Source organism: Cannabis sativa, chromosome 1 (assembly GCF_029168945.1).
Source record: "Cannabis sativa cultivar Pink pepper isolate KNU-18-1 chromosome 1, ASM2916894v1, whole genome shotgun sequence".
Lineage (NCBI taxonomy): Eukaryota > Viridiplantae > Streptophyta > Magnoliopsida > Rosales > Cannabaceae > Cannabis > Cannabis sativa.
Genome location: NC_083601.1, coordinates 40,070,018 through 40,214,196, shown reverse-complemented (window position 1 = coordinate 40,214,196; position 144,179 = coordinate 40,070,018). Strand labels below are relative to the sequence as shown.

Below are 144,179 nucleotides of genomic sequence, written 5' to 3'. Positions count from 1 at the left end.
GGCTTAAAAAAATAAATAAAAAAAAAAAGATGAAATGGGCTGTAATTAGTATTTACCTTATATGTTTGTGCTTATTTTTAGTTTTATTTTTAATTTTACCACCAAAAGGAGAAGGTTGAAAAATATTAGAATATGAAAATATTATTGGTGCTTATTAGTAATTTGCAAAGAGTGTGAAAGTCTATAAATATATAGTTGTGTAGCTATTATTAGATGTGAAATGAGATAATAGAACTTTTTTCAATTAGAAGATTAATGTACATTATTAATAACATACATTATTATAACACAACTATGTTTTATTTACTAAATATACTGACACATATTTTATTTTTATAAAACAAATCGTTCAAATAATTATACTATTTTAATTATTAATTAAAATAAAAAACTAAAATATTAAATAAAACTAACACTACGTGGCTTGGCACGTAACAATCACCTAGTAAATTAAAATGTATCGATAATGATGAGTCGATGATCATAGTTGATATATATAAGCCTCTCTAATTTTTCTGTCGTTTAATTTTGCTCTTTTTCAATACATGAAAGACCAATAGCTTTTACTTGCTTCCAAAAACATTTCAAAGAAGAATATTTAGTATTTACCAAAGTGCCCTCGCCTATTCGATCGCTATCTTGATAATAGAACAAATTAGCTTAATCACAAATGTTTTTTAGATGAGAAATGTTAAAAGACCTTTATGGTGTCTACTTGTTACTAATACAATTTAATATTAGATACTATTTATTTTAATTTAATAAAAATTATAAAAAACTGCTTATAACTAATTATAAAATAACGTGTCATAAGGTGCTAGAGATATCACAATAACTCATAGCAGTACTCTTTAATTTCTATATTGCTTTCTCAAATAAATTTTAAATTATATATGTATGTCTTTTTTTTTTTTAAAAAAAATATTTCATGTATTTTTTTATAGAAACATGTCATGTATCTTTGATTTCTTTTCTTCTAATAATAATTTTTTGCTTTGTATATTTTCTAAAGATAAACATGCAAAGTTTGATAGTATCCAATTAAGTAAGGAGAACAAAAAGGATCTTCAGTACAATATTTTTTTTTTCTTTTTAATAAAAAAGTTAAGGTAAGCCAAAGTTAAAAAAATAAAATTAAACTAGTTTAGACTGAGGAATAATTTACAAACAATAACTACCCTATTAGTCTTGGTTATAAGATTCTTAATCCTGAAGGCGAGATGATGAAATGGTATGAACAAATATGGAGTAAATATAATTTCTAAACACAAAATTATTTTTTGGTTAGCAATACTTGATGGATTACAAACTAATAGACTCTAGAAATTTAACACTTGTCAAGATATTGTTAGCCTGATTTGTGATTTTAAGTAATGAAAATGTTAAATACTTATTTTTGATTGTCACTATATTTGTTTGTGTTTAGGGACTATATCATGAATTAACTTGATTGGTCAGCCCATAAAAGGAACATTGATAGATTATTGAGATAGATCTCTTGATTGCATATCATTTTTTTCTTAAGTCTATTCAATGGCTCTTACTACGATTGTTTACCATGTTTGAAAAAAAACGAAATTCAACTTTTTGAATACAATAAGTTTCTTTCAATTAGTTGGTTGAAAAGAAAATTAAAGAGATAGTGTTTTCGATTTTGTTTAAAAATTAAAGTATCATGATAGATAATGGTTTGATATTGATTGTGATCTTGTATAGATACTAATATATATAGGGGCGGATCCACATAGAGGCGAGGCGAGAAAGTCGCTCTTTTTTTAAAAAAAAAATCGAAAAAAAATATATATGCAATTTAGTTAATTACAATATATATTTACAATAAAAAAATAATATATATAAATATAATATTAGTTTTAGTGTAATGCTTAAGCTAAATTACATATAGGATAGATGTCAATATTTCAATTTCCATTAAGAGATTTTTTTTTTTTAAAAAAAATTATTTTTGTTTTTGCTTTATCAAATAAATTACCCCCTTCACTTTGAATTCTAAGTCCATATGAGAAATTTTTAGGACAGTATTACTTGTGTGATACTATTCAATTGTAAAGATATTTGATTTGAATTAAGACTATTGACTTGTTGATTTATATAAAAAAAAAGTACTTATGACTATTATATTCCAGTTTCAAATTTTCTTTCGCCTTTTATAATAATTTTTTACACATTTTATATATTTAGTAGGAAATTAAATCCTTCGAAATGGAAAATGTGGAGGATGCCTATGAATCTTTATATATTTTAGGACTCATCTGAAACGATGTATTAAATCGTATTGTATTATATTATATTGAATTAGATTATATATTATACTTTTATATAATACTATGTTAAATTTTAATTTATACTTAAATATTATATATTTTTAGATGTCCATAAAAGTTAATATCACATATAGTTTTACATAAAATACAATTCAATATAATACAATACAGTGTTCCAAACGAGCTCTTACTTATTTTGGGATTATTTTATAAATATATAAAAATGATAAAAAAATAATTACAAAAATATAGTTGTATAGGATTTTAAATAAATTTTTATAATTTTATTTACAAAAAATAGAGTCTTTTGATATATTTTTATGGTGTACTGTTGCTATTTTTTTATTATTTATATGTTATTTTTTGGTGTTATTTTGATATTATTTTTTATTATTTTTATTTAATTTTTTTTTATTATTTTGATATTATTTTTATTAAATACTGTATAAATATAAAAAAAGATTAAACCTAAAAATATAATTTTTTTTTAAGAAAATAGTGTATTATCTATTTTTTTTTTTTTTCATGTTTAACGAAAGGATGCGAATGTGGTGCCTGAATTAGAAGTTTGATGGGCCAGAAGGCTGAAACTCCAAGCCCAATAGAGTGGGTTTATTTGGGGAGAAGCGTAATGGAGATTTCTAATTTCTTTTGTTTCATTTAGTTTTATACCTACAGGATAATTTTCAGGTCTTCACAATAAGATGCTAGTGAAATAGTAGTTGCATTATCAAGGGATAATTACATAAGCACTATTTTTATGTTTAAATATTTTTTTATATATATTTTTAAGGTTTTTTATAAAAATAATACGAAAATAACAAAAAAAACTATATAAAAATAACATGAAAATAACATCTAAATAAATTCAAAACAACAACAAAAAATAACATACAAAAAATAAAAAATCAACAACAAATTAATATAAGTCAACATAAAAAAACCTTATTTTCTATAAATAAAATAAAAAAATCGTAAAAATATTTAAAATTTTGTGAAACCCCATTTTTGTAATTTTTTTTTTATTATTTTTGTGTATTTGTGAAGCATATCAATTTGTTTTTTTTTTTTTTTGTTTTTTGAATTTACACTTGTATAGTGTATATGGGAGGGATATATATTTATATACATAGATAGATAGAGAGGAATGTGATAATTAATTCCCTATCAATATATTATTTTTGTGTTTTAAAGGGTTACCTAATTAAATGATGAAAAATGCTGGCACTATAAGCTAACCCCAACTTCCATCCAATGAAGTTGTTTACTAGAAATTTTACTGTTGGGATCAATTTATAAAAATTAATAATGTTGATACTTATGAAAAAACACAAGTTGTTAATATCCCATATCTATACTTATCATAGTAGGAGAATTGACACTATAGTAGTTTGTGGATCTCGAAGAACCAATGCGAGTTTTATGAAGAATGTATCATTAAAAAAAGAATATTAGCTACTAATCCTAGTTGATTAGTTGGCGCTTTTTTTTATTCTAATTCTCATTATGTTTTCAAGATGTCCTAATTAAGTTGTAGATTTATTATTAAAATTGTATATATTTTTTAGAAAAAAGGGTATTTATACATTTGATACCCTTTGTTTTATCCACATATAGATTTTGTATAGTGTACTTTAATAATACTTAGTACTTTATATTTTAAAGTCATAAATATTTAGTTCCTTAAACTCGAATTTAATTGATAAAATTTTATCAATACGATCAAATTGTCTTCAATTTATGAATTTTGAATTCAAATCTAATATTTAATTACATATTATTAAAAATCGATTGGTCAAATTGATAAAACTATATTGATTAATTTATTTTTTTTTTTGATCAAGAAGAAGAAAACTTCATTAATCTACTCAACAAATACAAGCAAATTCACTTCTACAAGAGAAGCAACCACCTCCACTTCACCTAATTACAAATCAATCTATGAATCAAGTCTTTCTCCTTCCTAGAGCATTTTCTATCTTTAATCAATAAGAGTTTATACTTCACTTCACTTTTAATTTTATTTACAATGCAATTTACAGAATTAGAAAAAGAAGAGACTAAACAAGTGTTTCGATTCCACCACAGATGGTAGATCACAGCCGCAATCATGAGGACCAAAATTCTGTCCACCACAGTCGGCTTAGGGCAGCCCAACCAAACTCTCCAACTATCATAGTCCTCAGACCAACCAACCATGCCCAGCCATTGAAAAATCCTGTACAAAACCAGCAAAGAAAGTCTGCACTTGAAGAACAAGTGGTTATGACTCTCAAGATCAATATCACAAACCACACAATTCAGATTAGACATAGGAATGTTCAGCTTGCTAAGATGATCCCTTGTTAACAACTTGTCTTGGGTTGCTTGCCAAAGTTGGAAGGTGTGTTTAGGCATGCTCAAACCATGCCAAATAGCCCCCGCTGCAGGAAATAACGTCTGATTCAGCAAGCTGCAATAAAATCTGCTGGTTTTGAACTTTTCTCCACCCGCTGCCACAACCTCATCTTTGTTGAAGGTTGTTCGTAACCTGCAGAGTTTTCTCCAATACCAACTAGTATCCATGCTCATTCTATAGGACCAGAAATCACTCCCCTTAAGATAAATTGAGTTAATCCACTTTACCCACAATAAATCTTTTTTGCTCATCAAATCCCAAATGAATCTAGCTAAGGAAGCTTTATTCCATTTAGAACCATCCTTGAACCCAAGACCACCATAAGCTTTAGGAAGGCACACCTTTTCCCAACTTATCAAGTGAACTCTAGGGCGATTGTCTTTTAAACCCCAAAGGAAACCGCGGCAAAGTTTCTCAATCTCCTTAATCACACTTTGAGGTAACATGAACACTCTCATCAAATAGTTTCTTAATCCTATCAAAGTAGAATGGATTAATTGAACACGACCAGCATAGGAAAGATGTTTGTTGGCCCACGAATGAAGCTTATTTTTCATCTTTTTCAAGATCGGCCCACAATCCTCTAGTCTCCATTTAGTTGGTTTAAGGGGGATCCCGAGATACTTGAGAGGGAATTCTCCTATAGAAAGATTTATTTTTTGAGCAAGCGGAATCGGTTGTGCAACTCCACCGAAATAAACTTGAGATTCAGTAAAATTGATGGAAAGGCTCGATATCTTGCTAAACTCATCATGCAGAGATTTAATGGTATTGAGAGAACCCTCATTCCCTTTACAAAAGATCACTAAATCATATGCAAAACAAAGATTAGTAAGTTTCAGTTTTTTGCATAAGGGATGATACCTGAACTCCTTATCTCTGGCCGCTTTTTGGATGCTTCGAGACAGATATTCCATGACTAGGACAAAAAGGAGGGGGGAAATTGGGTCTCCTTGCCTTAGCCCTTGTTCGCCTTTGAAAGATCCCTGAATTCTTCCATTCAAGAGTAACGAATACGACGTATTTCTCACACAGTTCATTATCCACTTAACAAACTTTTCAGGAAAGCAATAGGCCACCAAAAGTTTCTCAAGAAAATCCCAATTGACCGTGTCATAAGCTTTATTTATGTCAATTTTTATAGTGCATCTTGGGGAGCAATTCTTCCTTCTATAATTCTTCAAGATGTCTTAGAGAATAAGGATATTGTACGCAATGGATCGACCTTTAACAAACGCTCCCTGATTCTGACTCACTAAAGTAGGCAGAACATTGGCAAGCCGAGTACAAATCAGTTTAGAAACACATTTGTACAATGTTGTGCAACAAGCTATAGGCCGATAGTCAATTGCTTTAGAAGGGCTCTCAGTCTTAGGAATAAGAGAGAGAGTTGTGCTATGAAGCTCAGCCGGGAACTGGTTGGTTTCAAAGAAATGAGCAATAGCAGCATGTATATCTTTCCCCATCTCAGGCCAAACCGACCGAAAAAACCCTGAACCATAACCATCAGGCCCAGGAGACTTAGTGATAGGAATGCTAAACATTGCAGCTCTGACTTCTTTGAGAGAAAAAGGCTTTAGAAGATGAACATGTTGGTCAAGGTTAAGTTTAGGCCCCATCGCAATGCAATCAGGTTGGATCTCCATACTAGTAGGCTTGGCTTTCCCTATAATGCTTTGGAAGTGACTAAGAAAGTGATGAACAACATCAGGGAAATGATCGTTTAATACCCCTTGCTCAGTCACAAACGAGACAATCCTGTTTTCTTCCTTCCTTTTTTTCAAGAAAGCATGAAAATAAGCAGTATTGCTATCCCCTTTCTGAACCCAATTGACTTTGCTTCTTTGGTACAAGAAGCTTTGATACATTTTTTCCTGTGTGTGAAACTGCTTAGCCGCCTCAATCTCCAAACTAAGAAGATTATTGTCATTAGGACTAGCTTGGCATTGATATTGAGCCTCAATGTAAGCATCTTTGGCCTTCTCATACGCCTCACCAATGTTCCCTATTGCATTCCTGTTGAAGGCCTTCAGTTTGTGCTTAAGACGCATCGTTCTGAGATAAATCCCCTTCAAACCACTACATCTCAAAGGCTTCCCCCAACTATCCATAACTGTCTTTTTATAATCTGGGTGATCGGTCCAGAAATTAAAAAACCGAAATGGCTTACTACCAATAAGCTCAGTGGCATTCGAATGAATCACACAAAGGCAATGATCTGAGCAAGTTTCCCAAGAGAAGTGAGCTGATGTGTTCGGGAAATCATCAACCCAATCCTCATTATGGAAAACATGATCTATTCGGGAGAAGATCTTACTATTCTGTTTATTAGTCCAAGTGAAATTCGATCCAGTCCGTTTCATCGGCCCTACAGAAGAGTTAACCACCCAATCATTAGAATCCTCAAGCTCTGAAGCACTGACCGCAATCCCCCCTTGTCTATCATCATGGTTGAACACCGCATTGAAATCTCCAAGAATAATCCAAGCTTTAGTTACATTGATCTTTGAAAGAGCAGACCAAAGATCTTTCCTTCCTTCTACAGTATTAGCTCCATATACAAAGGAAGCAAAAAAATCCTTTTTCTACCCTATCATTTTGATTAGACAATGAACATGTTGCTTAGAGTCTTCTATAACTTCTACATTCACAAACTTCTTTCTCCAAAGCAAAAGAATCCTTCCTTCCATTTTATTACTAGAATAAAAATCCCAATGAGAAAAGCAATTCACCATCATTGCTTTAAGCCTCTCCCCTTTAACCTTAGTTTCAACCAAAGCCCCAACTCCTATTTTATTTCTTCTCAACACTTCCGCAACTTTCTCTTGTTTCTCTTTTTTATTCATACCCCTAACATTCCAACTACTTATATTACAAAAATCCATCAAACACTAACTGTCAATACTCCCCCTATTTCTTCAATTTGTTCCCCCGTTAGGATCGCAAAAGAATTCCTAAGAACCTTCTCGTTAGAGTCCAAGACTTTTCTTGTTGAGCCCGAGCCCTTGGTATTTCTGCTTTTGGTAGCTTTCCAACCCCCAACAATTTCCTTCTCTGTACGGTCTGCCGCCCCTTTAAGATGTCCTTCAGATAAACCTTTGTTGCTTTGATCTTCATTACAGACTTCCTGAACAATGGCTGCTGCCAAATTTTCTTCAGCAGCAGGTTTAACTACTGTTAAAGCTTCAGTAGTCGCACCTTCTGCTTGTTGCTGAGAAACATTCTCTTTGAGAGCTTCTTTTGGCTTTTCTACCTTCTTACATTCAGCCATAATGTGCCCAAAACCACCACAATGTTTGCACTTCACCGGCAACCATTCATACTCTATTTCCTGCTCAACCAACTGCCCATATTCATTAACAAACCAAAAAGTTCGATCAGGATTATCAGTATTTTCCATTTCCACAAGGACTCGAGCGAATTGAACTCAGGTTCGATCCTTAGTGTGCTTATCAATCATTATCGGATTCCCCACAGTACTTACAAGAGCACTCAATGTTTTCTTTCCCCAATATTGGAGCCCAAGATTAGGCAGCCTAATCCAAAGTGGAACCGATTTCACCATCCTAACCATATTCAAATCCGCCGACCACGGTCGAACAATAACCGGTTTCCTATCAAATTGAATCATTCCATTCTCAAGAACCTCATCTCGTGTTGCTTCATCATTAAATTTCACCATTGTAAGCCCCTTTGTCATTCTAGCAACCTGGACTATGCCTAAATGCCCTCATATTCTTCGAATAAAACCCTCAAATACCATAGCTGGAACATTAGCACCTAGCACCATACATATAACAGAAGATTTCCAACTTTCCTCTTCCAATTTCACCTCCTCTAAGTCTATGTGAGCTATTTTTCTACCTTCCCTGATCACTGGTTCAGTATATGAGAGTTTAGCATCAGAGAACAAGGCCTTACCTCCGGTGAACTGCTGCCAGTGGTGTTGCGAGGCTGACTGCAAGTTTTCGACCTCCTCTGCCCAGCTTCTCCTTGCAGACTGAAGAGATTCAAGCTCTTCCCTACTGTTCAGATCTGGAACCGGTTGAACCCCACCCTGTTGCTTCTGCACTGCGAACGTACCAGCATCACTCCCCCTCTCCTGGTCGACACACTGTTCCGAACCTGCTGCTTCAGTCGGCGCCTTCAATCCCGGCCTTCGACCTAGTTTTTTCCGTTTCGCCATGGAACGAGAGAAAACCGTGGTCAGGATATTTCAATATGTATAATTTTAAAAACAAAAAAAGTATTATTGAAAATACGGAGTACCAAATATATTTTCCTAAAAATTAAAGGGTACTGAACGAGTATATTTCAATAAAATCATTATACATTTGTAATTGTTCCACATATGACGTAAATTAAAAAAAGTGATGGTAAAAATACTTTATCTTACGATTTTGTTGCATTCGTACATTTTTTTAGTTATTAAATATCAATTAAGCCCGTAAGTATCTTCTCAAAAATACATGACTACATATTTCTTTAACTTATTTAATACATAGTTCAATAATATGTCATCATGTATTTTTGAGTTAAAATTAAATGGCAAAAAAAAAGTACGACTGCAACAAAATCATAAAATAAAATATTTTTACCACTTGTTTTGATTAAGATTATATGTATAATAATTATAAATGTTAAGTGAATTTTGTCGCAAATATCAAAATAATATTAGCTACTAAACTTTATTTGGGGCACTTTAATAGTGCATTAAATAAAAATAAGTGTATTGATATTTTATTTATTTATTTATATAATCAAATAATTATTTTTTCTTTGAAATTATATATTCAAATAATTCTAAGGATATTATTTTTATATAATAGTATATAGTACAAAATAATTTGCAATACATACAAAATTCAAACAATTTATTTCCTATACATATAAAATATTTGACGATATTTTTTACATGATAAATTACTCTTAAATTTTAGTAAAATTTTGGAAAATGTGCACACCCATAATAATAAAAAAAAATAGAATTATTGACAAAGAAAAGGTGTATCCATATACAAATTGCCGAGTATGATGTTATTTCTATATTTTATTTTATTAGTTTCAGTGTGAGTGAAGCCCCTTGATTGGTTTCTTGAAGCAATACATAGATACAAAATGAGATCATAATAAGATAATAATAATAAAAATAAAAATAATAATAAAGAGTTGTTATTTAGGATTTTTTTTCCGAACTTTGACATGTACGAAATCAGGCCTTCGAACTTTTTTAGCCGTTAAAAATTATTCCTGAACTATTGAGATTGTTAGATTTAAAGACTTTTGTCTAATTTCATTCAATTTTATGTTTCAGTGATTGTTTATGTACTAAATGATACTCCCTAAATTTAGATATCTACTAAATTATGTCTTTCAAATTTTAATATGTACTAAATTATGCTTCTGAATTTTCATCTATGTTAGAATATTTTTACTAAAATTAGACAAAAGTCCTTAAATCTAACAATCTCAATAGTATAAGAGAATTTTTAACGGCAAAAAAGTTCAGGAAACATAACTTAGTACATGACAAAGTTAGGCGAAAAAATCCTAAGTAGGTTTTTTTTAAAGAAAAAGAACAATAAGGAGTTGTTATTCAAAATAACCAATTTGAAAGTGTGAAAATTGTCAATAAATTAACAATAATAAATAGGCAACTACTGCCATTACCACCACCATCACCACCGCTTTCCTTGTGCTCAGAGCCGCGGAGCTCAGAGCTCGGAGCGGGTCATACCCACCCATTCCCCTTCTCCCAAAACCAAAACCAAATCCATAAACCCTCCCTTTCTCATTCTCCACAGAAAACACTCGGAAACCTAACCAAACTCATCCACCACCACCGCCATCATCATCATCATCGGCCTCTGAACCAGGGTTTCAATGAGTGCCACAAGTCTCCTCCCACCACCTCAGGATGCTTGGCGTCATACTTACCACAAATTACTTCCCCACTGGCAATCCTATGCTCTTCCTCGCTCTCCCCAGGTAATCTAATTTCTCTTTTTTCTCTTTCCTTCATTTTTGGGTTTGGGAGTTGAAATTGAAACGTAATTCAGACTCTAAATTTATGAAATATGGAATTCGGTAATAAAGTATTGATTTTAAAGGCTCTGGTTGTTTCTATGTCCTTACTTTGCTATACTTAGTTCCAAAAAGCTTTACATGAATATGTTACGTTACCGTCTAATCCCTGATGTTTATATAAATATATGTATTTATGTTTATAAGTGAAATTCATGATATTTCATTTCTTTGTTTCAATGAATGAAAGTATATTTTAATTTTATGGAATTGCTGTTTGCACTTAATTACTCATATGATATAAAACTCAAATTCAGTTACGGGATTGTTCTTTGCAGTCAATTATACCCATTACAATATCAAGAGTAAATCAAGTTGATGCAGCAAGACTGGACATTGAAATGTCAGCTATGTTAAAAGAGCAACTGGTCAAGGTTTTCTCTTTAATGAAGGTGTTTCTCAAGACTTATAAAATAGTTTCATAAGAATTTTAGAACATAGAACCATTAGCTTCAATTTGTGTTCCTGACATTCGTCAAATTGTTTCTTCTTTTATTTTATTGGGATTAGCCAGGAATGCTATTTCAGTATGAAGCTGAGCTCGATGCTTTCCTTGAGTTTCTTATTTGGAGATTCTCAATTTGGGTTGATAAGCCTACTCCAGGGATTTCTCTCATGAATTTGAGGTATAGAGATGAACGTGCGATGGAGACAAGAGCAAAAGGTACGAAATCTATTGCATATTCCTTTGATGCTGCTTTCCAAACTTGGCTGCATAAAACATAGGAAGATAAGTTTTCCATGGTTTTTGTAACCATGTCATGTTATATACAGTCAGAACTGGCCTGGAAGGACCCGGTCTTACAGTTGCACAGAAGATTTGGTACTGTGCTGCGACTGTTGGTGGTCAATACATTTGGGCTCGTTTACAGTCTTTTTCTGCTTTTCGTCGATGGGGTGATTCTGAGCAGGTACTTCATTTTTTTTAGCTTATTGGTTGCCTCTCCATACACTGAGTATGATAATGGAAGGCAGATAGTTCTGGTCGTTTGAAGTTGATATAATTGGGTTTTTCTACTTTTTTTTCTACCCAGAGGACATTGGCAAGGCGAGCATGGATTTTGATACAGCGATTAGAAGGCTTTTATAAAGCTGCCTCATTTGGAAACCTGCTTGTATTTCTTTATACCGGAAAGTATGTAGTCATTTACTTCATTGCTTGGATCTTAAATTTACTCAGCTGGAATTCATTGGTGGGAATAATTTACATAAATTAAGTCAATTGTGATTAGATGAAAGGAAAATATTGATAATTCAGCAAGTGTATGGTGACTGTCCTACAAGATGGATTTTTCTTTCATTCTAATTCACAAAAGATCAATGTATAATTTTTCTTTTTGTCAAATGTAAAAATTATCTGGATTTGTTCTTAAAGTGGGTGTCAATTACATCTTTCCCTTGATGCAGGTATAGGAATCTCATTGAAAGAGCTTTAAGAGCCAGACTTGTCTATGGAAGTCCTAATATGAACCGAGCTGTTAGCTTTGAGTACATGAATCGCCAGTTAGTGTGGAATGAATTCTCGGTAGCTACTTGTTTTTAGCCTTTACTTTTATAACTCTGTGAATAGTAGATGATTTGAAGTAACCTTTTTTGATGAGGAATTTTGATTCTAAGACATCTTAACTGCATTTTTCTTCAATAGTGATTTTAATATTAAAGTTTATTCAGTGCTGTGCACATTTTGTAAGAATTTTTAAAATGCAAACTTCTATTTTGCCTTTACTTGGTGACTTTTGTGTGGTCTGAGTCTGATTGTGGTTTTCTTCTTTTTTGCTTTTGTCCTTAGTTTAGTCCTAATTGCGTATTTCTCTTTGATTGTTCTTTTTCCCTTTGGCATGGGACAGGGTATTCCTCTGTTGCTTCTATGAGTTCCCAATCTGGGCCTGATTGCAGTCTTGGATTTGTTAGGCCAGCTAGCTTGTTCGTAACTTGTATTTCTTTTTTTATTTTATTTGTCATTTCTTTCCACTTGTATAATGGCCGATTTATACATAGGGGTTTTCCAAAGAGAAAGAAAGAGGGATATAATCTCTTATTAACCAAGAGTGAGGGTAACACAAGTGCATTAATAGCTTGCAGTGGTATAGATAAAACTAGTCTCTTTCTTTTCTTTTCCAGCAGCCTAGCTTCTACTATTCGAAAACAAAACACTCATCTCATATAAGAATACTTCTATGAGAACTTACTAATAACGGTTTTCATTTCTTTTTTCAGGAAATGTTGTTGTTGCTTCTTCCTCTTCTCAACTCATCATCTGTGAAAAGTTTACTTCGCCCATTTTCAAAAGATAAATCTTCAAGCTCTGCTGAAGATGACTCAAATTGTCCTATATGCCAGGCTAATCCTACCACTCCGTTTCTGGCCCTTCCCTGTGAGCACAGGTAAATATAATGAAAGGCCTTTTTTTTTTTCGTAATCTAATAAGTTTTGCTAAATTTGACTAATGGCGACACTCCTGAGGTGATGATATGATCTTTAAACTTAACTATGAGATGAACTTTTCTGGCAAAATATTTTAATCTGTTGCTACAATATACCCTCACTATATCAACAACTTCTAGTACTTTGTACCAACAGTTCATTGTCTGACAATATACAATCTGTAGTATTTGGTTCTTCAATTATTTGTACTCAACTATAATTGCATCATCACTGACTTTTGCCATTAAGTCTCTTGAGTTTAGTTTTACAAAAATATAATCCAACTTTAGTTGAGAGAAGAAAGCCTAAAATTAATTTGGTTTCTGATGCTGGCAGATACTGTTACTACTGCCTTAGAACAAGGTGTGCTGCAGTTCCATCATTTCGATGCTTGAGATGCAATGAACCAGTTATTGCTATGCAGCGGCATGGTGGGGTCATCAATCCTGTCTCAAAGTAGTAAGTACAACCGTATGAAAAGGGAATTTCATTAAGAAGCTTTTACACAAAATAGCACAGTAATGTAGAATAATGCTTGAAAAGTAACGTTATTTTTGTTCCTTTTTTTGTTAAAAATTACAGTTCAACTAAAGATATAATATTTGAGTCAAGAATTCAGATACCCTGTAAAATCATTCATTCACGATCTATTAAGTGGAAAGATTCATTCTTTGCTAATTGTATACTTTCACATTTGTGACTTCTTATCAATGTCTTTTAGATGGGTTGCCTTTATAACATTAAGAATCGAATATTTCCATGTATAAAGAAGTGCCTTCTAAATGTAGTTACCAGCAGTGGTTTTTCCAATCCTGATGCCTTTATGGGATGAAACTTCAAAAATGATAGAATTAGAATTTCTTTGATTTCCTTTGATTCAGAAAAGATAGAAAATTTCAGGGTAACAAATATTTTCTAGAATTTGGCTTTGATTTGAGCTCATATAGTTGATAGTAGTAGAATAGATATTTGCCGTTTCCTTCCTAAACAGGTATTTCCTTGCTTTGCTATCAACCTCTAATCCTAACCTTTCCTACACTTCACTTTAAATGACCAGGTATTATGTATTTGCCAGCTTGTACTACTAAGGCAAAGAGATACGAATCTGATCATTATCTCGAAAATAGACTTGTGTGTTGTTAGCATTTACTATGTAGTAAACTTGGTAGAAATATAGATGGCTGGTGGTGTCTTTTTGGTTAAACTTAAAAATGGTTGGACTTAATACTAGTTTTAGTAAATAAAACAGTGCCTGCCATCTGTTGTTCATTTTCCTATTTTTTTCTTATCAAATTCTACGTTTCGTTCCCAATAATATACACCAAACTGCCTTTTATTTCATGAAAATGTGACAAAGGAACCGTATTCATTCAGTTGTCTCTTTCGAGCGACAGGAATATTTTTAAGCTGTAACTTATAACTAATGGTTTCAATTAATTAATTAGAATAATAACTATTTCATTTCTTTGGGTTACTTAATCATTATCAGATATCAAAATTGTAGAATACTACTTTGATATATTTTTTCTTAAAAACTTTCTTTTTTACACCGACATTAATTTTCAGGTCGAAGACACAAAAGTATCTGTACAGCTAAATAATATTTGGTGCATGGCCAGTTTAAATTAACAAAGTAATGAGTTGATACTAAATTGAAAAGAATTCTTATTAAATAATAAGAACTGCTAATAATCTAAAACGATTTAATACGCTAATGTATTTTTTTCTTTCTGTGAATATATTTTCTTGAGTTCAATGATTGAAAGGGTAGGAGTAGGACTAGGGTCGTGTGACATCAAAAAGGGACAGAACAACCCACAAAATTAGTTCTAGAAACGTAAGCAGAAACGAAATTTAACATTTTTGATAAACATTGCACATTATAATAAATACTTATTTCTTTTTTGAAAAAAAAAAAATTATAAATATTTATTTTTGAATTCTTAATGCAGGTTTTTCTTAATTAATAATATTAATAACACATCACATCTTATATTAGTATTGGTAAAATTTAATATTAATTTTTAATGCTAACAACTTGCTTGACCCAACTTTAAATTCAAGTAAAAAAAAATTATATATTAACCAATTGAAATTGAAAAGAAGAGAAAAAAAAAATTGGAACTGTGGTGCCCAACATAAGCCTTATGTTTGTAATTGAAAAGTAAATTCCCACAATAACAAGCATTGGAGGTTCTCTAATCTCTATAGTAATGCTATCAAGAGTCTTATTATTCAAATTACTGAGCAAAAAAACTGAAAAAACAGTCTTATTCGAGTATTGGAGCCCTACTCATAATACTCAAGTGATTATGCACGTGTAAGCCTAAGCTTTTGTCATTATACCGTTAATCATTTCTTGAAAGCCGCTTACATAATATCGATCAAAATGATACTATTATATCTATGGTATGGATAATGATTCCCTTACATACGTGTCACTTTTATATGCTACTATAAAGATATCTTATTTTCTAATAGAAATTTATATCAACCAATAATATCAACTTTTTTTTTTCTGAACAAAAAATGATATTTTCTTTTTCCATTTTGTTTTTTGAATATATCTTAAAAATATGGGTACACATTTATAACTTATAAGCACTAATTACCCATGCCTACAATTGATAAATTATCCGCAATCCTAACTTTATTAAATATAAGTATATATATATATATGGAACACTTCTAATGGTATTATTCATGAATGGTTACTAAACAAATTTAACTATAAATATTAATTTTAAAAATATTAAACCATCGAATTTTGATCTAATAGCGAATAATGAAATCACAAATTTGAATTTCTATGCTTAATTTAATTACTTATTACAAAAAAATATCAAAAAATATCTCTTTTTACACTATATCAAAAATATGTTCATACAAAAATATTTAACTCAAACTCAACTTTTTTCTTTTCTTATTTTTCTTGTTAAAAAACTTTTTTTTTTTAATTTTTTTTTTTTACCAATGGAACAATCTCAGCCCATATGATATAAAAATGAGAGATTTTTTTAATTAGATAGAAAAATTAAGCATAAAAATTCAAATTTGTCTAATTTTACCCATCTATGGGTAATACCTATTAAGAGTGCACCTATATATATATATTTATATATAACTTTCATCATATTGTACTCTCCATAAAGTAACTCTTCTTAAAATCTTAAAAGGTGCTGAATTAAAATCTCATTTTAACTAAAAATTCTTGTGATTTCGGAAGATCTAGCTACAAGATAATCAAGAACAGAGAGCTTTCCCCCTTTTTCACCTGACTCTTTAGTCTTAAAAATGTTGGTTTTAAGAATGAGTGATTGCTCTTCTCTGACCCTTACTGCCCAACCTAAAAGCGAACAGCTAATTTATTTTTGGTCTTAAAAATGCTGATTTTAAAACTAAGTCTTTTATACTGCTTTTAAAATTGCTCATTTATTTATGGTTTTAATTCTTTCTGCTCTCCCTTTTTATTATGTATAAAATTAAATAAAATGACTAATAGTTTATAGATTCTCACTAAATTAACGACTAGCAATTCATTCATGAAAATAATGTAATATTTTTTTTTTGGGATTTTTACAAAAATACTAAGAGCATGTTTGGTATTGTTTTCTGTTTTTCATTTTCAAAAAATTATTTTTAGAAATGAGAACAAAAAAATACTTTTTGAAGCTTTTAAAACACAAGTCACGTTTGGTTAGTGTTTTTAAAAACAATATTGACCAAAAGTGAATTGGTTTTTAAAACAGAAAACAACATTTTGTTGTTTTCAAAATTCTTGTTTTTTGTAACTTTGTTTTCTGAAAACTGTTTTCAAAAAACAAGGCCAAACACGCCAAATTGTTTTCAAAAAACTATTTTCTATTTTTAAAAATAAAAAACAGTTTTTTAGTTATGATGCCAAACATGCACTAAATTTTGAGCAAAAGTTTACAATTTTACTGTCACACGAAATTTTTTACAAAAATACTGTCTTTCTATAAAACAACCTAAAACAACTGTAAAAACAACAAAACAGAATAATTAAAAACAACGGTAAAACAACTAAAAAACAACCGTAAAATAACAGTGAAAACTTAACACAGTGCACAGTATGAAACTTACACAGTATTTCTGAAAAAAATTCCGCCCTACAGAGTTAAAAAGATTTTTTTTTAATATGTAGTGTAAAAACCCTTTTTTTTCCATTAAAATACTAATATACAGTAATTAATTTTTAAAAAAGACTGTTTGTTTTTTTTTTGTTTTTGTTTTTGTTTTTTTTCTATTTTCACTAATTATTTTATCATTTTTTATTAATATGTTTTTTAATTAGTAAGTGAAATTTAAAAAGTTAATATATATCAACACTAAAAATACTATATTTTTGGATTTGCGGGGTGTTCATCCAATTTAATATGTACTATTTTGCTTATCATAGTAATGTATTCGATCCGCACTAAGTACGGATTTTATATTTTAGATCCAATCCAATCCAATCTGCAAAAGTGTGGATTGGATCGATTATTTTGAATTGGTTACTTTTTTAATATTAAATTATTTAATATTTATGATTTTTTTTTTTTACATAACTAGCAATAAATAAAATAAATTATTATTATTTTATATCTCCAACAAACAAATTAAAATAAATAAAGTAACAAATTCAAAAGGAAGAAAAAAAATTGTATGCATACGTACAAAAATGTGTAATTTTGTTTTGAATATGTAGAAGAAAAAATTATATATGAGAATGAAATATACATTTAATCTATTAAATTTTGAAATATAGTTGTATTATATGTATTAGATTTTTAAATTACTATTTTTTTTTCATTCAAATATTAATTGTATGTATATATATTTTTTTTTTTTTTATAAATATGTGTGGATTGGATTAGATCGCTTATTTTTACATGTCAATCAACATTCAATTCACATAAGTGCAGATTTTAAATTTTCCAATCCAATCTAGTTAATCCCCACAAGTGTAAATATTTGCATTTTGCGGATTGAATTGGATCGGCTATTTTATGAACACCATTATTTTCTTTCATAAATTCTTTTATGTGTTGTTTAGGAGAATTACCTTTTATACTATTTTTTTTTAATTTTTTTTTAAAATTTGGGTTACTTCGGTGATTTCTATATATGTGGGTCGTTATGTGAATTTTGATTGCGATAATTTAAGTTGCTCCATTAATTACTATATATGTGTACTTAAAAAAAAATGAAAAAAATTGCTTTAAAATATAAAATTGAAAAATTCCCTATTATTTATTTTTCATAAATAAAATATTGCTTTGTTTTTTAAAAATAAAAAAGTACTAAGGGCCTGGTAATTTGATATATCGCCTTAGCTCCTATTATCTTCGTACAATCGTACTCATGATAATATGTTTTAGTCATCGGATCGAATAACCATTTTTCTTATAGAGAATCTAGAAAAATGTACTGTAGTGTTGGGTATAGTGTGGTGTGATTTATGTAGTATACTTAACCATTAAAAAAGAATTAGAAACATTTCATATCGTGACAATTAAAAAACATGAATAGTACTACTCCAATTAACATTTAAATAATATAGTTAATGTGTCAAATTTTGACAGTACAATCAAATTTTTAAAATCAAATCTCTCAAACTAAAATTTAGATATTACAAAGTTGAAAAAGGATACGGTGCAGTACTGTAATTGAAACCATATTAAAAAAATCTCAAACCTTATAAACAGGATCAGACTGTGAAGTTAATATATTTTTTTTATTTAAAAAAAAAAAAACCGCGTGACAAAATTGATATATTCTCTTTGTACTCTAATATATTAAGTACGGTGGTGTGCAAGGCCGGCCCTAGGCATAGGCGGGTTAGGCCCGTGCCTAGGGCCCACACTTTTCGGGGGCCCAAAATGAAAAAATAAAAAAATTTATTAAGTTTTTATTTAAGTAAAATTTAAGTGTATTACAAACAACAAATATTTATAGCTTAGTTGGTTGAGGTGGAAGTCATAATGTTCAAGGTCATGGGTTCAAATCCCACTATACTCTTTTTTTTGATATTTTTTTTTATGTATTTTTGAGAGTCCCAAAATTTAATTCGTCTTGGGCCCATATATTTTCAGGGCCGGCCCTGGTGGTGTGGGCAGTTTATGTGTGAGTTGAGGAACATTTTGAACAGCCCCTACTACTAAATGAATTAATTGATCACACACACTCGAGTACATGACTAAAATTGATATATTCTCTTTGACTCTTATATTTAGTATTTTAGTTAATTAGCTTAATTAACAATAAGGAATAAGTAGGGTTCAATTAATAATGAAACATTAGTTTGTGGCTAGCTGAAAATAACAGCGTACCAGCTTTCCCCTATGTCCCACTGTTATTTTAATTGTTTAAACTAAACATAAAAAAGGCAAAAGCAGAGGGCCCCGATCAATAATAAAATAAGGATGTATCGACCCTAATAATGTTATGTATATATTATATATATATGCAAAGTTTAGGAACCCCACTTCTAAAAAATTCTTTTCAGGATCACAGATCATAGATCACTTGAGAGTTTCCTGAACCTCATCTGGTGAAAGAGAATAGCGCTAAAGCTATAGTACACTACTCATGATAAAGCTTTTGCAAAAGCTGGTATTGGGTATGTACCACCATATATTATATCATAAACATATATGAAGAAATAATGTAACAAAAAGTGAGAGAGAGAGAGAGAGAGAGAGAGAGAGAGAGAGAGAGAGAGAGAGAGGACAAAAAAAACATTAAAATCCATTTTGAATTGGGTTTTCTTGAGATTACATTATATAGTAAGAGATAATCAATATAGAGGTTGTTTATGATGAGAGGAGGTATATATATATAGTGCAGTGAGTGTGGTAGTAAAATAGGTAGAAAATTAAAAAGAAGAGGTGAATTTAATCATATCAGATCAAAGACAAATGATGGCTGGAAACCCTAACTGGTGGAGCATTCAATATCCACCATCTCAATCTCAAACGACCACTCTCAGCTTTCCTCCTCCTCATCATCACCAGACTACTTATATGCTTGGATCTTCATCTTCTTCACTTCCTCCTTTCAATTATTCCAATAATTTCCCTCCTGATGAAGACCCTCCAATACCCTCCTCCTGGAGCCAATTTCTTTTGTAATTTTCTTCTCATCTTCTCTCTCTCTCTCTCTCTCTCTCTCTCTCTCTCTCTCTCTCTCTCTCTCTCTCTCTCTCTCTCTCTCTTCCAAACAGACACAACTCAGAGAGTCATAAGCTTTATTTCTTTACCTTTTATTGGGGGGTATTTTTAATATTATTATTATTAATTTTTATTAGTTTTGATCACATGGTAATTGTATGGGGGTTTTCGATTACTGAAATTAAATCTTTTTAAAAAATTAGAGAAAATTAACTAATGCTATACTTTATATATACAGTGCATGTGTGAAAAATTTCATTATGTTTGTCTCATCATAGCTAATAAATAAATGTATATATGTATATTTGGTGAATACTATTTTCAGGGGTACTAATGGTTCTTCGGGAAATAATGATGAAGATAAGTTCGGTAATAATACTATTAGTACTCTGAGTCATCATCATTTTCAACCTAGGAAGTTGGAAAATTGGGATGAAGACCAACGACCACTCTTACTTGGAAATAATAATAATAATGATTCACCAGCTCATGTAGTCAAGCTTCCGGCCGCCGCCGCTTCTGCCACAACCACCGTGGACGGCGTCGATCAGGATGAGGGTGTAAAGCAAGAGGGAAGTTCCATGAAAAGAGGGTTGGTGTATAGTCAATTAGGCAGAGAAGAAGAGTGCTTACAGGGAATGAATAGGTCCAATAATAATATTAGTTGGTCACCTCAAGCACTAGTTTCTTCACCTAAGTCTTGTGTCACTACTGCTACTACTAGTTTAGGTAGTAATAATATGTTGGATTTCTCGTATTATAATAACAGCCCAGATGAAAGTTCAAACCAAAATACAGACCATTTCTCTGAGGTAACATAAATATTTTTTTATATATATATGTGTGTGTGGTCATTTAAATCCGGTATTATTATTAATTAATTATTAAATTAATTTCTTATGAAATAGTTGAATTCATTGATAAAAGTTTAGCTATATATGTATGACACACATGTTTCGATTGGGTTAATTAATCTAAATTTGGATTTAGTATTATATTAATAATCTTTTTTTTTCGTAGTGTCATAGCACAGATTCCAGAGGACCGAGTAATAAGAAGGCTAGGGTTCAGGCATCCTCAAGCCAACCACCTTTAAAGGTATCACCTAATTAATTTAATATATACATATTTATGATAAACTTATTCCCTTTTTCTGATCCAAATTGAGATGTATATACATTAATATATAATTTTCCTGCATAGTAATTGTTTAATGATGTTTGCAAGTATAGGTGAGGAAGGAGAAGCTAGGTGATAGAATAACGGCACTTCACCAGCTAGTTTCCCCATTTGGGAAGGTAAACCAAAATTAATTATAAACCTTGTTAATTAATTAATATTAATTATTAATTCAGTCATCTCATATTTGTTTTACAAATAACACAAAATAATAACATCTCCTCACTTGTTACTTTAAAATGGTTACTTTTAGCTAGTCCTATACCATATTACTATAGCTAACTTTATAACTATAGGAATTCATATATATATATATTATATGGGATTGGTTTTTGATTTTGAAAAATAATGGGAGGGATATTCGATAAAAGAGAGATGGAGAAAGACGAATAGGGTAATGCATGTGTGTTCCTCTTTTGCAGACTGACACTGCTTCTGTGTTGTTAGAAGCCATTGGGTATATCAGATTCCTTCACACTCAAATTGAGGTGATGTTTCTACTTTCTTTCTTATTCCATATTTTCTATACTCTTTTTTCTCTGCAAACAAACAAACTATTTATTATCATGATACCCCAGTTCAGTACTACAATTTAAACTCAACAAATTATAGCATATGCATGCGCATATATATATATAAGCACTTAAAGTACTGACAATGATTTTTCTAAATATTCTTCAGGTATAACTATGGGGTCCTATAAATATATATAGTCATAAAATCTAGTAATTAATTATATTCCATTTTTTCGTTTCCTAGATTATGATAAAAAAAAAAACATGTAATGATTATTTCAGGCCCTGAGCTCTCCTTACTTGGGTAATGCATCGAAAAACATGAGGAATTTTAACCAACAATATGTAAGTACTCATGTCCCCTTTTCCAAATTTAAATTATCTTAATCTGCACATATATTTGAATAAAAATATTATTTTATTTATTATTTACCTTTATTCTCCACTATCACCACACACCACAAAAACACATGTTTAGTTTTTTTTCTTAAAATATTGGTGAAGCTAGCCTTGCACTGTACTATATGGATTTTGATTTTGATGAGTTTTCATATAAAGAATATATATTTTACATCTTTTAATAGATGTTTATTATTAGAGTAAAAAAATGTTAAATATAATGCTTAACAATGATATTCTTGCTATTTTCTCCTTTTTTTTTAAAAAAACTTTTCATTATCATTTTGTTATTAAGTAAAAAAATGTAATCATTTAATATATATTACATAATAATATAATATTATTTTAATAATCTAGATGTGCTTATTATTGGAACTTACTGAAACCTTTTAGAATAAATAAATGTTAAAAATAATGTAGAAGTGAAAAAATAAAAAAAAAGAAACTTTTTTTAAGTAATGTAAAAAATTTTCACTCTATTTATTAGAGATGTCTAATAAATAATAAATAATGCTCTAATAAATTTATGTATATGCATTTATAATTAATGAGCTATAAAGGTATATATTCATAGACGAATTATGTGCTCTATTTTAATTAGTGAAGATAGACCTACTACTTGTTCAGGCAGGACAGGCGTGCTTTATTGGATCCATCGCCCCAATAAAAGCAAGTAGGGAAACTTTGTATATCAAAAGCATCCCTAATATTGTTATTTTCTGTACTCAACAAAAATTTAAAACAGAAAAGCTATATAGCATCTTATTTTTTTATATATATATTTCTTAGGAAAAAAAAAATAGTAGTACTGAAATTCACCAAATTAAGTTTCGTCTTTGTTTCTTTTAAAAAACTTTATTAATAGTCTTTCACTTAATTAATTAATGATAATGGACCTAAAAAATGATAGTATTAGAACATGGATTTTTTTAAGTGTTCAACTACAACTGCTACCTGAAAAGAAAAGATGAGTCGTCTTAAAATATGATATTCTTTTCCTTTTTAGAACAAAGTTGTTGCACGATATTCATTAATGAATTAATTAATTAAGTCTTCATCATTTGACTAACAACTATAGATCTTATATTATCTTTTCTTATTAACCATATCATTATTATCATTTATCCCTTAATCATGACACAATTAATTATTGTTTTCCTTTTATCTCATATGTATGACAAAAAAAAACCTAGCAAATATAATATTAATATATATATAATATACACTACTAATTTATATTATTCATTATGTATATATATAATAAAATAAAGGTGAATAATGGAGAGGATGATGATGATGAGAAGGCAAAAGAGCTAAAGAGTAGAGGGCTGTGTCTGGTTCCAGTGTCTTTCACCGAACACGTTGGAAGTGATAATGGAGCTGATTATTGGGCTCCGGCGGCTTACGGAAGTGGGTTCTGATCACTGCATTATATGCCTAATTAATTAATAAACCTATCTATATATACCACTAATAATATTATTAATTATTAATTATTAATAGGGCATTATATTGCTTATTATTATTATTAATTAGTCATCTCATATTGTTATAACATCATGAGCGGTCACTCTGTTGTAATTTAAGGTTGAGTGCTCATGATGCTATATGCATGCATTTATATATATTTCTTGATCAAATATCATATATATAATTAATGTAAGATCTAATTAAGTGGTTATATAATATATATAGTATTAATTGATCGTATTTTTCTTATTAAGTCCAAGCAAGTCCCGCTTATTAATTAAATGATGAATCATGCCTGCCTTTATTTTGATTATTCGATTCTTCCATTTTTATTTTTATTTTGAATGGTGTATAGTAAACGCGAAGAAATAAAATATAATGGACTTATCTTTTAGAATATTGTGTTAGCATTCTTATTAGGTCCTATATGTAGAAATCTACTATTTTTATAGATGATGATATATATGGTAGCTAGGGTGAAATATTGTGTAATTAATTAACATTTTCAGCATAGTACTATAATATATAGCACATATTAAAATAAAAATAAAAAAAATCTCCGCACTCATCATCATAGTGATGCTGGCAGAGCTAAGTTCTATATAGCTTTCTCAGTATGACCCCATTCTTTGTTTCTTAACCGTGGTCCCCTACGCTCCCCATATAAATATTTGTACATAATATATTATACACACATTACACGAGCACAGGGATAATGCACACAAACGTTATCGTGACGTTTGTAATTGCGTCATAAATAATTTTCCATACATAAATAAAAAAGAGAATTATATAAATAAAACAAGGAAAATTTAATTAATATTTATGCATTTGGATAAAATTAGTATATTAAGTGTATCAATATTAAACCTAAGACCCTAGCAACCACTGTTATCAACTATCGCGCCTCCAATTGAGGATCACCAATCGACCAAAGACTACAAATCCAACACTTAGGATCTCCGAACCACAGTTTTCTATTTCATTTTATTATATTTTGTGTAATTTAAGGTTAAAATGTATAATTTTATTATAGAGTTATTGATTTAGGAATAAATTGTATAATTAATGCCTGTTAATATAGGGTAAAAAAAAAACAGATCTGAGCTTTGGGCAAAAAATTGATTTTTTTACCAGGCCCGATCGATGGTAGTCTGACGGTGGCTTGATGCCTTCTTGTTGTGAAAATGAGTAAAAGTTAAAGACGAAAGTCTGATGGTGGCCCGATGCCAGATATGGTCCGATGGTAGTCTGATGGTGGTCCGATGGTAGCCCAATGCCTTCTTGACGAGTTTAATGAATGAAGCTTAATATCTCACTACAAAAAATATTACTTTTAGTCACAACAAAATTCGTGACTAAAAGTAAAAAATTGTGACTAATTATAAATTACTATTTTTATGTTGTGACTAAAAGGTCTGTGACTAAATGTATTAATCACAAAAATACAATTTGTTGTGACTAAATGTAGTTTTAGTCACAGTACTCATTGTGACTAAAACTAAATTAGTGACAACTTGTAACTAAATATTATGTTTTTGTCACAAGTAACATTTTGTTCTCACTAAAAGTCATATTTAGTCACAAAAAAATTATGTTGTGATTAAAAATTTGTCACTAAAAGTAATAGTTTTTTGTAGTGTCTATAAATGTAGAATATAATCTGGTGATGGCTTGATGCTACCATTTTTTAATGTACAAAAATATAAAAAGAAAAAGTGTATTAGGCCACCATCGGACTTTATGGATATGTATCAATGGAAGATAAAGTTAGGAAAGAAGAGAAGAGAGAAAAATATAATATGCATATTAATATAAAATGTGCTTCTAATTTTTTAATTTTAATAAACTTGTATTTAAAAAATTTAATATACACCATAAAAATATATTTATGTATATAAATTCAAATTTCCTTAAAACAATCCATATAAATTAACATTTAATTATTCATAAATATTATAAACCATAATATGATTTGGATAATTATAATGAAAATTAATTAGCATCGATGTTCGAATAAAATTATTGTTGAGATGTCTATTCTATCTGGCTTATAACATGACACCATAGTTTAATTTGTGTATACTATACTACAAATTAATTAGATAATGATAATCCTTCTTTTCTTTTTTCAAAATACATTGATCACTAAATCTTATCTAGGTAGCCCTAATCCGTCAGCCTAATTTTATTTACTCACCAAATTCTTATATGTTAATTATGACTCTAAGATTATAACACGTCATCATTTTATAATATATTAATAATTATAATAAATAAATAAATTATTATAAATTTATAATAGATAGTAGATGGTACGTCAATAATTGACGTTATTTGAAGTTTGCTTATATATATAATGATAAACAATACATATACAAATTAACATATATATAACATCGATTAATTAACTTACAGTAAAAAATATAAGCAGTTTTTTTTTTCGTAAATAAAAAATATATAAGCAGTTAAATGGTTTAAATGCACCTTTCAGAAAAAAAATGGTTTAAATGCATTATATATGTAAAAATGGCACACTGATGTTTTATATAAAGTATATGATCATTAATCTGGTAATAACAATATTCTCTTTCTCTAAATGTATGTCCAAATTAAATCGTGTGAAATTAAAAATACACTATTAATTTTGTTTTTCTTTCTTTCTCAAATATATAAGAATTAATTATTGTTGATCCTAAAATTAACATTATGTTAGAATGGTGAGATAATTAATAAATTTAAATAAATAATTTAGAGAGACGCACAAAATTTAAATTTATAATAGTTTACTCCCATGTCGTGATAGTAATGAAGCTATATATATATCTACTTCGAGTTTTTTTTTTCACAAGAATTACAGAGAAAAGTACTAATAAGTGTTTAATTAAGCTCTAGTTTTCTAAATGTAAAAAATGAGCTAATGAAACTCTCTTTTTATAGATGAAGGAGGCCTACAAAAATAGGAAAAGATACAAATTAGAAAATTTTGACCGTAGATGATAATCTAACGGTGAAAATTAAATAACAATTTTTTGCTGCCCAAGGGTCCCGCTGCGAGTAACTTGGAGCTTATTTTCGTAACTCCCTTGGTGTGAAATTTGACGATGACAGCTTCAGAATTGCGATTGAAGTGTGGCACATGACTTGATAGAGCATTGAATTAGCTTCGAAATGCAAGTTGAATCGCATCAATCGAATCAATATTCACTGAGTTATGACTGTTTACTGAAGACAGTTCATGACCCAACGCTGAGGTTTACATCTTGTGCCCATGCATCCCATCGCCCAGATTGACATCTCACGTCAACTTGGATGTTGGGTAATTGTAAAAACGTCAAAGGAATGTACTTTAAGATGCTTAAGTGATATTTTCACATCACTTAGTCAGTTTCTGTGTTCTGGCGAAGCTGGTCACCAGTTCACGAAAATGTTGTTGTTCTGTAAAAATGAGAGACTTGAAACTCTTCATTTCTGAGTGAGTCGAAAATGAGAAATGTAAAGTTGTGAATTTGACTTCTTTGACTTTATGGATCTTTGTTATTGTGAAAAACTAGATAGCAGTCGAAACGACATCAAAATCGGATAAGCAGACAACACACGAGTCCATCTATCAACCTGAGTGCTGGGTACTTATTCTCGAGCTCTCGGGATCTCGTTTTTGATACTTTCAAGGCTTTTGAACTTGATGACGAGGTCATTCTATCCCATTTTTGACCATTCCGAATTCAGTGGTCGTATTAGTTTTAATCACAACAAGTATAGTGACTAAAAACACATTTAGTCATAACGAATTATGATTTTTGTGACCAATACCTTTAGCCATGACCGTCTTAAATATTGTGGAGACCTTGTTCTAATTTTCAAAATTAGGCTCCTTATAAAAAAAATGAATTTTTACAAAAATACTGGATTTTGGATAAAAGTTTACAATTTTATTGTCACTTGGAATTTTTTACATAAATACTGTATTTTTATAAAACAACCGTAAAATAACAAAACAGAACAATTAAAACAGTGAAACAACTAACAAACAACCGTGAAAACTTAACACGGTACACAGTATAAAACTTACACAATATTTTTGAAAAAAAAAATACAATACATGATATAAAACTACCAAGGTCGGCCCAAACAATTTGGGAGCCTTGGGCGAAGTAATAGTTTCTTTCTAAAAAAAATTGATCACATTCTCACCACTAACTACGTAATTTGACAATTAACGAATATTAGCTATAATTATTCTCCTTATGTTATATATATTTGTTTTTTTATTTATAATCAATTAGTTGTGAGATTAAATTAATTTATATTACTTAACCACATTTTTAATAGCTTTGTTCATTTTATATTCGGTGTTATTTAATTTAATATCTTAATGTAAGATGTACTAACCAAAATAACTATATCCCAAGTTAATGAATTTGATTCTTTTTAAAGAAAATTTGTGCCTTTTCTATGCTTGGGCCCTGTGTAGTGGAACTGCCTGCACACTATTAAGACCGGCTGTGCTTTTAGCCACAGACTTTTTAGTAAGAATGACTATTTATGATTAGTCACAATATTTTTTTTTAATTTTTATTCACAAGTTTTGTTATGATTAAAAGTAAGATTTTTTATAGTGTGGTTTTTTTTTTTTTTTAAAGAACCTCAGTTCAAATTATATTAAAGGCCAAAGGGAATTAGGATTCACATGGAGAAATCCCTCCCCTTTAGAGGTCCGCCTCTCAAAAACACACAAACGGGCAGCCTTGGCCTAACCATCCACAAAGGTAATACAGTCTCTTTTAGTGAAAACATGCAGCAAGTAAAAGAAAATAACAAGTGTAAAATAAAAGAAAATAAAGCAGTAAACTTCTAATGAGGCGCTTTTCTTAGAATCCGAGATGAGGGAGAAGTTATCATAGAGATTCGAAGACGCCCACTAAAGACCAAGAGCAACTGCCTGCATTTCAGCTTCCAGAGCCGACTCACACGCACCAGATGTATAACTAGTTGTACCATTTATTGTCTCTTAATCAATTTTCTTAAAGAAAAAAATGGAGAGAATTATATTGTATACCCACTTTACTTTATCTGTTTTAATTTTTACCTTCATTTACATATTCATTGAGATATACTCACTTTTATATGTGATGTCCCCATTATATCCTTTAAATTATTATAAATTATGTCCTACACTTAAGTGGAAAGATCAGGGTATATTAGGTAATCCACTCACAAAAGTGGGTAGATTTTAATGAAATATCATAAAGTTGAAGTGTTCAAAAGTTGAGCCATTTTTTTTTTTGGAATAATTACATAAAATACAATTTTTTTAAAAAAAAAAATTACATTTTTACGTTTAAAGATTTATTTTTTTATATTTTTACAGTTTTCTATAAAAACAACAAGAAAATTACATAAAAGTAACAGTAAAATAACATGAAAATAACATTAAAACAACAACAAAAAATAATATACAAATAATAAAAAAATCAACAACAAATTAATAAGAATATAACATAAAAAAAATCGTATTTTCTAAATAAAATCATTAAAATTGTAAAAATATTTAAAATTGTGTACAAACGTATTTTTATAATTTTTTTTTTATTATTTTAGTGTATTTGTGAAATAATTCCTTTCTTTTTCTCTTCTAAATTTTAATTAGACTCAAATAACTTTGTGTTGAGCCGAATATTATCCACATTTCATACGTGAAGTTCAAGAATTATGAATATTTATTTATTTAATATCTAAAAAAGATCAAATGATTAAATACTAATATATATATTTTTTCTCATTTGAATGATGGGAGGCGGAACTGTGAGCGTTGGATTGCACCTGTGTTAAACAAGATTAAAGTTAATGTTGATGGGGCTTTATTTGAGTTAGAGGGCCGGTTTGGAGTGGGATGTGTAGCTCGAGATCATCGTGAAACTATGATAGAAGCATTCAAGAAGGGAAAGCTTTGGTGTGCGTCCAAGCAGTCTAAAGTCTTCATGTCCTCACAGTTTGGTTTATTGTTAAAGATGTTGGAGGATTGTTGGAGTTCTATTATTTTGAATGAATTTTTTTAATAAAATTCAAAAAATATATATGCATATATATATACTAGGTAGATGTTACGTGCCAAGCCACGTAAATGTTAGTTTTATTTAAGATTTTTTTATTAAATTATGATAGCTAAAGTAGTATGATTATTTGAATGATTTATTTTACAATGCTTGTTGAGAAGAAATCGAACAGCTATTATTGCACCAGCCTGAAGACACATATGTGTACTTGAAAGGTTGGCACCGCGGAATCGTCCATCTTCGTTGTTGGTTATTGCAGTGCATCTACTCAATCTACAAAGAAAAGACAGTAATTCTTATACACACAAACAAACAAAAAGAAGATAAATTACATATAAAAAAGTTTGATGATTCTCCTAGTAAATTACATATGCACAGTAAACATGTGTCCACTAAATTATAGATGATAACCATTTTTCTATTTTGATAAGATATAATAGGGCCTTGATCCCTGTAACCTTGTAGCCCAAGTGGTCTTATAGAATTATGAAAAAAAAACACTACTGACAGTGTTTAGGTAAAAAATAAAAGATTTCTTTTTAATTGTTAAAACTTTTTATAAAAGATAGGATTCCTACCTTATAAAAAATAAAAATTATAAGATCTTATTAAAGAAGCTATAAGCAAAAGCTTTGCGAAGGTCTTATTTCACATTTAACAAATACCCAATTTTTAAGTATACTTTGCAACTACTGCTCCTACAGATGAAAAAGTTTCCTATAACCAATAGTAGTTCCAGCAATGTATTGTACATACAAGACTTATATCAACTCCCAAATGAAAATTACATATTAGTTTAACTCTAATTTTCCAACTTCCTAGCTATAACAATTCTCACTCACTCCACAGACTTTTTCCTCTATTACTGCTCCTACAAATGAAAAAGTTTTCTACAACCAATAGTAGTTCCAGCAATATATTGTACATACAAGACTTATATCAACTCCCAAATAAAAATTACATATTAGTTTAACTCTAATTTTCCAACTTCCTATAGCTATAGCAATTATCACACCCTCCACAGACTTTTTCCTCTTTTTTCGTATTGTTCTCTACTACAACAGAACAAACCGATGATCATTAACCAGGAACCTCTCATGAAATTAAAAGAATCAAATTCCTATGCCTGTTTTTCGCATTCAATGATTTGAAATCTATTATCATTTTGAAAATTCCATAAATTTACTTAACTCATAAGCAGCACTACACTGCCTGTTTTAATTAAAAAATAAAATAAAATAAAAAATCGAAATTCACATAATCTCTGCAACAACAGATAGTAGGAGACAAGAAAGTCCTCACCTTTTCCACCAGAAGAACCAATGACGATGCGTTCACCGGGCTTGAACAATTGATTCTCAACAATTACTTGATGAATCTCCTCCTCAAATGCCTTGTAGAAACACTCCCTGCAAATCTTTACAAAACACCAAAAATGAAAACTAAAACAATCCAAGCGATTCCAAATTCAATTATGCAAAGCTTGTTGCTTTAAAAATATAATAAGGTAATTTAAATATGTTTTTGCAAAGTTAACTACATAGTCTAAGGCCTTAAGACTTAGCATCGTCCAATAAACAAAAAAGAAAATCTAGAATTACAAAAAAAAACTCGTTTTAACTTTTCTTTCCAAGGAAACCATATAAGAAGTAGCAAAATTGAGAAGTCAAAATGGGTTTTTGTGTACCATATAATGATCGATGAGGAGCAGTAGAAGGTATCGATCATTATGATCGATGAACACTCGTCCAATCGACTACAAATCATGCTGACCTTGAACGAATCGGACCAATCGGAGCAATCATTCTCCATAGTATTGAAGAGCCTCGACTAATTGACTGTTCTGTTGAACACCACAACACGTGAAAAACGTAATTACTTTATTATTGAAAAAGCAATTACACCAAGACTTGAACACTTTAACTTGACCACAATATACACCAAGCACTCACTCTTTATTTTATCACTAGACACCTTTACTACACACTTGTGTATAACTCACACTTTTGAAAGATTTTAGGGACACTTTAGAACACACTCTCACTCTTTTGAACACACTTTGAACACTCTTGTTGGATGCACAACTTGAAGACCCATGACCCCTATTTATACTACTCAAAAGAAACCAACTATAATATTCTAGATAATTCTAACTAATTGTGTTACTAAAATATTCTTGAAACTTCTAATGACTACTACTCTCTATGATTCTAGAAAATTCTATAATATTACCAAAATGATAGAAAGTTCTAGATACTTGTAGAGTAGGTGTTGATCTTTAACACTCCCCCTCAACACCAACTCTTCATACTGAGTTGGTCTCTCAGCTTCTGAAATCGCGTTGTGCTAAGTCCTTTAGTGAATAAGTCTGCTACTTGATCTTCGCTCTTCACTTGGTGCATCTCTAATTCTTCTTGAAGTACTTTCTCCCTGAGAAAATGGTAATGCACCTCCACATGCTTTGTTCGAGCATGAAATACCGGATTCTCTGCTAGACGAATAGCAGACTGATTGTCACAATATAGTGGCACTGCAGAATCTGTAGATTGGTGTAGATCCTTCATTAGTTGCATCAACCACGTACTCTCTTGAGCTGCCATTGCTGCTGCTCTATACTCTGCTTCTGTGGTTGACAAAGACACTGTTGGTTGCCTTTTGCTACACCAAGACACTACTCCAGATCCAATCTTGAATACATACCCAGTAGTTGATCGTCGGGTATCATGATCTCCAGCATAATCAGCATCGCAGTAGCCAATGATCTTAACCTCATCCCCTTTCTTATAGAAGAGACCATAGTTAATGGTATCTTTGACATACCTCAGTATTCGTCGTACTACTTCCAAATGTGGCTTCTTTGGCTGCTGCATATATCGACTTACTACTCCAACTGCATAAGAAATATCTGGTCGAGTCAATGTAAGGTAGATTAGACTTCCCACCAGTTGTCGATACATTGCTCCATCTTGCAAGTCCTTCCCAGCATGAGCACATAGCTTAGCATTGGCTTCCATAGGTGTTGAGATGGGCTTGCACTCGAGCATTCCAAATCTTTGCAGCAAATCTTTAGCATACTTTTGTTGACAGAGAAATAAGCCTTCCTCAGTTCGATCAACTTCTAATCCAAGGAAGTGTTTCAATTCTCCAAGTTCCTTCATTTGAAAGCGTACTGAAAGGTTCTCTTTTGTTTGATAAATTTCTGCATCATCATCTCCAGTGATAATGAGATCATCGACATATACCAGAACAATTGCGATCTTTGCTTCCTTTACTTTGACGAATAAGCTTGAATCTGCATGTGCCATGGAATATCCGCTTTCTACTAAAAACTCAGCAATCTTTCCATACCATGCTCGTGGAGCTTGCTTTAATCCATAGAGCGCCTTTTTCAGTTTGCAAACATAGTCAGGATGTGCTTTATCCTCAAATCCTCTTGGTTGCACCATGTATATCTCTCGATCCAGTTCTCCATGTAGAAAGGCATTCTTCACATCCATCTGCCATAGCCTCCAGTCTTTACTAGCTGCAAGTGCTAACAGAACTCGCACTGTTGTAATTTTAGCGACTGGGCTAAATGTCTCGTCATAATCTAGCCCATATTGTTGAGAGAATCCTCGAGCAACTAACCGAGCCTTGTATCTCTCAATTGAACCATCAGGACGAGTTTTTACCTTGTAGACCCATTTGCACGAAATGGGTTTCACTTCCTTCGGCTTTGGTACCAACTCCCAAGTCTGATTCTTTGCTAGCGCACGTATTTCTTCTTTCATAGCTCCTAGCCACTTGGAGTTTTGGTATGCCTCTTCATATGACTCTGGTTCTTTGAACTTTTCTTCTTCAGCTACAGCAGCATTAGCATATTTTGGATTTGGCTTTCGCGCTCTTGTTGATCTCCGAAGTTCTGGTTGACTATCATCATCTCCTTCTCTTTGATGCACCCCTGTTTGCCAGGGATTCTGAGGTGCCTCATCCTCGCTGTTTTCTTCTTCATCTGTATCTTGTGTTATAGGTAACTCAACAATTTGCTCCCCCATTTTCTTCTGCAATTCATCTTCCATTTCTCTAGAATCTGGTAATGCTTCCTTTTGCGATGACCACCATGATGATGCCTCATCGAAGACCACATTCCTTGATGTATAACACTTTCCAGTTGTAGGGTCGCAACATCTCCACCCTTTTCGTTGGCTGTCGTATCCCACAAAGATACATCGTATCGCCTTCTTGTCAAATTTGCTACGTAGGTGGCTTGGCACGAATACGTAGCACACACAACCAAATACTCGAAAGTGACTTACTGCAGGTTTACAAGCCCACAGTTTTTCAAAGGGTGAAACGAACCCTAACTTAGCCTGGGGAAGCCTATTGATTACATGAGCGGCTGTCTTCATACCTTCAGCCCAAAATCTCCCTGGAACATTCTTTGCATGTAGCATGCTTCGACATGTTTCTGCAAGATGGCGATTCTTCCTCTCGGCTATTCCATTCTGTTGTGGCGTATTTGCACATGTGAATTGATGGCGTATGCGGCATTCTCGAAGATACTCAGAAAATTCATCTGAGGTATATTCGCCACCGTTGTCTGTTCGGAGACATTGGATCTTCTTGCCGACTTCTCCTTCTACTATTTCTTTAAACTCTTTAAATTTTAAAAAAGTTTCGGATTTTTCTTTCATAAAGAAAACCCATACGTACCTTGAGAAGTCGTCGATGAATGTAACCATGTACCGCATGCCGCTGATTGATGGTTGTTTGACTCGCCCAAACACGTCAGAATGGACCAGCTCCAATGGTGCTTTAGCTTTGAACTTTGAATCTTCATACGGTAATTGATGCGCCTTACCGTATTGGCAGCCAGCACATATAGTCTCTGTTCTGACCTCAAGTTGAGGAAGACCTTTCAGCATAGACTTCTTCATCATCACCTTGAGTTTATGATAACTGACATGTCCTAGCCTTGCATGCCACAAATCTGTTGTTTCATTCTTCCGAGTCTTGTCTACATAAGCGGACTCTGCTGACATTACATAGACAGACTCTAAGCGGCATCCTTTCATCATCGGTGTTCCAGAGATTTCAAGATCTTTGTAGATCTTGACATCTTGAGGACCGAATACGACATGGTGACCTGTCGCCGTAAGTTGCGCCACTGATAGTAAGTTTTTCTTCATCCCAGGTACATGGTAGACATCCTGGAGTGAAACTTCTTTTGGGCTAAATCTCGGCGTGATTGTTGTTTTACCGATGTGCGCGATCGGTAATCTTGAGTTGTTGGCTGTCACCACAACGCGACCACCTTTATATTCTGTCATATCTTGCAGCTTCTCTTCATCTCCTGTCATATGATTTGAGCAGCCAGAGTCGACTATCCAATCATTATTGTAGTCGATATTTCCTGGAACAAAAGCTGTCAAAGCTAATTCTTCTTCCTCCACTGCGAATGATGCTTCTGCGTCCCATTCTTCATCGCTTGTCCTTTCTGCATTTGATGTGGCTGCATTGCCTTCTGCAGTTTTCTTCTTGAACCAACAACTTTTAGCCATGTGGCCATACTTGCCACAGTTGTAGCATTTTCCATCAAATTTATTGTTATTCTTTGATTGACCACCCCGTTTGTCTTTATTCTGAGCTCCCCCTGTTTGGGAGCTCCCATGATGACTATCCTTGTCATCATGTTTTCTAGTATTTGGTCGGGGTCGTCCTTTCTTATCTCTACTAAAGAGTGCTTCTTCATCACTCTTTAATGAGACTCCAGACGTTTGCTTAGCTAACGCTTCTTGGTCAGCTAGCAAGTTTTCTAACTCAACAAGAGAAGGTTGGCTTGGCCAACCTTGTATTGCAGCAATAAAAGTTCTATATTCTGGCCTTAATCCATGAATAATAATTCTTCTAATTCTAGCATCTGACATGCCAGCACCAGAGTCTAATGCAGAGATTTCGCGACAAAGAGATTTTACCTTGGTAAAGTATTGGTTGATCGTCATGTCGCGCTGCCTGATTGAGAGAAGCTCATTCTCCAGAAGCTGTAATCTTGTATCATTCTTCTTGGTGAACAACGATGCAAAAGTATCCCATGCTTCCTTCGGTGTCTTCGCCGGCCTGATGTGCTCCAACATCTCATCTTCGACTGTGGTCCGAATCGCAAACATGGCTTTGCCCGCTTTAATCTTCCATTTCTTTAAAGCGGATGCATCCTCCGGTTGTGTGACTTCATTGCCACCAACGATCTCCCATAAGTCTTGGCCTTGGAGATATGCCTCCATGTGCATCGACCACGTGTTGTAATTTTGGTTGTTAAGTTTCTTAATTCCGCCGACCACTTGAAGGTCACCCATCGTGCAAACTCTGTAGTACTAAACCACACACGATCACTCTAAGAAACTCAACAAAGGACTCTTTCGGAACGAACTCGATCCGGCTCTGATACCACTTGTTGAACACCACAACACGTGAAAAACGTAATTACTTTATTATTGAAAAAGCAATTACACCAAGACTTGAACACTTTAACTTGACCACAATACACACCAAGCACTCACTCTTTATTTTATCACTAGACACCTTTACTACACACTTGTGTATAACTCATACTTTTGAAAGATTTTAGGGACACTTTAGAACACACTCTCACTCTTTTGAACACACTTTGAACACTCTTGTTGGATGCACAACTTGAAGACCCATGACCCCTATTTATACTACTCAAAAGAAACCAACTATAATATTCTAGATAATTCTAACTAATTGTGTTACTAAAATATTCTTGAAACTTCTAATGACTACTACTCTCTATGATTCTAGAAAATTCTATAATATTACCAAAATGATAGAAAGTTCTAGATACTTGTAGAGTAGGTGTTGATCTTTAACATGTTCATCGTGCTGGGCTTGAACGAATCGACCAGTGGGACCAATAAATCTTATCAAACGACTCTGTTGTAGTTTGACCCGCTCACCTTGTCCAATCGACTGCCCATCGTGATGGTCTTGAAACTCAATCGGACCAATATCTACAACCTAGTCATCAAGAACTCTCCATACACTATACGGTGAAGTTCAAATCGCATGCAAATGGACTGCTCATCATGTGTGGTCTTGAAGATTTGAAGGGAGTATTGAAGCTTGGGAATTATATTGTTAGTCTTGGAGATTTGAGCGACATATTAAATATTAGGTATTATATTAGTTCGATTGTTATTTTTCGCAATATTGGTTTGGATCGAAGAGAAAAAAGTCGCAATAACAATATGAATTTTGAAAAAAAAAAGAATCGAAGGATCAAGAATATCGCATAAAATGGTTTTGGTTTTGAGTTTGAGGGAGAAGAAAGAGGAATCTACTTTGTGTTTTGGATTGAACGGCACGAGTTAACAGAGGGGTTAGATTCTGTTAAAATTAACAGAATAAAAATAACAAAACGTTAAACCAAGAATTGCTGTTAGATAGACACTTTTAATATATAAAGATATTCTTCAACTATACATCTTAACATTACATCTTAATATGCTAGTAATGTTTATTGGGATGTTGCTAAAATAAAGATGCACTAAATCTCGTTCTTATTACTTATTCTTAAAAAAAAAAAAATTCCGAAAACTTAATTTTCATAGGAAAGAGTAAACTGTCCTATGATAATGTAACAGACATAATTAATAATTAAATAATTTTAAATAATAATAGTGAACACTTTCTTCCACATGATCAGTACTGATGTTAATTATAGACAAAATATTATAGATCGAATGTTAAAATATGCAAGATGATTTAACATTTACATATAACATATTATTGGAATCTCCATCAGTTTTAGGAACCAATATACGAACACCATATATCTATCATTATATATATATACATATAAAAATACTGATGATTGGGATATGGCAATGAAGGATTAATAGAGAATGAATGGGGGAAATTAAAGGGGGTAGAATCTAATATATGAATAATTAAAAATAAATAAAAATTAAAGGCAATTAATGCAGTAGGTATAGGGTAATTAAGAAGAAGAATTAATCAAGATCCTCCGGTAATGCTACCATTGAAAATGTCAATAGTATCACCATGGGAGACGTGGTGCCATCGAAAGGACTTATCTTCGTCCATGACAGTTTGCTTGTAAATGAAAAAGTAACCATCTGAGGGAAGAGGAAAATGAACCCCTCTCTGTCTAATCTTGTCCAACTCCTTCCTCAGTTCCACCACATCATCACTTGGGCTCATCTCCACGATAACCTTCCTACTCTCGCACTTGGATCTTACTGTCAGTTTCAACTTATTATTATTCTTTGAACCCGCCCCTAATACTGTCGACGTCCTCATCATCAAACTCACCTCGATCTCAGCGTTCTCACGAAGTTCACATTCACTTAAACAACGGTTCTCTTTCAACTCCACAAGCCCCGAAGAGGAATATGAGTAAAGAACCACACGTTTGGCCGAAACCACAGAGGGCTCTATCTCTTGAATCTTCTCTTTCAATGACGAAACGGTGTCGTTTAAGTCCATCTCCACAGGGACCACGTGGGGTTTCGGAGTAGGAATCTTTAAGTTGAGTCTAATAATTTTGTTGAAAAATAATGGAGGAGGGGAGTCTTGATCATCAACGTCGATCATGATGGTGTTGGCGTCAATGTCGGCATCGGCGTTAGTGGTGGTGGGCGTATCGGAATTATCGGAGGGGATAATGAGGCGGATGTGAGAGTTTTGGAAGATTTCGTAGTCGCCCACGTAGCGTTCATCTTGGAGAACTTGGCGATTATTATTCAAGACAAGGGTTTGGGTTGAAATGGGTATGGCGTGGTACTTCTCTATCTTTTGCTTGATTTCTAGGATTGTATCAAAGAAACCCACTTCAATCGAGAAGGATTTTCCATTTGATTGATCGAAGATCACATCCATTTGTACACAGAAGCCAGGGTGAGTTGTTACAGAGAGGTTACTTGTGGTCCAAGTCAAGATATGAACCCATTATTTATTTATTTATTTATTTCGTTTTATTTATATATATGATAGTTAAAACTGTATTCCGATATTCTCTATGGTGGGAGCGAGATGAGCGATATAATTTTTTTTAATTGTTACAATTTATTTTTTATGTGCTTTCTAATGTAACAATATTACATATATCATTCATTTTTTTTAATTCTTTTGAAAGAATAATCTCCTGTTATTAGTTTAGCTTTTTGTCATTGGGATGGCAAAAATTTCCGCTGAAAATCGTCTATATATATGATAATGGAAACTATTAAGTTAAGGTGCACGTGCATCGTTTATCTCACTTTAACTTGTTATGCTCCAGCAAGTGTGAAGAAAATCATCATGGTTTACTTTTGCGTATATTAACACATAGATAAAGATCAATTATTCTGAAATCACTAGTTTCCGAATTCAAATTACAAGAAGAAATAGAAATGTGAAATTTCACTAATCTTGATTAGAATGCAGCTGAATTGGCGGGGGCCAAACTTGACCATAGACATCCTTATAATATCGCAGAATAGGTAAAGTTAGAGATGTGTGATCTTTTGAAAGGAAAGAAAGAAATACTACACAAACCAAATAGTCCATCAGATGAGGAAACTGTATTTGAGCTCCTCTGCCTTTTGTGCTTTAGAATTCTCAGATGATTGGCAGTTATTCTGAAATATATGTGGTCAAATTACAAAAGTTCAAGACTCTGCCTGAGAGTATTTACTTACATATTTAATATAAAAGACTGTATGAAATAGAAGGTCGCAAAGGTAAGATACACCTCTACAATTTATCCAGTAGTAGTACAAGAAAATCCAGAACTGTGCCTTTTGAATGGTAAAATAAGCACCCAAAGCTGAAAACAAACCAAGTTGAATGAACAGGCAACTCCTACGTGCATATCAAGCCACACTTATCTTAACTCGAATCCAAAACGTAATATATTTACCATACAGCTTACCTCATAAGATCTGCAGAGGTCCCCAGGCAGCTTTACTGAGATTAGCGGAAGTTAACAGCAACCAACTGTTGGGGATTTGTAGTCAATCAACATAGTCAGCATGAGTTGGAAATCCTAATTAAAGATGGAACACTGAAACAAAAAAGAAACCGTGACCAAAGAAACAAAATACATGAGTTTAGAAAATACTCACGCAAGTTTCTGGTCATTACAAGGAGTGTATGTCTTTATATGTGGCATTTCACGACTGAAATGAAAAAGGGCATTAGTAGATATTAATTAAAGGTAGCGTTCCATTCTAATTCCATTCAACAAAGCCAAAACACTGGAAGTGACTAGTTATCCCATATGATCATTGAAAATGTCAGGAAGGAAGACATATCAAACATACAAAGGATAAGTCAAGTTTCACCGCCCAAATATCTGATAAAGAGAAGAGACATTTACCAGCAGCCGGTGTGGCTTGCGTTCTACTTGGCCCAATACTTTTTCAAGAATGCTTTCTCGACATTTTTCAGTGGACTTGGAATGTCATTTCCAGCTGCATCCGTATGGAAGAGTGGAAACAATAATATCAAAGGAACGATTTAGCAAGAATAGGAAGAAGACAACCGAGCAATTAGACAGGCACACTGCACATTACAAAGGAAATTTAATTTCAAGTTGCACTAACTAAATGAACTTGTCAAATGAAGTCAACTAGGAATTTTTTCCTAAACAGAGGGAAAAACACAGATTGCGCGCCCTTATGTTTGTCTTGACATTCCCCAACTTACTGACCCCAACACCTGATAAGTGAAACTATTTTATTTATTATTTTATTTTTATTTTTATTTTTTAATTAACCAAGCTGGAAGGTTGTTAAATGTCAGTGACCAACTCTTATAACATTCAATGGGTTAAAGTGACTTCAGAATCAGTTATCCACATAAAATTGGATTAGATAGAAAAGAACAATATACAAATGAAGGTATTGGAGAATATTGTCCTACATGGATTAAATGTAAAAGTATTGAGCCATATATAAGAAACATGGGCTACTCTACTCATTGCCAATTGGTTTTTGCCAATTGGTTTTGAGTTGGAACCCCATGATTCTCAACATGGTATCAGAGCCATATCCCTAGCGGGCTTTCGATCCACACCTATCAAAGAGTTAGCCAGCCGCAAGCGAGCAAAATGGTACTCCCAGCCGCGAACAAGAATAAGCGAGCAAATGGAACTCCCAGCCGCAAAATAAAAAAATAAGCGAGCAAATGACACTACTTATGATAAGGTGATTCAAGATTGGTGAGCAAAAATAGCCACCATCTTGAGAAGGGATATTGGAGAATATTGTCCTACATGGATTAAATGTGAAAGTATTGAGCCATATATAAGAAACATGGGCTACTCCACTCATTGCCAATTGGTTTTTGCCAATTAGTTTTGAGTTGGAATCCCGTAATTCTCAACAGGGGACAGCAACCATACGTGTGCATTGCTGTAATCAAACTTCTTAAAAAATGATGAGTTGATAGTAAAACTTCCGAGAGCTGGCAAATTAACAGAGTACTCACGCCACTGTAATCATCAGATAAGGAATAAAGATTTCATTCAATTGACGTGGACTGACTCAAAAGCAACATCACCACCAGTGTTGAGCTATTTCCTGATCTCATAGATGAGCCATAGTCTCAATTTACATTTGAGAATGAAGAAGCGGAGTTTCTATACAAGCAATAAATTCTTGAACCCTCTCCCGTAAAGTTCCTCACTGTGAATAAAATAATACCAAAATATGTCAAAGAAACGTATCAAAATAAGTTGCGTCTTCTCACATATAGATGAAATAATGATACAAAAGATTAAAATAGCTATACAACTCTCCAACACTCCATTTCCACACCAGTAAACATATACCTTCAATGCCCCAAGATAATCAATTAAATCATTCTCAAAGGCGCATCCTCTGCTTAGCTTGTTCTGTTTTTTCCAGGGGATATCTTGCATCCACAGACCTTGATATTTGTTATTTCAATCAATATGGATTAAGTTTGCTGTGTGCACAGTAATCCCACTCACTTTGTTGCTTCCTTCCACCTAGCTCTTCTTTTCCATCTTGGGAATCTTGGCAGTACAGAGTATGATGTGACACACGTTATTGTTTTCAATTGAAATTCAAAAATTTGATCAGGAAAGAGAATATAATACTTATTCTATTACTTCTCGAAATCATGTTAAAGTAAGAGAAACAACTAACTGGAGTTGAAAAAGAGAAGCTAGCTATAACTAGCAAAAACCGAAGATTAAAGTCATAAAAATCATAGGTGATACCTTTGAATTCCTTTCATAGACATTGTGTTCGGAAGTTTGTCTTAACCTTTTGCGACTCAATGCATCACTTTCCCCAGTCTCTCTCTACCATTATTTGGGCCACTCTTATGGTTATCACCATCGCTAACTAGCATATTTTTGTCACCACATAATGTCACAAACTTATTTAATGTTACTCTATTATATCTCCACTACTAATCGTCCCATTTTCTTGAGAATAAAGCTTTGTTCGGTCACTCCAAAAATTAACGACAACGGTTTGTAAGAAAAAGAAAGTGTTCCTAAAAATGTTAAAAAAAAAATAAAATTCCATAAAAATATATTTTTTTTTTGTTATTTTTAAGTATTTCTGAAATAATACCATTTTTTTTTTTGGATAAAGAATTAATTGCCTAACCAAACAGAAATGTAAGTATTGAAAAGAGAAAGGCAGACAACTTAATATGAGCATTATATAGCAACTTTTTTATTTTATTGTGTGTCCAACAACAAGGTAGACAAGAATAAACTAACAGAATAATGCATTGGTGTACTGGCCGAAAAGCATCTGCAAAATATCAGCAATAACTAATAAACAAAATTCTATCGTATTATATAAATCACAACAAAATTAACGAGAAAAAGATCCGAGTTATCAAACATCAGAAATAGCAGTTTCGTGCATAAATATAAGGAAATAGTTTTGGCTATAATATGTTTATGTCTAAGCTTGTTAACCGTCAAGTGTTAAGTGTTGAGCGTTACCAAGACAACAACAATCTTTATGAACAAAATTTCATAAAACTTCATTAGGCAACAAAATTTCCCACTCTTCATCGCATAAGCCCACACCAGAGCGATATAAACGGGTTATTACTTCTCTTCTCCACATGTATTCGTATTAATTTAGATCAATAATATTTATTTTTTTCAAGGCAACAAAAATTTGTTATCTTCTGCTCTTGGACTCTTTCCGCATCTCTGCAAAGTAGGCCTCTAAATTGGATTGTTCCCATAAACCCCTCTGAAGAAGATCTTCCTTTGTTGCGTCGTCTGCAAACACCACATACACAGCCTCATTTACTAAAGACTATACAAAGAATAATCTCAGAACAAATGACTATGATGTGTAATATTATATGCTGCATAAGAAAACAAGGTAGTGGTCTGGGACTCTGGATCCTTATTTAAGGAGTTGATAATAAGCATTGTAAAGCAAAAAATAGAAATAAAAGAAGTTGAACTTTACTCACCCATATTACCCATGAATGAAGATGCACTCTAAGGGCTCTCTGTGTAAGCTAAGAGGCGTCATCCCAAGTATATGGAGCTTTTAATACCTTGTATCTCCAGAACCAGTGACCACACCAAAGTAAAAGCTAGATTTATCAAAGAAATTGAAAATGTAAGTCTTCCCAATGATATGATTCTAAAATCATCAACTTGACAAAACAGGCTAACAACATTTAAAGGAAAGGCAAAGAATCTAACTTTGGAAACAGTGTAAGGTAGAAGTAGAAAGCGAACACAGAGAAGTTCCTAGAGAGAAGGTTTCCCGGCACCCGTTATCTGTAGGTCAAGTTCTTTGCTAAGATCTTCCTCTGTTTTCCTGTGGCTCACCTCAGTTTAATCATTATTCATCGAGGATAATGAACACAAAAGACAAATCATATGTATTTTATAAATAAGTGGAAAAAAGAGAAAATAAACACAGAAGTATTCGAAATGTAAGAAAGCCACGTTAGATGTCTTAAAGACATCAACTCAGTAAAATTGTGACTATAACAAAGATTTATGTGCTAAATAATCACATTAGTCGAAGCTAGCTATCATCAATAGCTTGTCCATTCAAAACATCACCCATGTTCTTATATATAGAATCATGGGTTCCATCTCAAAACTAATTGGCAATGAGTGGAGTAGCCCATTTATATATGGCTCAATACTTTTAAATTTAATCCATGTGTGACAATGTTCTCCAATAACACTCAATTTATAAGTTGAATAATTATTTTATATTCATACTTGTCCATCTGCTTGTTACTCTTCTTCTTATTTATAGCTCCTCCATTGCGCTCAAATTCTAAAGCCTTCAGTCTATTTTTGTACGCAGGTGTCTTCTTGACCATGTCTATAGCATAAAAAAAAAAACAAAAACAATAAAAATTAAAAGAATCTCGCCAAAAGAATCCAACTGCCTTTCCTAATCTTCTATGTCATAAAATAACAAATCTGCATATGAAGATTTCAAAAAGTATCAACTGAATTTTTCATTCCAAAGAGGTGTTATACCACAAAAAGAATTGCCATATAAATGGATAATATACATCAAACGGTGTAATATCAAAGTTCACTGCATGCCACTTGAACCCTAAATGTGCCTCTATCACACAATACCTGATTATACCTTGTCCACTGATTAAGGTATTGAAATCCTGAAAAAACCAGAAGAAGGCCAATAAGGACAGTGTTATAATTAAGACACATTATGGATTTTGGGACTGCCACATCACCAACTTCCCTAACTAACTTTGTTAGCTTCTTAACAACCTAAACCTACACCTATAAATAGCAAGACCTGCTCTGGTTTATGGTTGAGACTTTCAGATTGATTTTAGTGTAAGATCACCTAGAATTAAGCCTAGCTTTTGTGTGAATGGAGGGATGTAAAAGGGGATTGCCTATTCTTGAAATAGCTTCCCCCATGTGAGATCAATTTGTAATTACATTGTACTATTTGCAAGGCTTGATTGTAATCGATTCTGGTTGTGATCTTATCATTGGCCAATTATTCATCAATAAAGTTTGCCAATTATTCAGCTAAGTTCTTGTGTTGCTAATTTTCCCTTGCTTGGTTCAATTCTCCTTAACTTTCTTCCTGTCTTTCTTTAATGTCATGTTCATTAAGATTGCTCATTGAATTCTTGTCTCAGCGTTCTTTCTCTGGTTTTATTGCTGGTTTAATATTGGTTCTTGCACAACAGACAGCACGTGATCCTGTAAGGTAGAAAGCCAGACAGCGTTGGAAAAAAATATACATAATTAAATTGAGCTCAGTTATCTAAATGCTTAATTTAAGAAAAAAAAAAAGACAGCACAAAATAGCTTACCGTCTTGTAACCATAATACGCACGATGTTAGACTATATATATAGTGTATGTAATATAGCATATACAATGATATGAAATGCGGAAAATAAACTTTAATCATATCAATAATATATGCAATGAAAGGATCGATGTACCTCCAGCCATTGATCTTTGAGCTTCAATCCCTGCGATAGCTTCAGTATTGGAGTTCGGGCTTCCTCGCTCTCTCAACTCTCTTTAGATGGAATTTGCTGAATGGATTCAGAATGAGTGAGGAGCTCGGGGACCGAGACCCTATATTTATAGGTGAGATACTCCATCAGTATCTGTGCCACATTAATTGTCAGAATATTTTGACAATTAATTCAGGAAATCAAATCAGGTAATGAATATAGAAATCTGACCATATATAGAATATTACATAATTGATTTTGTCCAGATTTAATGAATATAAAATATTCATTTATCAGAAAATCAATTATTTATTTATTTCCTTAAATAGAAAATCATTTCCTTAATTAGAAAATAACTTCCATATATAAAATATTCTAATATTCTCCCACTTGGTCAGCATTTAAACTAAAATATTCAAACCCAACGTTCCTCATTATATAATAAACATACGAATCATAGCGACATGTCCTCATTATGAATCGAGTATTATCTTCCATGTATTACAATACATTTATTATATAACAATGTACTTTATGTGGCAATGTACTTAAGTGAATAAACCCTAAACCTTATGTTTATTCAGGTCCTCTGAAATTTTTCTCAAATGTAAAATTAAGATGCGCATAAATATGAGAAAAATCAAAATAAGAGTTTCATTAATAATAACTTTATTTGTACAAATTACATAAGGGAACCAAGTCCCATGTTCTCTACATGATCCTTGAATTTATGAGGTGGCAAGCCTTTTGTCATAGGATCGGCAATCATCAATTCAGTGCTAATGTGTTGAATGACCACTTTATTTTCCTTAACACGTTCTCTAATTGCTAAGTACTTAATGTCGATGTGCTTGCTTCGACTTCCACTTTTGTTGTTCTTAGCCATGAAAACAGCAGCTGAATTGTCACAGAACATCTTTAGCGGCCTTGCAATGGAATCAACCACTCTAAGGCCTGAAATGAAACTCTTTAGCCATACACCATGTGATGTAGCCTCAAAACAAGAAACGAACTCAGCCTCCATAGTAGAAGTAGCGATCAAGGTTTGTTTGTTACTCCTCCAGACACGGCTCCACCAAGAACATAAACACGTAACCGGATGTAGATTTACGTGAATCGGTGCAACCAAATAAATGCGAGTACGAGTAGCCAACTACTTCTAAATTGTCAGTTCGTTTGAACATCAGTTTGTAATCCTTAGTACCCTGAAGATACCTCATTACTTTCTTTGCAGCTTTCCAGTGGTCTATCCCCGGGTTACTCTGAAATCTTCCTAACATTCCGACAGAATAAGCAATGTCGGGTCTTGTGCACACCGGAGCATACATTAGGCTTCCGACAGCAGAAGCATAAGGAATGTTCTTCATTTGTTCTCTTTCAAAATCATTCTTTGGGCACTGGCTCAAATTTAATTTATCACCCTTCATAATTGGAGCAACGCTCAGTGAACAATCTTTCATATGAAATCTTTCTAAAACTCTGTTGATGTAGGCTTCTTGAGATAAACCTAAGATACCTCGGTATCTATCTCTATGAATCTTAATGCCTATGACATAAGATGCTTCACCCATGTCTTTCATCTCAAAGTTCTTTGAAAGAAATTGTTTCACTTCACGTAGCAACCCTTTATCATTGGATGCAAGAAGAATATCGTCCACATATAAAACAAGAAAACAAATTTTACTCCCACTTTCCTTCAGGTATATGCATTGATCCATGACATTCTCTTCAAATCCAAAGGAAGAAATGACATCATGAAATTTTAAATACCATTGGCGGGATGCTTGTTTTAATCCATAGATGGACTTCTTGAGCTTGCATACCAAATCCTGACCTTCACTAGAGGAGAATCCTTCTGGTTGTTTCATGTATACCTCCTCCTCTAGATCACCGTTCAAAAAAGCAGTTTTTACATCCATCTGCTCCAGCTCTAAATCAAAATGAGCAACTAATGCCAAGATGACTCTCAGGGAATCTTTCTTTGATACAGGAGAAAAAGTCTCTGTATAGTCAATTCCTTCCTCTTGAGTGAATCCTTTAGCAACAAGTCTCGCTTTGTACCTCTCAGTGTTGCCTAATGAGTCTTTCTTAGTTTTATAGACCCATTTACACCCAATGGCTCTCGCCCCATTAGGCAACTTTACAAGTTCCCAGACTCTGTTGCATCTCATAGAATTCATTTCATCATCCATAGCATTGTACCACAATTTTGATTCTCTACTGTTCATAGCTTGTGATAACTCTATGGTATAGAGTTAATTTTTATGCTTTTAAACTAAAGTATTGTGAGGAGAGTAATGAAAATGTGTTTATTTTGCTTATTTTTAATTAGTTTTAGTGTTATTTTCTATTTAGTAATCTAACCTTTAAGTTTTGTAAATATTGATATTGTTGGGTGTGTTTTTCCAATTAACTGTGCTTATTTTGTTGAAAAAGGAGGAATTAAATTGATAGGTAAAAGAGAAAGAAGCAAGGAAGAAAAGGAGTACAAGCTGGAACTGGGTTGGTTGCTGAAGCAATGCTAAAGCAATGCTGAAGTGAATTCAGCATCCTGGCAGTGACGTGGAAACACGAATTTCACTTATCCACCTCAGCAACTTCGGTCCAATCACTCAAATTGCATCAGCTAGCTGACATGGAAGAAAGGGGTCTCACCCTAGTGGGCCAAAGTGGAAAAGTTTGGGCTTCTATTTTGGGTGAGGAGGTTGGTACCCTAAAAACCCAACATCAAAAAGAAAAGAAAAGAGGAAGTACACAATAGTCATCTTCATCATCTTGTATGTACAGTACGGGGCAGCTGCCATTTTTTTCTATGGAGGAGTTTTAATTGCAGCAGGAAGTACAACAAAGAAGGAAGAAGAGGGGACCAAGCCTAGTGTTTGAATTTTCTTTTACCCTTTCTTGATAGTCTTCTTTATTTTTCTCTTGTTATTGTTGTTTGTACTTAGTATTCAAAACTTCTGGAGATTGTAAATTTGGGCAGCAGCCATGGATGAAGTATTTTTAGCTTGGATTTTATCTTTTTATTTGAATATGAGCTAAGCTTTTGAGGCTTGAATGACTATGAACTTCTAAGTTGGGTATGATTAAATTTTAAGCTTACTTTAGTATTTGTTTGCCTTTGTTCATTCAAGTGAGTTTCATTTTAATTGATTGTTGTTTTTTGGCCATGAATAACAATTTGCTAAGCTAGATCTTGTACTGGAAGGGCTAGATCTAGTAGTTCAACTTGAATGAAGCAAGTGAAAACCTAGATTTAGGCTTTTCTTTGTAAGTGGATAGGAATATTTCATTTACCTTGCATAACTTGCCAAATGAATGCTTGAATGGTGTCCTGCTTGCTGGTTTGATATAGGAATATATTAAGCTAAATGGTAGAATTAAAGTTGTGAGTGTTGGAAAATTCTCACAAGCCTAGAGGAATTTGTTGTTATCTCTGTGCAGAATGCTAAAGTAATGCTGAACCAATGCTGTACTGACTGTAAAAAAACCTGACTAGAAGGAATTAGTTATTCAAGCCATTTTTGCCATATTATACTTTTTATCTTGCAAACAATTTTTCTAGCAGCAGTATTTTTAATTTTTAGCAAGTTTAATTCTTGTCATTTTTAATTTTGAATCATTACTCAACCATTTGCATATTATTTCTTTTTATTTTAAGTTGTAATTAGTTGATTTTATATCAAACTTTGTTTGCAATCCCTGTGGAGACGATCTTACTTATCACTTTATTACTTGTTTGACTACGTATACTTGCGTATATAATTTTCACAACAAGTTTTTGGCGCCGTTGCCGGGGATTGAAACTAAAAATTGTGTATTATCAACTATTTTGCAATTTATTTTCTGGTTTAAAGTTTTAATCCTATTTTGGTGCGCTGAATTTCTCTTTTTCAGGTGTAATCTAGTGTATGAACGAGCAAGAAGAAGACCTTGAACTTGCTCCTATTGACCCTGAAATTGAACGCACTTTTAGACAAAAGAGGAAGTACACAATAGTCATCTTCATCATCTTGTATGTACAGTACGGGGCAGCTGCCATTTTTTTCTATGGAGGAGCTTTAATTGCAGCAGGAAGTACAACAAAGAAGAAAGAGAGGGGACCAAGCCTAGTGTTTGAATTTTCTTTACCCTTTCTTGATAGTCTTCTTTATTTTTCTCTTTGTTATTGTTGTTTGTACTTAGTCTTCAAAACTTCTTGAGACTGTAAATTTGGGCAGCAGCCATGGATGAAGTATTTTTAGCTTGGATTTTATCTTCTTATTTGAATATGAGCTAAGCTTTTGAGGCTTGAATGACTATGAACTTCTAAGTTGGGTATGATTAAATTTTAAGCTTACTTTAGTATTTGTTTGCCTTTGTTCATTCAAGTGAGTTTCATTTTAATTGATTGTTGTTTCTTGGCCATGAATAACAATTTGCTAAGCTAGATCTTGTACCGGAAGGGCTAGATCTAGTAGTTCAACTTGAATGAAGCAAGTGAAAACCTAGACTTAGGCTTTTCTTGTAAGTGGGATAGGAATATTTCATTTGCCTTGCATAACTCACCAAATTAATGCTTGAATAGTGTTCTGCTTGCTGGTTTGATATAGGAATATATTAAGCTAAATGGTAGAATTGAAGTTGTGAGTGTTGGAAAATTCTCACAAGCCTAGAGGAATTTGTTGTTATCTCTGTGCAGAATGCTGAAGTAATGCTGAACCAATGCTGTACTGACTGTAAAAAAAAAACCTGACTAGAAGGAATTAGTTATTCAAGCCATTTTTGCCATATTATATTTTTTATCTTGCAACCAATTTGTTTTCTAGTAGCAGTAGTTTAATTCTAGCAAGTTTAACTCATGTCATTTTTAATTTTGAATCATTACTCAACCATTTGCATATTATTTCTTTTTATTTTAAGTTGTAATTAGTTGATTTTATATCAAACTTTGTTTGCAATCCCTGTGGAGACGATCTTACTTATCACTTTATTACTTGTTTGACTACGTATACTTGCGTATATAATTTTCACAACAAGTTTTTGGCGCCGTTGCCGGGGAACAAAAGGCTAAAAAACGCTGCAATATGGTCGATGGGTTTGAAATTGGAGGTGCTCATAATGAAGCCAATCCTATTGCTTTGGCCGATGATAGAGCCCGAGCAATAAGAGAGTATGCAGCCCCTATGTTCAATGAGCTAAATCCGGGTATTGTGAGACCCGAAATCCAAGCACCTCACTTTGAGCTCAAGCCCGTCATGTTTCAAATGCTCCAAACGGTTGGTCAATTTGGTGGGTCGCCAACGGAAGATCCTCACCTCCATATTCGCTCATTTTTAGAGGTGAGTGATTCTTTCAAGCTACAAGGAGTAAGTGAAGAGGCTTTAAGATTGAAGTTGTTCCCATTTTCCTTGAGGGATCGGGCTAGAGCATGGCTTAATACTCTTCCTCCCGATTCGGTGACTAATTGGAATGACTTGGCTGAAAAATTCTTGAGAAAGTACTTTCCTCCAACAAGAAATGCAAAGTTTCGAAGCGAGATCATGTCCTTTCAACAATTGGAAGATGAGACTACTAGTGATGCATGGGAAAGATTCAAGGAGTTGTTGAGGAAGTGCCCACACCATGGTATTCCCCATTGTATCCAACTTGAGACTTTTTACAATGGTCTCAATGCGGCTTCTAGGATGGTGTTGGACGCTTCCGCTAATGGAGCCATTCTTTCCAAGTCTTACAATGAAGCTTTTGAGATTTTGGAAAGGATAGCTAGCAACAACTATCAATGGTCAACTAATAGAGCTCCTACAAGCCGAAAAGTAGCGGGTGTTCTTGAAGTAGATGCTTTGACCGCTCTAACCGCTCAAATGGCCTCAATGACCAACATTTTGAAGAATATGAATATGGGAGGAAGTGTACAACCAGCCGCTGCCATTCAAAGGGCAGAAATCTCTTGTGTGTATTGTGGTGATGGGCATACTTTTGAAAATTGCCCCTCAAATCCAGCTTCGGTGTGTTATGTGGGTAATCAAAACTTCAACCGCAACAACGATCCATACTCAAATTCCTACAATTCGGCATGGAAGCGTCATCCAAACTTTTCATGGGGAGGTCAAGGGGCAAGTTCAAGTGGAGCACAAGCACAAGGAAAGCAATCATTCCCACCGGGTTTCTCTCAACAACCAAGACCTCAACAACCTCACCAACCTCAAGGCTCTCAAACTAGTTCTTTGGAGAGCTTAATGAGAGATTATATGGCCAAGAATGACGCTGTAATTCAAAGCCAAGCAGCATCTCTTCGGAATCTTGAAGTTCAATTGGGGCAATTGGCCAATGATTTGAAGAATAGACCACAAGGCACTTTGCCTAGTGACACCGAAAACCCAAGAAGAGATTGCAAAGAACATTGCAAAGCGGTAACCTTGAGAAGTGGAAAAATAATTGAGTCAAATGTGGCTGCAGCAGAAAAGAAAGAGCCCTCTTCAATCCAAAAAGAGGGGGAAATGCGAAAAAACCAAGCAACTTCAACCGAAATTCCCCAGTAGTTACAAAGGCATCCGATCGGCATTCTGCTGCAGAAAAGTCTTTGCAAAAGCCACTGCCACCATTTCCTCAACGGTTCAAGAAGCAACAAGACGATGGTCAATTCCGGAGATTTCTTGATGTTCTAAAGCAGCTCCACATCAATATACCTTTAGTGGAAGCGTTGGAGCAAATGCCAACTTATGTGAAGTTTTTGAAGGATATTTTGACAAAGAAAAAGAGGCTTGGAGAGTTTGAAACTGTCGCTTTGACGGAGGGATGTAGTGCTATGTTGAAAAGTAAAATTCCACCCAAATTGAAAGATCCAGGCAGCTTTACAATTCCAATTTCTATAGGGGGTCGAGATGTTGGAAGAGCTCTTTGTGACTTGGGAGCTAGTATTAATCTCATGCCTATGTCTATTTTTAGGAAGTTGGGAATTGGAGAAGCAAGGCCGACCACCGTCACTTTGCAATTAGCGGATCGTTCCATGGCTCATCCGGAAGGGAAAATTGAAGATGTGTTGGTACAAGTGGATAAGTTCATTTTTCCGGCCGATTTCATTATTCTTGACTATGAGGAAGATAGGGAAATTCCAATCATTTTAGGGAGGCCATTTCTTGCCACGGGAAGAACTTTGATAGATGTTGAAAAGGGAGAGCTTACCATGAGAGCTCAAGATGAGCAAGCCACATTCAAGGTCTTTCATCCTATGCGTGCGCCGGATGCAATAGGAGAATGCTTAGCAATTGGAGATATGGATCCTAACATGGTTGAGGAGTCCAAATTCAAAAATAGTAAGAAGGTGAGAAAGAAGATTCCCCTAAAAGAAATTGCTAAGGATCACGAGCCGCAAGAAAGCAAAGACAAAACATCATTTGACCCTAAAAAACCACCCAAAAAGAAGAGAAAGAAAAAGAAGTTTAGTAGAAAATTTTGGTCTCAAATGTTTGAAGTTGGGCAACAAGTGATTTTTGCTAACTCTTTAACGAAGGCTACTCATGGACGACTAGATTCAAGGTGTGATGGATCTTTCTTGGTGGTGAGAGTGTACCCCGATGGGGTGGTAGAACTACGTGATGCACTTTCAAGAAGAAAATTTTTGGTGAAAAGCCAAGGAGTGAAGTTTGGGAGTGGTGAGGTTGATCGAGCAAAGACCTCCATCACATTGGAAGAGGCTTGAGGAAGAAGGGTCTCAGGTTGTCATGGCTTTAGTGAATCACATTTGGGCAACCCAAGAGCGGAGGAACAAGATTATATTTAGTTATATATATGCTATGTAATAAGTTTGGGGTGTGCCACCCCTTGAAAAAAATATATATGTATTTACAATTAAGTTTGGGGTGTGCCACCCCTTGAAAAAAAAAAGGAAAGAAAAAAAAAAAGAAAAAAAAAAAAAAGAGGAAAAGAAGAAAAAGAAAAAAAATTAGTATATACATACTTATATAATTACATATATATATATAACTTTTAATTTCCTACATTTACTAATGATTTTCTTTGTAGTGTGGTGATCTTTATTGCCGGTGCAAAGCAAGGAATGACAGAAAAAAGGGGCTGCTGCAATATGGTGTGAGCAAATTTGTATGTTGAAGCAGTAGGTCCCAGTACAGCATTGGATCAGCATCGCTTCAGCATTTTGAAGCAGAGACTCTAGTGGGGAAGAGTTCAAATCTTGAGGGAGTTTTCTTTTTCTCCTTAGTTAAATTGTTATTCTTGGTTGTGTTTGATTATTTACTTAGTTTACTTTTATTGTTGTCTTTAGTTGTACGAGTAATAAATATTATGTGGATTAGATGTGTATTAATCATGTTGTTTTGTCATGTTTGTGATGTTATGTTTTAGCTTGCAAATGAGAAAAATACTGCTTGTGTTTTCAGCTTGGTTTAGGGTAGCGCTCGATGATGAAACATATCCATTTTCCTCCATTTGTGGAGTGCCTTGGTTTGTGTGTTGAAAATGCTAATTTTAAGTGTTATTTTTGTCTACATGCTAGCCTATGAGGAATGCTTTCAACAATTTTGTGCTTGTGTTATCCCACCATACTTTGAGTTTTTAGAATAGCCAACGCTTTGAGAGAGTTTAAGCATCTAGAATTAGCTAGTGTAATCCTTGAGGCGAAATCCTAGCGAGCTTTATAACTTAGAAATCATTTAGGCCATCTTTGGACGTTTGAGCCTTTCTAACCTTCCCTATGAATTCAATTTTTCCCTAGTCACCCAAGTTTGAGCCATTTAGCCTATTATTGTTGTGCAACCCAATCCTACATCTAACGCCAATCTTAATTTGCATTTCCACATATGTCCTAACTTAATTACTCACTTGTCAAGAGCCAAGTTTCACATTAAGTTTGGGGTGAGTGCGGTGAGTGTAACTTGTGGCGAGCTAATTCAAGGTTATACTTTTAGCCACATTGGGGACAATGTTGGGTTGTAAGTTTGGGGTGGGGGAATTAGCTCACAAAGTATATGAGTATGAACTTTCAATTAACCTTCTCTTGCTATTTATTATATAAGTATAATATAGTAATAAATGTCTTTCTAATATATGAAAAAAAAAAATCAGCAATGAAAAAAAAAAAAATACATATGCTTGCAACTAAGTTTGGGGTGTTCCACCCATTTTAGTTCAAAAAAAAAAGAGAGAATAAACATAGCAAGAGAAGTCAATTTTAATATCAAGTACTTGTGAGTATTGAATTAGGGAAGAGGGTCAAGAGAAAAAAAAATTTAAGGAAGAGACTCGGTTTTTGACAAGTGAAGTGGTTAGGTGTTGAGCTAGCTTAAATACATCCTATACCATACCATAACCCAAGCCTAACATTCAAGCCTAGTCAAGTCCTTTTGATCTAAGTTGTAAAGCTAAGCTACATTAGTGGAGAGGATTGCACTAATTCAACTTATGGAAGAAAACCTTTAAACTTGAGGATCAAAGGTGGTTGTTATAGAAATTCAAGTTGTTGGTGGGAAGTATTTGCACACTTATTTGATCGAATTACTCTTGATAAGTTTTAAGGACATAAATAGCATGCAAAATTCTGTTGAAACACACAAGTTCGAGGCATATTCACTACTGCCAATTACACTTCCATTTCATCTAATTCTGAGAGCAAATTTCGTCCCTAGACCAAGTGTGAAAGAGCAAGATTTTCTCTGCTGCAAGCATGTTAGTGGCGCTGTCATTTTTTGTTTTTATTGTTTAGTTCTTTTTGTTTTTCATTACTCGAGGACGAGCAATACTCTAAGTTTGGGGTGTGATAACTCTATGGTATAGAGTTAATTTTTATGCTTTTAAACTAAAGTATTGTGAGGAGAGTAATGAAAATGTGTTTATTTTGCTTATTTTTAATTAGTTTTAGTGTTATTTTCTATTTAGTAATCTAACCTTTAAGTTTTGTAAATATTGATATTGTTGGGTGTGTTTTTCCAATTAACTGTGCTTATTTTGTTGAAAAAGGAGGAATTAAATTGATAGGTAAAAGAGAAAGAAGCAAGGAAGAAAAGGAGTACAAGCTGGAACTGGGTTGGTTGCTGAAGCAATGCTAAAGCAATGCTGAAGTGAATTCAGCATCCTGGCAGTGACGTGGAAACACGAATTTCACTTATCCACCTCAGCAACTTCGGTCCAATCACTCAAATTGCATCAGCTAGCTGACATGGAAGAAAGGGGTCTCACCCTAGTGGGCCAAAGTGGAAAAGTTTGGGCTTCTATTTTGGGTGAGGAGGTTGGTACCCTAAAAACCCAACATCAAAAAGAAAAGAAAAGAGGAAGTACACAATAGTCATCTTCATCATCTTGTATGTACAGTACGGGGCAGCTGCCATTTTTTTCTATGGAGGAGTTTTAATTGCAGCAGGAAGTACAACAAAGAAGGAAGAAGAGGGGACCAAGCCTAGTGTTTGAATTTTCTTTTACCCTTTCTTGATAGTCTTCTTTATTTTTCTCTTGTTATTGTTGTTTGTACTTAGTATTCAAAACTTCTGGAGATTGTAAATTTGGGCAGCAGCCATGGATGAAGTATTTTTAGCTTGGATTTTATCTTTTTATTTGAATATGAGCTAAGCTTTTGAGGCTTGAATGACTATGAACTTCTAAGTTGGGTATGATTAAATTTTAAGCTTACTTTAGTATTTGTTTGCCTTTGTTCATTCAAGTGAGTTTCATTTTAATTGATTGTTGTTTTTTGGCCATGAATAACAATTTGCTAAGCTAGATCTTGTACTGGAAGGGCTAGATCTAGTAGTTCAACTTGAATGAAGCAAGTGAAAACCTAGATTTAGGCTTTTCTTTGTAAGTGGATAGGAATATTTCATTTACCTTGCATAACTTGCCAAATGAATGCTTGAATGGTGTCCTGCTTGCTGGTTTGATATAGGAATATATTAAGCTAAATGGTAGAATTAAAGTTGTGAGTGTTGGAAAATTCTCACAAGCCTAGAGGAATTTGTTGTTATCTCTGTGCAGAATGCTAAAGTAATGCTGAACCAATGCTGTACTGACTGTAAAAAAACCTGACTAGAAGGAATTAGTTATTCAAGCCATTTTTGCCATATTATACTTTTTATCTTGCAAACAATTTTTCTAGCAGCAGTATTTTTAATTTTTAGCAAGTTTAATTCTTGTCATTTTTAATTTTGAATCATTACTCAACCATTTGCATATTATTTCTTTTTATTTTAAGTTGTAATTAGTTGATTTTATATCAAACTTTGTTTGCAATCCCTGTGGAGACGATCTTACTTATCACTTTATTACTTGTTTGACTACGTATACTTGCGTATATAATTTTCACAACAGCTTGTAAAAACGTTTCTGGATCATTTCCAATTCCAATATCAGATTCTAATAAATACACAACATAGTCTTTATAAATCCTTGGTTTGATAGGTCTAGTAGATCTTCTTAAGACTTCACCAACAGGCTCTTGGGGAGCGACGGACGGAGTTCAGCAGGTTGTTCAACAGTTGCAGGCAACTCTTGAACATTTTGATCTACTGGATTATCATTACCAACTTGTGGATCTTCAGTGATTGGTAATGGTTGTTCAACATTCGTTTGAACGACAGGAGTGTTAACCATTATCAATCTTGCCTTTGAAGTGGAAGGTTCTGAAGGATCTTTCTCAGGACCTAAGTCCTTTGATTGATCACTCCCACTGATCAAGGCATTCTCAAGAAATTTTGCATTCCTTGATTCCACAATTCTTGTGCTATGAGATGGACAATAAAACTTGTAACCTTTAGACTTTTCAGCGTACCCTATAAAGAATCCGCTTATGGTCCTTGGGTCCAATTTCTTCTCTTGTGGATTATATATTCTGACTTCAGATGGACATCCCCAAATGCGTACATGATTCAAACTTGGTTTCCAACCTTTCCATAATTCAAAAGGAGTTTTTGAGACTGCCTTTGTTGGAACTCGGTTTAATATGTACACGGATGTCTTTAATGCTTCAGTCCACAAGGATTTAGGAAGGTTAGAGTTGCTACTAAGCATACTCCGCACCATGTCCATTAATGTTCGGTTTCTTCTTTCTGCAACACCATTTTGCTCGGGTGTACCGGGCAAGGTGTAATGGACAACAATCCCATTTTCTTCAAGAAACTTCGCAAATGCACCAGGTGCTTGTCCATCTTCTGTGTATCTACCATAATACTCACCTCCTCTATCTGATCTCACTATCTTAATTTGCTTGTTGCATTGTTTCTCTACTTCAGCTTTAAATATCTTAAAGACATCTAATGCTTCACTTTTATTATGAAGTAAGTAGATATACATGTAGCGTGAGTAATCATCTATGAATGAGATGAAGTATTTCTGACCATGTGACTCCATATCTGGACTACATATATCAGTATGTATGATTTCTAATATTTCGGTAACTCCTATGGACACCGGTTTTGACAGACTTGGAGGTTTGCTTTCCCTTAATGCAATCCACACAAGTATCAAAGTCAGTAAAATCTAAGGTATTGAGTACCCCATCTTTTACCAACCTTTTAATTCTATCAATGGAGATATGTCCCAATCTCCGGTGCCACAATGTACAGGAATCCTCTTTCATAACACATCTTTTAGTGCCAGCGTGAACATGCATAACATTATTAGTGGTATTATTTTGTAAATTAAGGCAGTAAAGACCATCGTACAAAATACCATTTCCAACACATTCAGATTTATAATATAAATTGAAATATTTGTCTGAAAATGTAAAGGAAAAACCAAAGGGTATAAGTCTTGAAACTGAAATCAAGTTTCTAGGGAAACTTGGTACATAAAAGGTCTTTTCTAACTTTAAAACAAAACCATTACTTAAAACTAAATTGCATGTTCCAATAGCTTCCACATGTGAGCCCATCTTGTTTCCAGATAAGATGCTTTGCTCACTTGCCATCCGGCTTCCTTAGATTTTGAATATCCCGCAAGGAATTTGTTATGTGAATTGTTGAACCGAATCAATCCACCATGTGTTAAGATTAACATTAGCCATATTAGATTCATAACATACTAAGGAAATTGGATTACCTTTGTCATCCATCCATTTCTTGAACTGGCTGCACTCCCTTTTCGCATGTCCCTTTTGTTTACAAAAGAAACATTTGATGGAATCTTTCTTTATGGCAGCCTTGGGAGCCATGGGCTTTTTCCCTTTGTTCTTCTTGAATGGCTTGCGTTTCTTAGGTTGAGTGGTCAGGTGAACACTTTCTCCTTGCTCCTGTAGGAGCCTGGCTTCCTCTTGAACACACATGGTCATCAATTCATTGATAGTCCATTTTTCTTTATGTGTGTTGTAGGAAATTTTGAAAGGCCCATATTGTGGAGGAAGATTGTGAAGGATGTAATGAACCAGGAAGGTATCAGGAATGATAACGTCGAGTTTCTTCAAATGAGCAGTGATGTCCCTCATTTTAGAAATATGTTCTCGAACTCCTTTAACACCGTGAGTTTTGTGGACGAGAACTCTTGGATGAGGTTGATGAACAAGGATTTATGCTGAAGTGTCAAACCGCTCATCCATAACTTTGATAAAGTCTTTCACCTTCTCGGGTGGCTCCACCGATCCACGCATTCCCATAGGAATTCGGACATAATGAACATGATGCGAGAGACGATTAGATTGCTCCCACTTTTCACGCAAGTGCAATCTCGGCAGCGGTGCTAGTATCGGTGATAGCGAGTGGTTCATCTTTCCTTATTGCATAATCCATGTCAGTGCAAGCTAGGTGGAGTAGAACTCGTTCCTTCCAGATTTTGAAGTTGTCACTCCTAAGCTCGGGGATTTCACTAGTGATTTCGCATATTTAGAGGTGGATGAAATAGCTGCAAGAATAGGATTACAAAAATTTAGATGTTAAAAGAATTGAGGCTTTAATGAATTCATGTTTTACCAATGTAGAAACATGATGAAGATGAAAATTTTATTAAATCTAAAATTGCCTGTGGGCTAAATTTTAAATCTAATAAAATTAGATGAACTTTATGATAGATTTAATGAAGTATTTAATTTAGAAATAATGGAGGAATGAAATCTATCTTTAATTAAAATTTGTGATAACACTATTAATTCAAATCCTCATAACTCCCTGTGGGGTAAATTAAGAGAATTTAACTTAATATATTATCCTAATTAATTATAAAAATATAATAAAATCCCTGTGGGGTAAAATTATTATATCCAAATAATTAATTACAAGTTTTGTCCATTAAGGTGAATTTTAATTAATATATAATTTTATATAATTAAAGATGCTGTGGCTACTCCCTAATTATAAAAAATTATATTTTCACTTTAGACATTAGGTATTGGGCTCTACCTAAAAGTAATTTCGTTATTAACATAATAAACAATTACTGAGATTAGTGCTCCTAGTGTGGTCGTCCGAAGATCATTAAAAACCGTTCTAGATATGAGCATTTGTCCCAAGTTCATGTTTTCTTATGTCAAACCACAAAACTACTTACGTTTTATTCATATTTTATTCATTTTATAAAGTTTTATGAATATTTTATGAATAATTTTATGAAGTTTTATGAAACTTAATTGCTAAATAAAATATTCAACCTATCTTAATGTTTGAATATTTCTAAATATATCTAGCACTATAAAAGGAATTTATGAATAGCATTTAAATCATACAAATCTAAATTAATTGCATTAAACATAAATTTGTCAATTAAATACAAAATAATACAATTAATGTATGATCATTAATTAAATGCAAATTCCTTAATATGAAATTAATGGCAGATTTTTCAAAATTAATTTAGACAATAAATTGCAGAAATTTGGTAATATATAATTAAATCCACAAATTAGCACAATTTTTACATGCCTAAATAAATCGTGTAATAAATTACCAAATTTAAACAAATTTCCATTTTCAATTTATACTATATATATGTATTAAACAAAAATGGAAAATTAACTAAATGCAATTTATTGACTAAATTAACACTAAAATGGGAAAATAATTAATATTCCAAATAAATAAAAATTTATAAAAAATTCGGAATTTTTCCCCCTTTTTTTTTTTTTTTTTTTTGAAAAATTCATACGCAAACGACGTGTCGTTTTTGCAAAAGGCAAAAACGACACGTCGTTTTTTACTTTCTGAAGTGTGCTGAAAACATTAAAAACGACACGTCGTTTTACCTAAGCTAAAACGACACGTCGTTTAATAAATGCAAAGGCTGCCTCAGAAGACTGAAAACGACATGTCGTTTTCCACAATGTGAAAAACGACATGTCGTTTTTTATACAACGACATTTGTAACGTGTTTCAAACGACACGTCGTTTTTGACAAACGACACGTCGTTTTTACGCCAAACGACACGTCGTTTTCTCCAAACGACATGTCGTTTTGCGTCGTCTTCTTCAGCGAACCGGGTCGATTTTGACCCGTTTTTCAGCACGCGGGTCCGTCGAACCCGACCCAAACCCGATCGGAAATTGCGTTTCCGACGACCAAATTACGTGTTTTCAAATCTAAATGGTTCTAAATCAAATAATAAAGAGATCCACATAGATTTTATGCACAAAAACACGAAAAAATATATACTTTAATATCACGAAACTAATCGGGTCCGAAAAAGTTTTAACTGAAAATTTTTTCCATCTTTAAGTTTTTCAATGGATTTTCAATGCTTAGATCGATCTATAATACTATACGAATATAGTAATGTATATAGAATTCAAAATAAACACCGAAAAATGAAAAACGGAAAAATTAAACTTGGACCGATCATGTTTATATATATATGCGTATATATATATATGCATGTATATATCACATAATAAAAATGAATATTATGATTATTATTATGTGATAAAACATATATATAATATACAATATATATATAAACATATATACACGTGAAAATAAAAAAATATATATATATACACGTATGAGTATGAATCTGTATGAGTATATAATATATATGTATATATGAACAATATGAAAGATATATATATACATATGTATATACTGATGAAAATGTATATATAATATAAATGGTATGAATATAAATATATATATATACACAGAACCGAAAATAAATATGTATATATATGAACAGTATATGTATGTATATATATATATGAAACTCAAATGAAATCAAGGCAGAGATAAATCCGCTCTGATACCAACTGTTAGACTATATATATAGTGTATGTAATATAGCATATACAATGATATGAAATGCGGAAAATAAACTTTAATCATATCAATAATATATGCAATGAAAGGATCGATGTACCTCCAGCCATTGATCTTTGAGCTTCAATCCCTGCGATAGCTTCGGTATTGGAGTTCGGGCTTCCTCGCTCTCTCAACTCTCTTTAGATGGAATTTGCTGAATGGATTCAGAATGAGTGAGGAGCTCGGGGACCGAGACCCTATATTTATAGGTGAGATACTCCATCAGTATCTGTGCCACATTAATTGTCAGAATATTTTGACAATTAATTCAGGAAATCAAATCAGGTAATGAATATAGAAATCTGACCATATATAGAATATTACATAATTGATTTTGTCCAGATTTAATGAATATAAAATATTCATTTATCAGAAAATCAATTATTTATTTATTTCCTTAAATAGAAAATCATTTCCTTAATTAGAAAATAACTTCCATATATAAAATATTCTAATACACGATAGTAACGAGCAGTGTTAAAAAACATCTAAGAAGAAAAAAAAAAGTCAATTTTATTATTTTCATACATCAGAAGCTCAAATAAATGAAACTCTCGTTGTTGGCAATCCTAACTGCCTTGAATTTCAACGAAGAAATGACTCAGGCAAATTATCAATGAGTATTTTCTTCTCTTTCATTGTGTTATTACATACACATGAGACTAGTATGCAGATATATATGCAGAGGTTAGTATACACATGAGTGAATGAAGGTTAGCATACATTCACATGAGAGACTAGTATGTAGATATAGAGAGGGATGAAGGTAATTAGTAATTACTAGATTCAGCCACATCATAAAAAAATACAGAACATTAAACATTTGGATTCCATAATTAGGGATAGAAATAAAGAACTCAAACAAAATGAAGATCTCACTGTTTCAATGAGAGCTTACAGTAAGCTTTCATGATTTTATGAGAATTTGCACTTTGTGTAACCCTATAAATTAAGCGGGAAGAGAATAAAGTAAATGCACAATGGAGAAAAGGGTAACAGGAAAAAAAATATATATGAGAATTTTTTGTTCTCACTTAAAAAATTTAAGAGTGAAAGCAATTTTATAAACATATTTTTAAAAAATATTTTCACTTTTTTAATTAAAAAAATAGAAAACTAATTAAAAAAAGTGTTATCAAACATATCTTAAAAACTTCTTTAAAAACATTTTGAAAATATTTTTTTTTTGTTTTCAAAATGTTCAAATTTTGATTCTCAATTAAAAAATTTAAAAGTACGTGAAAACAATTTGATAGAACATGTTTTTAGAAAATATTTTCACTTTTCTAATTAAAAAAACAGATAACTAATTAAAAAAGTGTTACCAAACACACCTTAAGTAAGTATTTTTTTTTTACAAAAAATAGTGAAATAACCAAATATAATAATTTTTTTAGGGAAAGATCTAAGTTTTACATTCAAATAAAAACCAAAGGACAAAGTCTATTACAAATCTCGAGCAAACGGCAACAAGGCCAATAGACTGACAAATCGAGACACAATCGTCCATCATAGTCATAGTCATTTTCAAGTAAAATACCACCATATATGGAAGGTAAATAACTAAATCAAACATACAAATCCCCAAATCTCTAACAAGAAACTAAACACTAAGACTAACTAAAAGAATAAGTTCACTCCCCAAACTTAATTGACAGATTGTCCCCAATGTGTCACCCAAGTAAAGTGAAGAAAACTTACTTTACAACTACATCAGTATGACGGTGGAGGAAGTGATGGTTGGTGTGGTGACCATGGTAGTGGGTTCAAAAAATGATTTACCGCTTCAGGATCTATAGTCCACCTTGCCAAAGCCGAGTTCAACTCACTAACTTGACCGTGAGCGAAAACATTTTATTAGCCCTAAGTACTCTCTAACAAAGTTAGACATGAGGACACAAGAACAAAATTTTAAAATATAACATTTTACATCCCCTAACCTTTTTGATGTCTAGCATTGCTCGACATGATGAAATATTTTTCATGTTCATCACTACTGACCAGGAAATATTTTAATAACCACATGGAGGATACTTATCATTATTTTCTTTTTATTTTTCTTGTCTCTTTTTCCCATCAGCTTTTAGTTTTTGAGACTGTGGATTGATTTTAGACTAAAAGGCAGTTTCAACTTCACTTTCCTTATGTGCCTTTCTCGTCTACTTTCATATCTTCAAAAGAGCTCATTAGTTCAGTTGGTGATAGAATTTCTAAAGCTTTTGTTTCCTCTATCACGGAAACTATTGAATCATATTTTTTTTGTACAAGAAATTAGTATCTTTTGTACTATATTCTTCTCAGAAATTATTTCTCCAAAGGCTCCCATTTGATTTACTATTTCTTTAATTCTAGAATAGCAATCTTTTGCGGTCTCAATATCCTTCATTCTAATATTTTTAAAATCTCTTCTAAACTTTTGTAGTCTAATTGCGCGTACCTTAACTATTTTTTGAAACTCCTCCTGCAACATATCCCATGCTTCTTTTACCGTTGATGCGCCCATAATTTGCGAAAAAAGATCGTCTGCCATAGCTTGCTGCAAGTAGTATAGTGCATGAGAATGTGTTTGTTGATTATCCTCCAATGCCTTCTTTTATTCTTTCGAAAGAGATGTTACAACGTCTTCAAGAATGATCACTCCTTCAATAATTATTCATAGATTTTATGATCGAAAATAGATCCTCATTTTGATGGACCAAAAATTATAATTGTTTCCATAAAAAATTAGAAGAGGTAGAGAAGAGCGGTTGGACTCCAAACTCATGTTGATAAGTGGAAAAAATTATGCCCAGTGATGATCAAACAAAACTCTGATACCACTGATGGTTTAAGAATTAATTGTATTAATTTAGTTTTGAATAGGTGGATACGAGAAAAGTGTTAAATGCTTGTTATGGTAATGTAGTGATGTTGATGAGTAGTTGATGATTTAGTATATAAAATAGTTTGGCTTAGAAGAAAGAATTGTATGTAAAGTAGTAAGTTCTTATTGAAAGTTTGTAGCTTCAGCTTTAGGGTGTTGTTTACAAATTGAAACAATTGATGGGTATTCATGGATGCTAGCCTTCAAGCATTTGAGGCTACAATTTTTTGCTCTAGATCTTTCTATTTCAAGGGTTTTATTCATACATTTCTAAATATCTCTTAAGCATGCATAACTAGAAAATTCTTGAATAAATTTTTCTAGAAATGTTTATGTTTCATTGTATTTTTCACATGTCTAAAAAATTCTAAAATATTCTACAATTATATCTAAAAAATTTAGAGTAGGTTTTTCTAAAAATGTGTAGAAAATTTTAGACTTAATTGAGTATTGTAAAAATGTGTAGCAGTTTTTAATAAAATTAAAAATATATATTGTTCATATAAGATAAAAATTATTAAAATAGGGTGTGCCTAAGTAGGATATAAATAAAACTCTCATTATATTACAAATAAGTACACATGTATAGTTGAAGTAGGATAAATTTAATGCAACAAACCTTATTATAAGCAAATTACAAACCAAAACCATCAAATCCAAAATGAAAGATTATAAAAATGTCCGAGAGCAAAAGTAGTACTATGAGTATCCTCTCTATATATCTAATATTAATATTGAAGTACTTGAATTAAATGTTCCAACATTAGTCTTCTAATAACTTCCATACATGTATAATTAATATTCATATATTTATGAATAAGCTTGTATAAATATATTATATAGCTGCAGGCATACTAGCTATCTAATAACAGCAAGTCGTATATATAATACATTATGAGGTAGCATTAAGAAATCTACGGAGTCCTATTTTAAAACCCAAATTAGTAACATCGTCTTGGACCTGCCTTCGATATTCCCTAAAGCTGAATTTTGTATAGACCGAAGGCTCGAGACCACTGTCTAAAACGGTGTCGTACGATGGACAAAGGAAATACGCGGTAGAGAAACGTTCTACATGCGCATTTGTCACAACTCGGTGTTCCACACTTTTATAAACATCATTGCTCCATGCCTGTTTAATTATATATAATTTAACAGTAATATATTATTCTATCGAACTTTAAACACAAATTATTTACCTTTAATGTCTAGAAAGAAATATAATATGTATAAATTAAGGAGTAGGTAGGTCGGTAGAAAGAAAGAAAACCTGAAATAAGTCTCCAATGTTAATAATGAGAGCGTCCGGATTAGGTTTGACAGCAATCCATTTACCGTCTTTAACCAATTGAAGCCCTCCAACGTTGTACTGAAGGAGTATAGTGAGGAAGTCGCTATCTGTGTGTGGCATTAGACCAAAGACGTCCGATGGAACCGGACATGGCGGGTAACGATTCATTCTAAGGTAACAAGTGCTTGGTAAACAATTTTCTTTGAAGTAACTTGGATCGTGGCCCACTTTCTCGGCTAAGATCTCTGCCAGTTTCAGAGCCAAATTCGAAACTGTTTTCGCGAACTGTTCAACTGTAGATCTGCGAAATATAGCGCATATATGATAGGATCCAATTAGATAAAGTACGTACTGATCAAAAAAAGAACAATTAAAAAAAGTGTCTGAGCCCGGGTTCGAACCGGGGACCTCTAGTGTGTGAGACTAGCGTGATAACCGACTACACCACCCAGACAAGATGCTAGCATATCAGATTCTTTTTTAATTATTACAAAACTACAATGTAAATATGACATGACAAGTCCTGATATGTGAGCTAATGAATTTGGTGTATGATCCCCATAAAAAACTGTATATGATTGGTTGTATGATGTTAGGATATTTTTAGTATTAATTTTAGATTAAGTTTAGTATATTTTTAATTAAGTTTTAATCGTGTTTGGAGCATTTTTCGCTTGTTATCTTTTATTTTTACAGATTTAAAATAGAAGAAGATTAGAAAAATATCAGAGAAAAAGATGGGGAAAAGATAAAAAATATCATGATATTTAAAATAGAGAAAATTGTGGAAGCCGAAACTTCAAGCGTTAATTCAACGATGTTCTGTTCAGATTTTGGAAAAAGTCAAAACATGAAAGTTCTAGATCTCTCTTTTATCTTTCCAGAACATGTTTAATCGTCCAATTCCGAGCAATATTGAGAGAGTTATGGCCAAAATACTATCAGTCAACGGAGCAGAAAAAAAATATCTCGTTTGAGGTTTCCCAAAAATTTAAATCCGAATGAGAATTTAAATATTGCGTTTTTTTTCCATATTTTTAGGCCTTCAATGCCTATATAAAGGGAAGAATGGAGTTGATTTCAGCAAGCAATTTCAGAGAGAAAAAAAGTGAGAGTTCAGATACAGAGTAGAGAGATCAACTGCAATACTGGAGACATACTGCTCAGGGTCTTCAGCATTCTTCTTTTCTTCTCTTCTCTATTTTTCATCTCTTTTCTATCAGTTAATATGTGTATTTGTGCTTCAATGAACATGTATAGCTAAACACTTTAATTAGGGTTAGATGGATATTGTTTAACATTGTTTATGGTTTTAATATGATTAATTTTCCCCCTAATTTCTATGTATTCTATTTTATTTGTGCTTAATTACTTTTAATTGCCTGATCACCAATTAACTGTCTATGATTTTGATGCGAGATCTGAGAAGTGAGTGTCAAATATGCTATAGTAGAATAGAACTGAATTTCGATATAGGACGAGAGTACCTATATGGTTTAGATAGCTTATAGGGTTTCTGTGTTTAATGCCTGTTGCATGTTAAATTTATCACGAGAGTAGAAAGTTTGCATGTAATTGAGATTTATATATCTGAGAAGACTATAAATTACCTTAGTAAACCTGCTATTGCATAGAAATTAATATTAGGAAAATAATCATATTAGGTCATATTCAATAGAAACAATTGAAATCGAAGCCCTAGTTTTTATTAACTTTCAATTTTCTTGTATAATTGTTTCTTACTAGTTTCTTATTCTTAATTCTTTCTTTATTTTTTATTTAACCAAATAGAAGTAAAAGTTTAATTTTAACGTACTTAACTACACTCCCTGTGGGATCGACCTCACTCCTAGTGAGTCTACTACTTTAAACGATACGTACACTTGCGTGTGCAAAAATATCGCAACAAGTTTTTGGCGCCGTTGCCGGGGAGTGATAGTTAATATTATTAAAAATTAAATTTTGTTCTAATTTGGTTTTTCTTTTTAGTTTTAGTATTAATTTTGTTATTTCAAATTTTTATCTTTTTAGTACTAATTTAGTTTTATAATTTTTTTTGTTAATTTTACTAATGTTTTACTTATGAGTTTGACATGCAAGACAAATTCAGATGCTATATCTTGAGGATTTTGCCCAACAACACAATGAACCATTCTATTCTGCTTGGAGGAGATTTAAAGAGTATGGAGAGAGATGTTATCCCACTTTCTCAAGTGGGTGTTTTACGTGGCTCTTTTATAATGGACTTAATAATGAAACAAGAAGCTGGGTTGATTATGGAGCAGAGGAAACTGGAGCACCTCTATTAATGAGAGGCTATGACGTAATAAATCTGTTGAATAACATGGCAGATTTTGATTACGACTGGCATTGGGATCCATCACTTCAGGGTTGGAGTCACCAATACCCACCTTATTGCCCAAATTCATCTCAACAATCTGAAAAAGATGAGAAACTACTAGCACTTATGCAATCACTTCCAGGAGAGATTAATCGCTTAACTGACATGGTGAGATCCTTATGTGATAATTCAATGGCTCATGATTCAGAATGTAATAATTCCAATGATGAAAGTTATGAGAGTTATTGCTACAATAAAGAAGGGTCATTAGTTGAATACAAGGAAGATAATGAGCCTACAATTGAAGATCAAGATCCTTGTGAAGAGGAACTCATTGAACATAAAATCACAAGCAAGGTTATGGATAGCCAAGTGGAGAGTGAGCAACAAGAAGAAAGGTTGTTAGATGAAAGTGTAGATACTGTGACATTGGAGGATGAGGAAGAACATGGCGTCATTGATTCGACTTCATCAATGATATTGACAAATAAACCACCACTGAATCCATATATTTCATCAACACCATATTATATCCTCTACAAGCTACGAAAGGCTTCTCCCCAAGCACATCATCCAAAGTCTTATGTTGTTGGTGCTGACTTTGGTTCAAACTCATCACTTGCCAAGCTTGAAGGCAAGTACAATAACAATTTTCAAGTTGTCTTGCATGACGCTTATTACGGGCGTCAACCGCTTATTGATGTGGCACCCAGGTAAGTTTCCTTTCCTTTTCCTTTAATGTCACATTGGGGACAATGTGTCACTTTAGTTTGGGGGGAGGAGTGACTTAATTTTTATTTTGAGTTTTTAAGTTTTATGTCTTTTAATTTTTAATTTTTAGTTTTTTATTGTTTTGAGTCAATTTGCTTAATATGAGTCAATTTAAAAGTAGGTAGATAACATGATTTGAAAAGTTCACTTATTTTCGAAAAATCTGTGTGCTTGGTGATGTTACATTCTTGACTAATTTCAATTTTATACTTGAAAGAACATGGAATCATATTAGGTAATTTGCTAGTAATTGAACTATTTTATGTATGCTTATTGTGGAATGTGGAGAGTTGTTTGAAATAAATTCTAGAACTTGCTTGCTTGCTATTTGAGGCGAAATAATAAATTATGCATGACTAGGAAAGTGATTTAGGCATTTTTTTGGATCGATTGTGCCTTTCAAGCCATCCTTGTAATTTTTATCCTAGTTACCCTTTTTGAGCCTTAACCTATTCTTTGTTCTACACATATTGAGCCTAAAAAGATAAACCCATAAATATCCAAAATATTCAACCCTAATTATACCATAAGTGGATCTTTAGTTTGGGGGAATTTGGATGGGAAATTTGTTGTATGTGTGTGGAAAAGGTGTGAAAATTGAGAGAATATAAAAAAATTTGATTGGAAACAACTTGAAAAAAGAAAAGAAAGAAAAATCTGACAACCAATGTCAAATAAAAAAAAAAGATAAATATAAAGTTGTTGCAACCTTGTTGAAAAATATATCTCTCATGCAATTAGAAAAAGGGGTATTGGAATTGTGTGAAAAATATTTTGGGAGACATGATTGGAGAAGCTTATGGTATAGTAAAGCCTAAATGACCATTTCAACTACCTTTACCCTAAGCCTAACATTACAAGCCTAGAAAGACCTTCTGATTCTTGATTGTGCATTAATTTATATTAGTGGATAATAGTAAGTATTGCAAGCATATGGAATTTTGGGCTAGTGGATTGATGATTTTAATTGGCATGCATAAAGTGATTTAATTGTTAGTTAATTGCATTCTATGGTTTCATGAGCTAAATGAAAATAAATTGAAATCTGTCAAGGGTGTAATTAAACTAAAATTCTGGATTATATGCATAAGTGAATTTTTTCATAATCATATTATTGAACCTACTTGAAAATTACTCATGTTTTGGAGATTGACTTGTTTTATGTTTATTTAGTGTTTTACTCGAGGACGAGTAAAACCTTAGTTTGGGGGAATTTGTTAGGTTATTTTTAGTATTAATTTTAGATTAAGTTTAGTATATTTTTAATTAAGTTTTAATCGTGTTTGGAGCATTTTTCGCTTGTTATCTTTTATTTTTACAGATTTAAAATAGAAGAAGATTAGAAAAATATCAGAGAAAAAGATGGGGAAAAGATAAAAAATATCATGATATTTAAAATAGAGAAAATTGTGGAAGCCGAAACTTCAAGCGTTAATTCAACGATGTTCTGTTCAGATTTTGGAAAAAGTCAAAACATGAAAGTTCTAGATCTCTCTTTTATCTTTCCAGAACATGTTTAATCGTCCAATTCCGAGCAATATTGAGAGAGTTATGGCCAAAATACTATCAGTCAACGGAGCAGAAAAAAAATATCTCGTTTGAGGTTTCCCAAAAATTTAAATCCGAATGAGAATTTAAATATTGCGTTTTTTTTCCATATTTTTAGGCCTTCAATGCCTATATAAAGGGAAGAATGGAGTTGATTTCAGCAAGCAATTTCAGAGAGAAAAAAAGTGAGAGTTCAGATACAGAGTAGAGAGATCAACTGCAATACTGGAGACATACTGCTCAGGGTCTTCAGCATTCTTCTTTTCTTCTCTTCTCTATTTTTCATCTCTTTTCTATCAGTTAATATGTGTATTTGTGCTTCAATGAACATGTATAGCTAAACACTTTAATTAGGGTTAGATGGATATTGTTTAACATTGTTTATGGTTTTAATATGATTAATTTTCCCCCTAATTTCTATGTATTCTATTTTATTTGTGCTTAATTACTTTTAATTGCCTGATCACCAATTAACTGTCTATGATTTTGATGCGAGATCTGAGAAGTGAGTGTCAAATATGCTATAGTAGAATAGAACTGAATTTCGATATAGGACGAGAGTACCTATATGGTTTAGATAGCTTATAGGGTTTCTGTGTTTAATGCCTGTTGCATGTTAAATTTATCACGAGAGTAGAAAGTTTGCATGTAATTGAGATTTATATATCTGAGAAGACTATAAATTACCTTAGTAAACCTGCTATTGCATAGAAATTAATATTAGGAAAATAATCATATTAGGTCATATTCAATAGAAACAATTGAAATCGAAGCCCTAGTTTTTATTAACTTTCAATTTTCTTGTATAATTGTTTCTTACTAGTTTCTTATTCTTAATTCTTTCTTTATTTTTTATTTAACCAAATAGAAGTAAAAGTTTAATTTTAACGTACTTAACTACACTCCCTGTGGGATCGACCTCACTCCTAGTGAGTCTACTACTTTAAACGATACGTACACTTGCGTGTGCAAAAATATCGCAACATATGACTAGTTAAGAAACAAAATAATTATAGTGCGAAAATCTAGTTGCTGATCATGATATCAAAACTTTGCCATAATAAGAGACTATGAGATGTGGCTAAAAATAGCTAAACTAAATTACATTTTTACTTTATTATTCTCTTTATTCATAGTACATATATGCCCACCCCCACCCGGCCCCCTTGATTATATATGTTACGACAGGTTCAATCACGGGAGACAGCTTTTTCAAAAAGCTAGATATCTTGGTAAAAAATTTTTGGTTCTGAAACAATGAAAGTAGACTCCACTACTAATGGAATATATAATTATTGGCAGACTATATAGTTAAGGATCGTCCTTCCCATTGTTAGAATTTGAGGATAAGATGAATGAGGTTCCATCCCAAAACCAATTGGCAATGGGAGGAGTAGCCCATTCATCTTATATATCACAATTCATTTCCACACATTAGCAATGTGGGACTAACTCTAATACACCCTCCTCACGTTTGGACCTGGAAAGTGTGGGTATAACGAACAACCTTTAAGAAACCACAGGGCCGAACGTGACATTTGAAAGAATCCCACAAGGCCAAATATCGGGAAATTTGTGGGTGTACACGTCGGGAAATTTGTGGATTTTGAAACAGGTCAAAGACCCCAACACTAGAAATTGGCACACATTGGCCGAAAGGTCCCAAATGGAGGTTATAGGGGAGACAGCGGAAGTATCTGTTTGGACCGGCAGCACTTTGGCTCACAACGGATCACAAACGGCTTTTTTGGACCGGTGGCAATTTGGGCTCACAACGGATCGCAAGTGGCTCTGATACCATATTGAGAAATGAAGAAAACAGGAAAAGTCTTTTTATATTCATTCAATTAAAAGGGGAACCACTACAGCATATATATATAGCTTCAGGGAAGCTAAGATCACACCAAATAACAAATAACTAAGCGCTTGAAACTGTTATAACTAACCGACTAAAGTGGAGGGAAATAAACTAATATACAGAATACAAATAGCAGTCCAAAATAGTGTATAAGTATGAGAAACTTAATGTTAGAATTTGAGGATAAGATGAATGAGGTTCCATCCCAAAACCAATTGGCAATGGGAGGAGTAGCCCATTCATCTTATATATCACAATTCATTTCCACACATTAGCAATGTGGGACTAACTCTAATACACCCTCCTCACGTTTGGACCTGGAAAGTGTGGGTATAACGAACAACCTTTAAGAAACCACAGGGCCGAACGTGACATTTGAAAGAATCCCACAAGGCCAAATATCGGGAAATTTGTGGGTGTACACGTCGGGAAATTTGTGGATTTTGAAACAGGTCAAAGACCCCAACACTGGAAATTGGCACACATTGGCCGAAAGGTCCCAAATGGAGGTTATAGGGGAGACAGCGGAAGTATCTGTTTGGACCGGCAGCACTTTGGCTCACAACGGATCACAAACGGCTTTTTTGGACCGGTGGCAATTTGGGACCTTTCGGCCAATGTGTGCCAATTGGGCTGCCTGCCCAACTACGAGACGTTCCACTACAGGTTTTTGTATCTTTCTTGGGGATTGCCTCATTTCCTGGCGTACCAAAAAGCAACCAACTATCTCCCGCAGTTCAGCAGAAGCAGAGTACCGCGCTCTCGCTGCTACCAGCAGTGAAATTACATGGTTGCAATACCTTCTTCAAGACTTTCAGATTCAACAAGATAAACCCGCCTTCATATACTGCGATAACCAATCGGCCATACACATTGCAAACAATCCGACTTTTCACGAAAGAACAAAACACATAGAGCTGGATTGTCACTTCATTCGTGACAAAATCAAGGAATCTACAATCAGACTAATCCCAGTTAATACCACACAACAACTAGCTGATGCTTTCACAAAGCCTTTATCTTCCACCATTCTCAACTCTCACATAGGCAAAATGGTTGTATATGACATATACAGTCCATCTTGAGGGGGGGTATTAAGTTTCTCATACTTATACACTATTTGGACTGCTATTTGTATTCTGTATATTAGTTTATTTCCCTCCACTTTAGTCGGTTAGTTATAACAGTTTCCAACTGCTTAGTTGACTGTTGACTGGTGTGATCTTAGCTTCCCTGAAGCTATATATATATGCTGTAGTGGTTCCCCTTTTAATTGAATGAATATAAAATGACTTTTCCTGTTTTCTTCATTTCTCAATACCCATAATTGTCCCTTTACATACTATACATATACTTTATAAATTTATAGATTAAATGTTCGTGAACGTGAAATTAATAACATTATTATTGTAGTCTCTTATATTTTAGTGTTAGTGTAGGTAGTAGGACCAGTGGACCACGTACATTCTAATGACTAGAAGTTTGTTGTCGAACGTCAATTCTAAGGCAGTACAATGAAAGAAAAGTGATCGACTGAATGATACGATAGTATTTTATATTTTAATGCGTGATTCATAAAGAAAAGATACCTGAAATGATCAGTATTATTATGGTGATTAGCATTATCATTGGGGGACGAAATACTGTGGAGAGGAATGTGAAAAGCCTCAGACCACGACAACTGGCCTAAGCATGTGGCCGTAGGCGTCCCCCAACGGTAGCTTCCAGCAGAGAATTTGAGGTACTTATCTTCTTGGCTTTTTTTCTCAAAGGGTTCTTTAAACACTTTCTCTTGCTCCGACCTCACCTCCTCCAACAGCCCTTTTGAGATTCCATGGTTTATTACTTGAAAGAAGCCCCATTCCCGTGAAGCTCTAGCTATCTGCGACTTGCATTCCTCTCTCTCTGCTGCCTCTCCGAGACTGAGTCTGCTCAAGTCGATCAACGGTAACTCGCACTCGTCTACGGTGACAGCTGACGGTGGTGATGATGGTGACAATAGCTGGTTCTTATTATTATTATTATTGTTATTACTGTTTTGAAAGGCTAATTCGTTGATGGTTTTGTCGAAGAGGGTCTTGTAAGCCTTGTACAATGGTGGGTCCGAGTCCATTATATTGGTCATGAGTGGCTGAAATAAGACACATAGTACAAGAATTGGGAAGATATGAGATTATATTAATAGCTAGCCTAGTAGAGTTCTAGAAAGAGCTACAATATTTTTATCAAGTGGGGTTCTGTAGACAGAGACGAGAAGAAAAGGTATAGACAAAAACACGTTTTCTTTTATGTGTATGTTTTCCTTGTGTTTGATTTCCCCCCTTCGTCGTCGATGAAAACGTTATGGTATTTAACTTTTCTATAATATATATAACATTTTATTGTTTGACAATACAATCTGTTTTTAATCTCCTCTTGTATATTAACTTCACTACCTATATGTATATACTTATTTCTCCCGTTCTTACAAAAATAAATATGATTAGTTCCCAGAAATTTTGCCCCATTATTATTATTATTATTATTATTATTATTATTATTATTATTATTATATATTTGCAAAATGTCTTCTTTGAATATTAAAAATTAATGTAAATATTCCCTTTCAATTATAATATGCTTATTTCTTTAGACATTTTGTTGCTCTAATACTAATGTGATATAATAATTCGAGCTCAATTCAAAAGTTCAAACAAAAATAAATACATAAATAGCAATTTAATTATGCAAAATCAAAATTTAATTTAAATAACAGTCTTAACTTATAGTTGTTAAATAAATTACCTAGGTGACAATCAAAATCTACAGGTGGGGTATGTTCACATAAAAAAAATAGTATTATTCATATATATAAACATAATAATTATATAAACAAATGTTATGTTTTTTTTCACACTTCTCCCATTTTCAAAGCTAGTGACTGACGGCATTACACTTTCTATTCCTCTTTCCAAATGTGGCTAGACTTCAAATTGTTTATTACTAACTATACAAATATGTCCTCTCACTCATAATTTTTTTACTCTTCCATCGGTCATACCTTCTTCTGCTCCAGCGATTCAAATATTGTCTGTGGTTAGCTACCTAGCTAGCTCTAACTCTAGCTCTAGCTCAAGCTACTATAGTCTAGCTAGTGCACCTACTAAGCACTTTTCGTCATATCACCACTGAAAAGATATATGCAGAAAGAAACTGAAAATAAAAATACACAAAAACAAATAACAAACTTCAAGATATATAATTAAAAAGTTTTACATGGGTAACGCAGGGGCGAAAATGTTAATCAATTCACCACAGAGAAATTCCTAAAAGACCAAATAAATCTTATTTATACCGGAGTTTAAAAAATAATTAAAAAAAAAAATCTTGCTAATTTTTACCTAAGATGCATATTCTTCCAGAGATTCACTATAAAAAAATACTACTTTTAGTGACAATTTTTTAGTGTTATTTGTGACTAAAATAAAGTATTTAGTTACAAGTTGTCACTAATTTAGTTTTAGTCACAACAAGTATTGTGACTAAAAATACATTTAGTCACAACAAATTGTAATATTTGTGACTAATACTTTTAGCTACGGACCTTTTAGTCACAACATAGGAATCATAATTTATAATTAGTCACAATTTTTTTTACTTTTAGCCACAAATTTTGTTGTGACTAAAAGTAAGATTTTTTGTAGTTATTATGATATTCCTAATAAATATTATATATATGTAAACTGTAGTACTATATAAACAAATGAAGCTGAACAAGATATAATTGTAGCGAGTGTGATGCACAAGAATGTAATATTTGATTACATTATTTGAATAATAATTGGCTTAGCTTTATTAAATTTACGATGAAGGCTGAAAAAACAAGAGAGAATAACTGGCCAATAGAAAAGAATAAACTTTTAGAAGAAGAGGCTAATTATATCGTTAAGTATACAAATCGAGAGTAGAAACATGGGAAAAAGTGAAAGCTAAAAGAAACACTATATAGATAGTATAATAGTTAATTATATATTACCTGGTCCAGAAAGGATTCGATGATTTTTCCAACACGCTCCACTTCAGTAGTATTGCTATATTGCATCTTTTATATGATCAATATCCAGATTAACCGATAAATATATATGTATATATATGGTGGCGGCCGATTTAGTTCTCTCCGTATCGGTTCTTTTTCTACAAAGAAAACATTGGAAAATAAAATTAATGATATTAAACCTTTTCTCCCTTTATATGTTTTTATGTAATATATATTGCTTTCCAGCCGATAAAATTGACGAGTGACAAAAAGTCCAAAGATAACTGCAAGAAGAAAAACAATTTCTTGCATGGCAATGTAAGGAGATGTTGACGTATAAATATTAAAATGACTATGTATCGCTTTTCTTTTTAATATATTACACTCAAAAAAGAAAAGTAAGCGTAAAAGCTCAAAATTAATTCAGATGTCTATATCTCTATGTTGAATTTGATAAGTATTATAAAAGAAGAAATTGAGTATTTGAAAATGAAAGATATATGGATGCTGGAAACATATCTTTAGTACTTAATACACTTACAAAAGTAAAATCTTTGAAGAAATTAATTATACGCAAGGATGGATAATATATTTGTGACACTTCTCGTTACCTATATATAGATATATATTAGTGTGTGTGTGTGTGTGCGCGAATAGATAATAGATAATCGGATGATTTTTATTTATTTATTTTTTTTTTGATAAATGAAAGGAAAATCCATATGTGAGGTGACAAAGAAAAGAGGAATGAGTGCCTATGCGCTTAAGAGTAGAACACGCTTCACATCTCGCTATCAGAATTAAAAAATATACAAGGGAAAAAGAAAAGGAGAAAAAAGAACAAAGAAAAGGTTATATAATAATTGGGCCCCCAATTTGAACTTTAGAATTTCGCTAACACTGACGGATATTTTTCTTAACTTCTCATTATATATATGGTGCTTAAACGAGCAGAGAGTGATATATATATCGATAGAGATAAGGGATAGAAGCTCGGCTTTGACGAATTAGATAGAACCAATCCTGTAACCTTTGGTGCAAATTAAAAGTAACATTAGTCACAGACACTACTATGCACCAATTGATGATATTACAGGTTTTTTTTCTTTTTTTTGTTCGATTACTCGATCAATCATAATAATCACACTTGAATTCTGAGAAAGTGGAGACATGATTGGTTCTGGACCCCATAGAATTGTAACCTCTAAATATACTAACTGTCGGCAATATACAATTTTACTTACGTGGCAGAATCGGGAATCACATGCAAGTTTTTAATATTTTCACGTCACCCATGCAATCTTCTTGCTCCAATCGGTCTAAAATGAAAACCTTCAGAGGGAGAAGTGGCATGTGCATTGTTTACAACAAATTGGACAATTTTCTATAAATATTTACATGTATTTATATATATTTCCGTTCTATAAGGAATTAATTATATATTATGGTGCTCTGTCTAGCTATCCAATTACATGCATGTGTGTTACTACTCTTAAATATCCTTTTTAGTATAATATTGCATTTACCTTCTTTTTCATAAATATATATATATGCTCAATAGTGCATACATAATTATAATTTTATACCGGTTATGGAATATTTTCTTATCACTTTTATTTTGTTTTTGTATCCAAACTTTTCTAATAAAATAAATAAATAAGTCATAGCATCAACGTGGCTTGCTTATTAGCTGCAGCAAGTCTCTCTATGTTCTCTCCATGTGTAAAAGTACGAGCACTATTATTTGGCATTGAGACATGATATCTTTAGCAGTACTAACTAAAAGTTATTTAATTGTTTTACGAGAAATGTTAAGGGGTATATTATGGTGTCAAGAACTATAAGAGTGATAGATTATTATATTGGTGTAAATTAATATTGAGTCCCACACAATTTGATTTACTGTTCCTAAATTGGTGTGCCCTCCCTATCCCACTAATAATTTTAGTACACTTCATGTATACCTATTTAACATATAATAAATTCTTTAACAAACTCTAAACTAAATTAATATGTAAAATAGTTATAGATGACATGTCCAGAATTAATTGATGGGAAGAGGCAGCAATTTAAGGAGAGCAATTTTTTTTTCTTTTATATGACCTGTGATACTACCAATTGAATGTTATTTTTGAGGCATTAATCATTCTAAATTACACATAATTATGTAAAATACACAATCGTAATTAAATATATGTATATATATAAATGTTATTTATATTTATATATTAACAGTCTAGCGGTATATAGCACAATTAATAGGGTGCTACTTCTGATCGATGCCTTTTAGCATTAATCGTAATTAAATATATGTATATATAAATAATTATTGTGTTGTGCGTATAATATAAAAATTTTACGTATTCAGTATTCTACGTATGTTTGTATGTACCTCCTCTTCTACACTAGCTATCCAAACCCAAAGCATATGGCCCAACGGAACAATACTCATTTCTCGCGCCGTGAATAATTATATTTATAGTGCTACGCGATATTAATTATAAACAATACTACGCCTACTTTACATTCCATAAATGTTATTAATTATTTCAAGTATTTGGATTTAACTTTTTACTGATATAAGAAATGTATATACATTTATATATTACCTTTTTTGGTATAAATATATGTACATTCTAGAAATCGAAAGTATCTTCATTAATAATGTATTACTTAATTAAATAAAATAAACGAAACTCTCACGTTGAGTTAATATTACTGGCACGAATCATCATCATCATATATATGATATGGCACAACACATGGCTGACCCTTTGATCCCCAAGCAGCGATACCAAAAACAGCCCTTCTTGTTGGTAGAATAGGTAGTGAAAAGAGTTGTACGTATATTATTTAAGTATACATGTACATATATACTGCCTGATCTATAAATATAATATTAAAGTCCTTCTATATATATGTTCTAATTTTGTTTCTGGTTGATTCCGGAAAAGCATTAATTAAAGCATATAGACAATTCGTCATTGTATGAAGTAGATAAATTATAATATATTTAAATTGAGAGAACTTAGCTAGAATGTGACCATGTACGTACCAGCATCAACATTATACAAGGCTGATTTCTTTTTTCTTTTTGTTTATTAATTGTAAAATTAATCAGTCAAATTATACGTTGGATTATTTGTCCAAGTACCTACTGATTTTTTATTATAGCTTAATTGTATGTGTGGCCATCAATCATTCTTCATCTAATAACGAAAATATATAATTAACTGGTAGAATTAAATCTTATATATACAAATAGATCATTAACCATTTAAACATAATTGTTTTCCATAAAAAAAAAAAGAATAAAAGGAAGATAGAAGGTGCTGGTGGAGTAGGTGTTTGACTTGTCAATGGATGAAAAACGTGGGGATGGGTTTCGCAGGTCATGTCGTAAGATTTTTTTTTCTTCTTCTTTTTTCCTTAATAAAAAAAACAGGAAAGTAAAATAAAAAATTTGGTCATGCCCAAAAATTTTAGGTCCATAAATTAATGTGCAATAACCGACAACAAGATACGTGGACGGTGGATAATGTCGAGTCAGGATGAGATTATGTTAAATATATTTTTTACTTTGTAAATGGTGGGACCACGGGACTTAGGAGTGTGCAGAAAGTTATCCAATTCAATTCCAACAGACCATCCAATAGAATTGGATATCCAATCATAATTGGATCAGATCGGATGTAAATTTTAAAAATCCAATTGGATCGGATCGGATGTTGGATGAGACATCCGATCCAATGAATAACCGAACCGAACCGATCCAACCCAATATCATCCAATGTCCATCCAATCATATTTAATATTTATAATTTTATATATTTAATTGTTTTGTTTTAAAAAAATATATTAATTATTAATAGGTTTTATTGTGCACCTGCACACATTGATTTAATATTTTATATAATATTTGCATTTGATGTATTGGACTTGTTTATTAAGACTTTCACTTATTAAGTTAGATTTTTGTTATATTTTTATTATGGGATTATGAAAATTAGGTTGAATTTGGATTAAATTATTGTTTATTATTAGATTATTAGGCTTTAAATTATGTTTTTTCATATTTTTTTTTTCTTTTGAATGAAATCATGGCTAAAATGGATTGGATTCATCCATTGGATCCATTGGATGGATCCAATCCAATCCAATAAAAAACCAGTTAAAGCATCCAATGGATGAAACCGATCCAATCCAATACATCTATTGGATCGGACCGGATCGGATGACTCAATTCAATTGGATTGGATCGGATGGCAAAATCCAATATCCAATAAATAATTGAATTGGATCGGATGAGTCCAAATCCATTGGATGTGATCCAATGAACACCTCTAATTAGACTTGGCAATGTGAGGTATCCCGTTGACAGTCAAAGCGAAAAGATTTTTATAAATAATAGAATATTGTTGTTGGCAATAATATATGTTATAATAATATTCTTTCCCAAAATGTAGTTCAAATAATATTAATGATAATTGGGGAAATTATTTAGTGTCCTGTATATTAAAATAATTGGAGAAAATATGATATGTAATAGAGCACTCTACTAATTTTTCTTAACATATGCATCAGCCATAGATAGGAAGAGGCTGAATATTCGAGATTGCAGCAAAGGTTAATTTTACTAAAATTCTATACTATTATATAAAAATTTGAATTGAATTTTTTTCAAAATATCACAAAAGTAATTGTATTGGTGGGACTAAAAGCATACCCACAACTTTTTATTCCTATAGTATAATTATAAAAAGATTAGTGGGCTCAATTAAACTCAAGAGGAAAGAGTGAAGTGAAGGGGTGAGGTGAAGTGAGCAGTTGAGTGGGGTCACGTAGGTTCTGTTGGAAGGAAAATTCAGTTAATCAATGATTGATTGTGAGGCCCAATGGATTCGAACCTTTCCATATTTAAGCCAAATTTTATTTTTAAACAATATTAATGATTCCCTCAAAATACATATATTAATGATTCACACAAAATAATGTTTTGAAATATTAATGCATTAGAAATAATTGCGAATATTTGAAGAAAATAAAAACTTCATAATTCTTTTTAATTGAATGCTTTTGTGGTAATGATGAAATCAATATTAATAAATGGTAACATTATTGACATGCAGAGTACTTGACCATTATTAGCTTAGCTGTTGTTATACGTGTAGTCCCACACCCAGCCTGCCAAAACTCATGTGCATTGTTTTCTACTGTACACAGTACACACTTCCTTCCTCCCATTCACATATATATACTTTGTTAAAACTATGAGACTTGGATTAGGATATTTTTTAGAAATGAAGATGGTTGGAGTTGGAGTGAGAAAGATTAAAAAGAACAAAAGTATTGTTCCACTATAAATGTTATGTTTGTTGTGATTTTATGGAAAAAGAAAAAGTTGTGTGTTTTGTCTCACACATTACTCGTGTATGAGTAATTTGTAGTGTTTATAATAAGATTTAATAATTGTGGGTGTAATTAGTAATACTTTTTTAATTAATTTTTTAATTTTTAATTAAAAAAGTAAAAATATTTTTCAAAAATCTGTTTTATAAAACTACTTACACTTTTAATTTTTTAATTAAAAATTTAAATTTTAAAAATTTTGAAAAAAAAAAATCACTTGTAAAATTTTGTTTAAACAGTTTTTTTTTTCTTAATCAATATTTTTGGACTCCAACCCCAATCTGGACGTTAGGACACAGACTCCGACTCCAGCCCCAATTTTGGACTTGGACACGACCCTGTCTCCAAACCCAGGCATGAATCCCACTTAAATAAAATTAAAAAATAAAAATAAAAATGAAAGTTATAGAACACACTTTTATTTTTTACATTTAAAATTAAAAACAAAAGTGATTTTATAACACATTTTTATTTTTTAAAAACACAATTCTTATTTTTATTTCTATGATTAATTAAAATATAAAAATATTATCAAACGCTCTCGCCTCTCGGTATGAATGTTATGTTTGGTACTGTAATTTTATTTTAAAAAAAAAAGTAGAGAGAGAATTGTACAGAGAAAATGAGATTTGATCACTCTTAAAACTTTACGCTAAATCATTCTAAAGGTCGCCCATTTTTAGTTTGAAAAACTTTGCATTATTTGGCTTGATAACTACACCTTTCGGATTTCTTTGGTCAAGACTCAAGAGCATCTTTAGCCACAAAGGTATTAATATGGTGTTGATCAATTATTACTAAAATAATAGAATTTTAGTACTATATGTAAAGGTTTTGGTATAAGTTGTGTTCAAAAAAAAAACAAAATAAAGAATTAATGTAGAAATAAATGAATAATTAAAAATCAACAAAACTATTAATATTTAATTTTGGGAACTTAATATTGTCACAAAAAAAAAATAAAAGCCAATTCATTAAAAAATATATTTAGAAAGTAACTTGTTAAAATTTATGTAGTTAAGAAATCTAGTACAAATAAACATATATATTTTTCATTCTTTAAAATTTTAAATTTTTTGGAATAATTAAGAATAAGGGTGTTTATTGGACCACATCTAATAGTTTTAGGTCTATTCAGTTTTGATTTTGCATCCTTCTATGGCAAGCGCAGTGCGTACATGCTAATACTTCATTGCTGAGTTGCAGTACATGCATAAGGACAAAGAAACTTCATGATTTGGAACAAGCCACAAGTGCAAGTTCGTTCATGAAAATCCACTATAGCACCGAACTAATTGACCCTCCAGGGTGGATATATATTCAACGTGTAAGGTCTACATGTGTCAATTTTTAAATACTGAGATTTCGCAAACTACAATGCCAAGTCCTCCTCCACTTCTGGTGTTAGGGTCTTCGTCTACTTGTTAGCGTTTTCTTTTCGCGTAGCAAACTACTGTTGGACTTTGAAGCTCAGGAATGCTACAGAAAAAGTGATCGAAAAGCCGCTTGAGTCCTTAGTTGTGTTGTTGAAGTTCTCAGCCTAGTTACTCGTCATTACATTTTAGCGTACCTCTGCAAAGTACAACCAAACTCATTTCTCAAATCCGATTCCTCAAGGTATAATGCAATTGTAACATTGTTAGGCTAATTTTAGTCTAAGTTTTGGGTCTTATTTTAGGTTAGTTTTTACTCTTTGTTTCTAGTTTTAGGGCTATTTTACGCTTGATTCTTTTGTTTCAGGTCCTTGGGTGTTTAAAGAAAGTATGTACAAGAATTGAGGAAAAATGGTGAAAGAATCGAGAAGAAAAACCAAAGTTTGTGTCGCTGCCTGTTCCAGTCGCGACTGGGAACATGCCAGTCGCGACGGGAACTGGCAGAGAGGATCTCGAAGTTTCAAAGTTTAACCCCGTCGCGACGGGGGCTTTGCCAGTCGCGACGGGGACCCCAGTGACGGGATTTTTGGGCAGTTTCGTAATTTCACGAATTTTAAAGATGAGATTTGGTTTAAATAGAGAGAGTTCGTGAAAATTAGGGATTATTCAGAATTGGAACCCTAGAAACAAAGGAGGAGGCTAGAAGAGCGGCTTGTGGCGACCCGAATCAATTGCTTCAACTAGTTCTTTCTCTTCTCTTTAATTTTTCTATGTTCTTTTCTATTTCAATGTTAATTATGGATTTGATTATGAATGTTTTGAACTAAACTCCTATTTAGGGAGAATGATGAATGTTGTTTAAGTTTTTCCTAGTTAATGATTAATTGCCACTCCTCCATCTTGATTGTGAATACTATTCATATTTGTGTTTAATTTCCATGTGCAAGATTGATCACCTTTTACATGTTTTATGATCTCAATTCGAAATCTGAAAAGTGAGAATTGAGAATGCTAAAATTGGATAGTCTAGGTTTTGATGTGAAACGAAAGTATTTACATAGCCTTTGTGACATTTAGATTATTGCTTAATGCTGATTTCATGTTAGTTTAATTAAGAGATTAATTAGAGAGCATGAGATTTAGAACCTAGAAGATCTGAAAAGAGCTAGGTTAATTCATAATCTGTCATTCACTTCAAGAGAAGGATAGCATTTAGACATTAACATTGGTAACTTAACAACAGAATTCGTCTCCCTATTTTCTCATCTTGATTAATCTTCCTTTGTTATTTTTAATTTTCTGAATTGTCTTATTTAATTCATAAAAATATTCTTTTACCAGATAGAATCAATAGTATAATTTAGTAGTAATTAGTCCAATTCCCTGTGGTTCGACCTCACCTGTGTGAGTTTACTACTTGATTGCGTATACTTGCGTAGTGTTTATAAATTTTAGCAACAAACATTCATTGCCCGAATCTTCTCAAATTCTCTATGAAATTCTATTTTTGAATACGTGTAGGGAAATGTGTAAATATGATTCGTGAATACGTTAGTCTTGAACTTGTGGTTGACGTTCATAGTAATACGGTGGTAGCATGGACTGTGGTGTGCATCAGGGAACACGAGCTCCAAAGCATAAACAATGCTTTGATGCCTATCCAACGTGAATGCTAAGTTATCAACATCACTAATCGCTTCTTTCAAGTTTCTCATAAAATAGGTTCAAGAGTTGTAGTTTTCGCTGTCAACTACAGCGAAAGCTATCGAAAAATGTGGCTGCCTGAATCCAGTGCCATTGCACATGTTGCGATATTTTTGCACACGCAAGTGTACGTATCGTTTAAAGTAGTAGACTCACTAGGAGTGAGGTCGATCCCACAGGGAGTGTAGTTAAGTACGTTAAAATTAAACTTTTACTTCTATTTGGTTAAATAAAAAATAAAGAAAGAATTAAGAATAATAAACTAGTAAGAAACAATTATATAAGAAAATTGAAAGTTAATAAAAACTAGGACTTCGATTTCAATTGTTTCTATTGAATATGGCCTAATATGATTATTTTCCTAATATTAATTTCTATGCAATAGCAGGTTTACTAAGGTAATTTATAGTCTTCTTAGATATATAAATCTCAATTACATGCAAACTTTCTACTCTCGTGATAAATTTAACATGCAACAGGCATTAAATACAGAAACCCTATAAGCTATCTAAACCATATAGGTATTCTCGTCCTATATCGAAATTCAGTTCTATTCTACTATAGCATATTTGACACTCACTTCTCAGATCTCGCATCAAAATCATAGACAGTTAATTGGTGATCAAGCAATTAAAAGTAATTAAGCACAAATAAAATAGAATACATAGAAATTAGGGGGAAAATTAATCATATTAAAACCATAAACAATGTTAAACAATATCCATCTAACCCTAATTAAAGTGTTTAGCTACACATGTTCATGAGAGCACAATCACACATATTAACTTTAAGAAAAGAGATGAAAATAGAGAAGAGAAGAATGCTGAAAACCCTCTGAAGAATGCCTCCAATATTGCAGTTGATCTCTCCACTTTGCATCTGTATTCTCTCTGTTTTTCTCTCTAAAATTACTTGCTGAAATCAACTCCCTTCTTCCCTGCATTGAAGGCCTAAAAAGATGGAAAAAACGCACATGTTTAAATTCCAATTCGAATTTAAATTTTTGGGAAACCTCAAACGAGATATTTTTCTGCTGCGTTGACTGATAGTATTTTAATCATAACTCTCTCGATATTGATCGGAATTGGACGATTCAAAATGTTCCGGAAAGATAAAAGAGAGATCTAGAACTTTCATGTTTTGACCTTTTCCAAAATCTAAACAAAACATCGTCGAATTCAGGCTTGAAGTTTCGGCTTTATTTCCTTGCACAATTTTCTCTATTTTAAATATCATGATATTTTTATCTTTTTCCCATCTTTTTCTCTGATATTTTTCTAATCTTCTTCTATTTTAAATCTGCAAAAATAAAAGATAACAAGCGTAAAAATGCTCCAAACACGATTAAAATTTAATTAAAAATATACTAAACTTAATTTAAAATTAATACTAAAAATAACCTAACAAATTCCCCCAAACTAAGCTTTTACTCGTCCTCGAGTAAGACACTAAATAAACATTAAACAAGTCAATCCTCAAAACATGAGTAATTTTCAAGTAGCTTCAATAACATGATTATGAAAAAATTCACTTATGCATATAATCCAGAATTTCAGTTCAATTGCACCCTTGACAGATTTCAATTTACTTTCATTTAGCTCACGAAACCATAGAATGCAATTAACTAACAATTAAACCACTTTATGCATGCCAATTAAAATTATCAATCCACTAACCCAAAATTTCATATGCTTGCAATACTTACTATTCTATACTAATATAAATTAATGCACAACCAAGAATCAGAAGGTCTTTCTAGGCTTGTAATGTTAGGCTTAGGGTAAAGGTAGTTGAAATGGTCATTTAAGCTTTACTATACCATAAGCTTCTCCAATCATGTCACCCAAAATATTTTTCACACAATCCCAATACCCCTTTTTCTAATTACTTGAGAGATATTGAATTTTTTGTCAACAAAATTGTAACAACTTTATATTTATCTTTTTTTTTTTTATTTGACATTGGTTATCAGATTTTTCTTTCTTTTCTGTTTTTTTTTTTTTTTTCAAGTTGTTGCCAATCAATTTTTTTTATATTCTCTCAATTTTCACACCTTTTCCACACACATACAACAAATTTCCCATCCAAATTCCCCCAAACTAAAGATCCACTTATGGTATAATTAGGGTTGAATATTTTGGATATTTATGGGTTTATCTTTTTAGGCTCAATATGTGTAGAAAAAAATAAGTTAAGGCTCAAAAAGGGTAACTAGGATAAAATTATAGGGATGGCTTGACAAGCACAATCGATTTAAAAAAAAATTGCCTAAATCACTTTCCTAGTCATGCATAATTTATTATTTCGCCTCAAATAGCAAGCAAGCAAGTTCTAGAATTTTCCAAACAACTTTCCACATGTCAAATTAGCATACATAAATCAATTCAATTACTAGAAAAATTACTTAATATGATTCCATGTTCTTTTAAAGCACAAAATTAAAATTAGTCAAGAGTATAACATCACCACGCACACGGATTTTTCGAAAAAATAAATAAACTTTTCAAATCATGTTATCTACCTACTTTCAGATTGACTCATATTAAGAAAATTGACTCAAAACAATAAAAACTTAAAACTAAAAATTAAAAGACATAAAACTTAAAAAAAAAAAAAAAACTCAAAATAAAAATAAAAATTAAGTCACCCCCCCCCAAACTAAAGTGACACATTGTCCCCAATGTGACATTAAAGAAAAAGAAAAGGAAACTAACCTGAGCGCCACATCAATAAGCGGTTGACGCCCGTAATAAGCGTCATGCAAGACAACTTGAAAATTGTTATTGTACATGCCTTCAAGCTTGGCAAGTGATGAGTTTGAACTAAAATCAGCACCAACAACATAAGACTTTGGATGATGAGCTTGGGGAGAAGCCTTTCGTAGCTCGCAGAGGATGTAATATGGTGTTGATGAAATATATGGATTCATTGGTGGTTTATTAGTCAATATCATTGATGAAGTAGAATCAATGATGTCATGTGCTTCCTCATCCTCCAATGTCACAGTATCTACTCTTTCATCTAACAACCCTTCTTCTTGTTGCTCACTCTCCACATGGCTATTCATACCCTCACTTGTGATTTCATATTCAATGAGTTGCTCTTCACAAGGATCTTGATCTTCAATTGTAGGCTCATTATCTTCCTTGTATTCAACTAATGACCCTTCTTCATTGTAGCAATAACTCTCATAACTTTCAGTATTGGAGTTATTACATTCTGAATCATGAGCCACTAAATTATCACATAAGGACCTCACCATTTCTGTTAAGCGATTAATCTCTCCTGGAAGTGATTGTAAAAGTGCTAGTAGTTGCTCCTCTTTTTCAGTTTGTTGGGATGAATTTGGGCAATAAGGTGGGTATTGGTGACTCCAACCCTGAAGTGATGGATCCCAATGTCAATCGTAATCAAAATCTGCCATATTATTCAATAGATTTATTACATCATAGCCTCTCATTAATAGAGGCGCTCCAGTTGCCTTTGCTCCACAATCAACCCAGCTTCTTGTTTCATCATTAAGTCCATTATAAAAGAGCCACGTAAAACACCCACTTGAGAAAGTGGGATAACATCTCTCTCCATACTCTTTAAATCTCCTCCAAGCAGAATAGAAAGGTTCATTGTGTTGTTGGGCAAAATCCTCAAGATATAGCATCTAGATTTGTCTTGCAGGTCAAACTCATAAGTAAAACATTAGTAAAATAAAAAAAAAGTTAAAACTAAATTAGTACTAAAAAGATAAAAATTTGAAAAAAAAAATAATACTAAAACTAAAAAAGAAAAACCAAATTAGAACAAAATTTAATTTTTAATAATATTAACTAACAATCCCCGGCAGCGGCGCCAAAAACTTGTTGCGATATTTTTGCACACGCAAGTGTACGTATCGTTTAAAGTAGTAGACTCACTAGGAGTGAGGTCGATCCCACAGGGAGTGTAGTTAAGTACGTTAAAATTAAACTTTTACTTCTATTTGGTTAAATAAAAAATAAAGAAAGAATTAAGAATAATAAACTAGTAAGAAACAATTATACAAGAAAATTGAAAGTTAATAAAAACTAGGGCTTCGATTTCAATTGTTTCTATTGAATATGGCCTAATATGATTATTTTCCTAATATTAATTTCTATGCAATAGCAGGTTTACTAAGGTAATTTATAGTCTTCTCAGATATATAAATCTCAATTACATGCAAACTTTCTACTCTCGTGATAAATTTAACATGCAACAGGCATTAAATACAGAAACCCTATAAGCTATCTAAACCATATAGGTACTCTCGTCCTATATCGAAATTCAGTTCTATTCTACTATAGCATATTTGACACTCACTTCTCAGATCTCGCATCAAAATCATAGACAGTTAATTGGTGATCAATCAATTAAAAGTAATTAAGCACAAATGAAATAGAATACATAGAAATTAGGGGGAAAATTAATCATATTAAAACCATAAACAATGTTAAACAATATCCATCTAACCCTAATTAAAGTGTTTAGCTACACATGTTCATGAGAGCACAATCACACATATTAACTTTAAGAAAAGAGATGAAAATAGAGAAGAGAAGAATGCTGAAAACCCTCTGAAGAATGCCTCCAATATTGCAGTTGATCTCTCCACTTTGCATCTGTATTCTCTCTGTTTTTCTCTCTAAAATTACTTGCTGAAATCAACTCCCTTCTTCCCTTTATATAGGCATTGAAGGCCTGAAAAGATGGAAAAAACGCACATGTTTAAATTCCAATTCGAATTTAAATTTTTGGGAAACCTCAAACGAGATATTTTTTCTGCTGCATTGACTGATAGTATTTTAATCATAACTCTCTCGATATTGATCGGAATTGGACAATTCAAGATGTTCCGGAAAGATAAAAGAGAGATCTAGAACTTTCATGTTTTGACCTTTTCCAAAATCTAAACAAAACATCGTCGAATTCAGGCTTGAAGTTTCGGCTTTATTTCCTTGCACAATTTTCTCTATTTTAAATATCATGATATTTTTATCTTATTCCCATCTTTTTCTCTGATATTTTTCTAATCTTCTTCTATTTTAAATCTGCAAAAATAAAAGATAACAAGCGTAAAAATGCTCCAAACACGATTAAAACTTAATTAAAAATATACTAAACTTAATTTAAAATTAATACTAAAAATAACCTAACAGCACACAATATTTTCCTACCATACCTAGGTTTTAAGAAAGACTCATCAACACATACAATAGGTCGACAAAACCTAAACCCACGCCTACAAGGACTAGTGAGAAGTAACAATATATACTTGAAGCGACCATACTCTACCATAACATATGTGATGGTACCTAGATTTCTCAACTTTAGCATGTGCAAGTAACCATGTAATTTTGAGTATGAAGCTTCAGGTGTACCCCGAACTAGGTGCAGTGCCTTCTCTCTGGACCTCCAAGCTTTTTCATAATTCATTGGGATCCCAAAATCCTTGTGCATATCTTTCCTTAATGTCAGAGGCCAAATGAATTGAGCCGTCAGTTACGAATTTATCCTTAATTAGGTGGGAAATTATTGAATGTGATACTTGACGATTATCTTTTCTTTGAACATCAAGAGAATATGGATGTAAATTTTGAAATATAGTCACCTCAAACATGTTAGAAATTATGTTCTTCTTCGCTCTTAATCTCCACCCACAATTTGGATCCTTATATGTAACGTACCAAATAGTAGTACTAAACTTTTTAACGAAGTAGTTGAACCCTTTCTTCATTGCATAGAAGCCAACAGTTAATCATCTTTAAATACTCTTTGTTTCTAAAAAACTTTCCTAGATGTAACTCCCCACGTGGTCTGCCACCCATAAATGTATAATGACTATTATTCTCGATGTCTTCTCTTGTAAATATTTTCTCTTTGAATTTACCGTACCTTGTCAAAGTAGAAAATAGATCGCTAAATCCAATATCATTGGTCCTTCTAGCATCATTAGGACCTCCAACGTCAATGGTCCCTCTAGCATCACTGGTTCTTCTAGCATTACTAGGAACTCTAACATCTGTGGTTCCTCTATTAGTAGTTCCGTTTGGACGACTACTACTAGTACTAGGTGTCAAGCGATCTTCTACGAGACCTTCTTCTCTTAGTCAGTTACCCTGGGTATTTGGAACAATAGTGGGCTCAGGTTCAAAGCTACAACAGTAGGGACCTCTGTATATTGATCGTCTCTTACATCATCATTGCCTTCAAAATACCATTCAGGGCCTGAACCATCACCAAAATCATCATGAATGTGCATTTGTGCTACAATATCAATTGTTGGCATCATATTGTTTAATTCAAGTAACACATCGATTGCCAACACCTCTAGATTTGTTTTTAAAATGAAACTCCCAACCTCGCTACGAGTATCCTAACAATACTTGTTGTGGGACTAGGATCGATACAAATATTATTCTTCACCAAAGACACAAACAAATGAGTAAATTCATCTGGCTTCTTTGCAAGCATAGATAAAAATAACCTTACACGCTTATCATTTCCAATAATTTCAGGGCGATTACATTATGCCTTTCATCATTTCATGTACTTGTAATTCACTTCTAATTTCAAGTCATACTACACTTTGTCTATATCGGGTTCTTCGTACAAAAGATCAACCAAACATAAGTAGGTTACATTCGTATTAATCTCGAATGTTAAATTTTTGGCTCGGTTATAAATTCATTCTCTATCCTCAAGTTCTGAAACACCATTATACATAACGAATGCAAAAACAGTTGAACCTGTCACAAACATTAAAAAAATACAATTAAAAATTCAGAACAAAATCTAACAGAAAAGTGATAAAAAAATCCTCAAAAAGCTATAAATCTGTCAAGCATCAAACCCCATCGGGCCTACTATCGAGCCCATCATCCCTGACCTTAGGTCCACGATGACCATCAAACTAGCATCGGGAAAATATCAGGCCCATCGAGTCCTGTCCTTAGGTCTAAGTTGACCATCGAACTAGCATTGGGCCGATATTGAGCCAATTGGGCCATCATCCCTGTCCTTAGATCTAAGAACCCCATTAGACTAGCATTGAACCCCTGTCAAACTAGACGAAAAAAATGCAAAAACTAAAAAAATCTAAAGGAAGTAGACAACAACCATTTTAACATAAAATAGCAAAAATAAATAAATAAAAAAAACAACCCACAGATCAATCATGAGAATAACATTATAAACTAAATATAAGGAGCAATAACAAAAAACAAAAAATCACTTACCTATTGATTGTTGTCTAAGTTTGTTCGGTGCTCCAAGAATAGACCAAACTCTTTAACTTCGTATACTTTGTATTAGGTTGGAAAAGTTAATTGTATACTAAAAATAAATTTTTAGTGAGAATTTGTTAGAGAGAATGAGAGTTGATGAGGTTTTGAGAAAAGAAGTGAAGTGAGAAAGAGAGCGGACGACTGAGAGGGCGAAGAGTGTATACAAGGGCATTTTAAGTACGCATATCCATTTTCTCAATATGCATTAATATTGATCAATTTTTTCATTTTTTTCTTAATATTGCATTAAAATTCAAATTTCTCAATTAGAAGGGTACATTTTTTAAACCCTTTTTCATCCCACTCTTTATTTTAATAAACAATGGAATAAAAATTATTAACGTACAGGACATTTTTGCCATGGTTTTATGCCTTTTATGGCTTTGTGCCTTTTATGGTATTTGTGCCATTGTTTTGGCTTGTCTTTATTTGTTTAGGATAGTTTTGTGTTATGGTCAATGGACAAGAGAAATAATCTATTTTGAGCTCATAATTTCTACTTTAACAACTTTTTCAGTTTTAATAGATAAGTATTTCAAGTCTTTTTAAGTCTTTATTTTTAATATGGATTGGTTTACCATCGTTTTTTTCACATTAACTTTTTTCATTATATTGTCTAGTAATAGAGTTTTATTTTTTGTTATTTTGTAGGTTGTTTTGTGGATGGCCTATAATTACAGAGAATTTTCTGATAAGTTTTATTTTAAATATAATCTGTTTGATATTAATTTTCAGCAGTTTTAAATTAGGGTGCTAGTTTGTTGTCACTAGCCAAAAGGTAATACCTTTGGCTAGTTATACTTAGAAATTCTGTTGTTTTTTAGTTTTTTAGTATTGTTGAGCTTGTGTTTTAGGTTGTGTGTTGAATTCTAAGTTTGTATTTTAATTTTATTTTGAAGATTTCCATTCTAATATAATTTTTGATTTTGGTGTTATTATGTTTTTTTTAGTTTCGCTATCTCTGACGGCAACTATTATAAGGGGAAGGTATTTTTCAATGTAACGAAGAGTTGTTTGAAGACGTTATAGCTTTATTGTCTAAATTTATGGGGACAGTTGTTGCTTGCAATATGTATTCTGCAGCTCATGGTTTGACAAAATATGCCCTTCGGTTAGACGATGAGCTATCCTGGTTCGAGGAGATTCCACCGCCGATTGTGGTTTGCTGCATTGTTAATCATGTGTGACTCTGTTCACTGCGTAAAAAAAAAATATTAACGTTCATATTTAAAGTAATTAAAATTTAAACATGCCATTACATTAAAACTCCTATGTTTTAATATTTTTTGTTTTGATTTTTTGGAATCTTAGACAAGCAAACAAGTTCCTTGTTGGTTTGAGGCTTTCAAGGCTTAAGCCGTTGGGCTTAAAATTACTGCATCCTTCCTTAAATGGGCCCTGATCAACAAGGCCTATGTATTCGTCGCTTCGGCTGTAACGAAGGTCCTCATTTCTTTCTTGTGTTATATTGGTGCCTTTTAAGAATTTGCAGTAATTAAAATTAATTAAATATAAAATAAGTATGTTTGCTTCTTCCAGCTTCAACCTCTCCAACCCCAATCTACGTACCACTCTCGCTGCTTCGAATTCGATCATCCCCGAATCTCCAAACCCCCGAACCCTCTCTCTCCATACCCAACTCGAGACTCCTCACGAGCCCGACTCTGACTCAGATAATCAGGCCCCCAAGTTCAAGGGCAGTCCTCAGCTGAAGCGATGGTCAAGGGCCCGTGCCATTCGCTCCGGTCGAAAATTGGACCGCTCTACTCATCGCTCCCAAGCTCTCCAATTAGATCGGCAAATTCAGCTCATAGAAAGCGCCGAGCTTGAGCCTGCAACCGCTGCTGGAGCTGGAGCCGATACAGACGTGGCGGCTTCGTCGTCGAAATCGATTTACATGATCTCCGATGGAACTGGATGGACGGCGGAACATTCAGTTAGCGCAGCGTTGGGGCAGTTCGAGCACTGTTTGGTGGACCGTGGGTGTCCTGTTCAGACCCACTTGTTTTCCGGGGTACTTTTGTAATTTCAGAATTTAAATATCTTTTAGCTACAGGATTTTTTTTAGTATATTTTAAATTAAATATATATAATGCTTTTTTTTTTTATTATTATTATTTTTTTTGAAAGAGAGAAATTAAATTTGCTTTTTTGAATAAAAAGAATATACATGTAGTTGTTCAATTATTTTTTTAAGTGAAAAAAATAATAATATAACTAATGAATATTTTAAGATAAAAATATATATATATATTGAATAATATATTTTTCTTAAAATTGGATATTAATTTTTTTAATCCTATAAATAAATACTTATATAAAGATAAAATATAGTACAATCTTACATACAAAATTTATTTAATTTGACAAAATGTAGTGTGCAATATTAGTCTAAAATCAGATTAAACATTCCAAAAAAAAAAAGAAAATATTAGTCTCAAATCTGATTAATATTTTAATTATTATAAATGACTTGTCTTAATTTATATATTTTTAATGTCAGATTGATGATGTAGAGCCGTTAATGGAGATTGTGAAGCAAGCAGCGAAAGAGGGTGCTATGGTGGTATACACTTTGGCTGATCCTTCCATGGCCGAAGCTGCAAAGCAAGCCTGCAAGTTGTGGGGTCTACCGTCGACTGACATATTGGGCCCCATCACAGAGGCTATAGCTTCTCATCTTCGTGTCTCGCCATCCGGCCTGCCACGTGGGGCTCCTGGCCGGAATATCCCCCTCTCCGACGAGTACTTCCGGAGGATAGAAGCCATCGAGTTCACCATCAAGCAGGACGATGGGGCTTTGCCTCAGAATTTGCACAAGGCTGATATTATTCTTGCGGGTGTCTCTCGTACTGGGAAGACGCCATTATCGATTTATCTTGCTCAAAAGGGCTACAAAGTGGCAAATGTGCCCATTGTTATGGGCGTTGATTTGCCCAAAACGCTTTTCCAGGTTGACCCAGAAAAGGTTTTTGGTTTGACTATAAACCCATTAGTGTTGCAGACTATTAGGAGGGCCAGAGCTAAGACTTTGGGGTTTACTACAGAAGTGGGGAATATTAATTACTCAGAAATGAGTTATGTTAGAAGGGAGCTTGAATTCGCTGGCAGGATTTTTTCCCAGAATCCTGTTTGGCCTGTAATCGGTAAGCATATATAGTTAACGAGTTGTTCATTCAAATACTTCTCAGCTTGACCAATGACATAATATAGTTTAGTTTATCAAAATCACAATGATGGATATCCATTCTTTAATGAAATGCAGAAGTAACAGGAAAAGCAATAGAAGAAACTGCTGCCGTTGTATTGAGGCTTTATCAGGATAGGAAGCACAGATGCACAATGCCGAGAATCTCAAAGCGTTACTAAAGCTGGTTATGTGTTATCTTAAAGCTTTAAGGATGCAAAAGAGCCATCTACCTAGTCCTCGATATGAGATGATGTTGAAATTTGCTCTGCTTTTCATACTGTCATACCCAGGGTTATAACATCATATTCTGAAAATTGTAACTGTCTATATTGTATCATATCAGATAATTCAATACAAGTATACTGCATACTGTATGCTATTGACTGTTGTTTTTAATGTGCTTGACTCAAATAATATATAGCTCGCCAGAAGATAGCCTTCATATAGGGAAGATACTTGAACTTATATGAATTTTTCCAACCTATAATCAAAATGTTTCAATGGAATATTATAATTCGTCACAAGAATTTCGTGTAGTTAAGATTGAGTTTGCAAAAATTACCCCTTTTCAAATATGCTAACTCCAAAAAAGTGTTAGAAGAGAGAGCTGTCTACGTTTGTTGTAGGGTCATGACTTAATGGAGAAATCATTGTCTTATTTTCCCAATGAAATCCTCCTTGTTAGACTCCAGCATAGCTGTAAATACATTCGCGCAGTGCTAGTCCACTACATATTTTTTGGATTTTTTAAAATACAGGAGGTGCCGTATATGCCATAAAAAATATAAATTGTGTTGTACGGTGTCATAAAAAAATATAGATCGTTCTATGCCGTCGATTAATTTATAGGGTAAAGTTCATAATGATTCGTTAGCTCAATAGTGATTAGTGTAATGTTTTTTTAGGCTGTAATGATTTTTTTTAGGCCGGTTCATTTTTTCTTAAATAGAATTGATGAGCTAATTACTAAAATATGTATGCATTTTATAGTTTTGTTTACTTTTACATCTTTTTTCAGTCACACACAATTATATAATAAAATAATTATAATTATTAAAATTAAATATTTTCTCAAGATATAGAATTTTAATATCACTATCATTTTAATTGATAAATAAATATTTATTATTGTTATTATTATTATTAAATTATTGGGCCTTTCAAAGTGTCGTGCTTTTTAGTTATTCTATTCGTGTTTATGCATTGTGCTTTCAAATTTGTCGTGTTGTGTTTAAGTCCATATTTTTCATGCCATGTCATGCTAATTCCCAACACCACACCATGTCATGCTTAAATTCAAATTTCATGTCGTATCATGTTTAACCACATCTTTTTGTGCCGATCGTGCTCGTGTCTTAGGTTTGTGTCATGTCAAAAAGTCCCAACCCATATTTACACTTACCCAAGATTCAAATCCATAATCCTCAATGTTGTTTGGTTGTTTGTAGCTTCCATATTCGGATAACAAGCTCAGTATAGAAAATTGCCTTCGTCAATAACTAATATCAATTGACGTAACAAAAAAGAAAGTTTGAACATCAGTAAGGTCGGCCCTAAACAGTAAACATAGGCGGGCTAGGCCCGCACTTGAGACTCGCTTATTTTAGGGGCTCAAATAAAAAAAATAATTTTTAAAAAATATACATATTTTTTTAAAAATACCATTTATCTTTATAGTAAAGTCTAATTTTTTTTTTTTTTTTGTCTATGACCCATTTCAATTCAAGGTCGGCCTTGAACAACAGTATACTAATAAAAAAGTATACTGTGTTTTTTATTTGAAGACAAACTTTTTAAAAATTGTTTATTTCATAAGTTCCTTGAATCATTCATTGGTTTCAACTTTATAAAGCTGAAAGATTTGACTAACTCTTACTATCTACATATTTTGTTTAAGAAGTTATACAACAAAGTTGAATTTTTAGTTTAAAAATTGGCAAACAAATTTCATTGGTGAAATTTAGGTGATGTTCAAACAACTTTCTTTAAGAAATTGAGAGACAAGTAATGTTTCTTATTAGTATATGACAATAAATTGTAGATACTCTTAATATATAATTATTTAAACAAAAATACTACTGTTCTTAATTGTTGAATCTTTCAATGAGGAGAATTCTTTCTTATTATTATTTGGACTATATTTTTCTTGTGGTGGTAATATGGCACCGCCTTATAAGGTTTTCCATAACCCGAAATTCATGTTTTCTACAAAGATTCTACTTTTTGTTCCACTGTCATAAGACCGAACGGTACATAGTTTCAGTTTGTGTCTAAGTGCCCTTATGACAAGATACATGTACCACTTTAAAAAGTCAAAAGTAGAAATAGACCGACCAAAATACATATAACCCAACTTCTTAATGTTGTTTGGTTTTAAATCTAAATAATCTAGAACATTTTATAAAAATAAATTACTTGTATATTCTATTCATTGGTTTGTTTTGCATGAGTGATTTGATTTGATTCTAATAACATGCTGTGTTTCCACCAGTGACAATAATGATATTCTTTAGGAGTACTTGCCGTCTTATTTAATCTTAAAATTGCATGATGTTTACCTATTTTATTGATTCTTATGATCATACACATGATTTTTATAAAAAAAAATCACATACTTTATTGTGGCGGATTTCTTTTAATGTTTTCTAAGTGGAGCGCGATGAGATCTAATCAGTGAGATGTTGTTATAACAAGCTCTGGCCTAAAAACAAAAACAAATTAATAGGCCAGAAATCAAACACACGCAACGCAGTGGTGCCTTCAATATTCGACACCTACCCCTACCCAAGGGCTGGTAAGAGATTCCATGTTTAGAAAAAGCTTGGGATTGGGTTAGGTATAAATTAAATATCACTGTTGGCACAAGCTAATCACGAAATGATTTCTTATTAGTACCTTTTTCTTGGTAGTTTAATGGCTATATGTTATGCATTTATTCTTAATCTAGAGACCAACCATTTGGAAATCACATGTAACACACACACACATATTTATATATTGTTGTCAGCAATTTAAAAAACTAATAACCCCATCTGCCAAACTTGTTAGTATTAATTTTTGGGCTCATTGCAGAGATCCACAAACATAGTCTCTAAAATTCAGTGCCAGAGCCTGTTGAAACAGGACAAGCATACTTTGTCTTTAACTTGAAAAAACAAAAAGACGTTGAAAAGGAATGGTATATACTTATTTATTTATATTGGCTTAAAGCATAAGCTTCAAGTGCGCGCGTGCAAAGATGAATACTTTATTGCTGGGCAAACTAGCCTCACTTGCCCACTCTCCCACATGGAACCCATATACAACATAAGGAGTAACTTGAACTTGGATTTGCCAAAATAGTGAAGAAAAGTGGCAAAAGCTTGGAGAGGGAGAAATGAGTCAATAAAAGAGAAAGTATTATTTAACTCTCTGATCTTCCACCGATCTTCCATTAAGGCTGTCTGGAGCCACCAAATCTTTACAAAAAAAGAAGAGCACATCATGTGTTTCAATCTCATCCATCTAACTTAAAAAAAAGATTCCCTCTCTTTGTCACTAGTGTATTGTGTCTTTGTCTCTCATTTCTATGGAGTATTTTGGTTAAAAGGCACGGGTCTTCGATCCAAATCAAGCTCACTTCCTCATTTATGCCTCTTTTCTCCTTGTTTACTTTTTCTCAGAAAGCTCTGTTTAGAATTTGGCCAATTGGTTTAAGAAAGGTATCTCCCTTTAATTATTTTCTTTATTAAACAATTTTGGACCCTTCCCTATTTGCCTTTTGTGCATTGGAAATCCCAATTCCAATCCCAAAGGGTAAGACAACTCATGTATGACTACTACTGCAAATCAAGACCGTTGTCATCTGTGTTGTACTTGCTCATTGACAGTGTTAGGTATATCAGCAAGATTGTTCCCACACTTGACCTGTCATCCAAAATCACAGCATTTGAATAAACACTTGAAAACAAGTCTATTTATTTATCATACGTACAAATAAAAAGGAAATGGGATTAGTAGTAAAAGGCTGAGATGGTAAAGAAAAAAAAACAGAAATAAAAAACTTACAAAGTGGCAAAAAAGAAAAGAATTTTCTTGGGATCAAAAGCCCAAGAAGAAGAACGCTTGAAGCTATTTCTTCTAAGAACGGATCTACCATCAGTGACGGTGCTAATGTTGCCGGCTGTGATGGTGATCTGATGATGGACTTGTGGGTTACTCGAGTTTTCAGTGGTCCCTAGTGTCACCCCTGAGGCCTTTTCTGGCGTGCATGACCCTACAAAACCAAGTAAGCTGCAAAATAAATAATACCATTCCTTGATTTCCATACTTAAGATTATGACGGTTTAACTAGAAAAATCAGATTTCTATTGCCTAAAAGAAAAGAAAAGAAACTTGTCAACCCAATGTTGGAATACTGTTAACACTTAAAAGAGGATAATGGCCCCAAAATATGATACTGAAATACCAACAAAAAGACTAAAAGATATTAAACCATCTCTTCCTGTACCGACTTATGGAAACCCAGAACCAAAATCCCCAAATCAAATTTATCTACTGCAATCTATAATTGACATGTTTGTACAAAAGTCACTGTTTCACATTATTAAACTTGAAAACGATATATACCTTAACAAATTTTCAACTACCATTTATATTTTGAAAACTTATTCAACTAACAATTGTTTTTTGGCTAGACTTCAACTAACAAGTTGAATTGTATAACCTCAGCCAACTAAAATAAGTTACGGAAGTGGAAAGATAAGTATGACTAATCATGACGGTAATCCCTCCTAAGTAATGAGTCACCCACCTTAAGTGAAGTTGGTGAATTTTGTTTTTAAACAAAATATGTAGCATATATATCCAATTTGCGGGTTCAATTTTAATATTTTTATCTTTTAATTGTGTGGTCGATCGTTGTATCCGTATTAATCTCAATAAGTCATATATATGAACAAATGGTTAATAAGTTAAAGTTGGACCCCATTAAGTAAATGACAAACCAATTAAATGAGTATAGCCAAGGTGGAATAATTGGAGGGTAGTAGTAAACTGTGAAGAATTTTGTTCATATGAAATAGTGAAAATGTTAATGAAAAGAGAATTACACAAAAACTGTATTAGTTATATACCAACCTCTTGGTGATGGTCCAGCATCTCTTTCATTAGTATTTGTAGTTGAACCACGCTGAGAACCTTTCCTAGACTGACTTCTCTGCAACTTAGCCTAAAAAAGGTAGAAAAATAAGAATGGAAATGAAAAGAAGATGAGCATCAATACTTATAAATTGAAATTTCATTAATGAAGAAAAAAGAAATTCAAAGTCAAGGAAACAAAGAGAGGTAATAAATAATAATGCTCGAGAAAGAGGCCCATTGATATTACTTGCGTGTAAAACAAATATAATATTTCCTCTGTTTCAACAAAATCATTATTAATTATGAGACTACTAATTGAAAATACTGAAGGCGACTTATATGAAAAATAAATAAATAAATAAATACAACAGCTAAAAAATTTGTTTTAGAATTTGCAACCTGAATAAATAATGAAAATCAGGAAAAAGGAATAAGAAAAAAAACTAACTTTGGTTCTTGAATTTGCTGATGCGGTATCTTTATCGTTGCCATTAGAGAAAGTTTCCATGTCAATTACAAAGCTATCGGATTTATCTGTTGCGTAATGGAAACCATTTAAATGATCCGAAACAGAGATTTTCTGAAGCTTTTCTTCTAATCCATGAGCCTGAAAACGAAATTCTTTTCTGAATTAGTTTTGAATTAAACAAAAAAATTTATGGGCAAGGAGAACAATCGATAATTGAGGGCCAATGAAACAGTTGGAAAGATTGACAATAAAATAATAATATAAGGTATTGAAAACCAATACTAACCAGCTTCGTATTTTCCGCCATTTCCGTCAGTTTCCCAGGAAAATAAAAAACGAAACAGAGATGGGATGATATTTATGTACAGCGTCAGAAATTGCGTACCCAATGGGGCAAATAGCTATCAACCACCTGAGCCTGATCCACCCCAAGAAAAATATTGAATTAGTCAGAGCTATAGTTGAGCGTGAATAAACTAATACCGTATGAGACAAATCTCTCGTGAGAGAACAACGAAGAAATAAGAAGAAAATCAAATTGAATAAATTAAAGAAAAAATGAAAAAGAAAAACCTTGATGGGATTATCTCTCCAAAATTTCTCGGTTGGTTTGGTGAAATTTTCAACACCTTCAGATACGTCAAGATCCTGAACATAATTTTGACAAAACAAAGACAAAGCCTTTAGATTAAATTATGAATAAAAATTCTGTTTTAGTTTTAGTTTTTTTTTTTTTGGGAGACAGAACAATGCAGAGGAGCTTACTGGGAACTTACTCTGATTTTTTTTTTCTTTTCTGAAGGGTCTGATTGGAGATGTGATTTTCTCGAAGCAGAGGGAGAGAGAAAAGGAGAAATTTGCTTACAGGGGAAGAGAGAGAAAGAGAATTGTAAACGAGTGAGGATGTGATCGTGTGTGGGTGTTTGCAAGGAAAGAAACGGTGGGGAAATGCAATATCTTAGCCTTTATTACCCCATTTTATAAGATTATTTTTGTTAGCAATTATATAAAATAGTCTTAGCAAAAAAATTATACAAATTAGGTTAATTAAACTCTACCATCAATCACTTATTATAAAATATTAATCCATTTTAATATTCAAATATATATGTAATTTTCTTTTCAAAGTTACAATATTATCTGTATATTTGTTTTTTAAAAAATTTCAAATAATTTTCAATAATAAAAATAAATTTAAATTTTTTTGAACATACGTGCTAAATTACAAAATTTTAGTGGCGTAGACTATTCAAATTTTTTAAAACATTTATAAAAATGATATTATAATTATAACATATATTACTCTAGACAAAAAAAAATTAAAAAAATATTCTGTCTTCAGTGTCATGTAGTTTTAGAAACAAAAATTAACTAATAAGTTGAAATATGAGGTTATGATTATCACTCCAAATAATTTTATTTTTTTTCATTTTTATCTGTTTTCACATCCATGAAGATTTTTAATTTGTTTCTTTTTTAATCATATAAACTATAATTACTTAACATCATCGTAAATTTTTAAAATACTTAAAATAATTTATAGTAACAAAAATAGAGTATCCCCTATATTTTTTTCTTTGTGAAGTATATTGCAAATTTAATTATATATTATGGGGATTTTTGTTTTTGGCTACTAAATATCTTTTATCTTCAATATGTATAAAAATTTTTTTTTCATAATGTACCCTTTTAAAAGAAATGCACATGCGCCTATAAGCTTTTATTTATTTCGGTATTTGGAAGAATTTTTAAAAAATTTTACCATCAATATTTGATTATTTGAATTGAATTTTTAGTTCTAGATTTTTTTTTTTACTTTTTTTTTATTTGCTTCAAAAAAGTTAATAAATAACATAACTCGTTGTTTCTGTAGACTCTCCATTTGTTTTGGTATTTGATATTTAAGAGAGTTTTTTAGTTTAATTTTTTTCATGATCATGTACATTATAATTATTTAGAACTACTATTTTTTAAAAATTTTTGAGTAGTTTATATTATAAAAAATAAAGTTTAAATATTTTATTGTACGCACGACTATTTTTCTTTTACGCAAGATAAATAATTGTTTGAACTTTATTTAACATAATTTATAAGTCGTTTTAAATAATTATAACGTACATGATTATAAAAAAATAAATTAATTTTTTTTAATATCAGAAACAATCAAAAAATCTACCAAAATATCTTTTAAAAAATATACACTATAAAATTTTTCATATATATAATAATAGCTTCTTTATATTGCAAGAAAAATAAAACGTGTATAGAGTCATAGTGAATCATTGTAATATTTCGTCCAAATAATACAATATAAAATTAGGATTTTTTTAGTTTTTTTTTTATTACTTATAAATTTTTAAAAAACTTTAAAAAAAAATAAGATTTAAATGCTTACAGAAACTGTCACACATGCCTGATACAAAATATTTAAATCTTATTATTCGGTATTATAAATTATTTAGAATTTTTTAAAAATTTAAATATAGTTTGAGATTAATATAGTGTACACAATTAAAAAAAAAAAAAAAACTATGAAAAACTCGTAAATTTGTCAAAACAGATAAAAGATGTAGGGAAAAATCTCTTTGAAAATATTACCCTATTATTTTTAGAATTATTTGTTTATGTTTTATATGATGATTGTAATTTGTAGTTGTTTAAATAATTCTTTTCACAGGGTGGACATCTCACGCAGCCGACCCATTATAAGGCCCCTGCGTCCTCAGCATATTAATAAACTAATTTTGTAAGTTATACCTTCCCAATTATGTCGCACTCTGACAATCTGTCAATTCATTTTAGTTCAACAATCTAATCTGAATTTTCTAATTCAAGCAGTTATTTAATAACAAACCCCAAGTAATCCTTTCTTCTCTGCTTTGTTTTGTTGTGGTTTTTTGTTTCAGACCTAATTACAATAAATTTTTTAGGACACATTTATAGTTGAATCCACGAATATTTTAGAAAAGAAAATATAATAAATAAATAAATAAACTACTTCCAATGTCTCCAATTAAACTTTAGCTGTAATTTTTTTTTTTTAAATAATAAGTACGTAACTTAATTAAATAAAGACTAAGATCCTTATTAAAAAAAATAATAAATAAATAATAATAAAAGACTAAGACTAAGATAAGATAGATAGCTTTTGAGCGAGGAATATGATCTTAATAATTGACTCCAATTTAGTGGAGAAGATCAATACCTACCAATTCTAGAGATGAGATAAAAACCTTAAATGACCTTTTGAGATTCTTTAACATCCAAACTTAGAAAAGTATGTTTAATTTAATTCAAAGGCGAATAAAGGTACAGTATTAATATTATACGCATTGTGCCATAAGTTTCAAATGTAAATAATAATATATATATTAAAGGCAATAGTAATTGTAGGAGGCTTATGTACCTAATCATTTTTTTTTTCAGCGCAACAGCCATTAATTTTAAAGGTAAACGTAAGTTTTCAACAATTTATCCACAACACTACTTTTTTTTTCAACAATTTATCCAAATACTATTTTTCTTTTTTGCTGAATATCCAAATACTAATTAAAATAATGTAATATAATTTTTTTAATAACATGGTAACAAATTAAATACACGAGGTTGTGGTGAAAATTCAATATATATATGCCCTATTAAGTATATATTGCGTCAGATATTCTGGAGCCTATCCAAATCGTCCTAAAAAAAATAAAATTTTGTAAAATTTGAGACGAATGCATATATATAATCTGTGATCAACAGTAGTAGCTGATGAAGGACGAAATGATTTCTTCAATTTTAGCATATATTTCGATTTAATTGCAACCTTTCAAAGATTTAGTATGCTTTTATGGTGGGCCAATTATTATACTTGCTTTGTGTTATAAAATAATTCGATAATTTTTATAATTGCGTGTTAAACCTAAATTTTGTGGATAACGTATGTATCCCTAAACCACATCTTTGGGTGCCACAATATAAATATATTATATATTATATATTATATATTTAATATATATATCACGCTGTGTTTATTTGCAAAATTGACCCTAACAAAGTAAGAAATACATCTCTTTTTTCATATAAATATTAGGACTTCTATATACATTCTTATCTCCAGAGTACATACTTTTTCTGTTTTCTTTGGTGTGGATAAAATATAATTAAAGTTTTTTATACAACTGTTACTGTATTCAATTTAATTATTTTAAGACATATATCTTGATGATTTATAATAAATTTAGAATTATTTAAAGTCTCAAAATTAAATCAGATTATATAAATAACTTACTGCATATATGTAAGGAAAAATCAAAGTTATGCTTCTAATAGTCTATATTAGAACTACTATAAATAATCGACACCTTCAATCCTAAATCACTACAATAAAGAACATCTTATAAAAATATTAGCATTATTATTTCAACACAAACCAAAACAAAAAAGAAAAGGTACTCGAGAGAATTTCCATATAATATATAAAATACATATTATCTTATAAAACTCAGGTCCCATGCATGATCACCATCATGAGAATCTCATATTCATGATATAAATTATTATTACAAAACCAAATGCCAAATTAATTTTGGACTTTTATTGCAAAAACTACGATTTGATTTCGAGTACAACCTGTGACAGAATATTTAAATTATTTAAAAAATAAAGATACTAAAATACTAATAATACAATGGTTACTGACTTACACACGTTGTCATGGGTTATATAAGAAAACATTAGAGCAACTTTAATTAATGCTGTAAAATACTGAAAATATGAATGTATTTTTAGCATCTTTAATAGATGTTTATTATTAAAGTGAAAAAAAATATAAGTAATAATATACTTAAAAATGACATCCTTGCTATTTTCTCTTTTTTATTTTTTTATTATTATTTTATAAAATTTAATCATTTAATATATTAAATAATAATATAATAGTATTTTAATAATTTTTAAAGATACTTACCAATATATTTTAAAATAAAAATGTCAAAAATAATATAAAAAAAAATAATAAAATATATTAATTAATGGAGAGTATCAAATGAGGCAATGGCTTAGAGCATCTTCAATAATAGCATTATTATTTAAAGGTGTTAAAACTTTTCATATCATCTAAAAATATAATATTTTATTTTATCTTCTTTTCATATTATTTTTGATGCTCTTACTTCTAAAAATACTTCAATGATATAATACCTTTCAAGAATGCTATTATAAATATATTATTTGTTTTAATCATAAATTGAATAATATTATTTTATTTTTATTTAATATAATTTTTTTTTTTTATTTTTTGTCAGAAAAAAAAATCATCAATTGTATAGCATGATCAATATAAATTTCTAAGATAGCATTTATTTTAATCCAATGGTATAATACACTTATATTTTGCCAATTATAAACTATCGACTTAAATAAGTATTTTTTAAAATTTAACAATTAGAGATGCGGGTAAAGATAGGCCGATCGACACAGAGAATTGAATGTTATTGGATTTTTCTTATATACTGTATACATGGTACATGAGTACTTACTTTGGCTTTGAGGAATTCATTTGGTGCTTTCATTTTCTCTTTCCATCGTGCTTATTTTCTCATAAAATATTATTAATTACAGAATAAAACTAGTGGTAGAGATGGGAGTGCAAATGGAGGCTGCGCCAGCTTCAAGTTAAAGAATACATATTTTATTGTTTAGAAAAATTAGCATATGGCGTATAAATTAAAAATGTGCATGTCAATAATTACGTTAATTAATCTAATTTAGCGGATAATATATATAAAGAGAAGACACGTACCGTGAAAAAGAAAAGAAAAGAAAACACTGATAATATTAAGCATGTAAAGGTACACGTACGATGACGCAATTTGAAAGTTGCGGCGCCTGTCAATGGATCGATCTTCTCCTCTATTAAGATTCTATATATATGGAATTATTTAAACCCTAATTAATATTACTACGTACTTCTTCTCTCCGTAAAATTTTGGTACGTAAAAATTAGATGTAAATTACATTAATTATTACATATTTATGTACATACGTATATAACAATTCATTTTTTTTTTTAAAAAAAAAAACTATATGGATTGAATTTAAATAGTCCGATTTTAGTTGGATTGAATAGGGTTTCCCCATGATTAAGTCAAAATTTAATTTAAAATTGATTCAATATAATAATTACATATACTTCATATATAAAATATGGTTATTTGTTGATTGAACAGAATATTTTAAGAATTTAAGAATATTCTGTTTAATTTAACGGGTTATTAGTTTTATAAATATATATAAATATTAATATTATTTATTTTAATTTAATTTAGTATATATAAATATTAATATTATTTATTTTAAGTTAATTGAATTTATATTAATTTTAAATTAATTTATATACATAAATATTAATATATTATTTGTAATATTATTATGTATTATTATTATTTTTAATATTGAGAGTATATTCAATTTTAATATTCTTTGACTTTATATTTATTTTTTAAAAAATTTAAAAACTTTAAATATTTTTTTTAAAAAAAAATCAAAAATTAAAAAATTAATTAATTTTCTTTAATTTATAAATTTTAAAAATATATAAATAAAATAAAACTTAAAAAATATAACTAAATATACGTGCAATTTTTGTGACAATAACCTAGTATATTGAAAAATATGTATATTGAGATATAATACTTATATTGCATTTTTTATTGATGGCTTAATTATTGGTTTTTCCTACACTTAAAATTTTAAAAAGCACATCTTATATATATTATTAGTTGTTGTACTGCTTTTGAATCCTGTTTCAAAAAAAAAAAAAAATAGTTGCATTAACCTTGTCAGATTGATAACTTAATTAACTTAGTAAATATTCCGGCAAAAAAATTAACTTAGTAAATAAGTACGGTTGCACCTATATATATAAATATATATATGAGTATATGTTTTTTTTTTTTTTTAATGATTTGAGTTATATTTAAAATTAGTTCAAATCTACATCCATTTAAAAAATCAAATCAATCCAATTACATTTGATTTGATTTTCAATCTTATTAGATTTTTTGATAAGAATTTAAAAAATCCATTTACTAGTATATATTCTAATTAATACAAATACAAATAATTACAAATACAGTTGTTATATATATTTTACACATATATATATTACACACATGCTATAAAAAGAATATTTATTTTCGGTCCTTAATAACGATGTGTAAGTTTGATAACACAAACATATATCCATGTCGATCAAGAATTAAAAATTGTCTCATTCTACATTTGATAGCGCGCAAGTGGAACAATCAAGAGTAATATTCATGTATTTTTTTTAAGTGATAGTGATAATATATTTGTCTTAGCTACTTAAACTTGCATTCATGTATATCAAATATTCTTTATTATTTATTATTATGCTAACGTTGTTAGTTTTTATATCACTACTCTAACATTATTGATTTAAACAGGACATATATATTTATTTGTTTTTCTCTTACAAATTCCATAATATTTACGTATTCACATACAAGAATTCTTTTAGATTCTCTCTTTTCTCTCGAAGTAGAACGTGACATAATTCTTACCACATATATACATTCAATCAATTTCCAGCTCATGCCATTTTGACATTATTATATGGGCGCAGGACCCTATTATCTTCTGTAATTTTGTCTGCACGTTTATTTATTTGGTGTATAATTTTTTTTTCATAAAGAAAATATTATATATAAATATATAAAAATATGTACAACTAATATTGGGTTTATCAAAATATCAGCGAAGATACATACTTGGCAGAAAATGCCGTTACATGTACAAAATTATATAAGGTATACTTGTTTTATTTAATTTGATCGGAAAAAAATATAGCACGACGCTCTAAAAATGTGAAAAAGAGATTGAATATATGGAAAAATGAAGCTCAATCACAGAATATAGGCTTCAAGCTTTTATAGAGTATATATTGAATTAGATATAAAAAAAACGGAGTATAACAATCATGTAACAGAATTCATAACTAACTTTAACTAACAGAAAATAAAAGCCAACTAACAACTAATCCTCACTATCTGATCAGACGCCTAATTTTTATTATTTATTTATTTTATACATTAGAAGTGATAATTACAATTTGGAACTTACTTATTACTACCATGGTTGAAAGTGACTTAATAAATTTAAAAAGTGACCTAATAAATTTAAAAAAACATTATGTAGATAGGACTCACCAAATTAATAAGTTTTCGTTTTGAAAATAAAATATCTAACAAAATTGTATGAACCAAAAGTTAATGATGACTCATAGCTAGCTAGATAGAGTGATAATGGGAAAAGAACGGGAACAGAACACTTTATCAATATATATTTTTCTCAAAGTTTCATTTCTAGAAAAAACTGCTAATAATCATCAATTAAAATTTTTAGAAACAATATTTTTATTTTTAAATAATATTATTGTTATTTATTGATGCATAACAAACAAAGGAAAGCCAAGTAGTTACATTAGAAACAAAGGGTTATCTACTTCCCTGAAATCAAGAACACCAGTAAAGTTTGACAAAGCAACTAGCTCAAGCAGCCAACTTATGAGCTGCTTTATTCAGACTTTTAGGAATTTAAAAAATGACAAATCAAGTAAAGTATCAAGATCGAATAGCAAATTATTAGCAAACAACATTATTGTTAATTAACATTATATCAACCTAGCCTGACCCTTTAAATAGTAATAGTACTATATATATTTCAAAAATTGTGTGAGGAAAGAAGAAATTATTATATATATAATATTTTTTTAATGAATATTACTTATATTAATGCTACTAAAAAAATTTAACTATAAATATTAAACCTGTTAAATTTTGATCCATAGACGAATAATAACCAAAAAATTTGAATTTTTATGTTTTATTTAGCTATTTAAATAAAAAAAAATATTAAAAAAAAATCTATTTTTACACAATATCAATAATGTGTTTATATTATAAAAATTTGAGTCAAACTCCTTTTTTTTTTATCTTTTTTTATTATTATTTTAGTCAATCGAACAACCCTAACTCATAAGTAAAAATAAAAGATTTTTTTTGATTGAATAGAAAAATTAAACATATATATAAGTGAATTTTTAATGGGTATTACTAATGAATGTGTGTTATAAAAAAATTTGAGTTTTTATACTTAATTTTATTATCTAATTGGAAAAATATCTTATTTTTACATTATATGGACTCGGGTTCCATCTGCTTAAAAAAAAAATAACAGTTGTTATATAAAAAAAAAAAAAAATTAAATTTAACTTAAATATTTTTTTTATATAAATATACTTTTAATATAATTTAAAAAAGAGAGATATTTTTTATTTTTTAAATTAATTAGTAGGTAATTTTTTTGATAACTAATTAGTGGCTAAATTATGTCATTTTTTTGGCTGGGTAAGCTAAATTATACATAGAAATTCAATTTAAATACTAGTTTATTATTTAGAAGTGTTCTATATAATTTTAGTTTTAAATACTAGTTTATACTTTAATGTTGTCTATCCTTCGTCATCATATTCATTCTATAAGTAGAAACTTTAATATTGAGAAGTGATAGGAAATGAAAGGAACTCGCACTTCAACCATTGTTGAAGAAAAGACAGGTACATATATATCTATTAACTTCTTCTAGAATGACAACCAATATTGATATATATATAGTTATGTGTTAAATAATGCATGTGTGTGCAGTATTGTACAGTGCACAGCAACACAGAGAGAATAAACCAAATTTGTAAGGTATGACGACAAATCCATCAATCGTTTGGGAAAATAACACAATATAATTGGCCGCATTTGGTTCCTCACCCAACCTATTTGAAAACGGAACCATAATAATTAAAAAAGAAATATATCATTCTTAACGAGCTGTATATATATATTCATACAAATCTTCAATTTTTTTTTTTATTTAGAAAATATAAAAATCACTAAACGAGGCTAAAAGATAATCCAACAAAAAAAAGCACTACTCCACATGATGCGAACGTATATGGCCACGGTTTGCAGAATTACAAGTGTTAAATATGCACTTGGTATATATTTTTAAATAAAAAAGAAAGAAAGAAAAAAAAAACTAGATATCTATAGTAAAACAAAATTATGAAAAGTGAGGGATCTTCTATTTATAATACACGTGACATATAATATTCAGTGTAATAAGAGTGGTATTTTTCCTTACGAATTTACGATCTACTAGCAAATTGTTATAGAGCAATATTTTGATAAATTATCGTAAATTATTTTGAAAGATATGTGGGTGTCAATATTTATATTTAAAATAAAACATATTCACCTAAAAATATTCAAATATATATAAAATAATAATTATAATAAATTTTTGAAACAAATCAATGAATCATAGTTATAATTATTTTAATTTATCATATCGTGATAAATTTTCATAATATATCATTTTCTATTTGCACAATAAGAACCTTATCGTTGGATTTCGTAAATTATTACTGCACATAAAGACGCGCACAAATATATATATACATTAATATTCCTCTCACCTCAATTAATTATAATGAGTACGGCTGCTCTGATTTCGGAGGGAGACCACATAAAGGCTTCTCACATTTAAGTTTTTCCATTGGCACTGAATGAGTAAATGTTCTTTCAAAAAAAAAAATAATGAATGAATAAATGTTATCCAATTATATTAAAAGTCAACAAACTTTAGGAATTTTTGTCTTTTTTTTTGCTAAAAAAACTGTGCCAGGCCTAATAATTTTATAAATAATTATAATATTTTATAATTATTATTAAATTAAATATATAAAATTTAATATTTAATTACTAATAACGACACTTAATTAACTTCACAGCATAAAACACATATTGTGTTTATATTGAGAAATATTAAAAGAAATTTCCCTACAATTTATAAAGATTCATCATCAAATTAAATTATTCCTAAATGACTGCTGTTGCCCTTACAAAAAGAAAATTTTAATTTGCTGCAACTCCCTTTTGAATATCTCCATATAACAATTAACATGGTGAATGTTGCGTGTCGAGCCACGTAATAAATGTTAGTTTTATTTAAGATTTAGATTTTTTGATTTTTTTTTTAAATTTCTGTAACTAAAGGTATGATTATATGAATGATTTGTTTTATTAAAGTAATCTTTGTGTTATTGTATTTGGTTAGTAAAATATACTAGCTTGTACACATAAAGTTACCATATGTACATTGATATTAATAATAAAAAGTACGTTAATTGTAATATTTACATAATCATAATGTAATTATCCTTATGTGAAGAAATAATTTATAATAAGTCATAACAATATATGACTTTAACATTTATTATTCTAATTTTTATGTAAATATATTCAAATTTGTTCTCTGTATAAGTAATACTATTTTTGTAGCAAAAGTATATATAAAAAAAGTGGATGATATAATATTTTTGTAACAATTAATATTTAAAGATTATGTGGTAAAATAATTATTGGTAAATTATCTCTATGTCTTCTAAAAAATTATAGTATATAATATATATACTAGGGGTTCATAAAATATCTAATCTAATCTAATTTACACGATTCAATTCAATTTAATCTGTAAAGTTGAGATATCCGCACATGTGCGAATTAGATTAGATTGAAAAATTTAAAAGGTTGATTGACATGTAAAAAAATCCGATCCAATCTAATCCATACATATTTATATATATTAAAAAAAATTATATATACAATTAATATTTTAATATAAAAAATAATAATTTAAAAATATAATACATGTAATACAAAAATATTTCAGATTATAATAAACCAAATGTGTATTTCATTCTTATTTACAACAAAAATATAATCTAAACCAAAATTAAACATTTCTTTATACATATAATTTTTTTCTTCTTCTTTTAAATTTGTTATTTTTATTTTATTTATTTTAATTTATTGTTGAAGATACAAAACAACAATAATTTGTTTTATTTTTTGTTGTTAGTTATGTAAAAAAAAATATATTTTTTTTAATAAATATAAATAATTCAATATTAAAAAGTAATCAATCAAATATAACCAATCCAATATGTATTTTTTTTTAGATTAGATTAGATTAATTAGATTTGAGTTACTATACAGATTGAAATCAGTGCGAATCAAATAATAAAATAGTACGAATTAAATGTATAAAACACCCTTATAATATGCGGCAAATTAGAACTATACCATGAATCCATTTTGGTTTTTGATGGGATATATTTAATTATCTTCATTATTGGGGTTTGTCAGATTTTTTTTACAAATTCACGTTTAAGTACTATATATTTATATATTTATATGTTAACTTAAGGTAAAACCTTATAACCAAATCAAATTACTGAAACACAGTACTACTTAATTTATTCAGATTTTTTAACGTATAGGATTTGAGACATTAATATTTTTTCTTAATTATAAATAATTACCAAATTGAAATATAACTTAGAAAAGTTAGTATATAAGTCACATTGATGATCACGAGAACTAACTGAATCTTAATTCATGTATAATTAACTATAGCCAAATAAAGATTTACAATTTATATCCATAATATTATTATAATTAATAATATTATAAAGTTTTTATTTACTACATATATATATATGATTCAACTCACTTATATTATTTTCTTTTAATTCTTATTTTTTACAATTTTATTTCATACACCTACAAATATACTGAACATATATACACGGCCTTCAGTGGCTTTCTGCATGGATATGATCGATAGTCTTGTCCAAATCACATCATATACCCAATCATCCAAAAAAAAAAAAAGTAAAAATGAGAGAGATATCAAATGAAAATTTTCACGCTGTGTAATTCATACGTACTAAATATAAATATCAAAAAACAAACATTAATCGCGCCAATTCTTTTAACTAATTCTACTATCTATCATCACTGATAATTAAACATTTAAATGAAGCCATACATATATTTATATTTATAAGGTCCACCATCAACTTTATTCGAATTTCATATTTTTCTAATCACAATTTAATCATATATTATACCGTCTTTAATTTTTTAAGTGCGCATTTATGAATAAATTAATTAATCAGTCTGTGTGGACGTTGTTGCACGTACTACACATAATGATAAGCGCTAGCTATATGGTACATATATATTTATATAATTATAGTATATAATATGAATCATGATAATGTGATCACATATATTTCTTCTCAAAATGGGCCTTGGTGCATATATAGCTAGATATATCCCTCACCACAGAATTAATATTCCCTATATCTGGAGTACTTCCTAATTGACCAATAAACAGTAGACATCTATCACGTTTAAAAGTCTCCAGTCTCCACTTCTACACTCTTCATTTTTATTTTCATTTTGGCTGGTTCCTCTCTATACTCTATACACAGCTTGTCCCCATACAGTATACGTGATACACGAATTCGATTAGGGCCCAATAAAACCAACACATACATACGTACGTACGTGGAGAAATAAATATTCCCAGTCTTATATATCTATTTATATATGGTAATATATATACCACACAACTTGTACCATAGTTAATTTATATATATAGTCATCCCTAATGGGTCCTATAATATTGTTTGTAATTAAGTTTGATGATTTATTTAATTATTTGGGGCAGAATTATTTCTTATCCAAGAATTGCAGTTAGTTGAGTTGGAACAATATATATATAATGTGTTTTCATAAATCAATAAGTAATTAATTATTAATCATCTAGAGTTGACTATATAATGTTCCCTTATTTCCTTTGCCAAAATGATTAATATTTCGATAACCATAATAATAATAAAGGAAATATGCGACAAAAATACTCAAATTATTTGATTTGTTGCTAATAAATACCCAAATTCAAAAATTGGTGGCATAAATACTTATATCTTCAAAACAAACTATTTTGTTGGTACCCAATTCACAGCTCCGTTAGTTTTTCATTTGGATGCCATGTGTCAATATTATATTAGTCAAAATAACAATGGTAAAACAAAATTAATTTTAAATGATTATTTTTATAAGAGATTTATTTTTCTTTTTTTATGGAACAAATAAAAATTTATTAAAATTATAAATTATATTAAAAATATATAATTAATAAATAAACGAATGACCTGTTCATCTTCTTCAACCTGAAAAATCTCAAACCTAGAAACTTATTCAGCTTCTTCAATCCAAAAAATTCCTAATCAATGAAATTATTAATCTTCCTCAACCAAACACTGCCAAGACCCCTCCTCGTCATTCTAGTCGTACAAGTCCCGACGACCGTTTGACCACACTACAACAAATACTATTATTAGGGGCGGAACAGTCCGCTGGTAAAGATATGAGATTCCGCTGGTAAAAGTTATTACCGGCGGGGTCCGCCGGTAATACTCCGCTGGTAATAAAGGGTCGCTATTCATCATTAATACCAGCGGACTGACACCCCGCCGCTAATTAATTATTAATAGCAGCGGACTAATAGCGGCGGGTCCCGCTGGTATATTTATTACTGTTATAAATTTTATATTTTAAATTTTTATTTCTTTTATTGTTTTCTAAAGAATTGAAACCTGTTTTTTGAATTAACTAAAACGTTTTTTCAATAATATAAATAAACCTTAAATTAATTTATCTTTTCTATATTAATAAGAGAGAAGTTATTAAAAAAAAAATGCTAAGGAAAAAGATATTCAAATCCAAACATTAAAAAAAATGCTAAGAGAGAAGATATATTCAAATCAAAATATTAACTTATACTCAAACATCAATATACTATTACAATCAATCCCTATTTAACTACATACAATATACATTTTATCTAAAAAAAAACTACATACAATATACAAAGATAATGAATAAATAAAAATAAATGAATATATATATATATTTACATAGATAACGATTAACCAAAACTAAAATCTTTACAAAAAAAATCAAAACCAAAATCAGAAAAAATATATTGAAAAATTAAATCTAAGAAGAAATTGAATCCACCCCGGTGAGATGCGTTGCCTCTGTGAGCCCGACCAAGCCCAACCATGAAACTCTAAACCCGCTCTCATCCAGAAGAGAACACCGTAACCCAAATGCCCAGATGTGAACCGAACGACGCAAGACACACAACCCCAAGCAATGCTTAACCTGCAAAGAAAATAAAAGAATAACAAAAAAAAAATCTGCCATTAGAATAAAAATAACACAAGAAAAAAAAATATTATGAGATAAATCTCAAAAAATAAGGAAATGAGAAAAAAAAATGAATAAAAGAAGCTAGCAACGGATTAATTTATGCATTAATTTTTCCATTTATATATATAATATTATTACCGGATCGAACATGAATGGAGAAGCACCATGCGGATCTGAGATGGAGTCTTCATGAGGAGGCGGAGCAACATCGGAGTTGGTGGCGGCTGTCGACGAAGGATCTTGGCCATGGTGGACGTTCGGAGAGCAGCGGAATGGAAGGAGCTTCACTGATAGAGGCGGCGGCAATGGTGGAATTTCTGGTTCTTGGAGCCATGAGATGAAATGGAGAAGATAGGGAAGTGGTAATGGTGAAGGGGCGGCTAGGGTTTTATGGAGTTTATCACTGATACTATATTAGAGAAAACATTTCTCTTACTTGTATTATATTCAGCCGAAAAGGCTATATTGAAAAATTAAATGTTATCTGTAGGGTTTTGTACAAAGAAGTGTATATATATACACAGTAATAAGGAAGCCCATTGGGCCAGTAATGAGCCAGAATAAAGACAAAGCAATTTTAATATTACCGGTGGGGCTCCGCCGGTATTAATTGTTTCCGCCGGTAATAAGTATAAAAATAATAAAATAATGTATTACCGGCGGACCCCCGCTGCTAATAATCCGCCGGTAATACTAATTCAAATTAAAAAAGCGGGAATTTTCCCGCACATTCAATTAGCAGCGGGCTTTCCGCCGGTAATAATAAAAAGCCCGCCGGTAATACTAATATTGAATTAATTTTATTATTTTTAGTAAATATTACCATTGAAATACGTACTCCGCCGGTAATACTCTTATTATTAGAGGCGGGCAAGCTCCGCCGGTAATGATTCCGCCGGTAATTTTAATTTTTCTTGTAGTGCCAGTTGAAGAACCGTCTGTAACGTCCTCGTCCTCGTCAATTTGTGTCGAAAAAGTCTCGACGACCTTCGCTCCGACGTCTTCCCTAGCTCAGTTCAGCTAAGATTTGTTGCGTCTATCGAGATCATTTCCCTGCCATCACGATTTTAGAGAGCTGGGTTTTGAAGTTTTTTTTTTTTGAGATGGCACCAGATCAAATGTTCGTCTAATAAGAGAAACTATGATTTGTTTATAAATTTTGATTAATAAGTTTATTGGAAACAAAAAGAATGAATTATCAGAATAAATAGTTTTATACATTTATATTTATATATAATTAGAAATAATATTATTAAGTTATCATTTAATATTGTAGGGGTTAGGATTTGTAGAAAAAGATGGGGAGTAGGAGCTGGATTCGTGGTTCATGTAGAAGAAGATGGTAAATAAAAAAAAAAAAAAGAGAACTGATTTTTTTTCCTTTAGTTTTAATAAATTTTTATTTTATAAATCACTCAAAATTAGTTTTGTTATAAAATTATTATTTTGGCTAATAAAATATTGACACATGGCATTCAAATGAAAAATTAACGGAGCTGTGAAGTGGGTACCAGCAAAGCAGTTTGTTTTGAAGATATAGGTATTTATGCCACTATTTTTTTGAATTTGAGTATTTATTAACAATAAATTAAATAATTTAAGTATTTATGGCACAAATTTCCCTAATAAAAATAATAACCGCACCAAATAATAATAATAATAATAATAATAATAATAATAATAATATATTTAATAAATGTTTTTTATGTATATAATTAATGTAAGTATATACTACCACTAGTACTATAGTACTATAGCATATGATGCGGTTCCAACTTCCAACGACACAGGTACTCAGCTTGCATATCGCGATCATGCCAGTAGAATTAGTAAACATAATTAATTGGAATATTCTTCTTAATCACTGAGGGAAAATATTATTATAATATTAAAATCATTATCAAACATTTACATGTATATATATGTCATGATGAGTAGTTCATAAATCATTTTCTCTATGTATATTTTTCTTTTTTTGGCTGAATGTGTAATTGATGAAATAATTATTAGTTGCAGTGTGTGACGATCATAATTATATGATATTATTGTAATTGACCAATTCATGATTTATTATAAGAATCTCATATTTACGATTACCTTTGGCTTCAAGGAGAAGGCAACAAAAACCGTAACTTACAAAAGAAAGTCCAATATATTTATAATAAGGTCCATGTGACTAGGGGTGTTCATCCGATCCAATCCGCACTTTTTTGGTCAAACAACATCCAATCCGCACTAAGTGCGGATTTCATATTTTGGATCCAATCCGATCCGCATAAGAGTTTAAATCCAATCAAATCCAATCCGCAATAGTGCGGATTGGATTAGTTATTTTAGATCGGTTATTTTTTTAATAATAAATTATTTAATATTTCATAGAAAAAAAATTAGAAAAAGACTATTGTTTCTTAATCTCCAATAATAATCTATTTCTATCTCTATTTATATACAAATCAAACCAATATACATATATATATATATATATTTATATATCAATATATATACTTATCTTTAGATTTACACTAAAATATATATGTATCTCTTACTAAAATAAATAAGCTAGTATACATATATTTAAATTTATGTGTATGTGTTATGTGAATAAAAATTATTTTTTTTGTGTTTTCTATTATAAAATAAATAAAATACACCAACTCAATATATATATTACTAAAAAAGATTAAGAAATTAGAAATTTGTGTCTTTTTTTGATTAATATATATTATATATTATAATTTTTTAAAAATATCTTTATATATTAAAAGTGCCTATCTAACGGCATTTCTTGGTTTAACAGAATATACTTAAAAATAAAAGAATATTCTGTTAAATTTAACGATTAGGTTTGATCTCCCGTTAACAAATAAACCCAATAATTAAACCCAAAAAATCAAACAATCTTTTAAATATTAATAATCTCTTTTTAAATTAAAAAAATCATCTTAGCCACATATCTCTCTAACAAACCTATCTTAAAAAAGAATATTAATAATTTTTTTTATTTATTTTTTAAAAAAGAAAAATATAGATAAAATGTCTAGAAAAGATGAAATAGCTTAAAAAAATAAAAAGAAGATGAAATGGGCTGTAATTAGTATTTACCTTATATGTTTGTGCTTATTTTTAGTTTTATTTTTAATTTTACCACCAAGAGGAGAAGGTTGAAAAATATTAGAATATGAAAATATTATTGGTGCTTATTAGTAATTTGCAAAAAATGTGAAAATCTATAAATATATAGTTGTGTAGCTATTATTAGATATGAAATGAAATAATAGAACTTTTTTCAGTGAGAAGATTAATGTACATTTTACTATTAATAACTTACATTATTATAACACAACTATGTTTTACTTACTAAATATACTGACACATATTTTATTTTTATAAAACAAATCATTCAAATAATTATACTATTTTAATTATTAATTAAAATAAAAAACTAAAATATTAAATAAAACTAACACTACGTGGCTTGGCACGTAACAACCACCTAGTATATAATTAAGTGCGAATTGGATTGGATCGGTTACTTTTTGAGGTCAAACAACATCCAATCCGCACAAGTGCGGATTTTGGATTTTTCAATCCTGAAATTCCGTATTTTAATATTCCCAGTTTGATTATTTAATTAAATGATTAATTAAATGCGGAATAATAAAACTGGTACTGAAAACAGTTTTCTGTAGTTACAGAATGCGACTCTGTAACTCCAGAGAAACCCAGAAAAACAAACAGTGCATAAAAGTAAAAACACACAAGATTCTTGTACGTGGTTTCAACAATCCTTTCAGATTGTTACTAGTCCACGGGGCCACGCCCAGAGATAAGATTCATTAGATCGGTATCAAAAATACAAAGTAATTGACTTATGCATAAATAGACTCCCTCTTATTGTGTGCTGCAAGCTTGATGTATTCCACCTACTAACCGAATCTTGATAAAACTCCAAGAGCTCGAACTCCCTTCGATCACCTTGAAGAGTGCTTGAATCCTCCCGATTCAAGGCTTAAAGGCTATCTCCCGAAAGCCTATACAACCATCTCCCGAAGGTTGTGTGCTTGTATCATCCCGATGCAAGCCTTCAAAAGCAATCTCCCGAAAGCTTGTAAAACCCTTCTCCCAAAGGTGTGCTTGTATCCTCCCGATGCAAGACTTCAAAAGAAATCTCCCGAAAGCTTGTAAATACCCTTCTCCCGAAGGTGCACTGATGTTCTTCTTCGTTGTAGACTTGAATACAGACTCAAGATAATACAAACAACAAATAAACAGAGTAAGAGTAGAACAACTCTTCTCTACATAACAAAGACTCTCTTTTCTAAAGATATGAATGAAATTCAAAGATACAAGAGAGGTACCAAGAGAGGTACTAAACAAAGACACTCTTTCCTTAAGATATGAAAGCAATTCTAAGTGTATGAAAGAGATACAAAACCTAGCTACTATAAGATGTATTTATAATGAATATACATCTCATAGACAGCTTACATTCGGTCTGAACAAGACCTCAACCCACTAGAAACTTCCCTAAAATAATTCTTCAATCAGTCCAGGAATTTCCGTTTCTGTACCTACAGAATCGTGGGCAGTAACTACAACTTTCCTTTTATAGAAAAGGAAAGTCTAGCTCCGGTTTTCTCTTCAAGAAACCTGATCTAAGAAAATGGGAAACTCAACACAAGATCAGATTACACAGCTGGTTAGATAAAAACGAAATGGGTAACCAAACTTACCATTTTTACCTTTTTTTTTCCAAAAATAGGAAAGCTAGACAACTTTCCTTTCAAGTTTGAATACACCAAATAGGAAACCATATTAATGTATACCAGCCGAAAATATACAATGAATAATAAAATATTTTTGTCAATTAAATATGCCAAAAATGGAACTAACAAATCCAATCCAATCCGCACAAGTGCGGATATCCGCATTTTGCGGATTGGATTGGATTGGATCGTGCGGATTGGATTAGATCGGATACTTTGTGAACACCCCTACATGTGACCTCGTTTGATTTGCCTTACTTCTCACGACGAAATATTATGAAAGAGTAATAGTATGTATACATACAATTCGTACACAAACTTAACACATGCTTATATGATAAATAACTTTAACAAATAATTTAATTTTATTTAAAATGATTCTCATTTATCAAAAATAATTTACCACACGTATGTGTTGTGTGTGTAAATTATATGGTTTATCAGTCTTCTTAAGCCACACATTGAATTATATGGTTTAATATATCTATATATTTATGAAGATTATACAATATAATATACTTTTTAAGAGAAAAATGAATATTTGTTTCAAAATTACCATCCTTTTTATGGAATTCTGAGCCCAAACAAACTTCCTTATAATTTGCGGGTTATTATAAGTGGCAATAAAACTATGGGTGACATAGGGTACACGTACGTATTAATTATACGGAGAATTGATATCTTTATATATTAAGAGTGTCTATAGTAATTATTGGTTTAACGTTTTATTCTTTTTCTATTAAATTTAACGATACTTTTAACTTTCCCGTTAACTAAAAAAAATTATATATAAAAAATAAAACTACGATCGTGATGAAACTAATTACCTTGAAATTAGGATTCCATTCATTAAATTCGTTAACTCAAAAAAAAAAAAACATATATAAAAAATAAACTTTACAATCGTGATGAAACTAATGCCCCTCAAATTACGATTCCATTCAAATCAACAATTTTACTAGGATGAGATACAGCCAACATCAGTAGAAAAAGAATTCCAAAATAATACGAATGTTTCTTTGAGTTCCCATGCATCAACATCCAGTTGCCAATGATGAACCTATTTTGAGCAATGAACCTGCAGCTGCATATTGCGGCAAAAGTGCAAATAAGGTATGTAACGAAAATTAAATATCACAGATTTTTAGGGTGGAGAATCAGATGAATATTAGCTATAGGATGAGCGTTATGGTATTGAAGATCAATCCTATTCTTATATCCTAGGAAATAGGAATGAGTTTATAGATACCTTCTAGTCCCAGAAGATCATTACATTACATTACATGGTACACATTGTTTCTCCTATGTACATTGGAAATTTCAAAGGAATGATGTTTTGCAGTTGATGGACTTTGGATCGTGGGCTTAGTGCCCATATGTTTGGTTTCGAGCATAGACCTACTTAGTTAGTCCATGACTCCGTGGTCACTAAATGCCTTTTCCGCTTAATGAGCTAAGCCATTTTATGGGCTTGTGTCGTTAGTGGGCCTCAATATTGCACCCATGACTATATTAATGGAGGAAGTTGAAAAATACCACTTTTATTAGTCAATTAATCAAATTTACCTCTAATTTTATATTTAATTGAAACATACCTCTTTTTATATGTAATATACCTAAAATACCCTGACATAAGAGAATCATGGAGAGTATCTTGAACTGACAGAGGCAAAATTAGTATGTTTAAGAAAATAGGTAAAAATGATAGATATTAAAAAAGAAGGTAAAAACAAAAAAGAACAGTATAAAAACGGTATAGAGTGTAATTTTCTCTATATTAATTTGAGCTGAGATGCAAAATGCCCATAAATTTGAAAACTAAGTTAGTTTATGTCTCTTTTAAAAAAAAAAAATTAAGAAAATTGTCAAATATAATAAATTAGCTAATAAAAATTATAAAAATTCATTTATTATATATTATTATTTTTAAAAAATATATAATAATTAAATTAAGTTAAATAATTTTTTAATATTGCATATGATTATATTGTAACAAAAATGAATAAATATATTAGATCATTAAATATATACAGCAGTATTTGATATATCGTATCAAAAAAATACTAAATGATATAGTAAAATATATCTATTATATGAATAAAATTATATATACCACTATTAAAATATGTATACATACCAAAAAATTTATATATAATAAAATAAAAACCAAATATTATAAATGATATACTATAGACAACAAAAACCATATACCATACAACATAATATATATACCCTACAATAAAAAATAAAATAAAATAATATTATTATAAAATATTGTATATACCATATTAACAAAATTATATACAATTATTAAATAATTATATCACACTTACAAAATTATATATCACATTTATATATAATAAAATAAAAATTAAACATGCATGATCTAAAATAAAATCATATACTATACAATAAAACTTATGTATCATATTATAACAAAAACTATATACCTTACAATCAAAATATATATATAATAACAATAAATAAAAATAAAATTATATATCATGTCAATAAAAGTAAAATAAAAAATAGAACTTATATACCACCATTCACCAAAACATATATATCATGACAGCAAAATTATATACTACCATTGTATATAATTAAATTGAAACTAATTAAATATTCTTTAAAATAAATATAAATACAATTAAAATATATAAAAATAATAATTAAAATAGAACCCTCACGCGCCCGTGAATGACACGACCCTTATTTGGCCTAGTTTGGGTATCACCTCTCCCACCCAACGTCTATATGTATGTGGTTCTACTCTCTCCATTGCATAACAATCAGCTACACAAAAAATGACAAAATTTATATACATTTTTTTTTTATTTAAATTATGATTGGTCGATTAGACTTCCCTATAGCATAATTAACCTTATAATTTCCATATATATATAGGATTTCCAATATTATCTCTACTACTCATAGGGTCTTTTTTTTTTAAAAAAAAGTCCTATAATAAAATTGTCCTATATATTCATGTGTATATATATATATAAATAGATCATCTTGATTGGAAGTTTATATAAACATATTATTTACAAATATTTGAAATCTATATTTATGTATTCTTCTAAACAAATTTGATTAGTGGGGTTTAAAAGAAAGCTAGCGCCCAATATACTGCTAATGGCCTATACATACGTACGTTGTATGTGCCACTTCCAGGTAACGTTATCAATTAATTTTCAAAATATAGAACTATTTCTGGAGATCTTAGCTGGTACTACATATAGTTTAGTCACAACATGAGAGCAGGAAAGAACCTCTTAACCTTTGACTTACATCCATGAATATCATTTAATATATAATATATATATATATATATATATATTCATATATGTTACGAGCTAGCCACTAAAACTAAATGATGATTGGAGGCGTGTTAGAGTGGTGCAGTCTTCTTATAATATTATTTATTCAAATATTAATATTAACACAAACATAAATAAATACTTCGGTCATTAATAGTTATCTTAGGTATAGTAATACATATTCTTCTTTTCTCAATAAGTAAATAAATAAACTTCATCACATACGGTACAACAACTATTGCACATTTACTCTTCAGAATGAAGCTAGCTATGTCATTATTATTTAATTGCAAATGCATGAACAATGTCAACGTGTTTTCTCATTATGTATATTAATTAAATTATTAAGCAATTGACTTACGCTCCAAATGCACGTTATACACATATAGTTTGTCAGATATGTGAGATAATATATATAAATATTATAACACCATTATTATGTGTGATCAAATTTTAGGTTTCGTAACATGGCTCGAGAAAAGAAGATCGTGGATATAACTAATGCGTTTGCAGATAACTAATTCAGTTTATTTGTTTTAAATTAATTAATGTTACAAGATAATTAGTTGATTTTTTAACAAGATATCTGCCAGAAAAGTGGCGTGATTATATAAATTTCTAGCGGAAATTCTTATAAATATATTATATAATTAATTTTCTACACGAAACTCTCGTCGCCAAAATTACATATGTCATGTTTAATTAAACTGGACACAATCTGTCCTTATATATGGTATAAGTGTTGGAATGTAACTTTCACATGTACTAGTACACGTGTCCGTAGAATATTTGACAAAATGATTTGAGAATTAAATTATTACTCACTTTTGTCAACTAACACATATGCTCTCGAAATTAAATGGATTATATGGGTTTACTAGCAAGGTCAACTATCTTTTGGAGTTTTTGCTTTGCTACAAGGGAGATAATTATTATTTTACATATAATTGTTTGTATAATTCATTTTTTTAGGAAAGAAAGAGTGCATGCACTTAATTAGTAGGCCCGGCTCAGCCAAAGAGGTATGTTTTCCCGGGGCTAATATAATCATCACTAGACATTTCTATTAAAATACACCAAGTGATCACAATTGGAGTCACAAAAAATAAATTAATTACAAACTCACAAATTATTACTTTATTATTTCATAATTAAAATATTTATGGTATACATGAATTATATTTCCAAAAGTCTAACAAGCAATATAATGAACGAGAATTTCGCATATTTATTGGATAATCATCTATACATGACAGAGAATTATACATATAAAAAAAGGAAAGAAAAAAAATATTGCCATATGGCCAAGCATATACAGCTATGCGAGACCATGTCGTGAACCATGCTTGTTTATTATAGGTTCAAATGTCCAATTACTATAAATTGGAGCCTAAGTTCAACAGTGTTTCATGTACTAGCTTAACATTTATAGTCATCAAACAAATATAGCCTCCATCCTTAATTTCTCAGTTTGAGTAATTAATAAGATGGCTAACCAAAAGGTTTTATTATGTTTTGCTCTACAATTGATTTTCGTAATCTCTGCCCTTCACCACACTGCAAATGCTCAGGCACAGGGGTTGAAAGTTGGATTCTATGCACATACATGCCCAAAAGCAGAGGCTATTGTAACTCAAATCATACATCAAACTATGGCAGTAGCACCATCACTTGGTGCCCCTCTGATGAGAATGCATTTTCATGATTGTTTTGTTAGGGTGAGTAGAGAACAATATATAATTAGATATCTCTTGTAAGTATATATTTATTACAGTTATATATATTAATCTTTTCTGTACCGCAGGGTTGTGAAGGTTCAGTACTGTTGAATTCTGCCACAAACCAGTCTGAGAAATTCGCCATACCGAACTTGAGTCTTCGAGGTTTCCAAATTATTGACAAGATTAAGGTTGCATTAGAAAAAGAGTGCCCTGGAATTGTTTCGTGCGCTGACGTATTGGCCCTAGCCGCAAGGGATTCGGTAGCTGCGGTAAGGAATTTGTATATAATATATATGTATACATATCATAAATATGTATAAGCAACAAATACGTAACATAAACTGTATAATTATAATAAAATGGTGAATATTTTTCAGTTGCATGGACCAACTTGGGCAGTTGAAACTGGAAGAAGAGACGGTGTAGTTTCGAATATGACCGAGGCCCTGTTTGGCCTACCTGCACCTTTTTCAAACATTACTACTCTCAAAAAAGACTTCACAAGCAGAGGTTTAAGCGTAAAAGATTTAGCAGTGCTCTCAGGTGGACACACCATTGGAACTTCACACTGCTCTTCTTTCAACAACCGTCTTTACAACTTCTCTGGAAAGAACGATTCAGACCCAACCTTGGATTCTGAGTACGTTGACAGACTTAAGATGAAGTGCAAGCCTGCTGACCCTATAACATTGGTGGAGATGGACCCAGGAAGTTTCAAGACCTTTGATGTCAAATACTTCGACCTCGTTGCCAAGAGAAGAGGCCTCTTCACATCAGATGCTGCGCTTCTTGACGACAGTGAGACTAAGGCTTACGTTGTGAATCACGCCACAGCATCTGGAACAGCCAGTTTCTTCAAGGACTTTGGTGTTTCCATGGTCAACATGGGAAGGGTTGGAGTTCTCACCGGTTCAGCTGGTCAAATCAGGAAGGTCTGCACCAAGATTAACTAATAAGCCACTGATCTTCTACCATTTTGTTTGATTTGAAGAACTTAAAATTAATCCTTATTAATTACTTTGGTCAACTACGTAATCTGTAATTAATTGCAATAAAGAATTGCATCTACTGCTCTCAGTTTTTTTTTTTTTTTAATTTTTTTTCAAAAATAATAAGTGCGCCCTTTATTGGTGTATTGTTTTGGAGGTTTGTGTGAGGACTTCAAATCGACCGGTTTGCTTGAACAGTGCTTGTTGATTTGTAATACTTCACGAGCTTAATTTTTCTTGTACTTACAATCTATGTATTGATTCATATGAATAATAATTTAAAGTTTATACTATATATTTTTGTAAAGGAATAGGTATTTTGCTCATGTTTGACGTGTATGGTACTGGTCCCTTGGGAGAATATTCTCTTTAATTTGATATTGTGCTACCTCTCTTTGCTTAAAGACGCTATTGTAATGACAATTAATATAAACACACTCCACTCACTCATTGAAATGAGTTGAGATTTACAAATTCATATATTTCATATGTTTTAAATTGGTATTAGAGAAGTCACGGTCTCTGCCATTGCTGGAAACAATAATGGTGCTTCAGCATCTCAGCTCCCAATATCTTTTCCCAACCTACTCTCAGTCAGTCTTTCTCTTTGATGCTTGGTCAAATCAACTACAATTTGTGGAAGACGATGGTATCCGGCCACCACACTGAGAGGCCATAGGCTTCATGGGTATCTCACCAATTTGTCTTTCAAAGTTTATCATGGTTGGGGATACTGAACAAACCAACCCTGAATATGAGAATTGCATAATTAATTAGTGACCAGTTATTCATGAAGTGGCTCTACAGCTCCATGATCGAAGGCATTCCGACTAAAAGCACTCCTTTCTCGTTCCTGTAGTCAAAAGTTAATTCTATTCCCACTACAAAGAAATTTACTTTCTGGTAATAATCTTTAAGTCACGACATAAATTTTTTGTGATTAAACGTGACTTTTAGTCACAACAAAAAGTTACTTATAACTTAATAACATAATATTTAATTACAAATTGTTACTAATTTAATTTTAATCATAATAAATATTGTGATTAAAAATACATTTAGTCACAATAAATTATAATTTTTGTGACTAATACTTTTAGCTGCAAATCTTGTACTCACAAACACAATTATAATGATAATTTATAATTAACTACAATTTTTTTTATATTTAATTACAAATTTTATTGTGACTAAAAGAAAGATTTGAAATCTACCTACTCAAAATCACAATTAACATCTAATTTTCACGTTTTCCATAAAGCAATTTGACAAAAATAGCATTCATCCCAATATACATTTCTAACAGTATTACGTGTACGCACTCCAAATTCAACACTTTTATGTTTGTAAATTCTTTTTACACCAATTTCACTCCAAGTCCTCCTGAATTCATTCAAACCTGAAAACACATCAAAATAAATGTAAACCTACACAAAAATAAACCTAAACAAAAACTAATTTTTTTTTATAATTAACAACAAAAAGTGAGTCAAAAACTAACTTATCAATAGTAAACACACGTGAGAAAATATTTATTATCACGTTATATAATATAATAGCCTCTTCTAATCATTAAGCCACTTCGAGCATGATCTAATTTATTTATTTTTATTTTAAGAAATGATCTAATTTAATTAATTTACAGTTTTTAATCAACATTTTTTGCTCTCTCATTGTTTAACTTTTTCTATATATATATATATTAATACGATCTGTATATGTCCATTTTCGATGTTTTGTTTTGAAGAATTGAAAAGGATCATGGGATTTTTACAAGTGGCCGGTTACGGGTTGGGTCCATGTCTGTGTTCGAATCTTGGTCTTGGTTCGGGTACTTTAGATTTGGGTCCGAGTCAGTTCGGGTTTGAGTTTGGCTCTTGGATTTGAGTCTGTGTCCAGTTTAGGGTTTGGGTCTCATGGTCTCGAGTTTAGGTCTCGGACTCGGGTTAGGGTCTCAAGGTCTCGAGTCCGGGTCCGATCTTTGGTTCGGGCCTTGGGTCCGGTCCCAGATTCGGGTTTCTTGTCTAGGTCTGGGTCCTGGCTTGGGTTTGCGTCCCGATCTTGGGTTCGGGCCTCAAGTCCGGTCCCAGATTCAGGTTTCTGGTCTAGGTCTGGGTCCCGGGCCTCAGTTTGCGTCCCGATCCTAGGTCTGGGTCCAGGTCCAAGTGCTAGGTACGGGTGACGGGTCTCGGGTCCTAAGTCCTGGTTTGAGTTCGAGACTCGGGTTCAAGTCCCAAGTCCTGGTTTGGATCCAGATTCGGGTCTAGGTTCGGGTCTCGAGTCTGGGTCTGGGTCCAAGTTCGGATTCAGGTTTGGGTCCTGGTTCGGTCCCGAGTTTGGGTCTAGATTCGGGTTTGGGTCCAGGTTCAAGTCCTGGGCCTAGGTCCCAAGTTTGGGTTCGGGTCCGAATTTGGTCTCGGGTCCTGAGTGCGGGTTTGGATCCCGGAGGGTCTAGCATGGGTTTGGGTCCTAAGTCCCATGAGATCTGGGATCGAGTTCAGGGTTGAGTCTTAAATTAAGTTTTTTTAATATATTGAAACTAGATCGGATCAGATCAGATCTTGAAAAAATTTTGGCGGGGCGAAGCAAATCTGATCCCCAAGGCAATAAGTATCTGAATGTTTTGAATCAGAAGTGATCCATCAGATCAGAGCTCCAACCAAATAAATCTTTGTAGCATGCCTACAAGAGAGAGAGAGAGAGAGAGAGAGAGAGAGAGAGAGAGAGAGAGAGAGAGAGAGAGAGAGAGAGAGAGAGAGAGAGAGAGAGAGTAACACTCTCATGGCGAAGAGAGCAAGAGAAAGAGAGTTCATGCAAAGTATTCGATCAATAGATTAAAAGAAAAAGATAGAAATCTATACATAAGAAGGAATCGAGTCTTACATGGTCGAATCTTGTGAGAGGAAGCTCCAAAACATCTGTAATCACCAATGTTGATTAGTGGAAACTCAAGCTCAATCTTTGAGGCAACTTGAAAGAGACGTAGCCCTAGATTTATGGGTGAAGTCCAAGATCATTTTTTGTGTTTTCTCTTCCTTTCTCACTTTATTTTTCTTGTTTATCCTTTGATTGTGCATGTGTGTGAATTTGCGTGAAAATCTGGTTAGATTTGAAGAACTTTGCTCTGCTAGGATTTGTTTTTGAGTGTTGTGTGTGAGTGAAAGTGTAATTAGTTTCTCGATCCTTCTGAAGACAAGAGTTATCTTGGATACGATAGTAAGTCGTATTGTGTTTAAAGAATATTAACACAATGAAAAATTAATGACCTTGAGGCTTTGATGAGTTTGTTTTATTGGTGTAGGAATAGACTTGTAAATTCCCACAGACACATTTAGAGAAATAATAAACGAAATCTCAAACATTAAGAGGAATACTCCAAAATTTCTATGAAGTCTCAAAAGCTCATTGACCTTCTAAATAGTGTCTACATCATACATGCGTGTTTGCTATACTGCCTGCTTATAAGTTGTTGTATATAATTATGATGCATATGACGTATAAGATTGATGAGATTATTTAACTTTAAATCTTATCTAGTCATACCAAATACTATTTTTTAAGAGAGAGATAACACCATTAATACTTAGTCTTAAAGAAATATATATCTTGCATATTTTTTCTTATGATGAAGATGGGCGGAAATATTGGAGCCAACCTTTTCTAATGAACTCTCGATCCCCTTGATTTGGGTGAGACTTGGCCACTTGGGTGTGGTTGAATATACATGTATTATAAAAGTATTATACGTTTAATTTATGTAGATAGTATGACCATTTAACAAGAAATACTAAGGGGTATATTATGGTGCCAAGTACTACAAGAGATAAAATTTCATGTATTTTTCCTAACAATTTTAAAGCGCTACAAAATTAAATTTAAAATTGGAATATAAGAAATATATATCCCCAATGCTTAGAAACTTTCAAGTATACTTGTGGCTGACAGTTTCAAATCATCGGGTTTATACCCAACAGTTTCTAATTACCAGAGATTTCATGGCTTTTAATAAACCCCCAATTCAGATCTAATTAGTTCAAATCATTTCGTCTTTCTCAAAATTTTTCATATTTTAGATCTCTCTATCTCTCAACCGCAAAAATCCTCTCTCGGCTCTCTCGTTCGAACGACAAGAAATACCCACAACCACCTCCGCCACTGAGCCTCAGTCTCTCGCTCCACCTCTCTCTCTCTCTCTCTCTCTCTCTCTCTCTCTCTCTCTCTCTCTCTCTCTCTCTCTCTCTCTCTCTCTCTCTCTCTCTCTCCCCCCCCCCCTTGTCTCTTCTCGTTCTTGGTCCAATTTGCACCACCACCGCCACCCACCTTCGAGCTGACGAGTTCGAGTCGATGACCCAATCGTACCACCAACTGGCCACCTCGCTCTCTCTTGCTCCTCCTCTTCTCTTCTCGTTCACAGTGAAAAATAGGTGAGAGTTTGTTATATTTTTTCCTTTTACATTAGTATTTTCGTTGTGAAAATCTCGCTAATCTTTTGAAAATCCATGACAAAGGAGCGATATATATGGTTGAGTACTTCGTAGTATAATTATTGAGATTTGTCTTCACCGTCAATGGATGGGTGCAAAAATTAATATATATATATATATTTGTAATGAATATATATATTTATTTACTGTATTGAACCAAAATGTGGTGAGATCTGGTTCCATCGGTGAGATATGGTTTCAAATTATAATTTTTTTAAGAATATAGGTGTCTGTTTAAAACGATCGTCTATACTATAAATTTTCGTCTATATTGCTCAGTAATTTTGACGGTTTTGTATTGTTAGGAAAAAGTTTTTTCGATAATTTTTTATCGTCGCCTATTCTACTTAGTTTTCTTGTTGGTGACCGACGGTAATATTTTACCTGATTGTTTAATCCAGCTTTTAGTAGTGCTAGTACCCTCCTCGATATTATCTATAATAGAGCACCTCCAATGGAGATGTAAATAAGTGGTGGAAAGCTAAAATATAGCTCATTTAATAAAAAAATGTGTTTCAATGGTGTGCGAAAAAGTGATGTAAATTTGGTACATAATAAATTTTGTGCTAAATATTTTGACACAACATTTGCTATGATGTAAAATTTACACCACTATACAGTGGCGGACCTAGAATTCAAAGTGAGGGGGGCAAAAGCAAATTTAAAAAGAAAAAAATTGCTTTTGGTGGGATTAAAACTCTTGCCCTCTAACCTATATGCTAAGTAGCTTAACCATTACACCAAAGTCAATATTATGTTGATAAAAATCATCTTTTATTACAAATATACGTTGTAACTAATTAAAATGTATATATATTTTCTTTTCGACGCCCGCCTCGCTTATTCGTGGGTCTGCCCTGCCACAATAAATGTACTACTTTTTCATTTACATTTATGTCATTTGTATTATTTTATTAGTATATTTGACTATGACATTAAATTATGAAATATTTATATTTTTTTTTTATTATCTTACATATTAAAATAATAATAAAATTGATTATAAAGTGATTATTAGTTTTTATTTTTTAATAAAACATTAATGAGATATTCAATTTTACATCAAAATTTTATAATTGTGTGCAAGTACAAAGCTAAAGTTTGATTTAAATTTATCTCAAAATAATTTATTGTGCTAAATATAACATAATTTTTATATCTTTCATTACAATTAGGCTGACTTAAAGTAATGATTTTTAAAAAATATACCGCATTGAGCAAAAAATAAATATAAAGTAGACATGGACTGTCCTTACATAAGGTCGGATTGTTACTTTCACTTTCACATGTACAACAAGTACAAGTGTCTGTAACTATAATTGGTCCAAATATGTGACAAAATGATTAAGATTTAAATTATGACTCACATTCGTCAACTAACATATGCGCTTGAATTAATTTATTACTAGCAAGGTCAACTTATCTTTTGGAGTTTCCTACATGGGAAAATTAATTAATATATATGTACACACATATAATTGTTTCTGTCAATTAATTACCTCTGGGAAGAAAGAAAGAAGAAACTCACTTAATAGGCCGCCGGCTCACCTAAGAAAGAGCAATAATGTTGGTAGCTAATATATATCCATCGCTAGAGATAACCACTTAATCTCATTAATTAAGCTAAGGAAGTAGCTCGCTACCAATAAGACATATAATATTGGCTGCATACATTATTAACTAATCATTTTATAATTAAAATATTCATCCTTCTCATCTTAGCTAATATATATACATAGTTTTTCTGAACAATCCAACAACAGATAATACTAAAAGAACAGGAACTTCGGCTAATTATTTCATAATCATCTTTGACAGAGAATTAACACATATAAAAATAAGTATTGCCACATGGCCATGCATAGACAGCTATGCCTGATGTTATTACACATGCTGTTAGTTTATTTGGTCCAATTACTATAAATTGGTGCCTAAGCTCAACAGTGTTTCATGTACTAGCTTAGCATTTATAGTCATCAAACAAATATAGTTTTCATCTTTAATTTCTCAGTTTGAGTAATTAATAAGATGGCTAGCCAAAAAGTTCTATTATGTTTTGCTCTACAATTGATTTTCGTACTCTCTGCCTTTCACCACACTGCAAACGCTCAAGCACAGGGATTGAAAGTTGGATTCTATGCAAATACATGCCCAAAAGCAGAGACTATTGTAACGCAAATCATATTTCAAACTATGGCAGTAGCACCATCACTTGGTGCCCCTCTAATGAGAATGCATTTTCATGATTGTTTTGTTAGGGTGAGTTTAATAATAATTTTTAAATATATTAATGATCTATATATATGTACATAATATAATTGCTATGTTTAATTTTTTACCGCAGGGTTGTGAAGGTTCAGTGCTGTTGAATTCCGCCACTAACCAGTCCGAGAAATTTGCCACGCCTAATTTGAGCCTTCGTGGTTTCCAAATTATTGACAAAATTAAGGTTGCATTAGAAAAAGAGTGTCCTGGAGTGGTTTCGTGCGCCGATGTATTGGCCTTAGCAGCCAGGGATTCGGTGGCTGCGGTAAGGCTTTTGTAATAGCTTATATATATAATTAATTAATTCTCTCTCTCTCTCTCTCTCTCTCTCTCTCTCTCTCTCTCTCTCTCTCTCTCCAAATATATGGCATAAATTAAGTACGTACGTAACATGTATATTAAATATGTAATGATATCTTACGTATACACTCACATATTTATTTATTTATACATCTAAAATGTATTTCACTAGTTGAATGGACCAACCTGGGCAGTTGAAACTGGAAGAAGAGACGGTGTAGTTTCGAATATAACTGAGGCCCTCTTTGGCCTTCCTGCACCTTTTTCAAACATTACTACGCTAAAAAATGACTTCACAAGCAGAGGTTTAAGCGTAAAAGACTTAGCAGTGCTCTCAGGTACTAATACTACACTACGAATAAAATAATAAATAATCACATTAAATAATATTAAAGACTTAGCTAGTTTGGATATTTTTCTTATATTTAATTAATTATTACTAATACTATATTAAGGTGGACACACCATTGGAACTTCACACTGCACTGCCTTCAACAACCGTCTTTACAACTTCACCGGAAACGGCGATACCGACCCCAGCTTGGATTCTGAGTACATTGACAAACTTAAGATGAAGTGCAAGCCTGCTGATCAGACCACATTAGTGGAGATGGACCCAGGAAGTTTCAAGACCTTTGATGTTGAATACTTCAGCCTCGTGGCCAAGAGAAGAGGTCTCTTCACATCAGATGCTGCGCTTCTTGACGACAGTGAGACTAAGGCTTACGTTGTGAATCACGCCACAGCCTCCGGAACAGCCACTTTCTTCAAGGACTTTGGTGTTTCCATGGTCAACATGGGAAGGGTTGGAGTTCTCACCGGTTCAGCTGGTGAAATCAGGAAGGTCTGCACCAAGATTAACTAATATGCCAGTGATGATCTTCTAGCATTTTGTTTGATTTAAAGTACTTGGATGCCGTATTTTTGTCAAGTACAAGCGACTCTTCTGTCTGTATAGGTTGCAGTTGAAATTTGCATCTGATCAGTTTCTTTATTTATTATTTTGAAAAATAAGTTCCGTATTTTTGCGTGTACGTACATTTGAAGGTTCGAAATGAACCATGGGGATGAGTTTCCAGATCGATCATGTGATGCGTTCAAATCCTTTGCTTGAACAATAATATTGATTTGTACTAGGTACTTCCCATTGCATCATTCATAAAAAAGTGTACTATATTTCTAGTCTATGTAATAAGAGATCATATGTATATGTAATGAAATAATTTCTCGGCATTTTCTTTTTCTTTATTTTGGGGGTGAGCCAAATAATATTGATGGCGCCGTCTATCAATTATTAAATTATTAATTAATAAAACTCATATTTAAATAAAAAAATTGCAGGACTACTTTAAGTTATTAAATACTACAAGATATAATATATTAGTTATTGGTACAATTAACATTATAACTAATTATAACATTTTAAAAGAAAAAAAAAAAACTAATTATAACTATGCTTATTTAAATAAGAAATAAGGCTTACAGCTCAAATAAATTAATGTTGATGAGGCACGTAAACATGATGAATGAAAATCATACGTATCCCACGTGGCTTATGATGCGCACACCTTGTTTAGAAATAATAACAAATCAAGCGCGAGGAATATTCCAATAATTATAATATATTAGTGTACTCTTAGAATAACTTAAAAATTGAAAAACGTTTATGTTGAAGGGAGAAATAAGCCAATTAATATATAATTACATGAAAGTATACATAAAATTAGTGATACATATACATATGGCACATGTGCTTCGGATACCATCAAAACAAATTGATGTTAAAAAACAGAAATGAGCTCCTTTAAGTTTTAACGGTGCATGTAGCTATAGCTTACGGCATGGATGGTTTTTTCTTTTTTGAAATCAGGCATGGATGGTTTTGAAAGCTGCGTATATATGTTTCATTGTACAAAACTAATTAACGGTAGAATTCAGTCATTATATATACAGATTCAGCCCAAATAAGCGCTATATAAATTATGCATATAATCTATTCAACGTTTACCTTGGGTCCTGGGATGGATGGATCTAAGCCTAATTCTGCTGTATTAAAATGTTAAGGTTGTGTCATTCGTTCATCTGATCCTTAGCATGGGGCTTGACATGATCATTGGGCTTAATGTTTTGGGCTTATTGGGCATAAGACACATACTTTAATGACCCCTTTTTTTCATCTTACACTTTGGTTTTTTTTCTAAGTAGAGTAGTGTAGAGTAGCCAATAACCATGGTTGAATCATTCAAATGGCAACAACTTTTCAAATTGTCCTTATCCACCAAACATGATAACAAACGCACCTATATATAATTTTTGCTTTTGGAAATTTAAAGTGTTATAATTATTTTTTTTTAGAATAAAAATAAAAATCTGTTTCCTAATTTTTATTTTTATTTTTTAAGGAAGAGAGTAAGTAAATTGAGAGATTAAAGAAAGTGCGGAAATATGATGATAGAAAAAATAAAATGAGTATTTTTTAAAAGTGACAAAATATATTATAATTACAAAATGTTTAAATAAATTTTAAAAGTAATTTATTGTTGTTTTTAAAATTTAATTTTTAAGATATTTTATTTTTTTAATTTGAAAAATTGAATATTGTTTAAATAATGATTAAGTAGAAAAGAAAAAACAACAACAATTTAAGTAGAGAGAACAATTATGTTGGTGGCTAATATCCATCACAACAGGTGTTTTATGCATTATATGAGGTGATGATTGGGGTCCACTTGATCTACAATATTAATTAAACTACGAACATATTATTGGTCGATCGCACATATTATTAACAAAAAAATTTATAATTAAAATATTTCTTGGTCTTATCTTGGCTAGAATATACATCAATATTTTCCAACAAGTCCAACAAGTAATACTAAAGAACAGTAATTTCGCCTAATTATTAGATAGCCATTTATGACAAAATTATATAATATGAAAAAAAATATATATATAAATAAAAAAGTATTGCCATATGGCCAAGCAAAGACAGCTATGCGTAATGTTCGTGACAAATGTTTGTTTATTCACTCCAAATTACTATAAATTGGTGCTCAAACTAAGTGTTTGATGTACTAAGCTAATTAACATTTATAGGTTATATCAAACAACTATATATAGAGTTTCCATCGTTAATTTCTCTGTTTGAGTAATTAAAATGGCAAGTCAAAAGGTTTTAATATGTTTCGCTTTACAATTGATTTTTATATTCTCAGTCCTTCACCACACAGCAAACGCTCAGGGATTGAAAGTTGGGTTCTATAAAAATACATGCCCAAAAGCAGAGGCAATTGTAGCACAAATCACACACGATACTGTGAAAGTTGCACCCACATTGGCTGCCCCTTTGATGAGAATGCATTATCATGATTGTTTTGTTAGGGTGAGAGTACTATTAAATATATAATTAATTAAAATATTTAATTTCAGCAAAATAATAATATATATTAATTAATTAACTAATTTTTTTACTGCAGGGTTGTGAAGGTTCATTATTGTTGAATTCAGCCACTAATCAGTCTGAGAAGTTCGCCACTCCTAATTTGAGCCTTCGAGGTTTCCAAATTATCGATAAAATCAAGACTGCGTTAGAAAAGGAGTGCCCACAAGTGGTTTCGTGTGCTGACATAGTGGCCCTTGTTGCCAGGGATTCAGTTGCGGCGGTAAGAATTAATTTCGTAACTTAAACATAACATTTCGTAAATTAAATTTGATAGAAATATATTTATCTGAAAACATATTATATATTTAGTTGAATGGACCAACCTGGGAAGTTGAAACTGGAAGAAGAGACGGAAGAGTTTCGAATATAACCGAGGCCTTAAGACAACTAGTTCCGCCTTTCGCCAATATCACTGCGCTAAGAACAGCCTTTTCAACCAGGGGTTTAAGTGCAAAAGACATAGCAGTGCTCTCAGGTACTACTATTAATGGTAATTATAAATTAATAACAATAATTTCATTGAATATTATGGTGTATAATACAATATATATGTCATAATTAATCAGGTGCACACACCATTGGAACTTCACACTGCACTGCCTTCAACAACCGTCTATACAACTTCACCGGAAAAGGTGATACCGACCCAACATTGGATTCAGAGTACATTGATGAACTTAAAAAGAAGTGCAAGCCTGCTGACCGGACTACATTGGTGGAGATGGACCCAGGAAGTTTCAAGACCTTTGATGTTAAATACTTCCAAGTGGTGGCCAAGAGAAGGGGTCTCTTCTCATCAGACTCTGCACTTCTCGACGACAGTGAGACTAAAACTTATGTTCTGAGCCACGCATCTAGCTCTGGAACATCCTCTTTCTTTAAAGATTTCGGTGTTTCCATGGTCAACATGGGAAGGCTTGGAGTTCTCACTGGATCAGCTGGTGAAATTAGGAAGGTCTGCTCCGCGGTTAATTAATTAATTAACCCATTTCTTCTCTAGCTAGCATTTGGCTTATATTATTAGTTTGAAGTTCTTTTGCTACCTTACTAGTTTGGTTAAGTACAAGCGACTCATCAATGGATGAGTCATCAAGCTGTCTGGTTAGGTTGCAATTAAATAAGTCCACATCTTCGGGTCGAATTTTCTTTGCTCAGTTTCTAATATTTTCTCAGAAAAATAAGTTTTCGTTTATTGGTTTATCGTTTGGAGGTCTAAGGCGTTTAAAATCAAATCCGTTGCTTGAACAATAATTTGACCTGATCTATATCTTAATCCAATTGTCAAAATTGTATTATATTTATATATAATATATGTAATGATAAATAGATCATAAATGAAGTAAGCATGATATATGGTAATTCATTTTCTTGACTCTTTCTCTTTCAGATATACTCGTGAAGGTTTTTTATTTTTTCTAATAATATGAGACTCTTTAACCGTTACTTTTCGAGCAATAAAAATAATACTTTATAACTTATTAATTGATCAGAGCATTTCAATAATTAGAGTATTAAACTTCAAATTAAGGCAGTACGTGCTCATTAATTTTATTGATACTTGAGTGCAGTTATGATTAAATTTTTTACTACTGCATGCTAGGGTGCGGTTAAGCAATATAAATATTAAAAAATTGCAATATTCACATCATTCCATATATATAATTTTAATATTTTATATATTAACATAGAACATAAGTTAACAAAAGTTGTTTAATATAAAATAGGTATATATATATATATTATGTTTGATGATTATGACGATGCTTATGTTGAATTTTTATTTCTCTATGTATTATCAAAACGATCAGGACAAACAAATTAAATTTATTATGGTTAACGGCAATATTAATTTCACAAAACATAGATACAGTCTACGGTTTACACGAGTTAAAGAATATGAAATTAACCATGTAATTAAAATTTTCTCTTAACAACATTATTTTGCAGCTTTAAAGTTTTTATCAATTCACATGTGGAACCCACACGACCCTCACCCCAACTCATTGTCTTACTATATTTGCTAAAAATTTGTTTCTATGATCCACTATATATACCTCATATTATGGCTATATGGATGAGATATTGAGAATTTGAGATTACTAATTGGGACGTTGCTGACATGGGGCGGTTGTAATATACTTTATCAATGAATGTTTGTCCTTACTTTCTGAGAAATAAAAAAATATCTAAAAGTTATCATTTCAAAATTTTCAAAGAAAAATAATGCTAATGATTAGGGGTGTGCATAAATCGATCCAATCCAACGTGTAACCGATCGACCCAATTACAACCGACCGCTAAACATTGGATATCCAATTGTCATCGGATCGGATTGGATGTTATTTTTAAATATCCAATTGGATCGAATTGGATGGTGGATGAGGTGTCCAAAAATCCAATACATTTAACATCCAATCGAACTATTTAGTATTTTCATTTAGTTTGGATGAGTAATTAGATTTTATATTGTTATACGTTAAATCTATATGTATATATGAAAATTAACATTAAAGTTTTACTTTTTTGTTCTTGGATTGAATGGATCCAGTCCAATCAAATACATACTGGATCTAAAAATTTTGATTGGATCCGGTCCGATCCAAAAAATACTAAGTCTAAAATATTACATAAATCCAAATTAAACAAATAAATATATATGAAATACATCCAATGGATAGAACTGATCAAATCCAGCATCCAATGGATGTTGGATCGATTAGATGACGAAATTAATTGGATCGGAGCGGATGGTAAAATCTAACATCCAATATATAATTGGATCGAATCTGGATAGGCCTAAAAACATTGGATGTGATCCAATGAACACACTACTAATGATATACGTGAATCTCAAGTTGTACCCTCAAAACTAACTATATATATCATAATATTAACTTTATAATATATTGGACAATATTGTTTGGTTTCACATGGATTAATGCACGCCCTACTCCATTTGGATATATACTGAAAAGTCGTATTTTTGTAAATGTCAGTTATATATAAGAAAATATAAAACTGTATGCGTGTGCAGCAATCACTACTACAAAAAGGAAATTTAGCAACAGTTATGTAGCAACACTACAAACAAAAGTGTTACTAAATATGCTATTTTTTTAATTATAAAGACTTGTTTGAAAAAAGTGTTGCCAAATCTCTATTTAGTTAGATTTTTCATTTATTTATTTATTTTAGTAGTTTATTAAAAATATCAAGTACAACACTTCTAAATAAGCGATGCGATTTCAATTTACACCATTAAAATAGCAACAGTTTTTATAAAAGTGTGTCTAATGATATTTTTAAGTAATTTTTTTTCTAGTAATAATTAATAATAATATATTTTTTAAAAACTAAATTAAGAACACGTACTCAAGTACATATTCTAATAACTGCTCATACTTCTTTCGTGCTAAATTTCCCATTCCTGCGCATAAAGAACTTGGTTTCCTCTGGTTTTCTTTATCTTTCTTTGGTAAGCTCTTTTGAAAGTTTTCAAAGCTTCATCCTCACTCTCCCATCAGAATTGAAGGTGATCTTCTTTAGAAAGGTTGAAAGGTCACTCCCATTCAACCCTTCTCTGGTTTTTAAACTTTTTCTTATTTTCTCGTATGTCGTATGCTTAGGGTGTTCTACTTTTTAGTTGAAAATTGTAAGTTTAATATTTATAATGATTACTTATAATTTTTACTAACCATGGTTCAAAGAGACAGTGCTTCTATATTTTACGAGGACTATTGAGGAAAGAAGAACAAATTAAATTTAAAGAATGAGAGACAATAGAGCAGAGTAAATTTCAAACCAATTAAACTAAGCAAGGTAAACCCTTAAGAATAAAGCTCTATATATCAACTTTTTCTTGTCGAAGTTATAAATTTAGGACTATTTGAATTTCTTTTTACACAACAACCATTTTGGATTTTAATTATGTTTTAGTTTCTGCATTTATTTTTCTTAATAATTAATTAATTATTTTTCTCCATGATTCATTGATCATTGTATGATTAATTGATTACCTCATTTTTTTTCTTAAAATTGTTCTATTTGATGTATCTATTAGTTGCTTTCAATATATACATATGATTGACTTACCAGGTACTTTTCTTATAAGCAACATTCATTTATTCAATTTTTGAAAGTAAATGCATTTTCCATGGCGGCTTCACTTGACTATTAGTCGTCCATTTTATGCAAAATAATGTGTCTAAATTCTAATAGTGAAATTTATTATAATCTAGTGTTTTGATGGATGACTTGTTTCCTACTTTTTGTTCAATAAAGAAGTCATTCTAGTTCTTTATTTAATATCCATCGAAATGTGCCCTTGGATCATGTTAGATTAGGAATGACTTTTTCTAGCGTATTATGTTCTTAAGTACAATATATTGGCTTACCATTAATGTGGTAACATGTCCACTAGATTTCATACTGTCAAATGGTAAGTAATACATAGTAGCTAAAAGTACTCAGCAAACTGAACTATCAAAAGGCTGAATTAACTATTTCATCCATTAGAGATGGCTTTCTCTAATGAAATCTCAATATTAGTTCATGTAATCATAACAAAAATCAATATCTATCAATAGGTTCAACATTATAATTTAAAACTAAGAAATACACTCATATAATCTATGAAAATAATTTTTTTGTGAGAAGTGTCAATAATATATCAAATGAAATAAAAAAAATGGCATCTTGACCATTTATGCTTAACAAGCCTACTTGAATATTATTTTCTAGTTGATTTATATTTTCTTCGTACTTTGTTCTTTAATTAATTTAGTCTCATTATCTTTTCTTTTGTTTTCTATGAAAAGAAAATTATATTAAACTGAAAATTTCTAAAAACAGGGCACAAGAAAACAAGTTCAAGAGGATATGATATAATCCACCTCCACAGAGTTCAGAAAAATCAAAGAAAGACACAACAAAGCCCATGCAGCAAGCTTGTGAGCATTTACATTAAGAACTCTATATTATCTTGGTATATATGCTTGTTGAATGTTGTTTCAATATGGTCTTCATCAGTCTAAGTGGTAGCATGGTATTATAATTTATACATTTTTAGAAATTGAAAGATGGACAAGGATAGAATTCTAATTATGAAAGAAACATAGAAGTTGTAATTGAGAGATTGATAATTATAGTAAGGAGCTAAGTTAATTTGCTTCATATAACATTCTAGATTGTGTTATTGATCAGGGAACAAACACTTAAGGGATAGAAGGTGAGGAGCTCTAAACCTGAAATTTTGTTAAGTATTGTGAAATAAATTCATAAAAGAAATAAGCATATACTAGTTGAAGTAAATTTATAAGGTTTAGATAATACTTAAGATTTTTAATTTTCTTAGAGTACTACGTGATTGGCCACTCATTGAAATGACATAAGAACCCCAAGCTTACTAGAACTGTGAATCGAACCTCCTCCTAATATAAGTTTCCTCTGTTTCTAATTTTATTTAAAAAGAAGTATATTTTTGCACCATGTTGAAAAATAGGTGAATTTCTTTCTTTGTGATTATGCAACTTGTTTTAATTTCTCTATTTATTATGTATTTACACATATAGTTCAAGTCTTAGTCGAAGAAATATATTTCTTTCGTCAAAATATATTTAAATAATATACATACTTGTGTGCACTGTCTTTTTGACTTTTTTGTGTATAATAACTCACCTAGTGTCGATTATCTTATTGAGGAACATTACGATTTGTTGCAATGATCTATTATAAGACTAAGATGTCGAGTGATTCTTAGAACGTGCATGTCGAGTGGTCCTTGTAGCATGCATGCTTAGTGACTCTCGTAGCATGCATATTAAGTGGTTCTCGTACGATGCCTGATGAGTGACCCTTGTAGCTTGCATGCCGAGTGGTCCTCATAGCATGTATGTCGAGTGACTCTTGTAGCATACATGCTTTGTAGCATGCATGTCGAGTGGTACTCGTAGCATGCATGTCAAGTGTAGCGTGCATACTGAGTGGCCCTTGTAGCATGCATGTCGAGTGACTCTGCCAACATGCATGTTGAGTCACTCTTGCAGCATTCATGCCGAGTGACTCTTGCAACATACATGCCAAATGACCCTTGTGGCATGCATGTTGAGTGACCCTCATGAGCATGCATATCGAGTGGCTCGTGAGCTATATATATATACATGCCAAGTGTGTATAGTCATACCTAACTTTGGAGGCTAATCTCGCTAATCTTTAGAATAAATCATTAGCTGATCTCGAAAATTGTCTTTGCTAACTTTTGGGGTTAACCTACACACATACATATATCTTACTTTTTTTCAATTCTTCAATCATATATTTTTACTATTATCTTTAAAAAATTATAATTATAATTTTTATTTTTATTTCACATATTTATATATTTAATAAATAATTTTAATTTATTCTCATATATTTATTTATGTTACCAAAAATTTATATTTTTCTTTTCTATAAAAATAGATATAGTTTTTTTATTAATGTAGAAAAGAAATTTTTGTCTCCCACTGTAGATATATATATCTTTTACTGGTTGATCTAAATAATTTATCTCTAATAGTAATATGTATTGTACGTTATAGTCAAACTTATTATGGTAATTGATCCCAATGTTTGTACTGTGGCAAATATTAAAGTAAAATTTCTAGCAATGACAAACATTAAAAATGTATGCTATGATGAGATATTTTTATATGTACTAAACATGAAATCAGATTTAATTATACTTGATTCCAGATTTAATATTCTTTTAATGCATGTATATCACTATATAAGTTACTAATA

The 144,179-nt window shown here is 31.4% G+C and overlaps 10 protein-coding genes, 1 long non-coding RNA gene and 2 other non-coding genes across 15 annotated transcripts in view; 8 read left to right on the top strand and 5 right to left on the bottom strand.

Annotated features, from left to right (window-relative positions):
- Positions 1–2,762: 2,762 nt before the first annotated feature.
- LOC115707486 (peroxisome biogenesis protein 2) lies at positions 2,763–13,866 on the top strand. Of its 2 annotated transcripts, XM_030635465.2 has the most exons (9): positions 2,763–2,782; positions 10,258–10,668; positions 11,043–11,156; positions 11,275–11,428; positions 11,539–11,675; positions 11,799–11,899; positions 12,172–12,289; positions 12,982–13,148; positions 13,525–13,866. In XM_030635465.2, the coding sequence occupies exons 2-9, from the start codon at positions 10,564–10,566 to the stop codon at positions 13,646–13,648; spliced, it is 1,020 nt and encodes a 339-aa protein (XP_030491325.1). In that variant the 5' UTR covers positions 2,763–2,782; positions 10,258–10,563; the 3' UTR covers positions 13,649–13,866. The 2 variants fall into 2 exon arrangements, with proteins under 2 accessions (XP_030491325.1, XP_060971273.1); XM_061115290.1 differs by lacking the exon at positions 2,763–2,782 and having other exon boundaries at positions 10,296–10,668; positions 11,022–11,156.
- Positions 13,867–19,680: 5,814 nt separating this feature from the next.
- LOC115708184 (transcription factor bHLH68) lies at positions 19,681–24,166 on the top strand. Its single transcript, XM_030636392.2, has 7 exons — positions 19,681–20,320; positions 20,689–21,175; positions 21,384–21,461; positions 21,596–21,661; positions 21,965–22,030; positions 22,340–22,402; positions 23,728–24,166. The coding sequence occupies exons 1-7, from the start codon at positions 20,112–20,114 to the stop codon at positions 23,875–23,877; spliced, it is 1,119 nt and encodes a 372-aa protein (XP_030492252.2). The 5' UTR covers positions 19,681–20,111; the 3' UTR covers positions 23,878–24,166.
- A 13,525-nt stretch (positions 24,167–37,691) lies between these two features.
- On the bottom strand, positions 37,692–39,047 carry LOC115707506 (ubiquitin domain-containing protein 7SL RNA1-like). The gene has a single exon (XM_030635500.2). It carries the CDS (start codon positions 38,878–38,880, stop codon positions 37,996–37,998), a length of 885 nt encoding a protein of 294 aa, XP_030491360.2. The 5' UTR covers positions 38,881–39,047; the 3' UTR covers positions 37,692–37,995.
- An 11,489-nt stretch (positions 39,048–50,536) lies between these two features.
- Positions 50,537–51,991, top strand: LOC133034611 (uncharacterized). Its single transcript, XM_061109739.1, has one exon. It carries the CDS (start codon positions 50,537–50,539, stop codon positions 51,989–51,991), a length of 1,455 nt encoding a protein of 484 aa, XP_060965722.1.
- On the bottom strand, positions 50,975–51,081 carry LOC133033802 (small nucleolar RNA R71). Its single transcript, XR_009685865.1, has one exon. It is a non-coding gene; the product is annotated as a small nucleolar RNA R71 (small nucleolar RNA).
- A 13,176-nt stretch (positions 51,992–65,167) lies between the features above and the next one.
- LOC115704748 (gibberellin 2-beta-dioxygenase 8) lies at positions 65,168–76,561 on the bottom strand. The gene is made up of 4 exons (XM_030631952.2): positions 76,355–76,561; positions 73,929–74,470; positions 65,801–66,122; positions 65,168–65,662 (listed from the first exon to the last, which is right to left on the bottom strand). The coding sequence occupies exons 1-4, from the start codon at positions 76,418–76,420 to the stop codon at positions 65,423–65,425; spliced, it is 1,170 nt and encodes a 389-aa protein (XP_030487812.2). The 5' UTR covers positions 76,421–76,561; the 3' UTR covers positions 65,168–65,422.
- On the bottom strand, positions 66,202–66,275 carry TRNAV-CAC (transfer RNA valine (anticodon CAC)). The gene has a single exon. It is a non-coding gene; the product is annotated as a tRNA-Val (tRNA).
- A 16,982-nt stretch (positions 76,562–93,543) lies between the features above and the next one.
- Positions 93,544–95,779, top strand: LOC115707480 (pyruvate, phosphate dikinase regulatory protein 2). The gene is made up of 3 exons (XM_030635458.2): positions 93,544–94,152; positions 94,642–95,284; positions 95,404–95,779. Exons 1-3 carry the CDS (start codon positions 93,661–93,663, stop codon positions 95,505–95,507), a joined length of 1,239 nt encoding a protein of 412 aa, XP_030491318.2. The 5' UTR covers positions 93,544–93,660; the 3' UTR covers positions 95,508–95,779.
- Positions 95,780–98,705: 2,926 nt separating this feature from the next.
- LOC115707479 (uncharacterized) lies at positions 98,706–101,888 on the bottom strand. Of its 2 annotated transcripts, none has more exons than XM_030635456.2 (7): positions 101,695–101,888; positions 101,492–101,566; positions 101,205–101,336; positions 100,898–101,056; positions 100,447–100,537; positions 99,376–99,583; positions 98,706–99,234 (listed from the first exon to the last, which is right to left on the bottom strand). In XM_030635456.2, exons 3-7 carry the CDS (start codon positions 101,223–101,225, stop codon positions 99,147–99,149), a joined length of 567 nt encoding a protein of 188 aa, XP_030491316.1. In that variant the 5' UTR covers positions 101,226–101,336; positions 101,492–101,566; positions 101,695–101,888; the 3' UTR covers positions 98,706–99,146. The 2 variants fall into 2 exon arrangements, with proteins under 2 accessions (XP_030491316.1, XP_030491317.1); XM_030635457.2 differs by having other exon boundaries at positions 101,684–101,879.
- Positions 101,889–125,465: 23,577 nt separating this feature from the next.
- LOC115707505 (peroxidase 27) lies at positions 125,466–127,201 on the top strand. The gene is made up of 3 exons (XM_030635499.2): positions 125,466–125,916; positions 126,003–126,188; positions 126,297–127,201. The coding sequence occupies exons 1-3, from the start codon at positions 125,686–125,688 to the stop codon at positions 126,870–126,872; spliced, it is 993 nt and encodes a 330-aa protein (XP_030491359.2). The 5' UTR covers positions 125,466–125,685; the 3' UTR covers positions 126,873–127,201.
- A 5,982-nt stretch (positions 127,202–133,183) lies between these two features.
- On the top strand, positions 133,184–135,200 carry LOC115707503 (peroxidase 27). The gene is made up of 4 exons (XM_030635495.2): positions 133,184–133,651; positions 133,737–133,922; positions 134,130–134,295; positions 134,413–135,200. Exons 1-4 carry the CDS (start codon positions 133,421–133,423, stop codon positions 134,820–134,822), a joined length of 993 nt encoding a protein of 330 aa, XP_030491355.2. The 5' UTR covers positions 133,184–133,420; the 3' UTR covers positions 134,823–135,200.
- Positions 135,201–136,946: 1,746 nt separating this feature from the next.
- Positions 136,947–138,771, top strand: LOC133033532 (peroxidase 27-like). Its single transcript, XM_061108354.1, has 4 exons — positions 136,947–137,339; positions 137,434–137,619; positions 137,709–137,874; positions 137,966–138,771. The coding sequence occupies exons 1-4, from the start codon at positions 137,115–137,117 to the stop codon at positions 138,373–138,375; spliced, it is 987 nt and encodes a 328-aa protein (XP_060964337.1). The 5' UTR covers positions 136,947–137,114; the 3' UTR covers positions 138,376–138,771.
- Positions 138,772–140,720: 1,949 nt separating this feature from the next.
- Positions 140,721–144,179, top strand: part of LOC133029277 (uncharacterized) — a 3,836-nt gene continuing 377 nt past the window's right edge. Inside the window, exons 1-2 of the long non-coding RNA XR_009683430.1 lie at positions 140,721–141,218; positions 142,251–142,348. This is a non-coding gene — a long non-coding RNA (uncharacterized LOC133029277). The remainder of the gene's footprint in view (positions 141,219–142,250; positions 142,349–144,179) is intronic.

Bases quoted from the DNA above. Each gene is read 5' to 3' on its own strand.
- LOC133033532 (XM_061108354.1), top strand. From the start codon at position 137,115: ATGGCAAGTCAAAAGGTTTTAATATGTTTCGCTTTACAATTGATTTTT. The intron at 137,340-137,433 runs GTGAGAGTACTA...TTTTTACTGCAG, and splicing joins ATCATGATTGTTTTGTTAGG to GGTTGTGAAGGTTCATTATT. The intron at 137,875-137,965 runs GTACTACTATTA...ATAATTAATCAG, and splicing joins AGACATAGCAGTGCTCTCAG to GTGCACACACCATTGGAACT.
- LOC115707506 (XM_030635500.2), bottom strand. From the start codon at position 38,880: ATGGATGTGATCTTCGATCAATCAAATGGAAAATCCTTCTCGATTGAA.
- LOC115707505 (XM_030635499.2), top strand. From the start codon at position 125,686: ATGGCTAACCAAAAGGTTTTATTATGTTTTGCTCTACAATTGATTTTC. The intron at 125,917-126,002 runs GTGAGTAGAGAA...TCTGTACCGCAG, and splicing joins TTCATGATTGTTTTGTTAGG to GGTTGTGAAGGTTCAGTACT. The intron at 126,189-126,296 runs GTAAGGAATTTG...AATATTTTTCAG, and splicing joins CAAGGGATTCGGTAGCTGCG to TTGCATGGACCAACTTGGGC.
- LOC115708184 (XM_030636392.2), top strand. From the start codon at position 20,112: ATGATGGCTGGAAACCCTAACTGGTGGAGCATTCAATATCCACCATCT. The intron at 20,321-20,688 runs GTAATTTTCTTC...TACTATTTTCAG, and splicing joins TCCTGGAGCCAATTTCTTTT to GGGTACTAATGGTTCTTCGG. The intron at 22,031-22,339 runs GTGATGTTTCTA...TGATTATTTCAG, and splicing joins TCCTTCACACTCAAATTGAG to GCCCTGAGCTCTCCTTACTT.
- LOC115707503 (XM_030635495.2), top strand. From the start codon at position 133,421: ATGGCTAGCCAAAAAGTTCTATTATGTTTTGCTCTACAATTGATTTTC. The intron at 133,652-133,736 runs GTGAGTTTAATA...TTTTTACCGCAG, and splicing joins TTCATGATTGTTTTGTTAGG to GGTTGTGAAGGTTCAGTGCT. The intron at 134,296-134,412 runs GTACTAATACTA...TACTATATTAAG, and splicing joins AGACTTAGCAGTGCTCTCAG to GTGGACACACCATTGGAACT.
- LOC133034611 (XM_061109739.1), top strand. From the start codon at position 50,537: ATGGTCGATGGGTTTGAAATTGGAGGTGCTCATAATGAAGCCAATCCT.
- LOC115707479 (XM_030635456.2), bottom strand. From the start codon at position 101,225: ATGGCGGAAAATACGAAGCTG. The intron at 101,057-101,204 runs GTTAGTATTGGT...TTTCGTTTTCAG, and splicing joins TGGCGGAAAATACGAAGCTG to GCTCATGGATTAGAAGAAAA. The intron at 100,538-100,897 runs GTTAGTTTTTTT...TACCTTTTTTAG, and splicing joins CAGCAAATTCAAGAACCAAA to GCTAAGTTGCAGAGAAGTCA.
- LOC115704748 (XM_030631952.2), bottom strand. From the start codon at position 76,420: ATGCAATATAGCAATACTACTGAAGTGGAGCGTGTTGGAAAAATCATC. The intron at 66,123-73,928 runs GTATCTTTTCTT...TATATTTCGCAG, and splicing joins AATAATACTGATCATTTCAG to ATCTACAGTTGAACAGTTCG. The intron at 65,663-65,800 runs GTTTTCTTTCTT...ATAATTAAACAG, and splicing joins ACATTGGAGACTTATTTCAG to GCATGGAGCAATGATGTTTA.
- LOC115707480 (XM_030635458.2), top strand. From the start codon at position 93,661: ATGTTTGCTTCTTCCAGCTTCAACCTCTCCAACCCCAATCTACGTACC. The intron at 94,153-94,641 runs GTACTTTTGTAA...TTTTAATGTCAG, and splicing joins AGACCCACTTGTTTTCCGGG to ATTGATGATGTAGAGCCGTT. The intron at 95,285-95,403 runs GTAAGCATATAT...AATGAAATGCAG, and splicing joins TCCTGTTTGGCCTGTAATCG to AAGTAACAGGAAAAGCAATA.
- LOC115707486 (XM_061115290.1), top strand. From the start codon at position 10,564: ATGAGTGCCACAAGTCTCCTCCCACCACCTCAGGATGCTTGGCGTCAT. The intron at 11,429-11,538 runs GTACGAAATCTA...TGTTATATACAG, and splicing joins GATGGAGACAAGAGCAAAAG to TCAGAACTGGCCTGGAAGGA. The intron at 11,676-11,798 runs GTACTTCATTTT...TTTTCTACCCAG, and splicing joins GATGGGGTGATTCTGAGCAG to AGGACATTGGCAAGGCGAGC.